Source organism: Diorhabda sublineata, chromosome 2, assembly GCF_026230105.1.
Source record: "Diorhabda sublineata isolate icDioSubl1.1 chromosome 2, icDioSubl1.1, whole genome shotgun sequence".
NCBI classification, from domain to species: domain Eukaryota; kingdom Metazoa; phylum Arthropoda; class Insecta; order Coleoptera; family Chrysomelidae; genus Diorhabda; species Diorhabda sublineata.
This window is the reverse complement of record NC_079475.1, coordinates 34569426-34684318: the sequence shown is the minus strand read 5'-3', so window position 1 is coordinate 34684318 and position 114893 is coordinate 34569426. Positions and strand designations below refer to the sequence as shown.

The 114893-nt window shown below is 31.9% G+C and overlaps 4 protein-coding genes across 6 annotated transcripts in view; 1 reads left to right on the top strand and 3 right to left on the bottom strand.

Annotated features, from left to right (window-relative positions):
• Positions 1 to 466, bottom strand: part of LOC130440649 (cuticle protein 7-like) — a 5912-nt gene extending 5446 nt beyond the window's left edge. Inside the window, exon 1 of the mRNA XM_056773908.1 lies at positions 338 to 466. Within this exon, the coding sequence (XP_056629886.1) occupies positions 338 to 349 (12 nt within the window). The 5' untranslated portion in view covers positions 350 to 466. The remainder of the gene's footprint in view (positions 1 to 337) is intronic.
• A 4894-nt stretch (positions 467 to 5360) lies between these two features.
• On the bottom strand, positions 5361 to 6395 carry LOC130440648 (cuticle protein 21-like). Its single transcript, XM_056773907.1, has 2 exons — positions 6384 to 6395; positions 5361 to 6152 (listed from the first exon to the last, which is right to left on the bottom strand). Exons 1-2 carry the CDS (start codon positions 6393 to 6395, stop codon positions 5361 to 5363), a joined length of 804 nt encoding a protein of 267 aa, XP_056629885.1.
• A 7252-nt stretch (positions 6396 to 13647) lies between these two features.
• LOC130440647 (cuticle protein 7-like) lies at positions 13648 to 15150 on the bottom strand. The gene is made up of 2 exons (XM_056773906.1): positions 15139 to 15150; positions 13648 to 14307 (listed from the first exon to the last, which is right to left on the bottom strand). The coding sequence occupies exons 1-2, from the start codon at positions 15148 to 15150 to the stop codon at positions 13648 to 13650; spliced, it is 672 nt and encodes a 223-aa protein (XP_056629884.1).
• Positions 15151 to 24644: 9494 nt separating this feature from the next.
• Positions 24645 to 114612, top strand: LOC130452801 (harmonin). 3 transcript variants are annotated; one of them, XM_056792257.1, is made up of 14 exons: positions 24645 to 24984; positions 56871 to 57148; positions 65616 to 65724; positions 98872 to 98896; positions 105783 to 105923; positions 106364 to 106508; positions 107323 to 107530; positions 107652 to 107824; positions 107906 to 108097; positions 110821 to 111018; positions 111446 to 111562; positions 113132 to 113677; positions 113810 to 114017; positions 114383 to 114612. In XM_056792257.1, the coding sequence occupies exons 2-14, from the start codon at positions 56879 to 56881 to the stop codon at positions 114385 to 114387; spliced, it is 2337 nt and encodes a 778-aa protein (XP_056648235.1). In that variant the 5' UTR covers positions 24645 to 24984; positions 56871 to 56878; the 3' UTR covers positions 114388 to 114612. The 3 variants fall into 3 exon arrangements, with proteins under 3 accessions (XP_056648235.1, XP_056648234.1, XP_056648236.1); XM_056792256.1 differs by having other exon boundaries at positions 24658 to 24988; XM_056792258.1 differs by lacking the exon at positions 24645 to 24984 and adding an exon at positions 56699 to 56813.
• Positions 114613 to 114893: the final 281 nt, after the last annotated feature.

Sequence of the window (114893 nt, the reverse complement as noted above, 5' to 3'; positions counted from 1 at the left end):
CGTAATTTTGTTTCCAGACTATTTCAGAGTATTCCAAAACTTCCTAGAATCTAGAAAATCAAAACCGCCCAATTTAATTTAAGGTTTTAGCCCAAAATCGCCTAATTCGCCTGTACTAAAAAGGTACAACTTAAATAGTTATGTTCCATTTTCTTCTCTTGTTTTGTGTACTTTTTTATTTATCAAGATCTGATGAAAATATTTCATAATTTCATACTTATAACATAAATACGTGCATTACACTATAGAAATTCTAATTAGCTCCACGTGGAAATAGTTTTATGAGGTACTTAGATTAGGTTTTATATATCTAACAATTACTTATTATTCCACTTACTTTAAATGCCATTTTATTTTTCGTAAATCGATTGTAGACTGAGCAAATCACAGATACACAATAGTTTATTACTAATAGTTTGTCTTTATATATTAGAAAAATCCAAAGGCGTGGTCCATGTTGTGTAAATACTTCTAGATCATTTTTGGCACTTTTGGGTATCGAATTTCTATATGAACATATTGAATAATATCGAACGACGTGACATTGATCTACAAAACATAATTATATAAATGTACTAATAATTAAAAACTAGAGCGATAATATGCATGCAATATACTTTCAGTCATTGGACATTGCCATGTTTTATTTCATTGCACAACCAAGAAAAGATGACAGCTCGATATAAAGACTTTATGATCACATTCGTTATAGTAATGAGAAATGGTTGATAATTACCTAACGATTGAAGCCGTTACTTTTTTCGTTTCATTCAAAAGAATAATATTCACATTTTATACCATCATATAAAGTTGAAAAAGTATAGTTTTTGGAAGACCATTGATGAGCCAACGATTTTATCTTCCTTTTCAATTTTGGTAAATTTTTAAATACAAGAGTTTAGTAAAAACTAATTTCTTTGGCAAAACGAAGAACGGTCATTTTAAATATTATTATAGAATAATTTAAATATTTTCTAAAAGTTTTGTTAATTTACCTGAGCTAATAATAAATAGTTTTCTTTCGTTTATCGGTATTTTCTAACAAAAAACTGTACAGAACAATAGCAAAAGGTTTTGAAGATAATATAGCCGTATTATAAGATTTTTCTTAATAAGTACCTATTTGCTAATAAAGGAATGAAATTTTATAATTTCCCAACAAATTTCAACTAAAATACGATTGAGGGTTTTTCCATTTAGTAAGTAGGTCAAAATTGTGTAATCTTAATGAAATTTGCAGGGTGTAATCTAATGCGAGAACGCCAGAAAATTGGTAATTGACAGTGAAAAAACATCAATATTTAATTGTTGTAAACTATTTACAAACATTTATGTAAAAGTGTTGATGGCCCAGTGAAATTAGTTATTAATACGCTTGGTTTTGGGAAATCTACGATTTACAGAGTTATTAAGGAAGAGAAATGTCGCGAGTTTTAAACAGCACATGAAAAAAAGCAGAAGTTTCAAATAGAAGAAAATTTCCTTCATACAAAGACTGCAGACAAAGTTGTTGCCAAGGTTCGAGAAGATAAGAATTACCCTGTGTGAAGTGAGTCGAAGCACATGGTAACTTTTAAAAAAATTTGTTTTCTTGGAAACAGCATTTCAGAAACTTTATTTTAATAGAAAGAACTGAGATTGTAGTATGGAGGAGAAATTACTAAAGAGGAAATATTAGAAACGGATTGAGCATACCACGAATCTTTGAAATCAATCATATACTCAATTTAGAATACATAAAAAAATCATAGTGCCACATTAAATCTCAAATAAGAAAGCTTACTCCACCAATTAGACATCATCAACCCCTCAGAATGGTTTATTCGCCTTCTACTTACTATTACTTGAAGACCTTAACATTTTTAAGTTGAACAGCTGCAAATAAAATAATGTTTCGAAATTTTTGGTCCAACTTTATAACTAATCGGGATTAGTTTTTATGCTGGATCACCTATATATTTAACAACGGCATTTAATAAGAGGAAACTAACAATAGGAAGAAGTGTCTTCGTGATTTGGGAATGGCTTTGAAAGAACAGTACTTGAAAATCGTCTAAGAAAACCCACAGATTTCAAGGAATTTCCACAAACGCATACGTATACATGGCTTATTTAGTGAAAGATTGATGTCAATATCTATAACAAGATTTTTGGAATATATCTGTAGAAACGATCGAAAGCCCAAGTATGATTACAAACTATGTCATGCTTAGAGAACGCTTATTTTTGTTTTTTATAAAAATTGATGTGATTTGAAGCAAACAGGTTTTCATGGAAACCGAGTTATGTTAGTGATTTTTATTTTATTTGTTTCTGTTCTCATTAGGCGCTTGTATGTAGTGCAGTACGAGGTTATCATTTAATTTTTCTCATCTTGGAGTAATCCGAAGATTGTTTCCTATTAGTTGTAAAAACTACTATTTTTGTTATAATGCCAAAAATAATTTAAAATGTTTATAATATTTCACAAATTGATTTCATTTTGATTCTCTAATAGTCCAGAAACAATAATAAATACATACACAACAGGTAAAAAGTTTTTTTCCCACTCTCTAGTTTGCGCGATAGACAAAAAATAAAAACAATACGATCGATTCTGATATTTATATTTTGAAGAAAATATATAGATGAAAATATGAAGTAATAATTAAATTACAGTAATTAATACATATTTAAATTTTCCATTCAACGATGTATCCCCCTTTTGCTTTTATTATTTCGGTGTAAAATTTTGGCATTCTCTGACTTGTCCCACATCAACTCAAATCAACACTCAACTAAGATCGTTATCGTGCTGAAAGATAAATTTTTTGCCGATCAGGCGCTGGCTAGAACGTACTAAATTTTTCACTAATGTTTTTTACAGCATCTTTCTTCAAAATTCCTTCAATTTCTACCAGGTCTCCTGTCGCCTTTCGTCGTTATAGCCGGTCTTACAAATGGATCTAACATCCGTTCTTATTTTTGTAGAGTCTAAATCTTCAAACTTTGACTCATCATACTATAACATTTTTTCCCATTTTTATTGCACCCAATATGTATTTTCTTTGGCCTACTTAAATCTCTTAATTTTATTTTAACGTCTTAGAAGAAGTTTCTTCACTGCCACTTTGCCAAAATGAACAGCTTTTCTCAATCTCCTTTTCACTGTAGAAGTACTCAAAGGCAGATTCCTAGATTCATTGATCTGAGTTGCATCCGTGAGTCGTTCATGTTTGCTGGCCAATACAATAAGTTTTTCTTCAGCGGTTGTGGTTTTTTTGAGGCCACTAAGAACGTTTTTTATCGCCAAAGCTCATGGTAGACCCATTTTTTTACGTTGCAGGCCACAGGACGTCAGGGTATTTTTAGTTCGGAGGAAATGGTACGGTTACTTTTGCCTAGATTATGAAGACTTGCGATTAATGTACGAATTTCAACCGATAGTTTCTTGGTTTCACCCATTTTAAAACTTACAAGTCCGAATTTACGAGAACGAAAGCAATTCGTATACGAACTACGAACAAAAAGATGTCTCAGTTTAAAAAGTATTGCTATGAACTTGTCTTCGCCCTAGAACCGGTCTTGCCTAGATGTATTGAAATTCGGCGAAAAGCGCTCGGCGCCTTTGACTTACTTTTTATAAACCGCGGAATCCATTTGATGTTTGTTCTTTTTTATCCTTTTCTATAGTAAGCGGTTTATTTGCATTGAGTCTTTTGAATAATTTCAAGAAAAGTTTATTTATTTTATTTTTCTAGATCTTTGGAGAATTATATTTGGATATGTAGTTTATGTAGCGCAGCTTAGTTCAGTTTATAATAAATAGTCGTAGTGAACAGAACAAATTAGCAAAGTAATCGAAGACTTTAGATAAAATTAGTTAAGTAATAGTGATAAGTGAATTATTATAAGTTAGTTAAGTGTAATGTATAGTATTTGAATAAATTAAGAACGTAAGAGACAGTGTTTATTGATTAACCCTATGTATAGAAATCATATAAATAAATTAGAAAAACCCTTCAGTATAAATCACAACACGTTCTTGATTGGCTAAACAAATAACAGACAGTATTATTTTAGACTTTGAGCAAAAACTTTTCACCAGTAGTTCACATTAATAATACTATACTATCTACTCGTATAAAGTAGCTCACGAAAGATTAAAATGAATTTTGACTTGGTCCATACTTCTCTAGCGAATATCTTATAGAAAACCATCGAATCGCAAACGTTTTTCTATGATAAACAAAAATAAAACAGAAGGTTTCAAGATATTCAAAACTCTTATAATCGAATTAACATTATATTAACTTAATGATGAATTTTTATAATGTAAAGAATTATGTTTTTTAATATCTCAATTTATGTGTATTTTATTCAAGAATTGTTTCCGGAAATAATAAAACGTTTTCGGAATAACAAAAATGTTACCGAATTGGTGATATTGACATTAAAACGTATGAGCAAGGAAATATTTAAACTTTAAACAACGTTTATTTATTTAGATCATAATATTAATCGCCCTCAAGAAAAATGAATAAGTTCTTACTATAAATAAGTTTTAAAATTTTCTTAAATCAGTCTAGATTCAATCAATTTTTACCATTTGACTCATTTGTCCTAACATCACTGAACTTCTTCAAATATTGGAAAAGAATAGAAGTGAAGTAATAAAATCAATAATAAATTTTGTCACGGTCAACAATTTGACTTTATTATTTTCCAAAAACACTAGTATCATTATCAAAATAATATTAGAGCAATGGTTATAGAATAAAACTGATTATTTGTATCCCCTAACTCAAGTTTGACCTGTCTAATATCGTTTCACATCAACTCTCCTTGGTAGTTATTCTTCTGAATATTATTCGACATTTTTTCGCCCTATCTTTCTGAAATATTCATCTCTTTAGGTATTTTGTATCTGGAGATATATCCTCTATATTCTATTAGTTTTTTTTTAATATTCTTAGCTAGTTTCATTTCTTTTTGTTTTTCAGTCAGCGTATCCAAAAATTTTCTTTTTTTTAACATTTTTCTTGGTGCAATCAGGAGTCTCCAATACGTAATTAAAAAGCGAGTTATTAAAAGCATCTTATGTTTCTAATCGATATTTTGATGTTGAACATTGTACATTAGGAAACGTTCCAAAAATAACTTTTTCTACATATATATATTGCTTGAATTTCAAATTCACGTTTTTAAAAAATTGTACGAATCTCCCTAGCAATGCTAATTCTACACATTAATGATTTTAAGCCATAGTTATTAAAACAGCTAGAAGTATCTTTTAAGTATTGCTTTTTATTATTCAAAAAAACTAAAAATAAATAAACAGTTCGTTATCAATAATTAACAATAAAAAACAATTAACGAAATCAGTGGTAATAAGCAGGAGCAGTTTGTTTCCATTGAGGGGCAGAAACACTGGAATAAGACACATCAGGAGCATTTGTATAAGCTACTTTTGCCAAAGAAGGCTGAGCGTAGTTAACTGGAGCAGCTACTTTGTAAGTAGGTTGAGCGTAGGCAGCTGGGGCAGCTACTTTGTAGGTAGATTGAGCGTAGGTAGCTGGGGCAGCTACTTTGTAAGTGGGTTGGGCGTAGGCAGCTGGGGCAGCTACTTTGTAAGTGGGTTGGGCGTAGGCAGCTGGGGCAGCTACTTTGTAAGTGGGTTGGGCGTAGGCAGCTACAGGTTTTGATTGGTATGCGGTAGGTTCACGGTGTACAACTGCATTGAAACCGCTGTGAGCATCAGCTGTATATTCTACGATTCTTTTTGAACCGTCAGCTTCAACTAGTGAGTAACTTCCTTTTACTACGTCGCCTTCACGAGTTTCTTGTTGGCTTTTGATGTCACCAGTGTGAGGATCTTCAACAGCATAATTGAATTCATAGTTGGCTGGTGCTGAGTAATCTTCAGATCCAATGACTTTTTTGTAAGCTGGATTGTTGTAAGATGGAGCGGAATATGAAACTGGAGCTGAATATTTGGTGATAGCTGGGGATGCGTAAGGTCCAGACGCTGCTAATTTGGTATAAGCTGGTGCTTCATATCCTTGTGGATTGGATACACTAGAGTATGATACAGAAGATGCATCTGAATAGGCTTGGTGAGGGTTCAAGGCAATTGCTTGTGTGGAAGCAAGGAAAGCGAAGAAACAGATAAACTGAAATAAATGCAACGTTAAGGTATTTAGCAATAGTAACAGATTTTATTGTAGTAAAATATCAGATAAAATTAAAATTATGAAAATGATAGTTTCAAATTCTTTTTTTTTTGGTTTTGTTATGTAATATGACTAAACTCAAAAAGAAAAAAACTGCCATTATGATAGTATCGTAAAAAATTGTGAAAGATAATTTTGTGAAGCACTTATCATTTGAAAAATTTTACTTACTTTGAATGCCATTTTGCTTATGTAAATAAATAGTAGATTGAACAAATACCAGATACACAATGTTTTGTGGGCAATCGTATGTCTTTATATATTGGAAAAATATCTGAAGGCGTGGTACATGTGTGAATACTTTTGGTAACTTTCGCAATCTAAGTATCAAATTATATATGAAAAACAGAATAAATGTGTATCGTTAACATTGATCTAGAAAAAATTATTAGATAATCAACCTATTTGTGTTATTAGTATATTTTTTCATGAACAATTATTAATAATAAATAAAAACTGAGGCAATGTAGGTATCTACTACATAAAAAATATTGTAATAGGGTAATTATGAGGTCACATTTAAATAACTTTGCGTAAATTTTGAATGAAACCTTCCAATGTATCTTTTCTTAATCTTAATCTTGTAGTCAAATATTTTTGTTTTGGAATATTATAATCGAATTTTTTTGGAAAAAATACTGATGTAGTGAGTATATAAATATATTGTAGAAAAATAATAAATGCTCCTTTAGCATGGACTATATGATCACTAAAACCGATTTCAATCAAGTATTGAAGAAGAATGGAATGAAAAATCCATCATAAAATAACTAAATATCTAAAAAAAAATTTACGCAATAGAAAAGGCTACCTAGATCTGAAAAGTCGAACACAACCTAAAAATTAATAATTATCAAAACACAAATAATGTTAGAATAAACTAAATTTCAATAAAATAAACTTTTGGAGCCTAAATATCCGACTCATGAGCAACAGTACCACTTCTGTAAACAAAACAAGTAGTGGATAATAGAAAGCTTATTTTTTCCAATAAACTTGAAACTTCTTGTGCTAATGATCCTCTTTTCCCAGTAAGCAATATCCTTAGCCCTGTGGTATAGAAATGCCTTCGATTTTATGACCAAGAATTAATACATCTAATGTAGACACACCATACCATGGATAAAATTCATATCATAAATTGCCGCAGCTTTCTGACAAAAGTTCTTAAAAATTTCTCTATGATTATACGCGATAAAGTTGATAATATGACGTGTAGTCTTTTAATTGGAGTTGAATGGCTCTCGTAATATTGGTAACCACATCTTCATTTTGCAAACAGTGGGAGCCGTGTTACGGATTCAAACTAAGCTTGTGCTAAAATTTGTTTGAAATAAGGGTCATCAGAGAACTTTTCGTCCAAATCTTGTAAACATTGCCTGAATTGTCGGTGATTTAGTCCTCTGCTCCTTATAAAATTTACAATTTTAATTATAGGTTGCATGACATGGTCCATTTTTAAACGTTTGGATGCCAATGATTCCTGATGAATCCCACAAAACTCCCTGATGTTTTCTGTTTTAATTTAGTTACAATGCCCGAATGTTTGCCAGCCATGGCAGGAGCGCCATCCGTAGTTGTGCTGCTAAATATATTCCAATCGAGTTCGTATTCTGATATCAAATGCTCAATTGCAGAATAAATATCATTTGCTGTTGTAGTACCTGTCAATGGAACGCAATTTAATAGTTCTTCAGTTATTTCAAAGTTAATGTTAATGCCTCGTATAAAAACAGCAAGTTGAGCTGTATCAACAGTATCAGTGCTCTCGTCAACAGCTAGTGAAAAGTAAATTCCTTAATTTGAAGAACCAAATTTTGAGATAAATCATTTAATCTTGAAGCTACTTGAGAGCGAAATATTTTGAATTATTGACTTTTGAGATGGAAATGAAACATCGGCAACTTTCAACATACAGTCTTTAATAAAATCACCATCAGTGAAAGGTTTTGATCTTTTAGCGATTTTTAATGCAATAATAAAATTTGATTTCAGGGCTTCTTCGCTCTCTGTATTAGCTTTAGTAAACATCGATTGTTGACCTTTAAGTTTAGATTCTAAATATGACAATGTGACGATTCTTATTTTTTTAGTGTAACAATTGAATAATTTTGACCTCCGATTTGTATCATAGTGTCTCTTCAAATTAAACTCCTTACAAACAGCAACTGTTCGATTACAAAACAAACACAATGGTTTACCTTCCCATTCTATGAAAAAGTATGCAATCGCTTCGATTACTCAACTCAATTGACTCATGTCGCGTAGACCCACTCGTTTTATATGGTAAAGGAAGGTTCTAGTCTAGACTAGAAGCGCTTGGAAGATTCTATAGTTCTTGACAAAAATAATAAGATATTTCCTCTTGCTGCTAAGAGATGGCGAACTGTCTCTCTCTCTCTCTCTCCCTCGCTTGTCTAGGAACGCGCTGCCCTTTAAATTACTTATAAACATCCGTAGACTTGAGAGTACAAGTATTTAAATCATCCGTAGAGGAATTGATGCAGTCTAAACGCTCTAAAAAACATGATTCTTCCATCAGTGACACATTGCGATCGTGGGCCTTATTGATACGGCCCAAGGGCCGGAAGCGGCCCGCGGGCCTAATCTTTGACATGACTGGATTACATGATTTTTGTATTGTATTGTAATGTGTATTATTATGATATCGGTATAGAAATTTTTGCTTTCTGATTCAAAATAGTGAGTTAATTATACAACAAGTTTTTTGCATTGATATTTGCAAATAATTCCCATGTATATTGATCAGTGTTTTCTAAGAAGTTTTCTTGTAGTAATAATAACACATGAAATGAACGCAGAATCGGATCATGAATCTGTCAACTGCCAGCTGAGGTATTAAGTTTGTTCCAACACGCTTAAAAATAATTATAAAATTGTTTTAACAAAATAGTGGGCTGTGTGTGTGTGTGTTTCTTCGATAAACTGTCATAATTGTATTTCTTGATATTCGTTCAAGAAAATCCGTTTTGTGTCTGATTAAAACGAGTGTAGTATTATCATTAGTAATGGATAGTAATAGTGAATAAAGTGTAAACTGTACACCAGCAGATATTGGTGAATCGGCAACTGCACCGATTATGAATCTTCTCCCTGAGAAATCCAGGGAACAGTATTTGAAGGAATATAATTCTTTTATGGAGTGGCGTACTAAAGAAGACTTATTCAAAACTGAAAGGCACCCTAATGGTAAATAACGACGTAGACACCAGTAAATTCTCGAAACTCATTGCATATTTGAAAAATAAATCAGTTGGTTATAGACCCAAAAAAACTAAAACATTTGCCCGTGAAGAAATTAATAAGTTTCTGTTGCAAGCTCCAGACGATCATTATCTCATGCATAAGGTATGACAGCAAAAAATTTTAATGTAAGCTTAGATTTGTAACATTTTTTACGTTGCTTTAATATTAGGAATCGCTGGAGCTCTGCGAAGGGAGGAATTATATAAAATGCAGTGTTACGATTTTAATAATACCGGAAATGTTTTATTTATCACAGTAGCTGATACAAAAACTAATGTTCAACGTCGATTTACTGTTATTGGTGAAATATCTGACAATAGATTAAACTTGGTAAACATTTATAAAAAATTTACTCACAAATGTCAAAACAGATCATTTCTTTTGCAGTATAGAAATGGAAAATGCAAAACCCAGGTTGTAGGTATCATCAATAGCTTTTCAAGAATTCACTCGCTTATCGCAACATATTTGAATTCACCTAATTCAAAAAACTACAATGGGCATAGATTTCGACGCTCTTCGGCGTCTTTATAAGAGGATTTACGTAGGAGTTACGTAGACGACTCAAAACAAAAATAGATTCCGCAGTGAAAATTTTAACGGCAACAACTAGTTGTAAGAACATGAAAGATCGTGAACATTGTAAATGTTCATGATCCTACCAGCAATTCAATAAGTACTCATACAATAAGTATTTACCTTGACAAATCTAATTTATTTAATTAGTACGGCTCATCGAGAAACTATTTAACTAGAATTAAAGAACAAACTTCACCTTATCATGGTCATCTTTATCACCATCATGATGTATCTATCTAGGGTAGGAATATACTGACAAGAGTTATCGCAAAGAGCACTAAACCCAACCTAATATGGAGAACGTATCTTGGTACATGAGGACCTAGTACATTTACAAAGACTTCGGTAGAAGATTGGAAGAATAATCAAGGAAATTGTCAGAAGGAGATAAGATGAGCTGAGGGTCCTAGTAAATAGCTAAACCACATCTAGCAGGAACACAAAAAGAAGAAAAGAAGAGAACAGACCACTATTAGACACTTTGTCAATTCAATCGACAAACTTTCGAGTAGAAATAGATTTCGCAAGTAGATCCACTCTTTAAGATCACCTTTAGTCATTACCGGTCAGTTGGGAATTTATCCATACTGGTTCTGAAAAACACAAGCCCAAGAAGAACGTCAAACAAAAGAAAAAATATGGAGCGTGCAAGGCACTACCGTGAGGAAAAGATGAGGATGGCCGGAATTCCACTTAACTCATAGAAGTAGGATGGAAAACAGGCAGCAAAAACGACTTATGATACTGATAGGAAGCTCTTACTGTAAAGTATCTTTCAAAGGGTTGTATTTTCGAAGAGGTGGCCTTAAACTAGGTTTGTGTGTGTGTCTGTCTGTGACCTAGGACGAAACAATAATACAAAAGAAACACATGATATGATATAAAAAACAAGAGCTGAACAAATCCCTTTTCCAAAATTCCCTGGCATATCGCAACATATTTGAATTTACCTAATCCAAAAAACTACACTGGGCATACATTTCGACGCTGTTCGGCGTCTCTATTAGTGGATTCCGGTGGTGATATAATTCAACTAAAGAAGCACGATGGGTGGAAATCCAACACGGTGTGGAAGGTTACGTAGACAAAATGGATTCCGTAGAGAAAATTTTAAAGGGAACAACTAGTTCAACGTTGTAAATGTTCACGATCCTACCAACAATCCAATAAGTACTAACACAACTATTGACGATGTTATTTCTTTGAATTCGTTAAATGTTGCCAATTCATGTTCTAATAGTAATGTAACATCTTCTTCATTCCAAATTATTAATGCTCACAGCTGTACTTTTAATATTACTATTTCAAAACAAAAATTGATAAAAGTTTTGTCGATTTTTTTTAAGTCTACGGACGTAGAAAAATTTTTCTATGAAACTCTAGAGTAAAGTAACTTTTTTTCACAATTAGTCAAACCGTCCTAATCGTGAAAAAGTATTACTTTACTCACTTGTTGCATAAATAGCCATTATTATGATTCCAATTAGACCAGTGACAGTTTTTTGTCAATTTTTTTAAATAATAATGTATATTTATATTTTTTATAAACGTGGATAAACAATCTTAAAATTGATAATTGGAATCCAACAGTAAATAATTGAATATGTTCATTTGGATCAAATGTGGTTCTACAAGACTGATACTATGTCAAACGATCGTTTGCTTAATGAGAAAGTCGCCACCATATTCTCTGAACTGCCTAAATATGTTCAACCATTAGTGGTAAGTAATTACTTACTTAAAACAATTCTAATAAGAAATGTACTGCACTGAGGTTTCAAGAAAAATGGATGTTCAATTCAATAAAACTCATTTTCCAGAACCTAGATCGTCCATAGCACCCTCCACTGTAGTCACATCCTCAGAAACTCCGAGAAAAAGATGTTGAAGAGACAGCTCTTCCGTGAGAAAATCAGGAACAGAGAAAAGTCGAGAAAAATTATAGTACTTAAACAATCATTATAACGCTACAAAATAAAAGTAACTATTTTGAATAATATTATTAAAGAACTCGAAAAAAACATTATTAGAAAAAGAAAAAAGGACGCTACTAAGCAGTATGTGTACTGTAAATAAAGAAATGATGCAGAGAAGTTTGGGCAAGCGGAAGAAACCATAAATATCATCGAAGCAATCCAGCTGCTGCACCAACGTAGGATAATGAGAAGATTCAAAAGAGTTAAGCTCCTGAGCTGGTGTAGTGGAGAAAAACCTGAGCACAGCCAAGACAGAACAAAACCCCAGAGCATGTTATTCAAAAAACATTTTATTTTTCATGATTTTGACATAAAAATATTATATCTATATTAGTTGTAATTAGTTTAAGACAGTTAAAACATAATCTAACTTGATTGGAAAAAGAAAACAGAATGTTTTGTTTATGTTTCAACTATTTATGAATATCTATAATTGAAAAATATTTATATAATTTTTGTGATTTTATTGGAGTAAGGGTTTAACACCATTCCCACAAATTTCTTACGCGTATACGATTATTCATGAGATATGTTTCCAATAAAGTAATCAAAACTGACAAATGTTGAATTGAAGTTCAAAATAACAGCTCCTACCTGCTTGATTACGTTCATAATGCAATCTTATTACTGTAAAAGTAAAATAATATTTTTTTCTGTGTTGATGTTCTGTTATGAAGGTATACTTTTACCAGACCTTAGTACTGCACTTCATACCTATGAAAATAGCTAAGCGTATTTAGCACTCTACTCAATTCTATTCATATACTTATTGTGTAAAAAAACAGTATCATTTAATTTCAAAACTTTTTCTTTATAAACTCTATAACAATTTTATAAAAATAGGATAATATATTTAATTCAATTATTTTGTTCAATTCCAATAGCTATTAGAAAAAAATAACAACATAATTAACTTGTAATATTTTCGTTACCAATTGTAGCTACTCCCTTTGGACCAAATGGTAACAAACAAGCTTTGAACATTCGTACGCACAAAGGAAAATGTGTTCCAAGAAACTGAAGGTTTATCTGATTGATCTCATGCTGAAATCACCACAGTTGCCAACGTTCCAGATACAGTGAATTTTAAATCTCCAATAATAGGAATCATGTTCGTCCGAAATTTGAGCTGCGATATACCACTTCTTCCGAAAAGCATCGACCACAAATTCCTGGTATTTTAAAATCGATACAAAATAAATCGAAATTAGAATTTTACATACTAAACCCTTCGAACTCTGATTATGTTTGGGACTTATGCTATTATACGGTTTCATCACCAGCTGTTTATTTATGTCAATTTCCTGATATGGTAATACGCTATAACCTAATAAAACCTTAACCCTGAGAAAACACAAAAAAATATAAAAATTTCAATGGATTATAAAAAGTTATTTTTCGTTGTCTGTTTTTATGTAGCAATAGCTGACCAATTTCATATTTAGTTTGCTAGATTTTACTGTAATAACAACAACCTTTTAGAATTACTTTTAAATATTTATAAACAAAACTAAATTATGTTGAAAGCTCGAGGCGAAGTGAAAGGCTTATTCAAATTTCATTTTTTATTGTCCAAATAATAAATAAATAAATATCAATATTTAATAAAAAAATCAGTGGTAATAGGCAGGAGCAGCCTGTTTCAATACTTTGTAAGTAGGTTCAGCGTGGGCAACTGGAGCAACTACTTTGTAGGTAGGTTGGGCGTAGGCAGCAGGAGCAGCTACTTTGTATGTAGGCCGGGCGTAGGCAGCAGGAGCAGCTACTTTGTAGGTAGGCTGGGCGTAGGCAGCTACAGGTTTTGCTTGGTATGCGGCTGGTTGCCAGTGTACAGCAGCGTTGAAACCGCTGTGAGCATCAGCTGTATATTCTACGATTCTTTTTGAACCGTCAGCTTCAACGAGGGAGTAACTTCCTTTTACTACGTCGCCTTCACGAGTTTCTTGTTGGTTTTTGATGTCACCAGTATGAGGATCTTCAATGGCGTAATTGAATTGATAGTGAGCTGGTGCTGAGTAATCTTCAGCGGCAATGGGTTTCTTGTAAACTGGACTGTTGTAAGATGGAGCGGAATATGAAACTGGAGCTGTATATTTGGCGATTGCTGGAGTGGCGTAAGATCCAGACGGTGCTAATTTGGCATAAGCTGGTGCTTCATATCCTTGTGGAGTGGATACACTGGAGTATGATACTGTAGGAGCATCTGAATAGGCTTGGTGAGGGTTCAATGCAATAGCTTGGATGGTAGCAAGGAATGCGAAGAAACAGATATACTGAAAAAATACAAAATTACTAATTCTGAATAGATAATTATGAATAAGGTTTCTGCTATAGGTTTTTATATCGATTCAGTATTATAGCTCGATAATCATCATATATTTAAATTAACAATTCACATAGCAAACCTACAAAAACTTGGATCGACTTTATATAATTAGTGTCCTCTACTTAGTTTATACTTTTACTATCGAAAAGGTGGAATATTTACGGGGAAATATGTTTATCGAATAATGGTAACCAGTTTTGAGAATCATCTTTATCGAGAGAGAAATAGATTGTCTGTGGAAATGTGTCAATGGCAGAACTTATGATTCAACCGAAGGAGTTGGAGGAGAAAGACAAAATGTTAATAGGAAACTTGTAACGTGAAGCATCATTGTTAGATTGCTGAAAGCTTGTAAATTTCTGTCGGTGGATTACTCACAAATTGTGAAAAAATCATGTGAGTGAATTATTTACTGGTGGAGTGGAAAAAATTTCAAGTTCCAAGTATATGGACTTCTACTGTTTCCAGAACAGTGAAAAAAGTGTTATCTGTTATTCATAGCCATATTCCTTTATTGTAAGGAAAAATTTTTGCCAAGTTTCTCCATCTAAAAGCCTTTTTGCCTAGCGTTATTCTTTTCCTAATATCTCACTTTTGGTAGCAATTTCTGCATTTCAGAATAAGATTTTATCAATAATTCTAAGAAACAGAATTAAATTGGAGAAAAATCAGAATAAGTGAAAAAAAAAAAATGAAATAAAAAGCCTACAAAAAAGATAATAACAACAAGTATGTCAAAAATAGATCCACAAAATACATCAATCGACAATTAACTTACTTTGAAAGCCATTTTATATTTGAGAAACGATTGTACTCAGCTAATGCAAGAAACACAATGATTTGTCAATTGACTGTTTGTCTTTATATATTTAAAAAATTGAAAGGAGTGGTACCTACGTGTTGTGTAAATACTCGAAATCCCTTATGGCATTTTCGGTAGTTTAATTATGAACTTCTATATATTACACATAATTAAACTATCCGTACCAACTGACATTGATCTAGAAACGATTATTATATGATCAAGAATGTACTTTTTAAAGAATAGGTAGTACTCATTAACTAATTGGCATTAATACAGAGTGGAAAGTTAAAATGGAACGGATGGAATGGAATGGAAATTTTTATTTTCAATGATCTCATTTCAAAAATAAATATATACAACCAAATTGATATAAGAAAAAATGTCGAAGTGCTGTAGTAAATATAAACTCGGCTTTAAAAAATCACGAGAGGTCAAATCGGGAGATCAGGCAAATCAGTCATGATTGATATGAGGTGTGCTGTCTTGTTGGAATCAAATATCCCTAGAGTCCAACTCATCCATGAGAAAAAAATATTTGTAACATAATTACCTACTAGCACGAATTTACCGACACGGCAACTCCATTTTCCTCAATTAATAAAAGACCAATTAATGCGTCACTTAAAAAATAATGGCATCCTAAGGAAAAACATCCAGGTGAACATCACACGCGGTCTAATAATTCCTGCTCTGTTACTATCTTGTATGTCTAGAAAAGTAGATCTTGAAGAATTATCCACAGAAGCTCAAGAGAAAAAAAATGTTTGCACGCAGACCGTTGAGCTGATCAAATCTCAGATTCCACGCGAACTGCTAAAAACGAACTTCAAAATAAGGTATAAATCCATTTAAGGTTTTAGGTGTTGTACCTGTCACCGTTAAAGTATTCATATCATTTAATTATTAACCAACTTAAAAACCCTTTTAAAATAAGTGTTGGACCATAGAGGGTAATATTCAAACTATGTGTAAACCTTATATTCGATAATGAAAATAAGATTTAAGCTTACAACTGGTTCTTGAGTATTTTAACAACTACTCAGGTTAGGTAGATACTATAGTGATTTTTGTAGCATATTTGCAAGAATTGTTTACAGGGTAGCATCTAGTGAAGGTTAAGTAGTATTTGGCTTGTTCATTAAAATTAATTTTGAGATTAATAGAATTAAATAATCGGTGAAAATATTTTTTATAATATTTTGATAGGTACGTTGATAGATATAACTTTATTGAAAATGGAGAAAAACGTCAAAATTTCAATTTAGAAGATCTAGTGTAACTTTGTGACTATATCACTTCTTCTTTTTAGTGAAAATTAACAAATCTAAAATATATACCAAAATATGAAGACAACAAAGTTATTGTGGATAATTTTTTTTAATTATTTGAATCAAATATCTGTGCAGCTAGTTGTGATTTGCTATTAACTATCAACTATCTTTAGCTTGCGTGAAAATTTAACCAAAATATCGCAAATATTTTGTGGAAATAATTATTTAGGGTCTTAGAAAAGTAGAAAGACAACTTGTAACATACCGACCGGCCCATTGCTATGTTCGTCAAATATTTTTTCAATTTTGGTGCAGTAGTCACTTAATTATAAAAGAAATTAATTTCTTGTTGACCTCCTAGTCTATTCGAAAATTTTGATAGACTACCAGTTTCGATTTCAGAACATCCTCTTCAACTATGGCGCCTACTATAGGCAAAAACTTGAATTTTAGTAAATTTATACTAAATTGAGCCAATAGCAGCTTCACTGTCATCAACGGCGACATCTTCAGTACTTGGACCACAGTTGAGGGTCGCAATCATCCCGGCTTTTAGTAAATTTATTGTTGTCGAAACTATTTTTGATTACAAAATCTTTTTAATTTGTACAATCCTGTCTAAAATTTGTTACAATTTGTAGACAAAAGCATATGAAAATAAAAAAACAAACCTAAAAATAACTAAATTAAGATACAAATATAATAAAACTTGAATATACAGAAGGAAATTACAATGAGGAACAAAATTATAGGTTATAATTAGTATATAAGTCCGTAGCAAAACTTAAACCAGTATGCATCATGTCTTTTACGGACTAGGCACTTTCCAGTAAATATGCCCACAAATTATTGCGAAATGCGGGAAAAGATGATATCGATTTGATTTCAAGTGGCAAGTGATTGTGCATTTTGTGGCATTGTAAAATATTTAGCACATAACTAATTCTGAAAGTGGAGTAAGTAGGTTAAGGCCGTGCTCCGCGTTCATAAGTGGATAGCCTAGCAACGATCTTTCTGAAATTCGAGAAGCGTGTTTACGAATTAGGCAAACGTATTCAAAGATGAATAAAGAAGGAAGAGTCAGAATTTTTAATCTTTAATACAAATTATTTAAAGTTAACCCTGTAAATGAAGGGAATCATTGAACAATATATGCTATAATTGCAAATACAGTTCTTATAGAAAGTACATAGTGAACATAAGCTACAGCATAATACGTACTATGTAAAACAATATCAATTGAAGAATTAGCTAAAACAACTCGTGTTAATCCTTCTACTGTAGATAAAAAAATAAAACCTAAGGCTCATAGTGTTGCTGGACTATAATTGATTCTTAAAACATGAAATGTTTTAGTCGGTTCTGCAATAATTATTGTAGCTGATGTAAAATAAGCCCAGGTATCTACATCTATTCCTAATGTGAATATATGGTGTTCTCAAATAATAAATCCTAATAGACCAATTGCTATTATAGCATAAATTATTAAATTCTTTCACGTTTAACAATATGAGAAATTAATCCAAATCGTGGAAGAATTAAAATATAAAGCTCGGGATTGTGTTCGGAAGAAGTGTTGATAGCACCTGCAAGAACTGGTAAAGATAATAAAAGAAGAATAGCTCTAATTGCAACTGTTCAAATAGGTATTGGGTCTATTGATATACCTTCAGGTCTTATATCAACTACTGAAGTAATAAAATTGCCTCTAAAATTGATGAGGTTCCTGCTAAATCTAAGCTAAAAGTAGCTAGCTAGATCTACTGAAAGATCTCCACAAGCAAGTAAAGTAAATAAAATAAAATTAATTATTATTTCAAAGTCGTTAACAGTTTTTTCGCCTTTTTCTTTATTTATATATTAATTGTTTATTTCATCTGCGTTTCAGTTATACATATTTTAACTAAAGCCAAACATCACTTTCTGAGGACGTGTCTCCAGCCGGAAACATTAACCTTGTTTCAAACAACTTCGTGGACTAACTGTTCCAGAGTCTGTAGGGGTGATTTGATAGTCTTATCCTTATAGAATTTTACACATATTCGGCTCATCAACTCAAATATTGACGATAATAGTCTGCAGTTAAGGGAAGCGTGAATGATATGGAAAGAGACCAAAAGCTCCAATACGGCGATATCCAATGTGAATTTTATTACGCTTGATACCAGTAGACGAATTCACAATAACTGGCACTAATAACTAACACTTCATAATATTATGTTTTCATTAACGTAAAATCGATGCAAAAACATACAATATGTGTATTACACGCTACTCAGCAGTTCGGTACGGTCCATGCGCAAGTTCACGTCTCTTTGTCTGGTGTTGCAATCTAAAATCCAGCTCGATTTTTGAAATTCTTTATCAAGCAATCGGCATTTCTTGAAAGGTATTTGCGACGTTAAAACTATGTACTTCTAACTAACTATTAACTGGGATTTATATTGTCTGATACGTGAATGGAAAACTTATTTGGACAATATATTTTATACAATTTTCAATATGTTCTTATTGCTTTTCAAAATTTTTATATATTCATTCATACCTACCATAAGGTAATATCATAATATCTGCAATCAATTAATAGTTTTTCTTTTGATTTTCATATTTCGAACAGTCAAAGATAATATATTGTGAGTTGAGTTTGACACATATCACAATGAGTAAGTTGGTTTATTTAATATGGAATGAGAGAGGTCAAGTGTATATTTGTTGCTCTATTTGTAATCTTGTGAAGATTATTTGTTTTATCTTTATATTTGATAAAGCTGGCACTATGAGTTTTATTTCATTTGTTTTAAATCAGTATTATTGCGGTTTTAATCATTTTACCACTATTATATAATTTCATTTCATAGATAGTCCACAAGATATCTAAAGCTGTAGTTCATCACATTTATATCATTAGCTGTAGCAGTTTCTATGACTACTTTATTAGCATTTTCGTTCTCTAATCACGGTAGCATGCACAAGATAGTTTTGGTGTCTGGTACAAATTGCTACATTTTTTCTTTGTGTTTTTTAAATTTCAAGGCTTGTTATTCAGTGGACGCATGACCTTATCACTGACAAATAACGAATTTTGCGCAAAATTTGTGCCAAAACAGTCTACAAACCATAGACATTGGAATTTCTAAGCGATTTATTATTAGATTAATACATTATTTACTTTTACTTGTTTCCAAGAGTTAAAAACGGGCTAGCAACGTTGTAATTTGACGACACCGAGGAGCTGTTATTGTGCACTCTTGGGCTAATGGTGGGTTTACGTTGGAGCTGCGATGAGCGGTAAGAGCAGTGATGAGAGCAACGACAAGAGCTGCGCAAAATTCGTTTCTATGTTATGCCGTTTTTAATGCAGCTTCGACAATAGTACACATTGATCAAAACAATCGATTGAAAATATTTTTTTAAAATCGATCGATTTTGAAGAAAAAATACTTTTAGATTCAAACTTTTATAAAATTGATCTAATTTTTTTTTGGCAAAATCACAATTTTTTCATAATTATTTCTTAAAACTGTAATTTTCCTTTTTCTTGAAGAAATCTTGAAGAACCATTTGTGTGTAAAATACGTCTTCAATTTTTGTTTATGGTTTTTCCAAAATTTGGAAACAAACTTTTTTGATAAGTTTTTTCATCCTGGATGTTAATTCAAAAAACTCTTCACAGATCTATTTAGCGTTTTTTAAAGTAGCTTATAAGTGTCAAAAATTGAGTAACCAGAATTCGCATTTGAAGATCCATTTTCTTGGACCATATCAAAATATGGTAATTTACATTTCGAGTAACATAATATGTCATTTAACATTTTTTATGATTATTGTTTTCTCTTCCTTTCTTAGTTTTTGCTTTCCCAGTAGCTGTGCATCCAAATTTTTAGGATCATTATCATTTCAAATTTTACCATTCAGTTTTCATGTTATTGTTTATTTGCTTCAACATTTGATATTGATTCTCCCATAGAGACTCAATTTTTTATATATTTCAACCAACATCATTATTTGAGTTTAAGGTGTTGCCAATACTTTTAAAATTAGTAAGATCTACTTTATGAATAACTAGGTGAGTAGTATATTTCAGTTCTTAAATGAGATCAGATCATTTTTTTTTTTATGTTAATTCTTGCAATAATATTGGAAATTATAACATTTTTCTATAGAAAATGAAGAGATCTTTCAAATTTTATGCCACAAGACGTTAACTATTATTTGATTGTAGATTTATAGTAGAGATCAATCATATCGTATTGGTTTTGACACGTTCCAAGGTATCTTTAGCTTAACGGGATTCATTTTTTACGCTGCAAGTCTAAAAAACCTCTAAAATGTTATGGAACTAAGTATTTGCCGATGACATTGTGTTAATATTTTAATAAAATAAAATCAGTGCTATAAGTAGTTGAAATAGAGGTAGATGATGACTGTTTGGACCAGTCAATAAATTTTCGTGAGATAAATCAAAATGGAAATCACTAGACGAGTGCAGATTCTGAAAAACTTTCCTACAAAGTAAGAACAAACACCAAATTCAAAAGAGAAGGGTCTAGAAATCATTTTATACACATTAAAAGTGATTACGTTTTTATTTTAATTGAAAAAATAGAAAATGACAGTCTTAAAGAAGCATGGTAACCGGTTTTACTGTCATATTAACGCCGAAACTGTTCAGCAGCTAGATTTGAGTGTTGAATAGGATCTTACCATATTTTTTTCTTAATTCAAATGATTGCTTTACTAATGACATCAATTAAAACATCAATGTATAATTTTGAATAAAAAATAACGCTAAATAAAGAAACTAGTGAAACGCTTTCGTTGGCTATTGGTAACTCGAGAATACTTAACCGAAAGAAGAAACTCTTCGCCGGCTGAACACCAACAAGAAAAAGTATCGAAAGAAGGGGAAATTATTTTAGTCCAATCCCAGGAAGAATTAATTTGATTTTAATTATAACATGAAGCGGATTTATCATTTAGTCATAATAATGATTTCTAGGAAAAATTGAACAATGAAAATGAGTAACTAACGATTATTTTTTATAGTGAATTGAGTCATTTATATAATGGTTTATGAGATTTGTACTAACTACCGTAATATTTGAATATTAACGACAAAAATTACTGATTGAAATTGAGAAACATTTTTATGGAACACTGCATTAAAATTGCGAGTTTTGTTCATGCTATAAACATTTGCGCTCTTTGTATTTTTCATCAAAAATTTCTTTGAGTATCTTTGTTTGTATCCCTGCGTCACTATCTCGATAACTTGGAAGGGAGAACTGCCCAACACCTTTAATACTGAACATATTATTTACTTCTATCACCACATCAACACTCACAATTAAACCAACTGACCCGCTTGTCAGTGACCAAGCTATTGTCTTCAGAGAACGTGGAAAAACTTTCTCATGGTTATCGAACCGCTCGACAGAAAGTGTAATTGTGAGTTTTGGTGTACTGTATTCCAACGTAGTAAAGAGTTTGGTTAAAGATTTTATTTTTTATTTTGAATGTTCAAACCATGAAAGTACAAGATGAATCTGAATTATTTATGATAAGAGATACGTTTATGTGAATGTCAACAAATTTATTATCTTTCTACACGCACATACACATTAAAATCGCATATGTAAATGATAAGTAATAGTTTTGACATCCGATAAAGGTTGTTTTCTTCAAATTCCCATTTGAATGAAATAGTTTAAGTTAAATGACTCACTAATACTTTTACAAGATTTGGAATGAGGTAGTTTATACGCGCACTGCGAACTGATAGATCTGTTATGTTCTCATTTTGCTAGAGCTAGACTGGAACATCTCGAAAGCAATGATGAATACTATTACTTATAATCGGTAGACATCGTTGATCTCAATTCCCTGGAAAGTACCTTTGTAGTCCCGTTGGTATTTCTTGTCCAAAGAGACTGTCTAAAATTGAAGAATCTTCCAGGTGTTGTTGATTTTGAAACAGGGCTCTTTCACTATGTTATATTCTAGAATTCTCCTTCGTGTGGCAATAAGAGCTCAACAGTTGTAGACTGTTCTCCTCGACTCCACAGTCCAGATCGGCCGCCCTGTCGATGTTGTATTTGTCATAGTTACTGTTATCAGGCCAGTTTATACCTTTCTTCTATTTAGCTCCACCTCCCAGTCTCAAGAGTGGAATTACTTACAAGAGGTTATGCCATTTGAAATGGTATTTCAGGCTCGACTGTAACATGATATTTTGTATGTATCTAACAAAAACGCTGGAGAAAAACTCTGTATATTTTTTCTGAGTGCTATTAAGAAAGTGATAAAGAAACCTACAAGACATTCAACAATATTTTCTGACAATCAATGTATTAAGTAATTAATCACTTATTTTTCAACTTTCTTTTCTAATGCTACTCAAAATGTGTGGTTATGTAACTACATGTTACTTGAGTGCTGGAAAAATAATTAATTTTATGCAAAACCAAAAAATAAAATAGTTAACATTCTCTCAGCTTATATTGATACCATCATTATATAACTGAGGTTAAATATTCTAAATGTACCTACAAGAGGTAAAATCAAGAATGCCACTTGCTACCGCGAATAATCAGTACTGGATTGAATTTCCTTATTGTTTTATGTACTTCTAGACTAGAAGCAGAAATATAGAAAGTGTTGTGGCTTATTCTTGATTAAACACTACTAAAGTTACAATTTACCATTACCACTATACTAAGACTCACATGTTCACATATAAATAAAACACCAACCAATAAATTGCCTAGCATGACATATGAAACTCCTTGTTTAAATTGTGGCAAAAAGTACATTTGTCAGTCGGATAGCCTCTCACAAAAGCGATAGCAAATTATATCCTTATAGGTGTTCATTAGCGACACATATCTACTATGAAGGACACAATATTAATTATGAATCTGCCAAAGCATTGACAATTGAGAAAAACGACTAAAAACGTCTATTCTTAGAAACAATATATTGCCCAAAATTATCAATGCATTAATTGATTTAAATAACCTTAGTGTAATCTATGCATATCTTTTATATTTTGAAAAAATTCTATACAAGAAATTCAACGCTATTGACAACCAATTAACCTTACCTAACCTATGAAGTTCAACTTCACTCATAACGACCTAACCAATTAAATATAATGTCATTTATAATTTGACCAATGAAAATTAATAACGATTTTACTTGACCATAATCTCAGTTCCAAACGATGAATATGTAAATATTCGAAAGCTCGGAATATATCAGAGTTAGTACACTTTAGTGTTTAAGCTTGCCACATTCCCTCTACGTTTATTGCAGGTCATATTGTGATATTGTGAGCTTAGTTTATACTTCAGAGAGGGCTCACGGAATATTGCTGTTTACTTTGTATGTTGCACAATCGTGGAGTGAATGAACAAGCACTAGGTGAGGTAAATTTGGCCAGAAAGGTCCGAATTTCTACTGAAATCTCAACATCCTTTTGCCTCCACTTCCCATTAAACCTATACTAATAAAAATCTTTATGAAGGTTTCGAGAAAAAGAGGTGAATAATTTAAACACCTAAAACAAGCATTTTGTGAGTTGAGTGACGCCAAGGCTGGGGAGGGTATTTTTATTGGGCCAAAAATTAAGAAGCTGCTGGGCGATATTAATTTTATAAAAAAGCTTACCATGCCGGAAGCTAGAGCTTGGAACTCATTCGTAACTTTTATATTCGCTTGGCCTCCAAAAATAATTAAAAATTCCCATTTCTCATTTGAGTATTTGGAAACTGTCAGCGACTAGAAGGTTCCATAAAGTTATCAGAACAAAGGAATTTCGGTGATCCAGCTGTGATTGGTGATTATTGTTGATTTTTAACATGTATAATATGACCCCTCCAAAAAGGTATTTTCGATTTTTTATGTGTGAGTTCAATATCATTTATAAAGATATAGTCGGTAGACAACGTTAGAAAATCTGGTTTTTCCAATGTAAAAAAGAACGTCTCGTATTTTTGGTCATTTTAGTATTTAGATTCATTCTACTACAGTGTGCTATTTAGCTTTATGTTAAAAGAAAATTTCGTCTACAAGTGAATTATCAGTCTCTCTGGTATATTTTCATAATTACATTTTCAGAATTACTTTATTAAACTTATTCCACGAACCGGTCTACTCCCATCCACTGTTTACCATCCTCATGCCCAGAGGTCGGTCCACTTCGATGGCATTGCCTTTTTCTGTAGTTTCACGAACGTTCATCGCGAATCAACTCACCTGGGTGCACCGACGTGTGATATAGCATTTGTCATCCGTGTAACTCACCTGTGAACGGAGATTGTGTTTTGTTTCGCGACTCCGGACTCCCCTTTTAGTTAGAAACGATTTTTTATGTGGTTTGTAAGTGCCGGAGTGTAACTCCGGAAACGTTCATTGATAAAACTTAAGGTCATCGTTTGTTTATCGTACGTTATGGTTTTGTCAGTTTACTAAAAGTTTTTAGGTGAAAACTTTTTTTTTTGTGGACTTCTGTTAGTTCTATTTTCAGTTTTTATGGATTGAATTTAGAGTGAGTAAGTCATAGATTGATATTATTATAAAGTAATTTACCATTTGAACATAGAACAAATGTATGTAGCAACTTTGTTCATATGGTTGAAATGAGTGCTTCAAATAAGTAATCACGGTTTTAATTACTAATATTTCATTCTTCCTCTCATTTGTATCATACAAATTTCCTCTAAAAGTCTTTATAAATGGGTGGAGTAAAAAAATGTATTACTTGAGAAACAATTGGGTATTTGAGAGGGTTTGCCGACATTGTGTACCTGTACTATGAGCTGCTCTACATATTTCACGCACGATTAAAAAACTAAAGTATTTGTAAACTCTATCAACTATGAATTATAAATCTTAGCCGTCAGTAGTAAGTTTATAACTTTATAAAAACTCATTATTAATTTTTTAATCAGAAGCTGTACTACAGGATGCAATCCTTGTCATCATAAATTTCTGATATCATCCACTACTTTGTTGATTGTGGATCTAGTGGACTGAAATTAGATGGAGCTAAGGATCTTTATCTTTTTTTAAGCTGTTGTTCAGCTCAAAAAATCTGAATATTCGGATTCAGAATTTTGCTGCCACACCGTTAATCTTGAAACATTTGATATAGTATTCTTAAAATTCTGTACGTCTTGCATATCGATATGAATGGATTGAATACTGTAATATTTTTCTCTTTTAATAGTTTTCGTTTCTGTTGAATTTTCTGCAGCTCCTTTTATATATTATATAATAGGATTATTATATTGTCGTCCATATATGATGATTGTGTGTTCGCGGTGCTTGGAGAATGGAGAAGCGAAATTTCGAGCTACGCGTAGCGATCAAATTTTGTCTGAAATTGAATAATTTGGCATCTGGATAGTATTGAAAGTATTTGCTCAAATGTTTCTTTGACATAATATTGTTATGGAGAAACGTGGAAGACAAAGTCTGAGGAAAGAAACCGGTCGAGTTGTGCATTGACATGAACCCGTAGCGCTCACACAAAAAAACCTTTCGGAAGAGCAAAAACAATAATATTCGTAAAAGACTGTTTGGAACTGGTAGAAACACATAATCCAAGACACACAAAAGCTCGCATGAGCAAGTTGAGAAGTTTGAAGTACTTAATATACTTCGAAAAGTGGTCAACAGAGTGCCGTGTAACATCATGAATAAGTGGATGTTGCAACATGATAAAGCACTTGTCATTATGTGTTAAATGTGACACAGTCTGTTACTTCTGGAAAATTTCAGTTTTACTCCTTATTTACCGGATCTATTGCTGTGCGATTTCTTTATCTTTCCTAAAATAAAAAAAATGTACATGGAAAGCAAAAATCGCTGGATTTAGTATTTCAGTTCGGAAGGGAATTACTTTGAAGGGGATTATTTACCGAGAAATTTTATAATAAATAATTTTCCCAGAATCAGTCTCATTATTTAGTTATCTAAAGTATATGTATGTCTAAATTAAGCGCACCATCGTGGAACTATTATTTAAATATTACGCAAACTGTGAGTTCAAACATACAAATTTGTATTTTATACATTTACTGCTTACTATAAGCGACGCGTCAAACTTGAACACGCTAGACAAATAGTAAATAGTAAAGTAATAGTGCTCAATGTCAAATTTTCAATGACAATGACAAACAAAATGATATTATGAGCTTTGTTATTACATCACAATCACATTTATCCCTTTCTTCAGGGCCCAAAATTTTCAGGTGTGGATACAAAAAAAAATAAAAAAATATATTTGAAATAAAAAGTACGAAAAAATTTTGATTTTTGTAGTTTTTCTTCGAAATAAATCTTTTCATTATATTTGTTCCAAGGTACACCTTACTTGCAGTACGGAAAAACTGTTTCTTATGTAAAGTATACAAAAATGTACGATGTGTTTCGAAAAATACTATAATAGATCAAAAATAATTTCAAAAACAATCAAGAAAATCCAGAAGGGGATAGATTTTTAAAAATAGATGTGTTGTTTATGAACAATTAGAGAGAGAAAAATGCTTTATTGTCAAAAAATTATAGGTTATGGTAATAGGTAATAATTAGTATTGGTATTAGTAGTAGTAGTAATAATTAGTATATATATATATATATATATATATATATATATATATATATATATATAATAAACCAGTATGCAAAATGTCCGGAATTAAATTTTATTATTAGAATAGAAGTCGTTTAAGAGTAGAAGGCACTTTCCAGTGAATATGCCCTCAAATTATTGTGAAATGCGGGAAAAGATGATATCGATATGATTTAAATTAGCAAGTGATTGTGCATTTTTTTACTTTGTAAAATATTGAGCCCTAAACTAATTCTGAAAGTGGAGTAGGTAGGTGAAGGTCGTGCTCCGCGTTCAAGGAAGTGTCAGAATTTTTAATCTTTTAGAGAAGTCTCTGCAGTGAGTCCTGCTGGTTAGTCCGAGTAAATATCTAACTGTTCTTTTTTGTAGTTTGAAAATTCGTTCAAATAGAATCGCACCACACGTACCCCAAAAGGGCATATCGGAGATGTGATTTAATAAGGGTATAAAACTGTTGGAGGTGGATAAGTTCAGTTCTTTGGAAACTGATCTCAGGACAAAACAGGAAGAACTTAATTTTTTAAATAAGGCGGTAATATGTAACTTCCATCTCAAGGAATTTTCTACAACAAGCCTTAGGAATTTTACCGGTTCAACGACGTCAATGGTGGTGTTATTTAATAAAAAAGTAGCAATGTACTTTTATATGATAAAACTTTAGTTTTAGAAACATTGAAACAGAAAAGATTAGAATCGCACCATAATTTTAGGGTGATTAGGTCTCAGATTTTACCACTGATTTCTAGATAGGCGATGTCGTTTATATATTTATATATTTTCAACACATGTGTGTCCGTAGAAAAGTGGTATGTGTTGACGAGAATATGATTATTTACCGTGGTAGACTCAAAATTCGTCAATACATTCCAAATAAAACGAACATACTCGGAATAAAAGTATCCAAACTGGGAGGGAAAAAGAAGGGAAAGTGTCTGTATCCACCAATGTTGTGATGAGTCTGGTGGAAAATCTTCTTGGCCTAGGAAGAAAAATTGTAACAGACATTATTACATGTTGAGGTTAGCAGAAAAGCTACTAGGAAACCAAAGCCATTCAAACCCGACAATCCGAAAAAATAGGAAAACACTACCTATAGATGTACTAAAGAAGCTGTAGAAACATGAAATTACGAGAAAAAAGGAATAACAATACCAAAATGGAAGGATAATCGTGACGTTTGGACGCTTTCTATAAAGCTTCATAATGAGACAGTAAGCATTGACAGATGATCAACAGTGATTGTTATTTATCAGTCCTTGGTCGACTATAACAAAGGCAAATCTCCTATAGATCTGTTGTTTATAAAATACTAACAAAAAAGAATATAACAATTACTGATTTTCAAATCAGTGTAGCAAAGAAGTTACCAAAAAAAGAAACTACGAATGTTACTAATCAAGAGACGCAAAAACCACCCAAAAACCCATTGCCTAGTGATAGAAGGTCCAAGTCACAAGGTAATGAGAGATTGTGTGGGGTGCAGTGAGAAAAAAGTATTGTAAAATCTAAAGTAAAAGTAGTATATTACACTACAAGGGACGAGAGCTCAATTTTCACTTCGGGAATCATGAAGCGTAGGACCAAGATTTCAACGTTCGGACCGTGTAGTGTATACGATTGTTCTTCATAGCCAAATACTTTGTTAATTTTACTTTTTTTAACTTTCAATGTTTTTCATGTCTGCCCCGTCATTTGCTAAATAATAGCAGTTAAAAATTTGTTGCAGCGACAGAATAAATAAATAAATTTTTTCCTCCCGATGTTATAGAGGGCGCGCTTGTACTTCTTAGAATGAGTAAATTTTAAAGTGCTGCTAGGGACGAAAGTACGTACTTTGACCCAGTTATGAAGAAAAAGTCATCACTTTATGCAGTGTTTGTTTTGGAAAAACACATTGTATTTATATTGTAATATTTTGTATTAAAAGTTTTTTCAAATTTCTCATTTTTTCATACCTTTACAAACAAAATTTAACATAAATATGTACAGGTAATGTAAATTGAAAGTTTTAATCAAATATTATTTGAATTAAGCTGAAGAAAACAAAAATATGATAAGTAAGGTTTTTTCTTTTACAATGGAATTGAATATTATAAAAAAATTGAATGGACCAAGTTACGTACGTTAATATTTCAAGGACCCAGGACGTTCCAGCCCAACGGTAAAACACATTTAACTACGGTTCCTTGGGCCGTGGAAAAAGTTTGAAATAAAATACGTCGTGTGGTCTATAATACCACTGTCGGCTGTGAGGAAAGTTCAGTTGCGGGTCTATGGACTTCTCATTTGATACTAATAATCACTCTATATATTCTTATTTTTAAGAAGAGTAGTCTTCCATTATATCAACCCTCTGTGGGGGCGCACACAATCCTTTTCTCACATGGGAATTAGGATTCATTGATAGCTTCTTTAACTCCCTCTTCAGAAATAGCTTTCTTTATGATACTTTTGGAAAAATTAAGCAGAACCTTGAGGATATTTTAATCATCGATTATTTTATAAAAACATAAAAAAATATGAAAACTAATTAATTCTATTAGATTTTCAAAATGTGGTAAAATCTATCCTCATATCTTCTTATAACTATCTCGACAAAACTTAAGGCTGTACCTCTCTACTCGAAGCTGTTATTCTTCTTATTGGATATGAATAAATGTTAAGGGTGGGGTAGTTTTGGAAATTTGAAATGAATATAGCTTTTTATGAATTTGGGGATTGGATTTGGCTCCAATAGGGAGCTGATGTATTTTAGTTGAAAACCGGTCTACAATTGGTCTTCTTTAAAAATATTGTAACATGATTATACGAATTATTTTCCATAGATGTGGAACTATAGTGCGCTATCAAATTGTGTACTCATTTTGAAATTATTAACAAAACATATTAGTATCAATGATAAAATGAATTGAAAAACAATATAATATCCAATCTAAAATATATGTCATTGTTTATGATAGATATATTATGTAATTTCTTTTCTACATGGATAAATAAATATATATTATAAATAGGAAATGAAAAGCTACGTCGAAGTTGTGGAAAAAATACTGATTCGGTCACGTATTGCAAAACATTTCTGCATTTGTTTATTGTAGAGTATAAAGAATTTCTTTTGTGTTTTCATTAAGCTATCAAAAATTGTTATTAGATAAAGCGGCTTTAATCAAATTCATCAAACAAAAAAAAATTCGATAAATGAGTTGAAGGCGGCACTTGAAAGAAGTTGTTGCCAAAGAAATTACTACCATAGAAGAACAAGAGAAAAACATTGAGAATTCTTCAAAGATTTACTGCAAAAAACTGGATGATCAATAAGCGTTTAATGTAGCATTATTTATAACAAAATTGTGGGGTGGCTACATATTGATTCATTTAGAAAAGATCTGTCAAGTGTATCTCAGGTTTTGTAGCAATTGTTTTCTCCTGAAGATTTGGAGCAAATCATTTCGTAAAAAGACAGTTTCGGAAGGTCAAGTATATATAAGTTGGTAATTTGAAATTTTGATTGATTAATTTGTAAAAGTGACACCAAAGAAAAATGAATTTTTCAACATTCTCTTTTTTCAATACGCCAGCTGAACAAATCAAATTCTGCTCAAAGTAAAATTAGTCCCAAACATAAGATATATATTAAGAGGCAGATGTCTCAATATTAATTTGTGCAAACAAAAGATTTCTCTAATAACTAAGTAATTGTCCTATTACCATGCAGTTCATCCTACTATTCTCTGATATTCTACTATTTTGACTGATTTCTTTTAAAACACCAAGATCTTTTCGGAAACTATAACCCGGGTTCAGGTAAATCACCCATCAGCTGATTGCTAATCCTTCCTCAGAACGAGATTCAGATCACAATTTTCGAACGTTGCGTCTAATTTTTGGTAGAAATGTCAAATTTAAAGCATGATCTAAAAGAACTTTTTATTTCCATTACATGACATTTTTTCAGTTGTATAATGGATTCTATATGTTTAATAACTGATATTGAGCAATTATCAACGATTTTCTCTCCTCACTTGAATTTTGCTCTAAAGTTTGGTACTAATATGCTTATTTTATGCTGAAGTGCCGAGAAGTATAAAAATCGCACATCTCAGTAACCTATCAATGACGCTGCTCAGTAATTTAAGAGGAAATAATGATTTTTAAGTTCAAAAACGATAGACAAATGAAACAACCTGTCAGTTGATCGCTTTTACCCACCGGTCTACCAGGCACAATGGGCCCGATGTACTAAAAACCTTTCCAAAAGTCGAAATTGTCATGTGTTCAGGAATGCTGCAAAAGGGATGTTGGGTCTGTAACGGGGTGGAATGAAATAAACCTGAAACGTCTTTTTTCTCATTTTTGGACACTTGAATGTATGCACCAGTACGCATCGAACGACTGTTCGAGATACAAAATTAGTCAAGCCTAACGTTTTAATTTTTTGTTTAAACATACGAGCATAGTATATAGAACATGCTACTTGCCCCTTTTGAAAATATCATAAATTTTATGTAACGGACATTTATGTGCGGTTATTATAGTTTACGGCTTTTCGTGAAATGTAAGAATCTTTTCACTACTTGGCAACAACTGAAGTGTGAAATTAATACGGAAAAATCTCAACATGTTCAGAATATTGTACGCAATCATTTAATATCCGAAAGGAGATGGTGAAGAAACTTTAAAGTTTGTACAACGTAGCATTTATCAGTTTTGCTTCGCATTTTCGAAAAGGTGGCAAATCGATAAGAGGATGGAAACAAGATTTCCGGAGAAAAATACTGCTTGGTTTAATAAACTGTTTTTATTACCTATTACCTATTTGCCTGATGAAGCACCATCAAGGGGCTTAAGAACAGAAGGGAAAATACTACTACGCCCACGAATAAGAGAAGCTTGGAAGAACTGTGACAACAATGTGAAAAAATGTGTAAGCCAGATGAAGCATTGATGCAAAACTGACATTTAGTCGCTACCAAAAAATAAATTATTGTTCCGGGTTAGTATCCGAACATTCAGATAGAGATAACTGAATACTAAATATATGAACCGATTTTTGTTAATTTTTTATAACAGTAAGTCATAAAATACACCTTACAGTTAAGTTATCCTTTTTATAATTTTTTTTTAGGTAAATTCTGAAGATAGTTTCGCAAAAATTCTGTGAATAATATGGGTGTGAAAATTTTCAAGCAATTTTAATTGTTGTGTGGATTAATTATTAACTTTGGCAAGTTTCATGTTAAAAATTATTTTTTTATTATGTATTGTATTGTTTTATAGTTGGTTTCACAATATTCCCATTGTTTCTTTAGCATTAGGTAATGTTTCGATGTTTTGGTTTACTTTCGTAAGCAATCTGTAACATGAAGATTGAACAAATTATAATTGTCATCATACTTAATAGCTACAAAATTTTGATTAACTGCGGTTATTTGTAATCGTATCGAAGTGTATAACATTGTAAAACTGCAATTAATTTGTACAGAAGGGCTGAAACCGTTTCAGTGACGCAATTATAAATCTTGTGAAAAAAATTAGTAGTAACGGTAAATCTATATAGTAGATTGTACTTGTCATTAAACATTGAAAGTTAAAGAGCTTTGAAAATTACTTCGGTCAATATGTATAGAATAAATTCAATTTTAGTGTTATTATGTACTATGTGAGAAAAGCCAGGTAGATTTTTATTCTTGAATTAACAATTCACAGTATGAAAATATTATTCCACTCCAGCACCCCCTGGAAAATTATAAATAATAAAGGGGGTCGTAAGGGACCATGTTGGAAAGATATTTCAATCCAATGTTCAGCAAGTTTTTTTAAATTTGGTGTAAACATAACTGAGAAAATTAATTTTTAAATTGTAAAATTTTGATGATTTTTATATCACACAACTTTACGTAGAATGAAGATATTAATCTATTGTTGATTGTTGTCCCCGGGAGTTACGGAAGGTGGATTTGTACTGTGGTTTGAGATCAAAGAAGGTGTTGTTGATTCTTAGATCACATAGCGAATATAGGTTCATCAGCAATTCCCCATTGTCGTTCAATATATTTTCGTTAAAGCGTTGTTTTACGCCTGGTATCACTTCGTTACCAATGCGTGCGTTAAAATCTCCAAGGATTATTATCGATTCATTCTGTGGTAGTTATTCTGTAATATTTTGAAGCTGTTCATAGAAACTTTCTCACTCTTGTTTTGGCTTATTATCTTTGGGTGCATATATCGATATTATATTTAATAATTGAGTTTCTGTTCGCAGTTTAACGATTAGTATGCGAGATGATGTATATTGACATTCTTCTATGCTGTTTGTATATTTCTTGTGTATTGCCAGTGCCACTCCTTCTTTCGCACGTTCGTCCTTGCTGACTCCACTGTATATTACCATGTAATCGTCGTATATTTGTTGTCCATTTCCCTTTTTTTTTGGTTTCTTGAAGGGCGCAGATATCAATGCGGTAGTCTTTTAGTTCTATCATAACTTCTTGCTCTTTGTTGTTAAAAGTTTTTATATTCCAGGTAGCAAATCGCGGAACATCTCTCCTCCTCCAATTCGTTAGCCTTTTTCTCGCATGGGTCGTCGTCTTTAAATCAGTCCTATTCCGAGGCAAATTTGTGGGTCTATAAGCTATATTCGGTTTTACGGTGGATGGGCTGCTAACCCGTTCCACTAACCCTCCTCCTTTTCTCGGGCTTGGGATCGGCAACACAATCGTTAAGACCACTAAAACGAAACGGATATTGGAGATTACAGAAATGAAAATAGTTCGAAGAATAGCGGGAAGAACACTACTGGATAGAGAAAGGAGTGAAAACATAAGACGAACATGCGGAATAGATAATATCAATGACTGGGTACTGGATAGAAAGATAAAATGGAATGAGCACATTGACCGCATGACGGAAGAACGAATTGTGAAAATATCAAGGGACAAATCACCAGCAGGACAAAGAAGCATTGGAAGACCTAGGAAAAGATGGAGTGACAACCTCGTGAAGAAAAACAGGCAATGATGCCTATATACAGCAGGAAGAAGAAGAAGAAGATATTAATGTCGTATAGTATTTAATGTATTTTTCAATGTACTTTGCAAGAAAATGAAATTAAATTAAAATGACCACCATTCACTTCTGGACAATAACCGAGGCGATAACATTTTGAATGATCTGAGGTTATTTTGTTAATTTCTTCTGTTATCCTAACTTTTTAATCAGAAATATTGACTGGTCTATTGAAATATACTTTAGATTTTAATTAACTCCATAAGAAGTAATCGAGAGATAGTCAAATCGGGGGATCTAGCCGGCCATTAGATCATTCCACATCTTCAAATCCACCTATTGCGAAAAATCTCGTTCAAATAATTTCTAGTTGTTTTTCTTGTCTTTTTGGTGGTAAATAGATCAATCCAGCTCATTTGGATGATTAGCATCAGGAAAAAGTCTTTGTGGTATAAGCACTAAGAATTTAATAAAAAAATCTCGATAAACCTCATCATTAACTGTGCCCTCTAAAAAATAAGGGCCAATTATTTTATTGTTAATGAAAAAAGCCCAAATCAGGATCATCTTCATTTAACTCCTGAACCAACTGAACTTGTAAAGGTGGCATTTTTATTTATGCAAAACTCTCAAAATAAATGATTTACTTACATCATTTTCGGCGGCAAGCTCTCTAATTGTCTTATGCGGATTTTCCTCAATCTCCAACTTTTTTTCGTCATTAAATCGAACATTTTTAACTGGTTTTTCAACATATCCAGTTTCACGAAACTTTTGCTAACTATAGACTGCGAAACGTATTGACCAGGGCATTTATTATTAAAAATTTCACAAACCTCCTTTTGAGTACTTGTTTATTACCACAACCAATCATAATTAAAATGTATATTCTTTCAGTTTCGGACAAATGAGTCATTTAATATGCGCACAAATATTATAGTGACATCTTTTAGTAACTTCAAATATCAATTATTTATTTGGCTTTCTATTCCAAATCGCTTCGGTTATTGTCAATAAGTGAATGGTGATCATTTGGCAACTTCAATATAATTGTAAAGTACATTGAAAAATACATTAAAAAAAGGTTATATTGTTGAACAGAGGGCTAAAATTCCTTTCGAGAGGGTGATTATAATAATAAAAAATCAGGTTTTCTTCACATAGTACGTAATAACTAAACTCTAAATGAAATATCACCTTCTTCTTTTGACGCTATAAAAGGAAATATAGCTGAATAAATACTTACTATAAAGTGACCTTGTAAATTATCTTCAATCTTTTTCGCTTCCTAATAGTCCTCGAAAACTCTAGTTTTCTATTATTTATATTTTTAACTGGATTATTCAGCTACATTTTATAGGTACCTCCTAATTTGCTAAGCAGTGATAGTTTATATGTGATGATTTGCGAAACAATACAATACAATATAAATTATAATAAAAATTTATAAGTTGAGTCGTGAAGAAACAGTATTACATTGGAATCAAAGTTCTCCAACAATCAAATTAGAAATCGATAAAAAAGAAATGATATCCTCTTCCATATCGTTCTCTGTCTATCCTATAAAGGCCCCCAACTTATTTAATAGTATTTTACACTACAAAGGCCGAAAGTTGAATTTCGAGGTTCCAATTTTTGGCCCTTGTAGTGTATACGATGTTTCTTAATAACTTCATACCCATTATCACGGCCCAAAAGTTGAAATCTCAGTCCTGTGCGTCGTAATGCCCGAAGCGAAGTCATATAGATAGAGATTAAGAAAGCCTTCTACTAAAAATGTAGGGGTAAAAACATGTTTGTCTTGTGATCAAAAACACAATAATAAAAATCACTTCGATATCTTGCCTAGTTGTTGTAATTATGTAAATTTAAGTTTTGTTGTATACTGCTGAATAAGATTATTGTAACTTTTGACCTATGAGGTGAAATGCGCGCAAATATGAAGAAAAAGTATTTTCGAATTGATCAAATTTGATAAGGAGTTATAAGTTCTAAATTAGCAACTTGTTAAATGTAGTAGTGTTCAATTTTCTGAGAATACTTGAGTGCTATGTAGTCTCTGCATATTGGCATGATTGTAATGATTATTAACCTATGGAGACCACAGTCAGCCAATAGTTGTCATGGCAATTGCTCAATAAGGCGCAGGAACTAGCGTGTATCTGCAATACGGACTTTTCCAACAGCAAAATCAACTTTATCCAAGAATCAACTCTATTGTCCAATGTAATAGAAAAACATGTCAATGCATCACAATGTTATACTGGAAAACGAACTACCAATAATTGCAGCTAAATCTCTTTTACTAAACAGTTTTGCTTATCAATCGGTGATCACGTAAAAGTAGGAAAAATAGCAGATCCCTTTAAACTCCTGAGGAGGTATCTGGAACTGAATAGAAGAATTTCTAGAAAGGGGAGTCACAATAAATCTTTTCAAATCTTTCTTATCATTTATAGAACTCTTATATTTGAATCTAACATAAAATCTAATTACACCAATATAGATATCAAGCATTCAGCATATAAATTAGTAAAAGCGAAATTATTTTGCTTTTGAAAATTAAATATTCACAATTATTAGAAAAATATTTTTTTTATAACACATCAGTCAAATAAGTAGGTAAACCAGTTCAGTTTATTACCTGAAAATAGGTATATAGATAACTAAAATCCACTTTCTAGTGCTTTACATACATTGTCATTGGAAAGCTGAAATAAATAAACATGACCTCGGTGTCTATGACTTTGAAAATATGTGATAACATTAACTAGTGTAATAGTATATAATTAACGATAATTACTGTAATTATATAGTTTGATTAAGTTTCACTTTTACCGAATAGTTGGATTTATTAGGGGGAATGATACGATTCATTCTATTTAAATGAGGCTATGTGATTTTCTGGTAGTTCTATTCACACTTGAGGAAGCAAAATAAACGGTAAAAATAAAAAATGATAAAAGATTCTGTCACCTTCGGCGGCGTTCGTTATTGATACTGCATTTGTTTTATAAAAGTTCATTGTCGTTATACAAATACGAGGATATATTGAAAAATTCCTAGCCTACTATAGAACCAAACAAAATTTCAATGTCAAAATATTTTATTACTCAACATATTCTCCTCTTAATTGGATACATTTATTACAGCGATCCTGCAACGTCTCTAGACCTTTCAAAAAAAATGTTTCTTCTTGCTGTGCAAACCAGATCTCCACAGCTTTTATTACCTCCTCGTTGGAAGAAAATTTACAACCTTTTAAACTTTTTTCTCCAGTTATTCTAAATCAATCATGATTATTCCAAGGCAATCCCAAAAAACTGAAACAAGAACTTTTCCAGGAGATTTTTGGACACGAAACTTCTTAGGTCTTGGAAAACCAGAGTATCGCCAATTCATCGATTGTTGCTTTGTTTCTGGATCTTAGAAATGTACCCAAGGCTCATCCATAGTAACAATTCGATTTAAGAAGTCTACATCGTTTTCAAATCGAGCACAGATAGAATGCGATGCTTCTACCCTTGCAAGCTTTTGGTCAACATTCAAACATTTGATGATCCATTTTGCAGCAATTTTTCACACGTCCAAATTGACGTGAAGTATATGATGAACGCGTTCGTATGAAATATTCAGTGCTTCAGATATCCGTTTTAGCCCAATTCGACGGTCTGATAAAATCATGTCATGAACTGCATCGATATTTTCGAGGACAGAAGCTGGCCTTCCGGATCGGTCATCATCTAACTTTTTGCCTCTTTCGAAGCTTGCAGTCCAATTTTTCACAGTGCCATAAGAAGGACATTGATCACCAAGGGTATTAAGCACATCTTCGTAAATCTGCTTACCTCTTAACCCTTTTAAATACAGGTACTTGATGATGGTTCCAATTCTTCGATTTTCACAATTTCGGTGGACATCTTTTTTCTTTTATTTTATTGAGTAACTCTGAGTTACTTTTTTGACGACAAAGTTTACACTGACACTTCTAATAAGTTATTGTTCGTTGCTATGGTATATTTAAAATAACCTTCATCTTCATGTCCAAATTTTGACTGATTTCCATTATTCTACACTGTATCATCTACCACAAATGGTCTCCAAAAAGCTATAAACCTCATTGAATTGGAATATCAAAATCACAAGCTAAACTAAGATTCAAAAACAAATTAAAATTATAAAAACATGAATTAAAGCAACAGTGGTTCAAATGTTTTCTAGCAGCATTTTGATTTCTTACCAAGATTACTAAGGAAACGACAGATTTGTCGTGCGAATGGGTATTATAAGCGCTTATTTTAAACTCGCCCCTATATATCAGTTTCGCGGTCGAAACTTTTCAAATAAGTTATATTTTAATAGAAGTGGTTTTAGGTCTATGTTGGTCAAGTATCTGGAGTAGAATTTTTTATAGTTATATACTCATAACCAGACTCCCAACACAATGGCATGAAAGCTGCACTTCAGAATCTTAAGAATATGGAACTTTGTAGAAAATACAGAATTAAATCTAACATTCAGGAGAAGATTAAATAATATTGTGCTTTATTCAAGTAATACACAGTAATGTCTCATGAAAAGGCCCTATAGTGCAGGAAATGTTGAAGGGTGGGTATATTTAGTTTTGGAAAAGAAAACTATTGAAACCGAGATGGTACATGTGTATGAGAGATGAAGACATAATAACTTGGGGAATACAAACCACAAAAGCACTCAATAAATTGCTATGAGACAAGTCTCGTATTGAAGATAACAGAAAAAATAACATTTCAAAGTATAATACAGAATACCAGGGCAGAAGTGTGGCCAACAACATCAACAATGGGAAACAAAATAAGTTGAAGTCACAGGAGCCGATGAAATAAGAACTGCGGAAATGTGGCAACGAATAGAGAGGAAGCTGGAATGCCAGAGCACAGATGGACAAAAAAAATGTAAAGAGAGTATCCAGGGAGAAGACATATTGGACGACCAACTATAAGATGGGAAGTATACATTGGATATATGATGGTGGATGGAAGCCTAAGAGTAGGTAGATAATTCCTATCCGCTATTTTGGAAACCAGATATTATAGACAAAGACGAGATAGATTTAACTTATTTTTACCTATCAAAAACGTCAATAATTTTGAAACTGTTTTTGTTAAACATATAAATGACATAATCATAATTATTTTTCATGATTTTCAAGTGTAAATACTAAGTAATATAAGTGTAGTTCTTATCAATTACCTTACTTCCATCACTGTGAATTTTGTGATGTTGATAGGTTAAAAACTTAACCAAAAAAATTGTTATTGAACAAAGCAAGGTCAATATAGGTCAAGGTCAAGGTTATACGCGGTGAATGCATTGAAATTAGACAGAAATCTCTGACTTTTCCACGGGTTACTTTTTTTTTACGCCACATTTGTTGAGACCTTGGTTATATTCGATCAGCTCCTCAAGGTAAACAATATCTTTTCAATTCTGAAAAATCTTCACGATAATACGAGCTTCATAACTGCTTCTCCGGTTCTCCACCATGATCTTTTTCGCACATTCTGAATGTGAAACCAAAATAACGAGATTCTTTTGCTATTTGGTTTGAGGTGAACGGTTCAGCGTTATAGTATGGCTGGAGTATAGCTTCGAGGTGATTTATGTCGGTATTTCTAAATTTTTTAAAGAATTTAATTGTCTTTTGTAACAGTTGGGTGATCAGGACGAGGTTCGATGAAACTGCCATTTCAGTTTTTCCTATTCTGAATTATTTATTGTAATTTTCAAAGCGTAGTAATTTTTTATTACTACGGAATTACTTTGTACTTTATATATCGTGAAGTACTCAATATCGTATACCATGACTCCAGTGGTGAGTAGTATTTGAGATTTCTGTTAGATTGAGCTGAAATTTTTTTTCTCTATCTTATTATATTGATAACTTCAAACAACACGAAGAGAAATCTACGATGATGTAGAGGGAGAATATTCTTTCTTTAATTTCGAAAAGAATCGTCAAGTGTACTTTCTCCACGCGCTTCTTCTTCCATGCTTTCAAGGCTCTACGTGAAAATTTTATGCTAAAAAAAGCTCTTAGATTCATTGGAAAATAATTTAAGTATGTCGCCGAATAGTTCGAGATTTTGCTTCTTCATTTTTGTTACAAGTATCATTAACATATAGAATATGACTATAGAACTTTGAATATCATATAAAATCAACTTATAGAATATTCATTGATTGGGTTGATCGCATTAAGATATAGATTAATTTACAAAGTAAGTAGTAAAAGATGAAAGTTTTCTTTACTATCGTTAATAGATTCATCAACATGAAAAAATACTTTCAGAATCTATTTTATTCAATCTCGAATAAACAATAATAGGTAACGTATTAAAAAAATTTGATAGATAATAACAAGAGCTTTCTCTTACGCCTACTATAGTTTATAAATAATCAGGTTAAATGAATAAACACTAAAAGTAAATTCTAACATCCAATAGGAAGCTGACTAATGATCTTTGTATTGTTCAAAATTGATTCCATTATTCATGATTGTTATAAAAGCTGCCTCTCAAGTTTGTACATACGATAATGAAAAAAAAATGATTTTTATGATATAACTTTTGTATTTATATTTTTTATGTATGGGGCTAGATTTTATACCCAATACAAATGTAAAAATATATCTGTGGCTTGGTTCTAAAAGGTCCAATGTCAATTTTTTTAAATTTTGTGCTATTTTATCAAAAGTTTCCAATTTAGTAAAGCTGTAATTCTACAAAGGCCAATGTCTAATAACAAACTACAATTATTGGTTCTATTTCCATCATAATGCCAGTCAATGTCCCTCATTTATTTAATTTTAATCTTAACACGCGGTTTTCAAGACATTTAGCTCAATATGTATGTGGAATTATGTACATGCAGAATAAAATAAGAGGAGCTTATTGGGTAGAGAGAGACCTACATACTCAATTCCATCTATTAACCTAAATATGTTAGGTTACACAGTATTATGAATTATGAGGGGAGAGGAGGTAAAATAATTATAAAATTATGGAATAAGTCCCATAATATATATTTCAATATTAATCAATTAAACAAGGATGTGTATTGTCTCCCCTATTGTTTAACCTCTACTCTGAAGCAGTATTCAGCGAAGCCCTCGAGAATACAACTGCAGTCATAAAGATCAATGGAAACATTATAAACAATCTTCGTCACGCAGATGATACCGTGGTAGTGGCCAATACCCTACCAGAATTTCAATCTCTTATGAATAGGTCCAAGACCAAACTATTGGTATTCTCAAAAATACAAAGAAACGTCACCCTAAGACTCCATGGAGAGATCAGAAAATCTGTACAACATGAGGAAACTTCTGGGAAACCGCAACATCAGCCTGGAACTCCAGAACAGAATGCTTCGCTGTTACATCTTTCCTGTTTTTCTGTACGGATGCAAAAGTTGGACCATGGATGTGGCCACAGAGAAAAAAATTAATGCGTTCGAAATTTACGCCTACAGACGAATGCTGCGGATATCTTGGACGGAACATAAGAAAAACATAGAGGTCCTACATCAATTGTGTAAACATAAAGAACTTCTCACGACAATCAAGGAGAGAAAGCTGCAGTACCTAGGACTTATAATACAAAATTCATGGTTGAAAGACTTGCGCAGATGGCTCGGACAGACGTCTACAGAAATTTTCAGAGCTGCGGTTTCTCTTGCGACAATAGCCATTTGAATCACCAACTTACGTGTGTAGAGGGCGTCGTAAGAAGAAGAAATACAACGAAAGAAAGAATAACAGTTATTTTTAGCTGGAACATATAACAGCAATTATTTGCACAACTTTCTGGGCGGATGTAATTTGGGCGCTAAAGGATTAATGTACTTTTTACAATATGAAAACTAGGCGCTAAGACCGAAGGGTTATTTTAATCCTATGTGTATTTTGGGCGCTAACCAACTGAAGTACATGATTTATAAAATACAGTTATTTATTAAATCACCGACATATTATATATATATTATATTATAATAAGATATATTTTTGTATTTTTAGATTTTCCTATAAGAGAAATGACCTATTATCACTTAAGGTCTGAAAAAATTTACCGTTAGAGGGGGCTACTTTGCACTTTTTTTAAATGAAAAATCTGCCCTTAATAAAGTTTCCTCACAACATTTTTGTAATACTCTACAGAATAAAGTCAATTTTATATTTCTTTATATTTTTATTTAGTACTTAAGTACATATTACATATAAAATAAGAGATTTACATAACCTAACCTAACCTAACCTACTTAAAAATCTATCAACTTTCCCTCTATTGGGTTATTTTATGACTCGATCTACCTACACTTCTTAGCGCCGAAAATACATGTCGGATTATCTACCCTTCTTGGTCAGACAGGTAAAGAAGGATGATTAGGGCCCAAATTACACCCGCCGCAACTTTCTATTCCTTCACGTTTTGAAACGCACTGATCAGTTTAAATCTGTTCGGATTAACATTCTACCTCTTTGGAGGGATTGTATTTGCAGTGTGTGAAATGAAAGGTTAATCTTCAGTAACATAATAATATCAATTTTTGTTCCAAATCCAGAAGAAATTGACAAAATACAGAAATCTGTCTATGACCAAATTGATACTGGAAATATGTCATTTGAGGACAAATCAAAGTTGGTATGACCTTCGACTTTAAGACCAGATGAGAATGTATAACAAGTGGACAAACTTGCTTGGTCAAACAAGTGATTTAAATAAGACAAGTAAGTGCCTTTCGAAACATTTGACTGATGACCAAAGAGAAAATCGTGTTTCAATTTGCGAGTAAATTAAAGATTTCATTGCTACGATTTCTAATGAAGATTAAGTTTGGTCTATGGCTATGAACCTAACAGAAAGGGCTATCAATCAAAGCTAACATCAAGATCATGATCAATGTTCTCGAGAAACGATGTGAGAAGAAATATTAGCTAGTGTTTGGCTTTTGATTATCTTCTGAGTATATATAAATACATCTTACTCGCAATACTTAGCACCATGTTTTTTTAATGACAGAAGCAATGCACCTAATCTTAATTAACCGACATTTTACATTTAACCTAATCTACTAAGTACTTTACTGTCCTAAGTATTCCCAATGGTTCACTTAAGAAATATACGTTTATGCGCACAACTATCGAACTAGGTCATAACTGTCATTTTTCACACAAGTTCAAAAGGCTTGGTGCGTTTGAAACTGCGGAGTGTGTCTTGATTATCGAGAAGTTTCCTAATTTCGTCAATTATGCGGTTAGGGAGTCGGTCTTCAGCAATCTTTTTTATCACTTCTCTGACTGTTTTTATATGAAGTTCTCGTGTATTACGGATAAACCACTATATTTCTTAGTATTAGGTTTTGGTTTCTTCGCAGGCAAGCATAATTACTTTCCCTTGTACAGCCCCATAGTTTTAAATCATACCGGTTTGAATATTTTTTTGCATAATAGCACCTTATTTTTAATAGTGAGTTGTGAGCTTCTTCCTTGTAACCAATATAGTTTTTTATATCTGAATTTCAGTTTTTTTGTTTTCTTTTTGATGTGCTCCTACCACTTTAGTTTTTTATCCAGATGTACTCCCAAACATTTGACCGTTTTCTTATATGGGATAATCTTATCGTTTAATGTAACTGAATCTTAAGCGGATTTTACCTTATTGATTTTAATAGGCCATTTGTTAGTCCAGACATCTATTTGGTTAATTAAATTTTGAAGATTATTAACAATCTCTTTAATTGAATCTCCAAAAGCTATTATTGTAGTGTCGCCTGCAAATGTAGTCAGTTTAAAATTTTTCGAAACAAGGATGTCACAAGTATCTTATGGGTGCAGAATTGGTCCCGAAACACTGCCTTGAGGAACCCAGTCGAATTTCTGAATATTCGTTTTCTTGTTTAATTCTTAATGTACGGTCTTCCAGGTAGTCTATTAGCTGAACATAATGAGAAGGTGAATATTTTCTGATTTTTAGTAACAAACCCTTATGCCACACTTTATCAAATGCTTTTGCAATCTCTAAAGAGACAGTTGAGCATATTTTGTTTTTTTCAAGAGATGACTCCATTATATTTATTATACAATGTACTTGATCTATTGTGGGGTTCCTAGAAGCTAAACTAATGGGATGGATTAATTTCGTTATGATCAAGTATGGTTTGTATTCATATTAATAGTGTGTTCGCAAATAATTTTGAAATAATTGATAATAATGATACCGGTCTGTAGGATACTACATAACACCAAGGTACTTCTGGAAAATAGTTCTCAAATTATATATTAGTTTTTTAGTTTGTTTTAAAGGTTAACTTTATATATGGTATTATTGCGTTTTTTGTTCGTTTACAATAATAAAAAAACCTGATGATACAGATTTATTTCTATTTCTATATTCCTATCTATTATCGTTAGTAAGTTATCTCATGTGCCATTCATCTTCTGATGAATATTAATAGTAAAGCTAACTGTAACTTGCCCCATTGTTGCTATTTAGCCATATAATAGCCAAATTGGTTTCCATTTTCTCTGTGTTGATTTCTAATATACATAAAATTTCGCTACATACAGCATACCGTGTCTGAAAAACAAAATTAGTGCGTTTTTTTCGTGTCTAAAGCTTTTTCATAATTGTTTTCTCTATCTTACAAATGTCTTACAGTTTATATTTCTTGAGTTTTATTTATAGTTAATTGCATTGGATACAATGTGTTAGTTAAATGTTTTATCTTCATGAATACAAACTTATATTGAGAAAAATGGAAGAAAACCATGACGGGTATCGAACCGGTTTAGTACCTAATTATTTTAATCGAGCTTTGATTAATTATTTATGGACGTAATTCTAGTGTAATCATTACAAATGGAACAATCAAATTCCAAGTTATTAACATTATTTTTAAAATAATCCGGTTTTATATAGTCCAATGTAGTAAATATTAAAATGATTACATCTCCTTGAACTCTAAAAAGTCTATTTAATAGTAACAACGTCGTTAATGTTACTTATATATCCTATCTTTTCCTTTAAATTAAACAAAACCAATATACTCAATAGCTACATGAAAAAAATAAATCACGAAAAAAGTTTCTGCTTCAAGTAAAAAGACTACATGGGCGTATCATGATATGAATCTTATTCATCTGTTCAATTTTTTAAATCCTATTTTCAGTACCATACAATTATTTAATCGTATAATCTAATATATTGGCTAAATTATATATATATATACATATATATATATATATATATATATATATATATATATATATATATATATATATATAAATAAAATGCTTAATTGTTTGCTTTGATATCTAAATTTCTAAACGTGACATTGATATAAACATTTAAATATGTGTATTGAAAGATTAAAATCAAATCTTCATTTTCTACCCCAAAAAATACATTTTCTTATTCCCATCAGATGACATTGAGCTGTCTATATTCCACATTTTGGATTCAACCTTGAAGAAGATACTCCCGAAATACTTGCCGTTTAAAAAATAACGTCATTAACAGTCTTGTTGTCATTTTCTTGCAATCCATTTTTCTAAATATTACGCATCCGACAAATATAAACAATCTCACTGTAGTGCGATAATACGATGCCGTCCCTGTACTACACCCGATTTAACGGATTTTTCAACAATGCGGCGCTCGCCCCTCCCAAGCAGGAATATTATGGTGCCACTGATTTTGGTCAATAACCATGACGTTCTGCATTTCGCCCGGGATGTTCACGTGCTGATCATGTACTGATCACTGTTAAGGTTCAACAATAAATCAAAGTTTCAATCTTGGAAGACATAATACTGGGGGGATTAGCTACTGCCATAGACATAGTAATCTTCACTACAAACACCAGTTAGTTCAGCTATCTTCTGAGATTTGACTCGTATGTAGATATAGGATTTTCAATCTCAAATTTTTTTCTAGTAGCAAACATTTTTATGATACAATCACCTTAAAAAAGTAATTTGCTTAAGGTATTGAGTAGAGATTTACAGCAAGTGTATGGTAAATTGGTTTAAGTGTTTCTATTGGGTCGAGAAGAATCTATCTTGAAGACAATTTTTTTTAGTCAGCTCGGATCAACTTTGATCACTTCTAGAAACTTTTACAATAATTAAAACTGTAATCAAGTGTGCCCCAAGAAAGGAATTGATAAAAAAGTGACTGTCCCTATTAATTAATACCATCTCACTGTATATAAGAGACATTATTGAACTTCACTCATGAAATTGATGGAAAACCTAACCTAACCTAACCTACCCAAATCAGACTTTTTGTGTGTGAAGTGATGGGCCCACGTTTCATCTATGGTTATAAAATGGCGCAAAAATTCGGCTTTATTTCTGTAAAACATTGCTAAATACTCGATGAAAACATCTTCATGATGCTGGCTTTGTTCTATTGTGAGCAAATGCGGCATCCATCTTGCGCACAGCTTTCTCATTTCCAAATTAGCAGTTAATATCCGATGTACTTTTTTTGAATTCCTACTATATCTGTTCAACTTTCAGTTGAAGATCAATCTGTATCGCTTTGTGAATTTTCTTCAGCATTTCTGGAGTCGTTACCTTATTTGGTCGACCACTGCGATGCTGGTCTTCGCAATTTGTACAGCCTCGTAAAATTCACTGAAAGAGATGAATATAATTGTACGCCATTGCCTATCTATCTATTAAACCACACAGTTTAATAAGGTTTCGACTATGATGCGTAAAAAGCTAACAATTTCACAGTTATTACAGTGTATCGAAGTTTTAATTTCATTCGTTTGTGGTTAAGTAGATATAAAAAAATGAGGAAAAAAACATTGTGATATTTCGTCATTATTTGTTTAAGTAATTCTTGTTCTACGAATTGAAGCCACTGGAGACATCTTCAAGATGGAGGTAGTTGCTTGAAAAATATCACTGTATTTGTTTGAAGTTTAAAGATGTTTGTTGATGGCTGACATCAATAATGATCGTTTTCAGTGAATTTGTGAACATGGAAAAAACTAGTCATCGTTATTTGATATAATACTTTTATTGGGAAGTAGGCATTTCAAAAGTGTGGTGTAGAACAAAAAGAAAGTCGTGAAAGATGTTTCAATTGAGTGTTTGGTAGTGTTTTACTGAAATGAATCATGGATGAAACGTGATTCCATCACTTCACACCGGCTCCAAAGAAGGCAAAGACTGTTCCATCTGCAGGCAAGGTCTTGGCGTCGGTTTTTTTAAATGCGCGAGGGATAATTTTCATTGACTACCTTGACAAAGAAAAACATATAAATGGCGAGTATTATGCGATTTTATTGCAACGTTTGAGCGAAGAAATCAAGCAAAAACGGCCGCATTTGGCTAAGAAGAAAGTGTTGATTCATCAAGATTAAAATCAATGACTTAAATTTTTAAATGCTACTTTATGCATCCTAGATGCTGTCGGCACTTAATACCTATTTTGAGGAACTTGACAATTCTTATTATAAAAAAGGTATCGAAATTATTGAACATCGCTGGAAATAGTATATGGAGGTAAAGGAAATTATTCTGAGAAATAAATATATTTTTTTCAAAAATTTTTGTGTTTTCTTTGTTATTATCAACGAAAATTTTAATTTTAGACATCTGAAATTTGTAATTTTTATGCACATATCAAATTATAGACGCTATATAATGAATTAACCACAAACACCGTTTTGCCGGGACACTACCACAGACTCCCGGTTTTCCTGACAATAAATTTAGAAAATAAAGCTTTATATCCCAAAATTTCCAAAATACATAAATTTATGATTCTGAATTGTCACTTTGCATATACAAGAGTTATTTTTAAATCAAATAGAACCAGTTATATATGAAAATATATTTTTCGTCAAATTTTGACTTGAAACTATAAGATTGCAAAGTTAAAAAACACACATGAATAATTTTTTTTTGTATTGAGAGTATTGAAATAAAGTATAATACAGGAAAAAATGTAAATTGAAAAATTTTAACAATCTGTAAAGTATTTTTAATTTTTTTTACTTCATTATAAGCTTTTCGTGTTGATATATATTGATTTCAGGTCTCTTTTCATATAAAATCAGTTCAAAATATTAGGTAATAATTTGACGTTCTAATTTACTTCGGTCAAAATATTATACGAGTATACTTAGTTCAATTTTTTTTTACTCTTAAATTCCTTATAAAACTTTTTCATTTTCAAGGAACAGTGGAATAGCCAAAAACATGTTTTCAATAATGTTATTTGCAAAATTTAAAAAAAGTCTAGAGTTGGCAATGTTTGCAAACTTGTTTCTTGTAGTAATTTAATTGTTATAATTTCATTTATTTGAGTGTAAAATTCCTGTACTTATTCAGTGAACAAGTGGAGGAAACTGTAGAAGAAACGTGGAAAATTTATTCCCGAGAAGAATTGTGGAAAAACATTATAGACAAATGCGAATAATTTGGTATCTAAGTTATGAAATTCTATTACTGAATTGCAAGTTGCATAAATCAATAGCTAACTCTTGACTTTTTTTGTAACTTAAGATTTAAGAGTTGCAAAGAATTAGGGATGCATCTTGCTCCCCTATACGCCTCTGTTATGTGTTAGTTCTTATGCACCTTGTATATATATTTAGTTCAAGAAGAGGTGAATTTGCAACATTTATGACTTCATTGCGCACTGTTAAAACTTGCTAGAAATTAAAGAATATTGTACAAATACCATAAATAATCTTAATTATACTAATTGCATCGAAAGAAATGGTAATTTAATGATTTCCGAAACGGTTTCACTTTTATTTAAATTGTATTCTTGATTGTGATGATTATTACGTTGTATTATAACTAATAGACCATTTCAATTGCAAAATTAGTATTTTTTCTCATAATCTGTATATATTAGATTAGAGAAATCGAAACAGCTGTCGATTAAACAGACAGACGGTTCGATATTTATTGGTTGTTTTGAAATTTCTCGATATCAAATAACGATAAAAAAGATAATCAGTAACGATCATAATATATGAATATTAATAAATTATTGTATAAATAGGAATTATATAAGTTGGGTGGAAATTGAGGAAACAAACAATATGAGTATACTACTTTCTAATTTAAGGAAGGTGCATCTGAAGACCTTGCTTAACACGCAAATCTGAGTGAGTGATTTTTGAAATCTTCCGAATGTAAATGTTGGTGAGAAATTGAGAAAATTCTAGTAACAAACATTTCAAGAATATTTTCAATACTTGCAAAATCCAAAAAGAGAAGATAGACAAAAGAAAGTGGAAGAAGAAGAATATATAAGAAAAAAATGGAGAAAATGAAAATAAAGGAGTCAAAGAAATAACGAAAAAAAGAAAACATTAAATGTAGGAAGGAAGGGAAAAAAGGAAGTGATAAAGAAAGGTAGGTGGGGAATGAGAAGAATTCGCTGATGGATGGTATAAATGGAAAAAAGAAAGTAGAAAAGATACAGAACATAAAAGAAGTAAAGAAAGAAAAGAAAGAAAGAAAGAAAAGAAAGAAAAGAAAGAAAAGAAAGAAAAGAAAGAAAAGAAAGAAAAGAAAGAAAAGAAAGAAAAGAAAGAAAAGAAAGAAAAGAAAGAAAAGAAAGAAAAGAAAGAAAAGAAAGAAAAGAAAGAAAAGAAAGAAAAGAAAGAAAAGAAAGAAAAGAAAGAAAAGAAAGAAAAGAAAGAAAAGAAAGAAAAGAAAGAAAAGAAAGGAAAGAAAGAAAAGAAGAGAGGAAAAAAAGAAATCAAAAAGCAGTAATGAAGAGATATTTAATTTTTTTAATAATATAACAAATTATTCTAGAACGATTTGGAGTTGACGGAAATAATTTGACTAATAATGAAATATATTCAAAATAGAATAAAATTTCAGTTCTAACCTACTAAGTTTATGGAATTTATTTTCAAATGATATGCAAAAATAAAGGCTTAAGGCTTTTGGATAATCATTGGGTGAGGTGAAACCATAATCAGCTGTTAGCATTAAGATTATCCACAAAAGAAGAATCGAACAATAACCTTTGGATGAAATAATTATTTTTCATGTTTTCATTCAAAAGAAGTAAATGAAAATAATAAGAGTGTCACTGGAATTAGGTCAATAATAAAAATAGACATTTAAAAAGAAAGTCGATTTTATTCACAACTATTTAAGGTTATAAATAAATTAATCAGTTTTTCGCAGTTGCTAATAAAGGTGTGTACTTATCTCCTTACAAAATGCAGCTTTCTAATGCCCATTCGATTATGGCATCCCACAACATGAGTGCATATAAAGTAATTCACAAATTACATACTTTTACAATCATATTATGTAAATATTTATAACTGCAGGGGCCGATGACGTACAAGTAAATGTGGCAATAATTGATGAAGTTTATTCCATAAACAAAATCAATTATGTTTATATATATATATATATATATATATATATATATATATATATATATATATATATATATATATATATATATATATATATATATATACTGTGTGTATGGTTTGCGAGATTTCTATCAATATATCTAATAAATAAGTTTGAAATGTTGTCTAACCAGATTTACGAGAAAAATTCCAGCAAATACGAAACTGTGAAATTCGATCTATTTATTCCACATATTTGTTTCCAAACGAAATTTGTATAAATTTAGTTATTTGTGTATTTTTTAAAACAGAAAATAGTTTAAGCATAAATATAACAAGAATTTCTTGTTAACCAAGTATTAAGTAAAGTTGGGAATTGTATAGCACGTTGTAGCTTTACCTAGAGTGGGCGATTTACATTTAGCTTCTACTGTGGCGATTTCGAGTATATATATATTTTTGTATTGGAAGTGAATTAATTTTAACGACTTCGAAGAGAACTAGAATTAGAGAGAGTGCTCTAAATAGACAGGTGACAGAAATCATAGAATTAATTTACAATTTTATAGAGAACAAAACTATGTAAGAAATAGACATCAGTGTTTATTTTATTGTAAATGAACCACCAAAATGGAATAGAATCACAGTTTTTGCCTGTTCCACCAAATAATAGTGTATTAAGGGACTTTTGTCCTAGAAAGCCGTTAAAAACCAATAGACCAGATGCAAAGATACTCCATTCGAAGTGGTAATTAGCAACCGCCAATCAAGGGTCAACAAAAAACTTCCGTAAGCTCTAAATGTATTTCTCTAGTACACAGACAGTTCGAAGCTAGAGTAAGGAGCTGAACTGGGCATTTCTGTACCAAGCCCTTACTTCTAGAAACATCACTCCCATTTTTCAGGTATAGTTGCTAGCAATAAACAATAAATGTGCTCAGGAGTGCTTGGTTAGAAACATCTCTAAAAAGCACATGAGTGCAGGCACACCTATTACCCTACGACTTGTTTCTCTTCTCTAAAATCAAGAGCATCGTAAAAAGAAGGCATTTGTAATTGGTTGAGGTTATTCAAATAACTGTAGCGTAGAGTACTGTCGAAGGTTCAACAGTCCAAATAATTTTAGGTTTATTCAGAATTTGATTAGGTTTGTTAACTGTTAAGTCTGCTTGGTATGATTTTGAATAGAAAATCATTTTATTTCACAGCGTAGCTTCTCTTCAATGAGTCTAATGCTCCTCCAATTATACGTCCCTTTCAAAAAATTAAATTTGTAGAAGTGATCAAAGTAGATACTTGTTTTTGATATGCACTAGGGAGCAGTTAGAAACTTGATCCATGAGTTTTTGTATAGGAAACTACACGTGTGCGCCTTCGGCTGGTGCAAAATAACTTAGGACATTGTTCACGAATCTCTATCGAAACACCTAGTAAGTTGGCATAATATTTTCCATTTATTCATCTTTTGGGAATGGGGTGAATATAAACTATATCGTGGTTGAACAATGTCATATATTCCTACGAAGATTACGTCTGGTATCAATTGTGAACAAGTACTATCTAACAGGCGGCGTGGAAACGTGTGCAAATAATAAAAATTGTTAAAAACCAATTTTTGTTTTAAGATTTCATATATTTCTACTCTATCTTAATTATAAATGTCTGACATAAGCACTGTGTAACTGATTAGTAAAATGTGCTGAAAACTGATAGCTATTTCCAAAGAATTTATATCTTATATACTGACATTTTTTATCAACAAATCCAAAATAATAGGTTTACGAGGTTGGTCCCAGAAGTACCTGCTCTGACCTAGAGATGCTTGAAAAATACTCTGTATTAGAAAGTACACAATCTCTACAGCATATGCTTCAAGTTTGAAGACGCCAAGTAATTTAGTATTTGTTTGGCAGCCCTCAATAGTGAACACGTTTTCAGTGAATATGCAGACATGAAAAAATTTGGTCATCGTTATGTGATATAAAACTTTTATTTCTTATTATTATAGCACAACCAATATAAAAGTTGAACTAGATTCTACTCTGGTTGAGACTGTTCCTTCGTTGTCAACAGTCAAATATTGGGTTGCAGTGTTTAAGCGAGTTCGTACGACCTGCGAAGACCAGCATCATAGTGGTCGACCAAATGAGTCGTGAAAAAGTGCAGTACATCGCATATTAACTGAAAAGTTGGACATGAGAAATCTATGCGCAAGATGGGTGCCGCGTTTACTCACAATAGAACAAAAACAGCGTCGTTGTTGTTGTGTTTCCATCGAGTATTTGGCAATGTTTCACAGAAATAAAGACGAATTTTTGCGCCGTTTCATAACCATGAATGAAACATGGGTCCATCACTTCACACTTGAAACAAAAGAACAATCAAAACAATGGACTGGAAAAGGAGAACAGGCACCAAAGAAGGCAAAAATTGTTCCATCTGCAGGCAAGGTCATGGTGTCGGTGGTTTTTGTGTGCGTGGGATAATTTTCATTGACTATCTTGACAAAGAAAAAACTATTAAGGGCGAGTATTATGCGAATACATTGCAACTTTTGAGCGAAGAAATCAAGCAAAAACGGGCGCATTTGGCTAAGAAGAAAGTGTTGTTTTATGAAGACACTGCACCAGCTTACACATCCTTTATTGCAATAGCCAAAATTAATGAATTAAAGTCTTAATTGCTACCCGATGCACCCTAATAAACAAATTTGAAAAAATGAATCAAGGATTTTTCAACAAGTGAGAGGTGACGTCGCCAGTAAATACTTATTTTGAGGAGTTTGACGATTCTTAAGTATCGAACTTATTGAACATCTCTAGAAAAAGTGTATGGAGCTAAAAGGAGGTTACGTTGAAAAATTAATATATTTTTTTCCAAAATTTTTGGTTTTTCTTTTTTGGGCCACTTCTGGAACCATCTTCGTAAATGGTTAATTATGTAAATTGAGGAAACGAAATTTCAGTGAATTGTATTCATTTTCTGTGAACAGAACCGGTATTGTTAACATTCATTTCTTTTAAGTCAACCGAAACGTTGAAAAGTTTTTGTTCAAACATGTAAATAACTAATATACTGTGTTAAAAAACAAGTTCAATTGTTTCTGAATATAATAAGTTTCTAATCGTTGTCCGGCCATCCAATTATTGATGTGTATGTGTGTGTGCACTTTCTCGAACCTACTTTAGAAAGCCTCAAGCGAGACGACCTCAAATCTCACCTGAGACCTTCACATTGTTGATTCGAATGCAGAGATACGTGATTTCAGTGGCGTCGGATACAGACGTATAAAATCCGTCAATAGGAATATTGGAACGTTTACTTTCAATAGAATTTTGATGCATGAAAATATCTATATTATAAACAATTGAAATTAAAAATTGTTTTCGCGAACTAGAAAACCTTTCAGTGTGAAAGAGATAAATGGCTTGGGTTATCATAATTTCACCTTGAATATATTGTGAGTGGTTCAATATTTAAATATTACGCAATCATTGTTTTCCACTTATCAACAAGAACAAAATTCATGCAACTTTCATGTAATGGTGATAATACACTCACATGTTATTTAATAAACTTATATCTTGTAACTTCTTTTATAGGGTCTAGGCAAATTTCCTTTCAAAGAGAGAAGGGGTCAAAAAATATTTTTCCTAAAAATGTATGTGCATCAAATTACTGAAGTAGTACATTTCGTCCCGTTGTTATTGGTCGTAAATACGAGGTCTGGCTATTAAATAACAAGATTGCGCGCATAGACGGGTGAGTGAAAAATCGAGTAGTGCGTTTGGCATCTAGATATCTTGTCTATGCATGTCCAAAAACACGTTTTCGTCAATTGGGGACAATTCTCTATCTCGTGTGCATGTTTTTGAGTGGTGTAAGCGCTTTAGTGAGGGCCGAGAGAGCATTGAAGATAACCAGCGCCCAGGTCACAGGTCAAAATCAACCAAATTGTGCGTGCAGATCGTCAAATGAGCATCCGGATGATTACCGAGGCTATAAACGCCGATAAAGATAAAAATTTTACACGAGGTATTACTCATGACAAAGTCTGTGCGAAATTGGTGCTAAAAATCTGATTTCTGACTAAAAGATCTTGCGTCAACGGGTCTGCTCAGATTTCTTAGAAAGGTTAGAAAAAGATCTGCTTCGAAAGAGACCCTATTTGAGTCGATGGCAGAGCTCCTAAAGGCACTCACCGAAGAGTGCTTCGATCAATGGGTAAAACGTATGGAAAGGTGTGTGGTGAGGGGAGGGGAGTATATTGAAGAGGAGCATTCGAATATAGAATAATCTTTATAATAAAACCCTTTTTCGTAACCAGTCTCGTTATTTAATAGCCACCTCGTATTTAGAAAGAAAAAAATATATATATTATATTGAACCATGAAGTTATATGGAGTGCTACTCCTTCATTATATTTTTTAGAACTTGATTCAAATTTATATTTTTTTTTAACATCTGTATATCAAATATTAAAAGAGAATAGTAACAAAAGTTTTCCATTCATTACAGCATATTTATTATGTATTACTACTCCTGAAGAACAATGATGGTATTGAAAATATGGAAATGAGTCTATAGACAATAAAAGAAATACATCCTGTATACAGGGAAGAATGGATGTAACTCTGGTTCCAATCAACCACCATAGAATTCTTCTGTCATAGTCGAAATATCTGTTCAATGAAACATTATTATATTATTATATTACCAAGAAACGATGTTGCGCCAAGACTAAAATGATTTCCGAAAAGTGTAAAAATAACGTTAACTATTTTTGTAACCTTTGCGGCAAATTCATTGAAATAATAACTGAAAAAATCAGTTTGTCATCAAATTGAACATTTTCCTATTTTTTTTTCTTTGAAATCCGAAGGAACATCTAATACTATCAAATATGTCTAGTAGTAGCGGAAGCAGAGAATGCTTATATTAATCAGTGTCTGTTTAACCTTTATTTTAAGCGAATTTAAAGACTTAGTAAGAGACAACGGAAGACTCTAGCTCTATATAAAGTTCAGAAAGTTTATTTTATAGTGGAATTAAATTTCCATGACTATTTAACTGTCTCTGGCTTAATCTGTAATGTTCAAACATAAAGCATTAAAATGGTGTTTAAAACCTTAGAATATGAAGAGTATGCTTGGCCATTGAAAAGATGAAGATTTCAAGATGGCGAGATTTATAGTGGGAATGCAAGGGAGTACTAGAGGATACTAGAGCCAACACCCTTCACTACAAGTAGCACTCATGACCTAAGCGAACCGATTTTCAAAGCCAATAATATTTTGATACCTTCGTTAGGACTTGTAACGACATTTGTGAAGGGTTATCGTCAAGACTCTAAAGCTTTGGAATACTTTCCTAAATGTCAGGGGCTGGAGTTAAACTTATGTTTTCGTCGGTCTACAAATAAAGATAATAATTGACCAGTGAGAATTCCCAGAGCTACTGAATGCCTATGAAAAACAAGTGAGGATGAGCCTTAAAGCAATGGTCATTCATTCCTAATATACGCGATAATTTCAACTCTCAAACTTCAAAAACTCGTAAATTCAAAGTATGGGTTGCATAATGTCAAAGTACGCTACTTGCTCATTTCGATCAGTTTGAAAATAACTTGAGGGTATACTGATAAGAGCAAGAACACTTTCAACAAGATGTGTTGAACTTTGAACAACATTAACAAATATATAAACGAGAACATGATGGGTGACTAGATTTGAAGTCTCAAATGAGGAAAACAAAAAATATCAATTTCTAAATCTTAATTGTATTTATTTTTGTGTATCGAAGATTTTTTTTGCTTTTGAATTCAACTAAAATAAAAAACTAGAATTGTAAAAAAATTATATTGGTTTATTAGGTAGATATTTCTCGTCTTTCTTTTGTTGGACATAATTAATCAAAATCAGGACCATACCACTCAGAGTGTTATTTGCGTTACTGTCATACTAATTATCACAGTTCCCCACAAGATAAATAGTTTGCTAGTTTTACTAAATTGTTAGAATGGAATAATTTCTCTACACTTTCACAATACTAAAAATTCAGATCGCAAACTTTGCTCTCCTTTATTGAAATTGGGTGTGTTTGTTATTTTTATATCGGTAATGTTTGCAAAAGGTTTGTTTTAGGTGCGCCAATGGAATAATTTCGTGGTACCAATGTGTCTGCTGAGCAGAGAGTGACAATTGATGTGAAATAATTTCTATTCATACATCAGCGATGTAATAATAACTTCCGCATGTCACGTACATTCCGAATCAAGATAGTTTTTATAATTATATCTACTTAATTCTTAATCTGTCTTCATTAATAAATAACGCTGAGTAATACTATTATCATTTTGAAAAGCATATATTTCTCTAAAATATTTTTGTTTGCAGTTATTAAAATGATGACTATGGAGTATCCCCTCGGTCACCACCAACATAAATACGCTTGCTCCACCATGTCGTCGGAAACTTTGAGCGGCAGTTGTGGCAGTAGAAACAACAGAATTAGAACAATTCGTCTGATTAAACGATCCAACGGAAACTTAACATTGGGCGGTAAAAATTTACCCACTTTGGGATTTAGTATAAGAGGGGGACATGAACATGGAACTGGAATTTTTGTGTCATATGTAGAAAATGGATCTGAAGCACACACCCAAGGTTTAAAGGTAACAATTTTATGTTTATAATAAATCAGCATTCGCATTCGATTTCTGATCAATTCATACATTTTCTCTCTAAACGTTAAGTAACATATAAATTATATTTACATTTGCTATAGATATAAAGGTTTTTGTATATGCGTGTGCAAGTTTTTCTTAGTTATCTTTAATATATACTGTATTGAGCAGAACGCTTACAGCAAAGTTTTGGATCAGACTCGTTTCTGAATATTCCTATTGTATACATCTCTGTACTGGAATTGTTTCTTCAGCTCTTTCAGTCACTTAACTTAAAATCCCTTGAAGTAGGGGATTCGAAAGCTCCTGATGCTGCTATTGTTCCAGAAATAAGTGAACAAAAGGCCAATATAAATGGAAATGTAGAGCTCGTTAAGATTTCCATTGTACGGAAAGAGGATAATAAAAATTATGAAAGTGTCCAAAGGATTATGAAGGAATATATGATCTGTTAAAGGCTACCTATAATGCTGTAATAGATTCCTGCCAAAAGTTTTCCAGCTTCTCATCTCTTTTACTCCTTTTTCTGTTCTTAAACTTCTAGATTATCTTTAAGGAACTTATTTGTAAAGAATTGAAATCATATTTAGTAGAAGACACTATTAGCTAAAGGTCGGCAACAACTTTGCATTAAGACAAAAACAAACAGCGTCACAATGAACTTATTAAAAGAAATTACAAAAGGGATTCGAAAAAGGACTACTGTCCTTAAGTATTCGAAAGGATGTCCATCTTGATCAATGCATTCACGGCAAGGCTTCTCAATGGAGAAGCATGTCCGGTGAAGCATGTCAAGCTATTCGCGAAGAGTTTCACCCCACATGGTGTCAGGTCACATGATCGTGCGGGCCTCTAAATGGATTCCCGTTTACCTATCCATTTTCCAAAACGAACATCAAGCTACTCCAGCAAACATAACCGATTAAACGTACCGTTCAGCTTGAAGGTTGCTTCATCCGACCACAAAATTGAATGCTGGAGCTGCTGAGCATCCTAACCAAACGCAAAATTCCAATTTGCGATCTAAATCATCCTCGTGAAGTTCGTGGAAGAGACGTGGACGGAAAACTCGTTAGTGCATGTGTTTCAGCATTCGTCATGAAGATCGATCGGCTATTTGGAGTTCTCCCAACAGCTGCACTGCTAATTGGTTCGGCTGCTTATCTAATGCCAGCGCCACTGTTTTTAGTTAGTTGTTACAGATACCGGTTGTTCAGAACTCGGCGCATCGGCAACAGAGCCCGACAACAGAGAATTTCTGGTACGTTTTCAACACTGTTGAACGATTTGGTAGCGTTTCGAGAACTTTGCTTGACTTCTGCCGACCGTTGTATATTATAATCACTTTCAAGTTCATCACTAATGGAAATAACAAGTCATTAAACTGAATCAAACCAACTAGTATATTTAGTTTAATCTATATACTCTGCTTGAGTATCGCTATTGATTGTTATCGCATAGGCAATTACTATTTTTATAGCAGTTACAAATATTCTCAAGCTGGAATTTTTGAAACTATTGGTGATATTTACAGTAAACACACGCGTCATAACCACTCCACCTACAATGAGACAACCTATTTGATGCGTATTTTCATTTCTCCTCAGTACTCAATATCTGAGATGAACCTGAGATATTGAAAGCTTTGTTTTCATAAAGGCACGTCAGTTAGAGTATAGGTACCAGCGCACTTCCACAACCTCGTACTCGCGTTCCCTGGTATAGTTTAGTAGAGAGTCTGGATTAGACTTTATGTATTTGTAAATTACTTAGGGTAGTTGAACAAACACAATGAATAAGCGTTATTAACAAATAAATATCATATTATTGTTAAATATTGAAATAAACTATGTTTTTATTTTGTTTTCCACATTTAACAAAACACGTACAAATGTGTTTGAAGTTACCATTAACGGCCCATATTAAACACGCGGGTGTAAAAACATAATTGTTTTTTTTTAATTTAGTTTTGATTCTGAAGAATGATGTTGCAACTTTTTTATAGGTTTCAAGGAAAATATTATGATTTAGTGTTTAGTTAAAATTAAATAAACATCGTAATATGATTTAACTAAACGCCAACTAATTCAATTTTTATTTGATTATGATAACTTAGATTTTAATTTCTTCCATAAACTTTTTAACTGAATATATAAGCACTTGAAATAAGTATTTATACATACCGAAGACATTCTTTATTAGTAAGACCACGTCAACATTCATAATTACGCTGTCTAACACGCGTTTCGATAACCAATTTATCGTCGTCAGAGAATGAAGGTAAAAAGTATAAAAGCTCTGGATTATATGTAATTGTTATTGTTCTTGTAGCGGTAATAGTTGAGAGTATGTATATTATCAATGTTTCCAGAAACTCTAATTAAAGTATTCATATACATTTTTCCTTAATTTCGAATAATCTAAAAGAAAAAAATGCTAATCCACAACCATTTCACAGTAGCTTAATCCCATTCCTTAGAAGATATAGTCAGATCGATAAAATAACTTATCTCAAATATTAATAGATTTTTCTATCAAATCTAGTTTTTGAGATATAGGTTGATAGATGTTAGTTCTGATACTACCAAAAAAGATACGGATGCGAATTGACAGGCTTTTTAGATTCAAAATTTACTTTATTACTTTGTTAAAGATTATAGAAATTATAAAACTGTCTGTAATTCTTTAAGTTTTTGTTTCTTCGATGTAATCCTTTTTTGCTTATATTATTTCGGTGCATAATTTTGGCATTCTTTGTAATAATTCCGACAAATAATCGTCGTCTATTTGGTTCTATTCGTTTTGCAGGATATTCAAAAGATGTGGAGGGGAAGTGGGACACTGCTTTCTGACTTCCGCGTCCAATTTGTCCCACAACTCAGTCAGGTTGAGGTTGTGTGACAATGACAGCCAAATCAATACTTTCAGTTATATTCCTTTCCCACCCGTTAAAATATTCTTAACTTAACTTAACTGTTCCGCAAAATGGCAGACGAATGAGAAGAAGCCTTGTCGTAATGGATCAAAACTTTTCTCTCAAACGAATTGAAGTGCCATCTTGGCCTATTATATTTTTTCGTTTATATTTAGTAAAGATTTCACCTTTGGAACCCCAAAACAATAAGGTAATGATCTTATCGATCGTTAAAATGGTTTTTGTTTTCTTGTGAGTAAGTTCCGTGGATGAAGAACATTGTTTCGACTGGATTTTGTTTTTGGATATTGTGTTGTATCCAAAAAAAATTCACTTGGATCACGTTTGAATATATCCAAATTTTAGTTTGAACGAGAGCGAGCTTTCGATCAGTATATAGAAGGACTGTATATTCAAAACAATGCATATCCGTTTACTTAATACTACGTACTTCTATTCGACGATCGTTTAATAGAATTTTATCAACTCTTTCTCAAGTAGTTACAGTAAATGGTCACTTTTAAAAGCAACGTCTCACATATAAATCATTCCATGGAAAGGAATACTTTCAGGATAATATTTGAGTAACTTTTTCTCGATTTTCTTAATTATTTTCTGTGTCTAAATCATGTTCAACGAACAGTAGAAATTCGTCCCCTTTGATACTCACCCAATATTTAAGACAGGCTTCTTTATGAGATTTAAAACTACTGTTTCTATCCGATTGAAATTTTGACAAACTACCAATATCATCACTGTAGCGAAAGTATAAACTTCTGAAACACTTTTGTCCAAAAATTTTCGTATATCTTTAGCATTCGAAATAGTAATTTCCTGCCTTAGCCCATGCTCGAAATTCCTTGGTTTTGCTTCATCTCCACCAATTTCATAGTGAGGATTTTTTTTTTAATTTGGTATAATATCATTTTTTGTGAATTTTTGTCGTTTATGCTAGTTTCAAATCCTGTTCTAAAATGACATCCATAATATCTCTTAGGCTTAGCTATATAAGCCCTTCTGATTTTTTATTATTTATGTAAGGTATATCTACATTCCAGAGAGAAGCTGAAAATTTTACTGTTAACAATAGAATCAAATTGGCATATCCTGATATAGTTTATGTACCAGTTGTGATACAGATAATATAACAACATTGTTTGATGAATTTCCGTTGACAGTAGCGACAACTCCTCAGGGTATAAATAAAAAAAGGAAGGGACCTATCTCATCTGTATATTTTAAAGAAATCTGCTGGAATAGTTGCATTCGGATTGAACGAGAATAACTAATTTATTCAAGTATTGAAATCACATTTTGTTTCCGAATAGATAAGGACCTGCTGCCTTTATTTGCTTTTTTATTAGCAGACCTTAACCTGGTATTCTCTAATAATAAAAAAGCATCCTGGGTCAAAATGGGTTAGTGAGAATGAATATTCTAAGTAATTGGCGTTCTTTTTATTAATAGTGCAAAATTTCAAATGTGTTCTTTTACCTAATGGTTCAATTCCAATTGGTCATAGAAATATAAAACAGTTTCAATAGTTTTAAAATATCCAATTTGTACGCACTATTTTTTTTGAATTGTGAAGCAGTCCTGGAACTAGTAGAGACTTCGCATTCAAATTTTAATAATCTTAGTGGCAGTACGAACATAGTTTTCAGAAAACTTGAGTGATTATAGGAGGATAATTTTATAATATTCTTGTCAATGATAAAACTATCAATGCTGATATTTGATATAGGGGTTAATGTAATCTTTTCTTTGCAACCCTTTTCCACTTGCATAAAGTTCCAATAATGATATTCGATAGGAAGAATCTTCGCGAATCACTAACCGAAACAAGGTTTCTGCTTGACTGGTTTCAGGTAATAATATTTCCACAAAAGTGAAAACAATTGTTAATGTAGAGCTGTAATATAATAGCGTGAAAAGTCTCTACGTTTTGTTGACCTTTTCTCATTAAAGTGAGTACTGTTGATTTGATGAGAACAGTTACATATTCAAATCTACTCTCACTTAAATATGTAATTTATAAAATGCGGTTACTTTTCTTTTGTACATTTTGCAACTTTAGCGTAAGATTACAAACATAATATTATTTACGTTCCCACAGCGTCTTGGTTTCATATCTCATTACGAAGATGTTAAATACCGTTATCAAGATTTTTTTTATGAAAATGTAAAACATGCACATATTCCCGTAGTTGAATGGAAGTGTTTATTACTTTTAATACCTCTTTAGAAGTACCTGTCATCTTAATGATATGACATGATGGCTTATTGTAAACAATAAGCAATTGTTAAAACAATAAACAATTTGTTAAAAAATGTTAAAAAAAGTGGTCGACTCTTCATTAGTCGTTACCTATATCCAATTTTCAGGTGAGGAAATTTGTCTCCAGCAATCATTTATTGGTATTGACTTTTTACCGTTTACTGCACGATACAACCAAAAAGCATTGACCACTTTTTCCTTCAATTGCTATTGAGTGCTTTCCTAACAACCAATCGTGCTGATTCATACGTCCCATATATCAATTAAAAATATTCACAACATATGGTTGTAGAATTGGTATCCGTTCTTTATCGACTCCACTTTATCGACTGTTGCCAAAGGATCTACTGTGTCAAAGTCGCAAGTTACTGATACACATTCATCATCATTCCATTTCAAAATAAATATGTCATCAAAATGGTAATCGTAATTATCTCTTTCAGATTTTTGCATATCTTTTTAAGGGGACACTTTTGAGTTCTGTTTTCTCTAGTAGTTCCCGTCGATTGAAAACACATTTCATTTAGTTTTTAAAATAACGAGAGGCTACTGGAGACGTTGTTGAAATAGATGTGTGGCTTTCGGGATTTTCTACAACGGATAGCATTTTAGAAACGATCCTAGCTCCTAAAGGTTCACTTGCAGCAGCTTCACCACACCAGGAGAAATTGTAGCAATATCCATCGGCTCCGCACATTGCCCAAAGTTATTTTGAAAATGAGGCAAATATTCCAATTCAAGATAAGCATTCCTACAAAAGGCATTGCGTTCTGATGGTACACCTAAGTCTTCATCGCCGGACCAGTATTTTCTTTCGGGAGCAAAAGCGATTATGTCGGTCTTGATATATTCTGAGTATAAATAATCCACGGCTTCTTCCAACATCTTCAAGGGTGCTCGAGATATTTTATTGTCAAAAAACTTATTTTTAGAAAACTGTCTTCTAAAGAGGAAGCTGAGTGTTAATGAGAATGAATTGGATTTTTTTGGTAATATCTCTCGAAGTAGGTTCAATCAAGGAAATGAAGTGACTGCAAAATTGAACTTCTTGGTGTTATGTTTTAATCAAAGGCTTGCAAACTTCGTGATATTCTATCAAATCCAAATTGTGATTAACATTTTGTAGGAAACAGAAACAGTATTTTATTTTTCTCAAATAACCATAAAAAAATCAAGTCAGTTAAAATAACCATAAAAAATCAAGTCAGTTAATTTGGAATATATAATTCAATATACAAAAATATTTTACATAAAAACTTGGACAACCTAACGGAAAAATTGTTTAAAGATAGTAAGTGACTTCCAATATTTAATTACTTTTATTTTCTTTTTTTGATCAGCTATATCAGCTATAAGTTTCTCTGAGGACATAATTTTCTAGTTGTTATTGGTAAAAACTCGTTATGTTGTCTTCTTCACTCCTTGGTGAGGATTCGGAGATACGGATTAGGAATTCTCTATATCTGGCCATGTGAAAATCGTATAAAAGTTTGGAAATTAACAGCAGATTTGAAAAATATAGTAACATGATGTATCTAGGTATATCACATTCTGGATGAAAAGCACTTATTGAATGGATTATCAATATTGTGAATTATGAATTATGATAAAAGTTTTATTATTATTTTTCTCTGTCCGGTTTAGGTTTTTACATATGTAAACAAAACCCAAATATGCATTTCTTACAGCAGATTGGATTACAATTAAAAAATGTTGTCTGATTATACAGATTTATGAATGAAAAAGTTTCATCAAATAATGTAATAGGGAAGTTTTTATAATTGGTAATTATTGCAGAATCCAAATGCCTATGATATTTTGAAAAGCTGCTTTAGAATGTTTTATTAGTTTCATATTTCTGGTAAGTGGTAAATTGGATTCCTCTATTTGTGATATTGCTCTGGAAACAGAGGTATAATTAGTTATTTCTAAACGAAAGCTGTTGCTTTATTTCTATTTTCGAATAATTAGTAAGGAATTAGGATAATTTGTCAAAAAATTATGAAATTAAATATTTTAGTTGATAAAAATTCTTACTATAAAAAGTGGCTTCTAACCAAGTGCCCCGTATATCTTTATAAAACTTAACTCTTAAAGACACTTTAGGGAAGATTTTTTGCAGCAAATCAAATTATTTACAAGAGAAAAATGTTTCCTAATCTCTTCAGTAATCCATTACAAAGCATGGGCATGACATGTTACATATATTAAGCTAATGTAAAAGATTTTCAAATTTTGCCCAGCCTTTTTTATGTACTGACCACTCTCAGTGCCTTTGTTTCTTCTAACGCTTACAGAAATAATGAGGTAAGATTTTGGTATATATTAATAAATAAGAAATATAACGTTCTCCACATTCGGTGGTTTCATTAATGTTCAAACAGAACTCACGATTAAGGGTTTGAAACGAATTATTTTGAATTCCAGACTAGGTGTATCCATAAAATTTCTTTGAACCGTTATCTGCTTTAAGATTGATTTTTCTAGAAATGCAACTTTTGTCTTGAAACGCCCACCAAAGCTCTTTCAAAATTAGCGGATTCAATGTTGTTCAATGATGGCCAATTTTACATTTAGAAATTTGAGTTTTACGGAGGCATTCGTCTTATAGCAACTCTTTTCTTTGATGTATGAGTTTTAAGTTTTTAATCGAACTTTGATTATTGGGTTACCTCTTTGCCATCCTCGATCCTACCACTCACGCCAATACTCAATTCAATCAGTACATCCAAAGCTCTTCCGGAGAATTTTAAGAAAAAAATTCAGATTTTTTGAATCTGTTTATAGTTGAAACTTCGATCTACGACAATTCTGAGATTAGAGAAAAATCTATGCAGTGAGTTTTGAAGGGAAAATCTACTTCAACATAAAAGAGTCTAAATCCATATGAAACACTCCCAATGAAACAGTTGAAACAAATTATATCATAATGTTATGATTGATGATGAACAAATTGTCGAAACGTTGTTATTTTTGATCCGTACCTCGTTTCATTTAAAATGATTGGATGTAAATAAAAATCACAAACAAATTTATCACTGTCTATAAAGTGATTGGCCGTTGCCATTTTATAAATACGACTGATTAATAGTCAGTTACCATATTTTGACAACAATTAGCCATCATTCTTTAATAACTACTATCTGAAGTTCAACTCTAAAGATAACTAACATTAATCAAATTAATTTTATGGAATGCAATGACAGTTTTTACTTTATAAGACCACAAACAGTATTATTTAAGATATGATTAATTTCTTTCAGGTCGGAGATCAAATTATTCGAATAAATGGTTTTACTATCGAGGATGCTGTACACAAAGAAGTTCTCCAGTTGATTTCGAGTCATACTCACCTCACTCTCAAAGTCAGATGTAAGTTTTGTTTGTTTATTACCAGCATTAAATGAATCTGAAAGTAAAAGTATATTTATGTTGAATGTAGATATAATTAAGTTTCCGCTGTGTTGTATCGTGGGTTGGTAAATGATAGAACAATAAGAACTGATGAAGATTACATCAACAAAATTAACAATGTTCTAGGCGTAAATAAAGTACTTGATGACTTTTGAAAAACCTCAAATAATATTATAACTTCTGCAACCGTTTCTTTGTCAAAGGAATGTTCATTGTACTAATGATTATGATAACGACGTATGCCACAAGATAACATTACGAAGTTATGGAATATAAAATATTATTTATTATCTATTAATATTAATATATCGGCACCTTAGACGGAATGAATACCTTGACAATGTTATGGCAGCATTAAACAGTCTTAAGCAGGGTCCACACTATGCCGCGGTAGGCCGGGCGGGTTGACCCGGGTGGGCTAAGCCGGGCGGGTACGTTCGGGCCGGCACGACGTCCACACCGAAAACGAAGCCGACCGGGTTGTTTCTACCTACATTATAGTTTCAACACCAAGACTGGTGACTTGAAGAAGACCTCGTCATTCCACTCCATCACTTAAAATAAACAATAAAAAACCCTACTTAAACAAATTGAGTCAAAAATAAAATAATTCGTTTAGTTCGGTCGGAGGTTTAATTGTAACTGAAACCGCTCGGGGCCGCTCGGCACGTCCCCACTCTATATTTTTGTTCGGCTCGGCTTCCTTTGATCTGTACCTACTTTATGCGGGTTGGGATCGATACGGCCCGGGCCGGCATTTTCTAACCCGGCAAAGCCGCTCGGGGCGTCTACATCAACGCGGTTTAGGCCACCCGCCCGGCCTACCTCGGCATGGTGTGGACTCTGCTTAAGGATTCGATATTCATGTTTTTTTTTAAAGTATAAGAATTAATATGAGTTATTGAAACTATGAGATTATTTTTTTCATATGTGGAAATATAAAGAATGAAATTTTTATGAAAATTTCTTCAAAAACACCGAAATGTGTGTCTGTCAAGCTGGTCCTGATAACTGATGTAAGTGGAAACAAGCTGAAGCCTTAGGAAAGAAGCACTTCGAAATCCATTATATCTTGAGGTGCACAATCAAATTTTACGGATATTCAAAGATTTATAACTTATTAGAGAGGTGTTTGGGCAACCACACTCAAAACGCTAATAACAAACTGAGCTCCAAACAACATATTGGAGCGAACCATCCACATAGTGGGTTAAAAATGATTGATGTCACGTCATATTCCTATATTTGCTTGTTCATTTAAGTATGTCCAATATTTGTTTGAGAATCTCATTTGAGACCCCATAATGCAGGCTACAATTATATATATACATAACACCGCCAAAAACCGTGTCGGCCTATGGATTTTGAGTTTTCTTTATATTTTTGGTTCCATCTTCTTATACCAAATTTTCTTATATCTGTATTGACCTCTTAAATTTCACCTTTTTTATATTCCTCCTCTTGTATGGAGGGTTGTTGCTAGTTTAAATGTGGAGAAGAACCCAAAATTACACACAAGGTACCTCCATAAAAAAATTATCTATGTAAATTGCCACGAAAACTAATTAATTAATTTACATCCACATTGAATGGAGAGGTCAACCGACTAAAGATATTTATCGATGAAGAATCCTCAGAAACTCATACCCAAAAGTTAAATGATTGGGCATGTATCTTAAGAAATCATATTATTGATTTTTTATTGCATTTTGAAAGAAGTGTGGTTTTTAGAATTGTTTGAAACTTGATTTCAAGTTTAGTTTCCTAGGACTAAAAATAGTTTCCGAGTTTTTCTTCAAAAATTCACTTCTTAATCACTTTCGATCTAATAATTGATTAATTGTAAGCCGTATTCAAGAACCATTGATATATCGAAGTTAGTTAACATTTAAAATGTCATGCGGTCACAAGTTTCAAATAAATTATTTATCTTAAGGAAATCGTTATGAAATTTGTAGAATAAAGTTTATTGAATTGAAATAACTGAGATAAAAATTGAACTTTTCCAGACTTGAACTCGTGAACATAAATTTGTAAGAACCCTGTATATTCAAATTCATGATTATGTAGTGTATAATTGAAATGATAAGTTAACGTTCACTAGTATTATTTATAGTTTTCTGAAAGAAATATATAAATATTATACACTGTATGAATTGTTCTTGGTGACTGACAATTTTTTGAAAAAAATCATTGTTTAGAAGTTGGTGTTATTCCTATTGTACATACTAATGACCTGCGGTTGTTGAAGAGCAGAACTCTTCCATTGTATACAGCTTGTTTTGATCACCATGTAAAAAATATAATTATAGATTTCCATTCTTCAGGTTTTACTTCTTTCTTCGTGCCGATTTGAAAGATTCCTAATGACCAGGTGTGCGCTGTCCGCATGCTGAGATAAATTGTATCTTCTACCTACTCGGATTGTGTAGTATTGTTTACTGATATTATAATGTTTATGTACTTAACGTTTCGTAACAAAAATAAAATACCTAAGGGTATCAATATGATAATTTATATCATTATCGTAATGTCATAAAAATTTTTCCAATAGGGTCAAACAATAGGGTCCTTGCAGTGGTCGGTAATTTGATTATTTAACATATTTAAAAATTTATATATCACTTCTTATTTATGAATTTAGGTTGAATTGTATTATATCATAACTCAAAATATTATGAATCACAAATATAAATTAATGATAATTTGAATAATAACACGTGACAGAAAACATGTTTCTATTGGTTACTGCGGTTGTGACGTAGAAAGTAAGTAAATACTGAAACGTGGTCACTGCGTGTCACCTTTCAAACGCCATTCTGTTGTTGTGAGTGGAGGTAGTTGGTTGTTTAGTGCGATTTGTATTTATGTAAGGGTTTCAAAGACTATTCTAATTGAAATCATGGCCGAAATAGGATTTATCGAATAAAGATTGGACAATCTACCTAGGGTAGATACATTCATGGTTGCTACGTACTTGGGTAATAATCAATTATTTACTTCGGCTGAAGTACGTGGAGTAAAAGCAGATACGTAGATACTACTAATTAGACTTTCTTATAGTAATGTCATTTGTTTGCTTGAACTTAAAATAAAAATGATAGCTTGGAAGGTTGTGTTTTAATTAAAGCTTTCGATGTAGCTGACTCAACAGTTTTATACGGTGAACAACTTGTACACATCATTTTGGTAGTTTTTCCATCACTAATATCACTCGTTTCTAATACTTCTAAAATGGTGAAGAAACTTTTAAAATATTTGACGAGGAATCACTCTTTGCAGCTTCTGTAATATTGATATCCATTGATGTTTCTACATCTTTTCAACAGCCAGCTGAAGTTGAAGTAGTTGAAGTAGTTCTTCGATAATGTCGATTCTTTGTCGCTTTAATACCAACGGACGAGGTGTTTCACGAAATGACATTTTCTGGTCTTTCTTGCAATATCGAATTTGGTTGGAACAGCAGTTTTTTTTTAGATTTTTTTTGCATTGTACTTATTTCCACATCATACAATTTTCCAAATCTGTTTCAAGCTACAGTAAAAAATAACAATAAGTTAACATTTTCTAAATGCCAATAGATAAAACTTACATTGAAATGGTCTCCACAAACATATACTGGGTTATAAACGCCGATAAAGAAACGGTTAGAAAAATTTTACACGAGGAATTACACATGACAAAAGTCTGTGCGAAGCTAGTGCCAAAAAAACTGACTCCTGACTAAAAACGTCAACGGCTCTGCCCATATTTCCTTGAAATGTTAGAAAGATTAGAAATGTAGAATAATTTTTGTAATAAAACCATTTTTCGTAACCAATCTCGTAATTTAATAGCCAGACCTTGTATCTTTAGTTTTTACTATCCTATTTTGATAAAAAAAGCTTTAGCAATAGTAAATGATTAACATGGCAACTATAATAAATACTTGTGGCTCATATACATACTGTAGTTTTTCTTCTAATTAATTTAAAGTAGTTTTGACAATGGAAATTTATACTCTATACTATAGTTATCCCCTAATACTTAAATATTCACTAATTTTTATAATTTATTCAAATTTACCTTTTACGTTTTACTATTTCGATCCGGTTACTGACTGATAAACAAGCGCTTATTTATACAAAAAGGATTTCTCAATAATTCTAGAACGTAAACAAATAAAAAGGCTTATTTAAGGATTGATTCTATAGAAACCACCATAACATACTGCAAATAAGTTATAAAAAAAGAATTTGCCGCCGCATCCGTTCTTGGAAAGTACCCTGCACGAAATTTTAGATTCTATTAACATAATCGATCATATATTTGATATTAATTGTATTTTAAGGCACAATTGATTCAACTGTGTTTTGAAAGAAAAGTATATTTAAAAATTGGTGTCATTTTTGAAATATATCACTGTCTACATGTTCCCTATAGAAATTTGAAAAAATATTTGAGAAGGGTAAGTTTGTGGGATTTGCAACTAACATACAATGAACTTTTTAGTGAGAGTTGACAAAATCCTTAAAATATTGATTAAAAAAGAGGTTGTTCCAAAGTTTTTAAAAATACTGAATATTTCAGCTCTTTTAGAAGTTTTCTGAGAAATCTGGCGGAAACTGTAAACAAGTTGTAGGTATCAAAAACTCTTTCTGATATTTTAATTAATACCAATAAATGAAACAATCCTTTCCATTAAAAATCATTGAGATATGATTAAATTAATGAAGATATGTGGAACATAATAAACTTCTCCTGATCTTTTAAAAAGTACTGCCAATAACAACGGGTTGATATTAGGAAATTATCGGAATGATGGCGATTTTATTAGAGCCGACTTCATTTGTTTTTACTTGTAATGAAGTCGACTTTAAAAACAGTGTTATCGGAAGATTGTCGTAATCGACACATAGCTAATATTTCTCAGTTGAAATTTTCTTTTATTTTTCATAAAGTTGTGTTAGTTAATTTCTATTTTTTATTTACTTGAAAATCCAAGGCAAGCATACACAAAATGACATTAAAAATTCTAATTATTTATTTAAATTGAACCCTATATACTGTACCTATTTTACGAATCTATTAGCAGATAACCTACCAAAATATAATTTTTTCTATTGAACCAGTCTGACGCAAACCAAACTATTTTTGACAAAAGACAACAGTTAGTTATTGTAACGTAACAATTATTGAAATAAAAAAATTAGTGCTTCACGGAGGGACAGCTTGGAGCAATCATTTTGACCGGAGCTATGATGCTATTGAAAGAGGATACAGGATACAAAATTAAAATTTCGTTTCTTTATCTTCGTCCTCATAGTCAAAACAGAATCTTTGATTGAGAAAATTGAGAAAAAACTGGACTATACAGCAAGCAATTTATATTTATTTGTGGTTTTTCGTGATTACTCAAATAAATTATGAAATTTTTTATGAAATGTAAGCTTTTCACCTCTCGAAAACTCATTTCATTGTCATTGAAATTCTACATTTATTGCTCGAACCCAAAACTCAAACAAAAAATCATCCAAGGGGGGCGTGGGGCAGCTCCTCCCCCCCGCCATCCAAAGCAACCAAAGTCCTTAGGCCGAGAGAGCAATTGACTTCCTTACCTATTAAAAATTTTTTTATTCGCATGGCATGACAAATTAAGGTTTAATTTATATTGTAGAAAGTATTGAAATATTCAGAATACCATCAAAATTTTGACATCTTGTTTTAAAATCGCCGTCATCTTCATCACGACTATATCAGATTTGCAAAAACGCAAGGCCATTAAGTAGTGTAAAAATATGTAGGTAGGTATGGTGTGTTTGTGTACATTGCATTTCTTTCTATGTCAGCCGTTCACCAGCATTCACGATAGTTTTGGATAATTTGTGTGCGGCATACCTAAAATAGAAATTATTATTCCGAACACACAATTTTAATTGGTTTTGTGGACAATGCCAGTGCTCTTAAAAAACAGCAATTGTGGCACGTTAGGCTTAATCCAACAAATCTAACAGTTGTTGGTGTCCTAAAATAAACAAATTCCTTCTTTCCCAAAATGGAAAAAGCATTAAAAAATTTGATCATATACCATGCATGACCTGTACAGTATATGCGATCCTTTAGCAGCCTCAGAAGACTAAAAACATGGCTAAGAAGCACCATGGCAGAAGATCGCCTTAATGGTCTGGTATAGAAGAGTTTTAATAAATAACAAACCTAAATAATTTTACTGATTAAGTGGCTGAAAGTTTTGTACAAAATCCCCGCTGTTTTAATTCAATATTATTTTTGTTAAAATAAATAACTATTACTGTGTTTAAGTTTGATTTAGTTATTGTGTTGTCGAGGGCTTGTGAAGTTTTATACATTAATATTGATGTTAGAACCGTTCTTATTACAATCGTCATCGAGGCAAAGACTTCCAAACTGTAACGCATCATGCTCTCGACTGTACTAGGCGTTCATATTTTTTATCCTCCATAATATTGCCCCATTGCCCTCCCTTAGTAATAAGCTGGCGACGCTCTTTTAATCATCTGTACAAATTACAGCTAAAAGTATCAATAATTCACTGTACTAGAAGATATTTTTAGAATTCTTGATAAAACTTCTACAATAACTATTAAATGAAATAATATAACTAATAGCTGAAGACCTTGCAATATGTGAAACATTTCTTTTTGTTGGATTTCTATGCTCGCCGTATGCTTTCATGTTAGGTGGTCTTAATTACTGAGAAATACTTGGGAGTCGATACACATTATTTTTTGCACTGACTCGGGACGGTTACTGGGGCGTTCTTTGTCATGTTAGTAGAATAATTCCAGGTTTCCGAAAGAGTTTATTGAGTATTTTCTTTAATAGATTTATAGCACTGGTTCTAGATAAACTGAATTTTTTATTTGAGTTCATTAAAATATAATCAATCCACTGCTTTTAGGATAAAATCAAATAATATTAAGCTAATCGTTATTGAATGTTGAGAAAGAATCGAAATCGATGTGTTATATCTAATTTTAAAGATGTTCATAACGTTATTAGGTTTCATTTTTTTACTGTATGAAACATTTCAAAAAGAATTTATGTTGTCGTAGCAGCATCAAAAATGGTTGTTCTATCGACTGTTTTTTTCCTCATCATATGTTATTATTTTGAATTGATTCAGTATAATTGTTTTTATACATATTCTATATTAACGGCTTTTTTATTTTTTTCTAATGTATACTTTCGGATGTTGTATAATTATTTCGAAGGCCATTAAATCAACGTTATAATAATTCTATGGACTAACATAATAAGCGGTTCAGAAGACAACGGAAGTGCTTTTTTCCAGTTCGTTGTAAAACAGGTCTAACTTCTTGAATGTATTCTTTATTTTGTTAATTCTCGATCATGTTATGATTAACAGTAGCGTAGACATATTGAACTTTGGTTCAAACATTAATTGACTATTTTTTTTATTTTACACTATTGTATCTTCCCATATAACCAAAAATGACGGTTCATATTTTAGTTTATTAACGAAAATGACAAACTCAATTTTTTTTAAAAAACTTGAATGAGTTTTTTTCTATTTCTAAGCATACATTTAGATACGAGCTTTATAAAAATTTATCGAGCAAAAACGTCAAAGAAGTAAGTTTAAAATTCGAGATTATCGGTTTCAGAATTTGTTTGATATACTTATGACTTTACCAAGCATTTTTGACATATTCATTTTATTTATAAATCAAATAATAAGTGGATACTGAAATCCATACGTCCTTATAAACATTTTTGCGAATTTCGGGGTTTTAATTAGTTATATATAAATGCAATTTTCGGATATACATGATAATAAAAAAAGTAGGAACATTTTGTAAGGTAGACTCTATTTGCTACAAAAAATATGCTTCCAGTATATACTATTTAACTAACGGTAGAAATAACTACTGACTTGATTTTTCTCCATTCTTGCTCTAAATATCCTCTAACTACAATACGATTAAGTTTTGCGACATTCGGTATCATTTCTTAAGCAGTACTCAGAATGAGAGCGAACGCTCAATTCGTTCATAAATGTTAAAAATACACCCCAAATTTAAAGCTGCACAGATTAAATGCGAACATGACTATTTAGGAATGGCCATAATATACTGCAAATAATAATAATAAAAATAATAATAAAAACAATTGAAAGAATTTGCCACCAATTTCGGATTCTATTAACATAATCGAATCTGAACAGCTTCACGGTGCATGTCGTGGACGAATTGGTAACAATACTTTCGGTGGTTGATAGTAAGCCTTTCACGTTCAACTCTTACTATACGTCATATCTAACCTGGAATTGGTGGAACAGTTGGTGATATTCACATTGTTGACACTACCACTACATCAACACTCACAATGACATTGTCTGAGTTTAACTTTAGTCTCTGAAGACGATAACTTGGTAGCATGACGCTGGTTCGCCAGTAAACATAACCTTAAAAGTGCGTGTATATAAAGAATTTTGAACGGTGATCAAACGATTATTATATATTATTATAATGAATCGGGGATTATGTGATCAACTTATAAACTTATTGAGCAGAGACTTAACAAAACATTCAATAAGAGAACCTAATTGTTTATTAGATCAGGAAGTTAATCACCAGTTCTTTTCATCGAATTTTTTTCAAAAGGGAAAATGATTTCCTATATTCTATCAATTTGTAGTTTTCATATATCCAGCTGACTGTTTGTTATATAAACAATCATGAGCACGTACAAAATCTATCAGCCTTTCACTCAGAGAAGTAATTTTTTAGGATATATGCAACTACACTTGAAAAGTTAGGTTACGTTTTAGTTGTTATGTTTTACAAGCACGATCATTGTATGCGTTATCACAGTTTTCAACAAGTTTAACTATTTTTGACATTTATGAACGTCTAGAGCTCGTCAGGTTCGCTTTCATTCTCTGCATAGCTTTAGAGAGACCTTAAAAGAAGCCTATTATAATTTTTGTCGGATGGCGGTACGTATCCAAATAGACAGGCGATTCTCTGTACTTTTCTTCTGTAATAAGAAATCTAGAAATATTAAAATTTGTATATATAGAACTAGGTGATAATCGTATGGAGTTTAGCTTTGTAATCTATAATCGTAATTCTACTCTAAAGTTTGAAATGAACTTGTGTGATGAATAGAGAGATCTCCCACAAATACGCATGCCTAAAGAGGCTGTCTACAATCAACTTCATTCCAATAAGTTCCGAATATCATCTCCAAAATTTACAAACTGGTACTACTAACTAATTGAAATTTATGTTATGATAACTTTCCCAATGTTGATCAAACATTTTCGTTGTTACGTTAATTTATGATTGGTTTAAGTTATAATTTTGAATTTTAAAACCGATAAGTGGAAGAATTATAATGAAGAATATTATTACATTAATTGTACCCGTTTAACTAACTTAGTGGAATTTACAATCTGTTTAATATTAATAAACAATAAGTGAATAGTATGACTAAAATTTTTAACTTTTAAGAGATATTTTCAACAAAATATTTCTTACTGTAGCTATTTTTTTGTTTTGTTAAAAGTTTTGTCGATTTGAAACGTTTTAGATGGCGTACTTTCCCCGTCGTTTTAAACAACTCACTCACGAGCACTTTTGGATGTGATTTAGTCCTGTCTCTATATCTCTTACGAGGTTTGACTTATATTATCAAAATCTTATTTTGGAATCTTTCTATGATTTCTATATTAGATTGGGCAGATTTCCCTAACAGTACGTCATATGTCCAAATGGCTCCAATTACCCAGAAAATATCTTAAAATACAGGTTACTTTTCTCATTAAATATATGAGTTTTCCACGTTAGCTTTTGTCTGGTTCTAATACGGTTCTTTAGAGTAATCAGGACTGAATTTATTTCCTATCAGTATATTCTGAGTGATGTTTCACATGTTTTCCATTCTACCGTGTACTCTAAAGATGAAAAAGAAGTAACTGGTTAAGCTCTTTAAGACAAAATTTTCAATCTTACTGTAACTTTGCAAAGTTTAATAATTGTAATAACAAACAGACGCTGATTAATATAAACCAATACTCTGTATACCACCCTATCATAGGCGATATGACAAAGCTATCTGCAAGGTAGGGGTCGTATTTGCGTAATGCTGATCAAAACTTGCTTGTACAGAGGGCGTCTTAAGAGTAATGACGGTTACAATTTGTGACAATTACCACGCCTAAATTTCAACTTTTTAAGACTAGAAGAGTACAGTTGTTTTACTTTTTTTATCATTCTCTTTTTATTGAAGACGTTTTTGGAAACAAAAGTTTAAAGTAGCCGTGACAGCAAGGAAAATATGTGAAGTTGAAGGTCAAGACACAGTTTATAAGCGAACATGACCAAGCGTTGGTTTAATCAACTTAATAGTGGAGTTTTAACGTTTCCATATCATTCGCGTTCAGTTCGTCCACCTGCGTCGGATGTTAAGGTTACAAGAGAAGCAGTAGACAACCAAGCTAGTACCAGCACTCACCGATCATTGAGCTCCATTCTAAAGATACCATACGTCGTCATTGCATATTTTTACTTGCGATTAAAAATGGATTTAGATAAACTATCAGATCCCGTCGCAATGTGAGGTAGATTCGACTTGTTATGTATCAGGTGGAATTAAGAATATTTAGTGTACGTACACGTATGAAATCATTACAGATGGTGAAGCGATCAATGTCGAAATATGTAGTGGGTTTTCTTACAAAAATACAACGCTAAACCACATACTGTGAAAATTACCCAGAATATTAGCGAAGAATTTGGTTTTATTGAACTTCTACCACATCCATATTTATTTCATACCTTGCCAAAGAAGATACTGAAAATGTATTGCGATAATTTTTTGGATTTAATCTTAAATAATGGTTTTACCAAGGTCTCAAAGAGCTAAACGTTGAGTTGAAACCATTAATTGCGATTCGAATATCAATGCTTTCTTTTTGTATGATAATTTCATAGACAAAGTAAACATTGGAAATATTATTTATAAGACAACGTCTACATTGAACATTCAAACGAATTTGGACATAAGCGAGTGAATTTTTGGTTAATACTCATAGTAGGGGAAGCTCACTCTTAAATCCAGAAATAGAAATACCGTAGAAAAACGTGCAGTAAAAGGCAAAAGCCAATAAGTTTATGATAACAGTGACTCCAAAGACAAAATTTTCATTGATTATTTAGAAAAAAAGAATAACGGTAACTGGTCAATATCATGCTTAGCCAATTTACGCAACAATTCATTGTCTCCTTCCCTATATTAACTTGATCGGGCTCCCGCCGATAACTTTCTGCTCCCAAACTCAAAAAATGTGTAGATAGAAAGCGATCACAAATAAATGAAGAGGTGATGGTAGAGACCAACGCTCTCATAATTTTTTTCTTATGAGCTTAGATAACAGTAGGTAGTAAAATATTTTGTCTGCATGAAAATAAAATGAAAAATATTAGTCATAAACACATGTATGTATGTTATTATAAACATGTTATAATTCATATCGACTAACACATACTACCAGTAATATTAAAACAAATAAATTTATTTTGACTACTGATCTAAACAAAACTGTTTTGATAATATTTTGCTATTTATATCCCCAATTTTTCTGGACGCATTATCATCGCATCTTGAAATTTCATGATCACTCGGCAAAGTAAACGATAAGCAGAGCCGGATTCTCTTTGAAGTGGTCTTGAAGTTTTTGAATTTACTGGGTTTAACGTTATCAAAAAATCCATCGAGTTTTTTTATTGAAATCCTCATAACATATTAAAATGTATGGTTTCACATCAAACATATAAAATCTCATATCAAAAGGGATCTTAAATTTTGATATATTTAGATTCATCTTTTATAAAAATTTTGTAAGAATCATTAATTTTATACTATTAAGTTATTGGTAATACAGTGTAAAGATTGATGGTGGTGACATTTGTATTTTCCAGTATTCATAAACTCAATAAAACACTTCATTCTATATAATTTTTAAAGAAAAACATTGCTCTTCAATATTATCTCCAAATTGGTTGTAATCGAAATATGTGACACATGTGTTCGTTGTCTGAATGGAATATAAATATAAATTTTATTGACAATCTCCACTTCTATATTTATTGATTTAATTATAATTTTTTCCTACCTCTGTATTAACATATAAGCCGCTGTAAACTCATTTATCTTTCCGACGCCGCACAATTCCTTGTTATTTGGACTTTTCGGAAAACAATTCCTTGTTATTTCGACTTATCGACAACTATGATCGGGACCTGATCATGATCTGATTGTTCGGATCACGATCATTGTTGTTTGGAAACTGATCGACTTAATCGGGTCGTAATTGTATCTTATGATCCTTTCTACCCTAGGAGACCGTTGGATGAATGCGATCAGCGACCGGTTGTTTCATTTGTCTATGGATTTTTGAACTTTAAACATTATTGAATAGCGTAATTGATAGGTTATTGAAGTCTGGTTTTTCGCCATTTCAGCATAAAAATAGCTTATTAGTATTAAACTTTGGTGCAAAATCCGTGTGAGGTGGTAAATCGCTGCTCGATAATAATTATCAAACACCTAGAATCCATAATGCAAAATAATACATAATGCAAGACATAAAGTCTCAACGAACGGAAAAGTGATAAAAATGAAATGTCATATCAGGATTTATATTTCAAATTTCCACCGAAAATTGAAAATCTTCTTTTGGGCTAGGATCCACAATCAGGTGATCTACCTTAACCCGAGTTGCAGTTTCCGAAAAGTCCTGATGTCACTGGGAAAATTTTCATTTTCGAGTTAACATTGAATCTGTTTTCGACTGAAGCTCATAGTTTGATATTATAGAGATGGAAGATACAGAGATGGATACAGAGATTGCACACTACTGTAACCTCAAGACCGTATTTGTGTGGATAATTACGAAACAAAACCATAATAGTCCTCCAATATTATTTTAAAAATAACCTTGGCAAATTCTGATTTCATTCAATCATCTCTAGTCTTAACTTGAATCACATTAGCTTACTAAGTCTACTTTGTGATATTTTATAGGTGAGACCTATATATTTATGATAAAATAACCATTAGCATATCTCCTGTATCAATTATTATAATTTTATATTCTAAATTAGTTGAACAATAAACTAACTTAGGGGCTGAAAAATTTTATACCTTTATTTGGGAAAAAATTTGAAATGGCCACGCCTCTGATTTTTAACAACATGATGACTTATAGGTTATTGTCCCCAAAATGTTTTCTTAAGCTCAGAATAAGACTGCAATTTACATTATATTTGTTATCGAAAAGATGGCGTAACTCTTGAAAATGTATGTTTAGTTCATAATCACTTCTTCATAAAAGATCTGCACTGAAAAAAGCAAAATCATACGTGAATAAATTGAGATAACAAATTGCTTATTATTAAGATATGTCGGGTAATTTAACAGATTTAATTTTTTAAACGTCTTCAGATAGATTGTCGAATGTAGTTCATAATATGTTTACTGCAATATATAAGTAGGTAGATACATGGTTATTTGCAAAGACATCCACTTTTAGTTGGATGTTTTTGTTGGTTATTTGTGAGGACATAATTATTTCTCAAATATTGATATTTGTATAGAAACATGACACCAATACACCAAACTGTTGTCTTCAAAAAGCTCAAACTAACTGGGATCTGAACAGTTTTCTAAATTAATAATAACTGGTTGTACTTCTCGTTGAAAATATTCAACTTCTATTTTACTAACATGATTACACCCTTTTCCCATTATTTTGAGCTAATTTTAGAAAACATGACTTTGATATTCTCCAATTTATAAGCTGCATTGAATTGCCTTCTGTTATTTTTAACGGTTTCCCATTTAAGCTCCGTCGAACTGGAATCTGGATTGTGTAGATGTAGATGACTTGGTATGACTTCATCAAATTCATAATTTGTATACCTATTCTTTGTTTCTTAAGCTTAAACAACAAATTTTTACAAGCCATTCAATCATTTTATCTTTCGGTGAATTTCTATTAGGTGTTGGATTAATTTGTACCGAATAATGAATTGTCACAAACTATTACGGAGTTGGAATGTAGATTTTTTATGAGTTTTTTTGTCATTATTCACAGAAATTCACCTAATTAATTTTGGAATGGATAACTTCTGTTTTAGTACTTGTGTTAAATATCAAATATTAGAAATTTATCCCATTCAACCTTCAGCATATATATTCTTAACACTCGCCACTTTTCACATGTAGGATTACTGAGAACGTCAATCAAAACTTTTCGATTGTTTTGTATTATCCTCCCGTGTTATTCACGACTTGAATCAAGCAAGTGTTTTTCTTCTGTTTTTCTTTTTCTTCTTCTGAAAGGCATTAGCTCAAACAATATAGAAGCTGAACTAGATTCTATTCTGGGCGAGACTGCTCCTTCGTTATCAACAGTAAAATATTGGGTTTTAGAGATTAAGACCAGCAGTAGTCGACCCAATGAGGTAACGACTCCAGAAATGTTGAAGAAAATCTGCATGATCGTCGATAGAAAGTGCGCGAGCTAGCATATATAGTAGGAATTACAAAAAGTGCGATACATCGCATATTAACTGAAAATTTGGACATCAGAAAGCCATGCGCAAGATGGGTGCCGCGTTTACCCACAATGGAACAAAAACAGCGTCGTGAAGATATTTCTATCGAGTGTTTGGAAATATTTCACAGAAATAAAATCAAAATTTTGCGCCGTACCATAACCATGGATGAAACGTGTATCCATCACTTCACACCCATAACAAAAAAACAATCAAAACAATGGACTGAAAAGGGAGAACCGGCTCCAAAGAAGGCAAACACCGTTTCATCTGTAGGCAAGGTCATGTCGTCGGTTTTTTGGGATGCACATAGGATAATTTTCATGACTATCTTGACAGAGAAAAAAATATCAAGGGCGAGTATTATGTAACCTTTGAGCGAAGAAATCCAGCAAAAATGGGCGTATTTGGCTAAGAACAAAGTGTTGTTTTATGAAGACACTGCACCAGCTTACACATCCGTTATTGCAATATCCAAAATTAATTTCGCCAGATTTAGTCCTCTCGAATTATTTTCTGTTCCCATACTCAAAAAATTACTCGATGTCGGATTTTCCAACAATGGAGAGGTGATGTCGGCAATTAATGGCTATTTTGAAGAGCTTGACATTCACTCCTGTAATTTCCAAACTGTACATCATTGGCCAGTTTAAGTAGATTCAAGAACGGCCAATTTTTTATTAGTAAACAAAATGCATCCTCAAAATACCTTTGTGTTATTTCATCAAAGCAACTTCATTGGGAACAAGAGATGTGGGCAGAAGAAACAAAATTTTATGGGATTATAATAAGGACTAATATTTGTTCACTTCAACGTCATTTTTCGAAAAAAAAAAAACTCAGTTTCCCACCCGATGTTCGTAATGTAAGACTGGAATAAAAGCTTACGGGCCAAATGAAACAAAACTACTATTGACTAGTGTGATAGTAGCAATGATAGTGACAGTTCTATGTATATCAATACAAGGCTAAAACGTTTTAATGAAGTACTTTGAATCATTACTTCAAATGATATTTTAGTGTGTTCTACCAAAAAAGCTGAAGAAGGTCAACAAAGAACTATAAGAACACCAGCTTTAGAGTGAATGCATGAAATGAAGTTGATGATCCCTCAACTAGCGTACTCAAAATGTCACTATAATTTAACGCATAACGACAGCGATTGATAAGATTCTTCAGGAGAAACTTTTTCAACCCTTTCACATCCTTTCTTACTTAATAAGTTGTAGGCTAACCAATTAAATTTTTTTACAGTTAATTTAGAAATGTTTGATTGTGTTTTGATACGTCCTGTAAGTATTTTTAATAAATAATCACAATTTAGGATAATTTTCTTCAGAATGTCTCTTTTTAGGGCGAACGGTTTCTTTGGCATGTACGATGATATAAAAATCTACATATCTCCTAAACCATATATTTTATCGAGTTAAACAAAGAGTACCTTTTTGTTAAAAAATCCATTCCTATTTTTAGATTGGCAGGTTGTCCCTGTAAAAGTTACGAATTTTGAACTATTGAGAAACTTTAAAAACCTATAACTCAGAAAGGAGGGGTCATATGAGAAAATTTTCTTTATGTCACAGCATTATTTACCCGTCATCTACTGGAATTTTTTGCATCAAGTCCCGGAACATCATAACATTATAAATAATTCTAGTGCCAGTGAAGGACTGGCACTAGAATTTGAACGTTTTTATGTATTATCAATTTATGCTGAGTAATTTTATTTCTAGTTATTCTAGTTAATTGCACTATTTCATATATTTACATAACCCAGCAAATTCTAATAATATTTTCACTTCATCCCACAAACTAGTAACCAATTATTTGAATCTTTAGTTAGAAGAATAAACCCATTTCTACATCATTCCATCTTCACCCTTTTCTCTATGTTATTTTTTCAATTATATAGCATACAGTATGAAGTTTAGTTATTAAAATGCTTCTACTATTTCCGTAAACTACATGAACCAATAGTAGAAAACGTTTTATCTAACAATATCAGCTGGTATTCGGTAAACCCCAGTGAAAACATTCTAAGAACAAAACCAGTATGATTTATTCCAAATAACATCTGTTATGGAAAAAGACATTTTCCGATACGAAATGATTACCAATCAACCTGTCTCGCTTGTTTATTGATACAGGAAATGTATTAAGAACAATTTTCAGGTTGCCAACGCTAAGTCTTTTCTAATCACATCTTCCTCATATGGTTTAATCGCTAGTTATGGATTGTTAAACAATATACTTCATCTCAGTTGGATTACCAATTTATTTTAATATACGTTCAACTATATATCAAGTTTAACAACACACCATTATTTACAAATCGATTTTGCTTCCTGTCGGAGTACTGTTTATTCTGATCACTAATTTATTGAGATAACCGTTTCTTTAGGAGTTTTTTTATTCGGGATGCTTTATTCGATTAAGGATTCCTTGGATTACTTCAACAACATACCAAAATAATTTAGTGCCACCGAATATTATGAGCCGTTAATATACCTTGGAAGGGAGATAGTTTGGTTCAACAGTTTATCATATTGGAACGGAGCATTCGACAAGGTCCTACATGTACCAGGTGAGGAACTTAGATTAGCCATCGGCCATATCTCAGTAAAATATTATATTATAAAAAATGTCTGTTAAACAGTTCCTGCTCATTTGATTTGTATAAACTTGATTCTGTTTGGAAGAGCTTTTACGCAGCAATACAGGACATGGAAGTTTATTTATAGGGCCAGCCAGATCTCCAGACCTAACTTGCTTATAATTTTATTTGTGGAGCCAAATAAAAGATCTCTTTTACAGTAATAGACCCATGATAAGACATGATATGATTGAAATAAAACGACAGGCCATACGAAGCATTTCAGTGGGCAAATTTTTAAAATGTTTACTTATTATTATATCTTGAATGTATATTTGGTTAAAAAACGGCCCCATTTGAAATTAAAGAGAGTGCTGTTTCATCAGTACAATGTACAGTGTCACAAATTAGTGAAAACAAGCGAAATTGCATTAATTAGGCTTCGGATTATTTCTTTTTTTACCGAATTGTCTAGATCTGTCAACCAGCGACTTTTTCTTGTTCTTAAACTTTAAAAGGATGCTGGATGGATAGAAATTTTGCTTTGAATATACTGAAATCTAGATTGAGGATAACGAAAAATCATACAATTGAATAATGAAATCAAATTTTGTAAAAAAATCTTTCACCATTCTCTATTGTAGAAAATAAAAATAGTCAGTTTTTGAATTATTTTTATTACTAAATTATTTTTCACGTGCAAGTCTTGGACCATTTAGAATTGTTTCCCAAAAATAATACTCTCTTAGAAAACCGATAATAAAAAAATATGTAGTATGAGCTTAAAAACCAAGCATAAAAAAGTTTTTGTTTAAATTCTATTTCAGAATTAAATTGATTAATCGGATAAGTTAGCGGTTTTTCAGAACTAAAAAATGTAATCGCCTTTAAAGAATAATTTACAGCTAAGAGTCAATGACCTAATTAAGTAAAATGACGCATCGAGTATATTTGCTAAACTGACCCCATGACGATACAGAGCCGTTAGAATATCAGTGATTGCATTCATTTAAGAATCGATAGGGAACTTCCTGGTGAAGTTCAAGCCGGTGAATAAGTTTACACGGTACTAGACATGACGGTAAAGTACTGTTTCAACCAACCATGAAGAAATAGTTATCACACCCACGTTTTTCTATGTAAAACAGACACTTCCTCCTACAGCCACTATGTATGTTTGCCGTTATAGTTTTGTTATATCGAGTATTATGGGATCCACAATACAATTTACGACAATTGAAGTGTACCAAAAGATTTTTGACAATATTTGTACGGCTTTAATTTAATGGATATTTAGAGTTTATTTTAGGTTGTACTGAGTAGATTTATTTGAAAAAATATATTTCACCTTCTCCTTGTACAAATTATTAAATTTTAATCACCGGGCACAAATCTCGTCTAGATTTCTGCATGTAATGTAGATTTACTTAGACTTAGACCAATTACTAAAATTTCATAGTATAATTAAGAAATTCTATCCTATCCTAACTAGGATAAGAAAGTAAGAATCTTTCTCGTAATGAAGTAGGAGGAAATGTATTTATGAACACAAATAGCATTGTTGTAACTTTTGACTTCAACGAAGTCCAACTTCCCAACGAATTCAAATTAATACTCCAACACACGTTTCATATCTGTCAGATACATGGGCAAGCTTTCTAAGACAGGTTAGGGAGGCTAGCGAGCATTTCATCCCCACCTCTCCTATTTCTCCAGCTCAACACTCTCTGCCTTATGCATGATTGAAATACGGTACATTATTTTATTAAAAATAATGAAATAATATGACGGAAACATATGATATGAATAATATACTCTATAGTGCGAAATCTGCTCAATGAGACGGATGTAAAAGGAAAAATTTCAGCGAAACAAAAACCACTTGTCGCGTGGCAAGTTTCGTAATGATGTCCGTTGGCCCAGTACCCCAATCTTCTTTCTCCAAGCAGATTTGCCTACTGTTTCCAAATTTTCATTTTTTTTCCAGGTCTAAGAACGTTCCGACTTTGAAATCGTTCATACCATTCATACCACAAATCTTAATGCTGTTCAAGATTTTTGTGCCAAAATAGGCACTGCAAACAAGATCTTACTCTGCGGTCGCTACAGTAGAAAACTGACAAGCTCGAATATATCATATTTAAATTAAAATAAAGGTTCATAATTTTTTTAATAGCTCGTATTTGATCTGCCAATTATTTTGATCCTTCCGTTCATTCAAAAAATAAAAAAAATAGTTATATCAAGTTTCTGAATGGCATTACCCATATTTTCACATATTAGCACGTTCAATTCACCATTATCGTATTAGAGGTGGTAGGCAGTACTAATTTAAATTGAATAAAACGCGCCCATTTACTTCACTTAGTTATTTTGTCTTTAGCAATAATTGTCTTATTTCTCAACATATACTTATGCGGTGGTTTTAAACGCTATAGTAACATGCAGAATGCCATGTTCTTAAAAAATAGATCGTTTAAGTATCAAGGATGATCAGTCACGATTTTGAAAATGGTGTTTATAATCTCTTTGAATTGAAACGGAATAAACAGAATAAATTCGGAAAAACAATATAGCGTAGGAGATAATTAATTAAGATAGGGTACTTGCATGGTTTGAGAAAAAATAGTTTTGAATAGTTCATATTTTTCTAATTCTTTAATCATAGAGAGAAAAATATTGAAGATTCAAAAATTTTGTAGGTAGTTCAAACATTTCAGTGAGGCCGCCATATTGCGTGCAAAATAAACACTGAACATATGATACAAAGTAAATACGACAGCTATTCTCTTGGTTATTTTAAAATAAGCGTTATTATTAATTATTATTAAACTTTCATTCATCTGAAAAATGGTAAATAGATCGCGTTTTGTGCCAGGATGTAAAAATACCACGACTAAAACACTCGATAAAGTTTTTTTATGATGCCAAGAAATTCGAATATATAACAAAAAGTGTTGATCGTTTTGAAGATCCTGCGAGATGTAATTATTTTTGTTGTCAGGATCATTTTAATGTAAGTAAGATTCAGATTTAATATCTTATAGTGATTAAGTTTATTATGCTTTTAATTTTTAACGTGATTATGTAATAATGTAAGAACTTAACCCATGAAATGTTTATTAACTTTATTCTTATATATAGAAAAATATTTTATTTATACGTAACTAATAAATAAAACAGTATTATAAAAGCATTGCGCTATGTTGCCGGCAACGATAACCTCGTGATCATAAAGCAGATAATTGTTCAATGTTTTCTTTTAAACCTATAACGTCACAACCGAAAACCAACGAGAATTCTTATGTAGTTAAAAATTTGAAATTTGAGATTTTCAATGGAATATTTAGATATTATTTTTTCATTTTTAATTAAATATTTTACTGATATTATTTCGTATCAAGAACTTATAAAATAAACAAATAAATACTTTTTAAAAAATGAGAGTACTTATTTGAAGATATTCCGAATATTGAGACACGAATTACATTTGCCATTATTCCGACCAAAAGTATTTACTAGGGCCGCAGGCTGCTTATAATTTAAGTAATCCATCAAAATTGTTAAGTGTTATTTGAAAAAAGATGACAAATGAATATGCTAGTTATTAACAAATTGAATTGGTTGCTTTTTATTTCTACTTATCAGGGATATGAGTGTTGGCTTATCTCATTTAATTACGAGGGCACTGATGAACCACTTTCAAATTCCTTTCAGTAGTTCAAGACTGCTTTCTATTTTGCAATTATAGATCACGGGATTTACTCGACATCTGTGTGGAATATTTACTTTATTATCTGATATTTAATAGTTAGAAGGAGAAAAGACAGTATACAATAACTTCAGTCAAAGATATTTTCACTGGTGGGAAACAACCAACTGGAATATTGGATATGATAGTCATAAATGTATTCATTCCCTGTTTTCCAAATTTTGCTCTGGCATTAGGAATTTTACTAACCTATTGGCCGAAAGAAGTTTCAATTAATTAGAAATTATTAACATTTGTTAAGAAATAATGATACAAGAAAGGCTCACAAATTTAGTCATCATCTCTATCAAATCCAAATTCTCAAAAAATATTGATTCCGCCAAAATTACTGACAAATTTTTTCAAGAAAATACAAGAATAATAGTTTATAGTTAATTATTACGTGTAGGATTTGTGGAAGGACTGAATTAATTTTTTTTTGTTTCTTTATGTTCAAGCTGTTATTACATTCTATTTTGTGAGTAAATACTGTTTCATTTTTCTAATCTATTTTCATTTGAGAAGTAATATTTTTCTCAGTATCTTGGTATTGTTTTCATGTTATCATCTTGTTGGCTAAAAAATTAGAGAGTGTATCTAGTCAATAGGGGCAAGAGCAAACAATTCAAACTTTAATTTATCAATTTTGGCCATTGCAATAACGGATGTGTGATCTGGTGCATTGTCTTCATGAAACAATAATTTCTTCTTATCCAAACGCGCCCGTTTTTGGTTGGCAATAAGTTCGCATAATACTTTTTCAATATTTCTGGACTCTCCACCTCATTTGATTGACCACTGCGATACTGGCCTTCGTAGGTCTTATCGCCTCGTTCAAGTTCTGCTTCAGTTTACTTTGATAACGAAGGAGCAGTCTCACCCAGAGTAGAATCTAGTTGAATTTCTACATTAGTTTACATGTTTACAAATTCACCCGCTATTGATAGCTGCCAAGCAAATACTAAACAACGAGGCGTCTTCAATCTTGAAACATATGCTGTATACATTATGCACTTTCTAATACAGTGATATTTCTCAAGCAACTACCGCCATCTCTGGTACTTCTGGGACCTACTTTGGACTTTAAGAGAAATTACGTAATAAAAAAATCTTTTCATCCTCAGATTAGGCACATTTATCGAGAAAAAGGTAAAGGTGGAACATAATCATGTATGATTTAGAAAAAATATAAGAAATTTATAAAATTATATTTTGATTGAAAAAATACACACACACACATACATAAAATATACATTAATCAAACAAAATATTTTCATATTCGTTGCTTGAAGAGTCTCCGTCAATTTCATGGGGCTTTGCATGTAAAATAAGTGCAATAATTTCAGGTGAAAAGATATTCAGATTTTTATTGTTCCTTTCTTTATGCCAGATATGCCCTAAAATGTTTAATTCGAGCTTTTGCGGCCCAATAGGCAACATTGCATGTTTTATTATAGTTGTACCATGAACGTCTTAGATTAGTTAGAAAGAATAATTCCCTCGAGGTTCATTACTAGTATAATTACAAATTCCGAAATAATCACAACTCTTCTCACCGTTTGACCTTTAGTATCTTAGATGAAATACCAAGGTTTTTGTTCCGTATTAAAAGCGTGATTAAAGGGAGAAACCCATAGTTTTCCAATAGTTTTTTTAAATACCTGAAAAACAAACTGTGCAACAGGTCGTCAGAGTGGGGAAGACAAAAAATTATATATCAAACTCAACCGCAGTTTTCCGGGGCTAATGCGTGTTTCGATCAGTAGCCAAGGCCTCAAACTTTCAACTCCATCAGAAGGAATAGCTAGATATACGTGGATACGGTAACTTTTATATTAATGAAAGAAATAAAGATTGAAAGTTTTTTCAGAATTAAAGCCACTTTTCAAAAATTAATACTAGAATATGTAACTATAATAAAAATTAAAATGTTTTGATAGATAGATAGATACGAGGAAATATTGAATAATTCTTAGCCTACTATAGAACCAAACAAAATTTCAATGTCAAAATATTTTATTACTCAAGATATTCTCCTCTTAATTGGAAACATTTATTACAGCGAACCTGCAATGTCTCTAGACCTTTTAAAAAAAGTTTCTTCTTGCTCTGCAAACCAGACCTCTACAGCTTTTATTACCTCCTAGTTGGAAGACAATTTACGACTTTCTAGACTTTTTTTCAGTTGAGGAAAGAGATGACAGTTGGATGGAGTCAATTCTGGTGAATAAGGGGGGTGATCTAGTAATTCAAACCCTAAATTACGAATTTTTTGCATAGCAACATCAGATTTGTTTACAGGGGCGTTGTCCTGTAAAAACAAAGCACCTTGGGATAACTTTCCGCGTCTTTTCTATTTAATTTTTTCGTATCGAATTTTTGAGTATCGAATAGTAATTTTCAGTTATTGTTCTATCCTTATCCAAAAAATCAATCATGATTACTCCATGGCAATCCCAAAAAACTGAAGCAAGAACTTTTCCATCAAAATTTTGGACACGAAACTTCTTAGGTCTTGGAGAACCAGAGTGTCACCATTACATCGATTGTTGCTTTGTTTCTGGATCGTAGAAATGTACTCAAGACTCATCCAAAGTAACTATTCGTTTCAAGAAGTCTACATCGTTTTCAAATCGAGCACAGATCGAACGCGATGCTTCTACCCTTGCACGCTTTTGGTCAACATCCAAATATTTGGGGATCCCTTCTGCAGCAATTTTTCTCATGTCCAAATTGACGTAAACTATATGGTGAACGCGTTTGTATGAAATATTGGTTTTAGCCCAATTCGACGGTCTGACAAAATCATATCATGAACTGCATCGATATTTTCGGGGACTGATACAGAAACTGACCTTCCCGATCGGTCATCATCTTCAATGGAAAATTTACCTCTTTTGAAGCTTGCAGTCCAATTTTTCACGGGCGCATACGAAGGACATTGACCACCAGGGGTATTAAGCATATCTTCGTAAACTGTTTACCTCTTAACCTCTTCAAATACAGGTATTTGATGATGACTATACTCCATTTTTTCGATTCTCACAATTTCGGTGGACATTTTTTTTCTTTTAATTTATTGCGTAACTCTGGTTTACTTTTTTGACGTCAAACTTTACACTGAGACTTCTAATAAGTTATTGTTCGTTGCTATGGTAACGCAATATTTTATTATGCAGGGAACTGGTCTAGGCTAACTGGATATTAATATATCCTCGTACCTTTAGTATTCGAATCTATTATTTTCTTAGACAGAGAAGAATCGACAACAATCGACGTCAAAATCTCTAATCCAACACCGACGTCTAGGACAAACTAATGCACCAATTAAAACTGTTGCTTCTGCTGACTGCCAGTACACTTGTGATATAAATACGATAGACATAAAGTAGGTGGGATATCTATCTTTGTATAGTATGTTGTCATACTATATATATGTCAAGTTACCTGTCTGTTTTCTTTGGCGACACATTTTGAAAATTTGACTTATGACCCGTAGATCGGTCAAATACCACTATGTGCGTGGTAGACCGACACCCTAGGATCGGTTACCTGTAAAACGTATTGCATAATTTTGAAGGCAAAATTTTAGGTTGGTAACGCCGCACCACAGCACTTTGTAAAGTTCGAGATAATTTCAGAAAATAGATACACTTGAGTGTATCTATTAGTTTGTGAATAGTATGTTTCCATAGTGTATTTAATAATACATACAATAATACACAAATTCAAAGGTTAATAGTTATACATAAAACTAACACAATTTTCTTGTAACCGAAAAAATTTGCTAGATGCTAAGCTGTATAAAAAAAATTCTTCAACCTATTACTACTTTTATGAGCTCTTCTGTGATTTATCACGTTTACGTGTACTCTAAAAATGGAAGAGAAAATAATTTTCACATACCTTTTCTCAAAACGTTTTCTCGATTGATTTCATCCGTTTTTTTATTATTTCAATTGGATTGAAAATGAAAGCCGTTCATCGTTTTGAGTTACCGTATATATTATAAATATGATAGAAATTCAGGTTACGACTATCAAACAGAAATTTTATTCACGCTATCTACTTTTTTTGACTCGACTGATTTGTACTTACTTTTAATTAACCTACTTACTGAATATTTAACAATTCTAGTATCTCAGTGATCTTAGAAATAATATCACTTTCATTGCAAACTTACGAACTTATTATTCAATGTATAAACAAATTGACGTAAGTCTTGGCAATAATATGTTTGCAGTAAATAACAGAACCCATAATTAATTAGTTTTTTAGTGATATACGCATCCTTTAAAATCCAATGATATTCTTTCAATTTCTTAAATTGAATAATACAATATGGAGGACTGGGGTGAGAAATACTGTTTATCGTTTTAAAAAGTGTCCATCGTAATGGGATAAATTAAGGTGGCCTCACAATAACATCAGTATATATTTTGGAATTTTATTCTATTCAGGCTGCTTTCCACCTACCTGTCAATTTTAATATAGTGTTTGTTAGCAAAGGATCATTATCTTGTATAATTAAAGCTAAAATCCATTTATGGACTGAATTCGTTGTTTATTTATCGATTTTATAAGTAGAATTCTTCGCGTGGATCTAATTAACCGGATAACGAGTCACAATACAAGAGGTTAGTTATGAATATTTGTATTCGTACTTGATAATGGTAAGTGTAAGATCTTCTTTAACAACATTATTATTTTCTATAGTTGCATGAGTTATAAATAAGCATATTTTAGAATTGCGTTCACTCACATCCTGATTACAAGATTTGTCCCGGGATCCCAGACCATAAGGTTTGTTTGCTTAGGGCACCCATTTAGCCGTTTGCGGTTTATCTAATATATAAAAAATTACCCAATATCGTTACAAATGATTCTACTGATAATTAAGATGATGAAGAAGATAGGTATAGAATCATTGTTAATTTTCCAGCTTACACGGATGATCGTAATGTTTTTGAGAAAGTTTACAAAGTGGTTATTTTCAAACGTCTAATCTTTGAAAATGACACCATTTTTTAAAAGTATGTAAAAATAGAACATATAAAGCAGCTTTCTTTGTTACTAGATTGCAATACTAGATGAAATAATCTTCTTTTTTCCTTACATAATAGGTCCATCAACTGCTCCTTCTGCGATATATTTCCTCAACCTGGTCCTAGGTTGTCCCTTTACCTCTTTCATGGTCGGCCTTTACTTCGTGTTTCAATTAGAAATTTATCCCTCATTATTTTAAGGAATCTATCGTCAGTCACTCCATTGTTTATTACGCTGTTATTAATTTTATTTATATTTTTCTTCCTTCTAGTTGTGCTTTTTTTCGAGATTTGCCGTAGAAATTTGATTTCTATGGTTTTCAAGAGTTGTTTCATTCTTAATGTTTATGGCCTTTACTACGTTCTGAAGACATTTCTTTATCTTATTTGCTGTCCTACGTCTCTAAAATTGGTTATATCCATTCCAAGAAACCTGAATTTCATTTGAATTTTTATGCTCCTATAAACTGCACCAAAAAGGGCTTGTAAACCTGAGTAATCCCCTACATTTCAAAGAATATGATTTTTAACTCATAAATGAGCCAGTCAATATCTTGGCTCTAGTTAAACTACCTGTAGAAGAGCTTAGTTGCTTTGATCGCTCTGATGTTAATTTATGGTAGTGTAGCTGATGCAACTTTTAAGTTTTCATTTTAACAATTGAGCAACATTGACTCATTTTTGGCTTGTAGATTGAAAAATCACTTATTGGACCACTTTAAAGATCGTCGATTAAAAAAATTAAGTGGCAACTAATGAAATCCTCATATTGAGAGGGATAATTGGAATGACAGCAATAATCGATGGAATGGTGATACTCTGGTTCTCCAAGACCTAAGAAGATTCGTGTCCAAAAATTTTGCTAGAAATGTTCATGCTTCAGTTTTTTCGGATTACCATGGAGTAATAATGATTTATTATATAATGGATAAGGGTAGAACAATAACTGGAGATTACTATTCGATATTACTGACCACTCTATGGGAAAAAATTAAATAGGAAAGACGTGGAAAGCTATCCAAAGGTGTTTTGTTTTTGTAGGACAACGCTCCTGTACACAAATCTCATGTTGCCATGTACAAAATTCATGATTTAGGGTTTGAATTACTAGAACACCCCCTTATTCACCAGATTTGGCTCCGTCCGACTATCACCTCCTTCCTCAAATGAAAAAAATAAAGGTCGTAACTTTTCTTCCAACGAGGAGGTAATAAAAGCTGTGGAGGTCTGGTTTGCAGAGCAAGAAGAAACATTTTTTTAAAGGTCTAGAGACGTTGCAGGTTCGCTGTAATAAGTGTATGCAATTAAGAGGAGAATATCTTGAGTAATAAAATATTTTGACATTGAAATTTTGTTTGGTTCTATAGTAGGCTAAGAATTTTTCAATATATCGTCGTATATCGGTCCCGAGAAATTCCAGGGAGCTTGGCGACGTAATGATACAATAATTAGTAGTTAAAATTTGATCTGGAGCAAGATTAGTCATTCACAACTTGTTGAAATCAACATTTTTATTATCTCCAATAAAATTTGAAAAAATTAAATGATTTTTATGAAATAAATCAACTGACTTTTTTATACAATTTTATTAGAGATAAAAATTTTGATTTTATTTTATCACGTCTCTCATTAAAACAAATAGTTGTTGAGATAACAAGTTGTGAATGATTAAACGTGCTCCAAATCAAATTTTAAATACAAATGTGGTCCGCCTGTCCGACATCATAAATATACTTATATTGAAAGAAAAGCCATACACCATCGTAACAGCAGTCTGTAGTCTCAACCACGCCCAAAGTAGAGGCAGGAGATACCTATACGGAAGAGATACCAATATCAGGAGGCATCAGGCAGGGCGAAGCCTCAGCATGGTATGCTACACCGACGATACAGCTATTTTCGCGGAAACGCAGGACGACCTACAGAGACAACTATACATATTCTGCCAGGTCAGCCAAGCGATGAATATAATATAATATTCAGGACAAAATAATCGAACAAGTCTCACAATTTAAATACCTGGGTATGGACCTGTCGAGTTATCTGGACCCAGTGAAAGACCTAAGAAGCCAGATCAACAATGCGACTGCCATATCAGGCTGCTTAAGGCATATAATATGGGCGAACGAATAAATGCGAAAGGATAGCAAGGTTAGGATCTAAAAGACTTGTATCAGGCCAATCATGACATGGGGTGCAAGACATCGTAAGATGGGGGAGACAAAGGAAAAGATACTGGTACGCCCACGTGAGAAGAATGGAAGAGAGTAGACTGCCACGCATCGTATTTGAAGGGAAACCAATAGGGAAAAGAGAGCCAGGACGACCACCTAAGAGATGGATGGACAGTTGGCAATCCACCTCCCAGGAACTGATACAGAGGAACCTGCAAAACTAACAGATCATGAGATCCTAAAAATGAATAAGAAGAAGAAGAACTGATTTCTTCAATCAATCACGACAAAATCCTTGTATAAGCTATTGAATAACCACAAACAATTTCATGTTTCAACTACACAAATCGTGCAGTGCAGAGTAACTCTTAATTTGTAGTTTGGCAGTGCATATTTTTCTACATTTACTAAAAACTTTCCTGGATATACTTTGTATGTAAAGTATGCAAACTTTGATGTGTTTTGCAATTGCAAATAAGCCACATGACATGACTATGTTTTTGATATGATTCTTTTGAGTCAAATTATTATAAAATATCCATTCTTCAATGGAATTAAATCTAGCGGTCAATGATCGGGTTTACTTGATTTATTGTTACATTTATTGCTTCTCTCTCTTGTAAAAGACATGTGAGATGAGTAATTAAATCTTTTATAGGAATTGAATTCTTTCATTGTAGAAAACAATGAACTCAAACAAAATCGCGTCCTTTTCAATATGTTCCCAGGAAAGCAATTGTTGAAATAGCATAATAAAATTTAAGGATTTTGGAATAACAGTTCCGCATACCATCAACTTGATTGTTTCGATTCCTTATTGTTTTCTATACGGAGTGTATCTTTTAGAGCCGTGAGAGAAGGCTTTCTCTACGAGATTGCTTCTAACATGTCAACGTTTTTCCTGAAAATCCATTATGTTCTAAAATAAGCATTCCAGTTAAAATTATATGGATCACGTAGATTATTTTTCTTGTTGCAAGTCTTGTCAATTTGCATGCGAAAAACTTATTCATTTTATGTTACTTTTAAAAAGGTATCTTATCCCAAAATTACATTCTCTTAAAGTCTTTAGCTTGAAGGTTTCATTATTCTCGAAAAATAACCATCCGTCAATGAGCAATAACTCAGTACTGTTGGTTGTTTTCATTAATTACATTTTTGTTCTAAATAATTTTTCGATGAAGAATCTTTTTGGGTTGCTTTTACAGATTCAATTGTTAATAACTCGCCACTATACAAGTTTTCAAGCAAAGTTTCTCAGAATTATGAATCTAGCGATTTTCTAGTTGCTTTTACCACTAGTGCACTTACAATCCGAATTTTCAACAAATGGGGTTGTTATGGGCGTTCCATCAATTGAATTTCCAATCTAAAGTATTATATTGTCATTTATGTTCATTTTTATCGAGAGCCAGCTCTTCTTAACCTCCAATCAAATTATCTCCTAGCCAGAAATCTTTCGTTTCAATGAAATTATGGAGGGATCCCATTTATCTGAAACCAGATACTCTAATTAAGTAAATTTTTATCACAAGCAATTGACAATTTGAAAGAACAGAATTCAAAAGAGCAGAATAATGCTAAAAAAGACCAATTATCTATCTTTAATTAGTTTTTTCTATTTTTTCTGAGCAGTTTCCATCAATCATTATGAGTTCTCTGGACTAGATTGGAATGCTATCTAAACGGCATGACTTGAAGATATAAATATAAATTTACCTAATCATATACAAAGTAAGAACAATTATTAAGTATACGGCAGAAATTCGTTCTTATACAGCTAAAGCAAAATAGTTGATAGAGATATCAGAAATGAGGTTACGCAGTAGATCAACTGGAAAAACCCTCCTGGATAAAGAGAGAGCAAGGGATATAACGTTAATGAATAGGTGCTACGTCAAAAAAGGATGGACCGAACATATGGGTAGGATAAACAATAGAAGAATCTTTCGATATCACCATAATTAAGTGCTTGAAAATGATGGTTCGACTATTCAGCAGTGCGAAAGGTAAAGTGACGATTGGGAAAAAACAAGCGAATCACCTAAAAAGAACGATTACCCAATGAAATTCCAAATAAATATCTTCTTGTTTTAAAAGAATCAAAAAGCGAACTAAAAAAATACTTTGAAATACCAACGAAACATTTACGCAATGACATATAATAAAATCCCACATTTTAATTTTGAATAGGAAATTTAAAATTTGATTTATGGTTGAATATACGTTAGTTTTAATTATTACATTTGTAAAGCCTCATCCTTTCACAATAAAGTTAATTACTTATTTATTTTCACAATTTATAATTACTCAATAAATTATAGTAAATTACTATGAATACGGTTTTAGTTCTACTAATTCTATTATAAATTTTTCCGCTGATAAAGCGCGCAAACAATACTATGAACGCTCTTGGAAGTGATCAACAGTATTACTAAAAGAATAAAGAATAAAGTTAATGTAAAATATTACCGTTTATAATGCTGCTTCATCGATTTGGTCACACCTATTATTGAATGCTCAATAAATTTTCATTCAAATCTTAATTGCCACGGAAGTTACCTTACGATTTGATAGCTATGATACAATTTAGTGACGTAGATTTATTGATTCTATCGGTACGATCATTCACTTACATTTATTATTTAATTTCACAGGGTGGGCAATAAATTTTTGCGGGTTGTACCCATTTAGCATAGGATGTGTATGAGATAGAAATCAAGGCTGGAGCAATCAAACGAGTGTGGGCAGACTCTAAATTGCTTACGAGCAAGCGTTTAGATACTTTGGCGATAGTTCCAACAACAAAATACAATGTTTTAGTTCTGTGAAAACCGTAAATTGAACAACAAGGCCTTTACATTCTCCAGAAGTGACAGTGACGGGAATAGCTTACTTTTTGAAAAAGCACTATTTGATTCAGTAACTCTAACATTGCAGAAGAAGCCAAAATGGATTTTTCAACTATCATTTTTAGAGTAACAACATTAGAACACAGATTTAGCAAGATGACGCAATCTTTCAGACATCGAGGTTTACCCGTAGTTTAACAAAATTTCAAAACAAATTGATCTCGCCCAGATGTCATATTCCATTGCCTTTCCGTAGTCTACACCTTTACCCAGTTTTTATGTTTTTTCTATCCACAGAGTCTACGTGAATAAACCAAGAACAATACTCCGATTAAAGCAGAACATTCGTCAAAAAATTGGTTACAGACCCAGCGCTTTTTTTTCAATGAACATTTGTTTGAATAGAATCTTTGTCTTATGGCCATTTCAAAGGTGCAAAAATTCATGGTTAGCTCTGTATATCAGAGCTTAGTATGAAAGGGAATACTGAAATGTTTCAAGAGGTTCGTAGAATATTTGAATCTAGATATGCAGTTCGTCGTATCCCTGGTACAGTAATCCAAAAAGAGAAAATATAAATGTGATTAGCGGATCAAAGCACCTTCTCAAAAGTAATCCCGTAAGAAGGAGAAACAAGGATAAAAAATTTCTTACATTTGGAGTCATTTTATAGTTAACATTTTCTAAAGGTTGTGAGGTTTACCGCTGCAGCTACGTTCACTATCCGCTAACCTCCACGGAGTAATGAAATGTAATTGAAAAAAAAACGACTAATGTTTAACGACAATTTATTGAAAAATGATGGCGATTAGTGGTTATAGTTTTTGATTGCGATATGCTATTGCTGGGTTTTCAATCAATGAGCGAATAAATCCACTTTCACAATTAAATAGTGTTTTATTCATTATACCAGATCTGTGAAAGAACATTTGGACGAACATTATCTAAACCGATAGACTGTGGTAGTACTAGCTACCAAGATATCCATAAATAATAATTTTAAACTTATATAATTAGAATAGATATCTGTATATGTGGAAAATTGGTTGTGAGGTTATGTTATCCATATTATGGAAAGTGGAACTGTTAATTTGAATGTATTGTAATAATAACAAATCTATGAATTAGGGGTATTTGTTTGCAATAAGATGTATTCACATTAGCTATCGATAATTTCATTATATAATAAAAATTATTTATTCTCTCTCCATATCTAAATAACTTAATCAAAAATAAGTAATAAGATTCAACCAGATTTGGGCAAATTTATTACAATTAGAGTACACATTTATTAGTCCAATAGTTGATTTATAAGTGTAGTCATTATTAACGCCAGAACATATTAAATTAGGAATTATTACAATAAAATGACAACGATAAGAATAAAAATTAAATATTAAAAATAAAATGAATGAAAAAAAAACTAATAATTCAAATTTCAGAGATATAAGGTGATATTTCAATAAACCTTACATACTTATAGGAAACTCTGCGTAGCGGTCAAAATCATCCTCATTTAGTTCCTGATGTTATTGAATAATGCCAATTTGTTTATGTCAAATTTTAGTATTCTCTTGTACATTCTATAGGATTTAAAGTATCATATTGTCAATATTACAATTTTTTGAGTTAAGACAATCTTTGAGCGGATGTGCTTTATTTCGTATTTTTTAACTGTAACCATAACAGATAATTCAAACGGAGTGTCATATGACGTCCACTATGTAATAATCAGTTTATTTAATAATTTATTACGGTTCTGTATGTAAATAAACCCTAATTTTTTTGAACATCAATTGGCCATCTTTTCTTTTAATCTAACATCATTTTTTCTTTTTAATTATATATTTAAAGAGTAGTTGATTCTTAACAGCTTGGCATTTAACGTTTAAAAGAACGAAATGACCTTAAACTCAAATGCAGTAGATCCAAAACAAAAACATAGTAAGTTATTAAAGAACACGGTACTATAATTCTGGAGTCGATATCTACATTCTTCTATAATAATAGTTTATTATGAAATCATCACGAGTCAAGTCACGTTTCACTTGTAAGTAAATTAATAAATTTGTTTTCTTTTACAGGTGTGGGAATGATACCAGTGAAAGAGTAAGTGAATTTTATTCGAATAATTTATTTGAAATAGAAAATTAAATATGATTGGGTACGATTTTTATTAGACAGCAAATTTTACGATACTAATGTTAAAGAAAAACTATTCTTTATTCGCGAATTTGCCTAACTTTAAATACGGTATCATCAGTTTTGCACACTTATCAAGAACCGATGAAATTATAGGAATTTAATGAATTCATACCATTATCTTTGCTAGCTTCACTAGAAACAGTGGCTGATTTACCGATTTGCATCCTGTAAGCTATTTATCTTTTGCCGCCTCTACTGTGCTCTGAAATTCGATGCTTTTGTTTGAGCTAAGGTTTCGTATAGGATTTTGATCATTTTCACGACAAAAAATTGTTGAAGGACATTATTTTATTACTCCTGTAAAAATTTCAAAACACCATGTGAACAATATTGGTTTTGAATTTTGTTAATTGAAATAATCATAAAATTTTTGTAAAATTTGCCGCCTATGGAAATCTGCCGTCCTAGGCTACAGCCTACTCAGCCTGCTGGTCAATCCACCACTGACTGGAAAAGCGAACTTTGGACTCTATTTATATATATTTAAATTATAACAATTTTGGAAATTTGTACTCTTATTCTTGCTGTGACCAAAAGGAAATTTTTGGACCCAATTTTTTGTCCTATTTCAACCATTTAATTGACATTTAGCAAGGACATCGTGTGACGAAATCTTTGGACTCGCTTTTTGCAACTCAAACTGATTATTCAAAATTTTGTATATTCACCAAGGATTAATAAAAATACAAAACTTCTGTAAATTTGAATCAATATCCTTGTCAGGATTACCATTATATTCTGTACCTTATCAAGGATCATGGATCAATAACAAAATCTTATGAATTTGTACTATTATCAGTTCCTGTATCACAAGGAAATCTTTAGATTCGATTTCTTGCACCCTTTTAACAGTTGGACATTTGATACATTCAGCAAAAACTCATGATGATACAATAATTTTATGAATTTGTACCATTATCCTTGACGGGTTATCAAGGAAGCATCTACCGAAATCTTTGGACTCGATTTTCTTACCCATGTTTAAAAGGATCACATCAATTGACCCTTGTTAGGTAAATTTATGGATTGAAAATATCTTGAAAATTCTATAACATAGCAGCGGTAAAATTAGCTTGGCCAGGTGGAGAAGCTGCTGCTTTTTTTGTATTGAATCAAACAACGTTTGTTCTGTTACAAATCGAGTTGAATATAAGCCAGTATTCAGCAATACTTGCCAAGGTAGTTCAAGAATGTGCACTGAAAGAAAATTTTCAATTAAAAACAACGATAGTAACGTTTTTCCTGTTAGATTATTTGAAAAATTGATGACAATAAGCCCAAAATATTAAAATAAACAGATTATTCCTAAGAATCAATCGCCACTGGAAATCCGAAATTAATTACTGGTATGATAATATACTCATTGGAAGAAAAATGATTCAAAATTGAAAAAAATAGTCTGCTGAAGCGATTGGCTTCAATACCAATGAAAAAAATTACTAATCACTCCAATAGATCGACCGCGATTAGTTGATTGGTCAAAAGTGGTGTACAAGAGCAAGAGTTTATGAAAATTACGGGTCACAACGATGCTAACTTAATAAAGCCACCCTATTTGGATAATGACGAAACACATCATAATCAAATTATTAACAGCATGCATATTGCAAATATTTCATCATCAGTTATGGAAACTAACAAGTCTGGATTTTCACTAAACTTTTCTAATTGTTCTTTTATTAATTGCATCTTCTCAAGCTTTTTTCTTTAGGTAATAAACCTCCACATACTTCGTTGGTCTGTTAAGCGAAAATATTCCGAAATCACATAAAAGCACATATTTCATTTCATCGTTAACAATAAAATTGTCTTCCGAAAATCAGAAAAGCGAGAAGCTAGAAGGACATTCACGTTAATGATTATATGAAAATAACTCTCCATATATATTTTACTGACAATGAGAAAAGCGACATGCCCTTATATTTCAGTTCATAGTTTTAATTATTGAAAGCAATTCCCAGATCATCCTAACTTTAGCTCAATAAAAAAACCTGTGAAACAAAAAGATAATTGTTTGCAGTACCTACAGAGAAGAGCGCGGGTAAAATAATCACTCACAACTGGTTATACCTAGATATATCGAGAACGCTATTTGCAGTCAATCCAATTTATCATATGATCTGCATTTTACTCATTATAATTGAAAACGATTGATTCGAGGCCAAGCAAACCAGTTCTACCTAAAGAAGATGCAAGTTTCAATCGTGTTGCTATGTCGTGTATTTTATTGAAACAAACTACCGAATTAGTTGAACGTATAATAAAGTGGCAGGTGAATATTGAAGTCATCAAAATTCTGTAGTTCATTTTGTTTTGTCGGGAATGATAATATTTTTTCTATTTGAATATTATACAGAAAAGGAGGCAGAGGAATGGTGAGCATTGAAGTATCTTATAACATCGCCAAGGAAGGACTCGCCAATTACCTGAAATTGCAGATTCAGGAAAAATATATGGGAATGGTGCAATGGTGTACCGGCAGCAAAACCAAAGAATCGTAGACAAAGAAGACGTGGTATATAAAGAACTTACAGAAGAGAACAGCCCAGTAGAACTTGAAACAAAAGTAATAAAGATAAAACAGACAATGAAATCAAAGCAAAAACAAAAATGAAGCTCAAAATATCTAAGACAAACCCATTGCTACAAATTATATGAAAGATAGAATAATTAACACTAACACATATCAAAATTACGAACATTTAACGAAACGCTTAACGAAAATTCTCAATAATATGGGACATAGAAATAAAAAGCAAACAAATTAGACCTCATAATAAAGGCTAAGAAAAGAAAACAGTGTCTATTGATAAAAGTAGCGATCCTATCGGACTACAACATATCTAACACAAGTAGCAGAGAAGTTACGTAAATAAAAAGACGTGCAGATCGGAATACAGAGGATGTGGAATCTCAAAATGAAAGTAATACCTATCATCATAGGAGCAATTGGGCTAATATTCCATCTTACTTCCAACATTAACAAGGGATTCTCAGGATAGCACAACCTTCTACAAATGCAGAAAAACTCAGCATACGTAATACGGAAATTGCTATGAAAAAAATATAAAGTACATCAAAATAACTAACCCTAGGTGCGAAGAAGTTACGAGACCTAAAAAACCTCGGCACAGCTAAGTGGAAATAAACAAAAATAATAATGTAACTTTATTTACAAGTAATTGTTTTCAATTAAGAAATGAGTATATATATATATATATATATATATATATATATATATATATATATATATATATATATATATATATATATATAAGCATGTCTGTACAATAAACGGAAACGATGCTAAATAGAAAATGTTATATATTCTGGAGAGCAATTTAAAGTTTTTTTGACAATTTTCTTATTGCATTGTTATTGCATTATATAAATTTCAATCGTTATTCTGGGTCAAGAGTATAATGTTTGTGGCAAAAACTGGGAAAAATGTAGCGGACTTGACATTCAGCTTAGTCCATCAGCTTTAAAATTATATTACGGCAAAACACATAAAGCGCCGAAGCATTTTTTAATTGTTTTATTCGAAAGTAATAATTTTTTTTTTATTACACACGGAGACAAAAAAGTTATTATAATACATTGGAGTAACTCTTGAAAAATTGAAATTCCAGCTTAAAATTATTTCGAGAAATGAAAAAAAAAATAAGTTGAAGCCAAAAACATTTCAAATATATTAAATTTAGGTTCGTCATGCAAGATACCCCTAGTGGCTTTCATTCCTCCTTGCCATTGCCATGAGGAAGGATTTAAAATTCAGCGAATTCGTGGGACGGCTTTGAATTGTTTTTTATAAATGGCGTACGCGCCTTTGATGAGTTTTTTATTATAGAAGGTGGTTTACTACAGTATTCCTTTAAAATAATTTTTAGGAAAGTCTATTTATTTATTTCATGTGTTTCTTTTTATTCTAGAACTTTGTAGAATTTTATTTGTGGTATATAAATAAGTTTATGTAGCGCAGTTAGTTAGTTTTAAATAAGTCGTAGTAAAAACAGCGAATTATATTATAAGTAAATTATTATAAGTTGCGTGTGTTAAATAGCGTGTGAATAAATTAAGAACGTAAGAGACAGTGCTTATTAATTTACCCCACGAATATAAAGAGTGTGAATAAAACGAAAAATGTTACATTACTATTAAAATCCTCATTTTCATCGGATTTTTTCCATAAAAAAGGTGCAGTTTGACCATCACAGAAGTTTTTAAAGTCCTTATTTCCATATTGACCACGTCTCGTTTAATTACGAAATGATCGACGTCCGCTTCTAAGTTTTCCAATAACTTGTGTTGTATGTGGGTTTGTTTGTTTGTTCGTAGCTCTCCTTTGTGACTATTAGTAAATTTCATAACTTAAATTGCATGCGTTAGCTGAGCGGGCTAATGCGTCAACCTCCGGATTCGCCGGTCGTGGGCTCAAATCCCGTTATCGATGTATAAAAAATTTTTTCTTAGAAATTTAGACTGTAAATTTTCTCCTTGAATCGACACAAATTTAACTACTGTCTGCCCCCTGTTTCAACGGAGGCATACTACCTGCATCAGTATTACTTTAGGATTTAACATCTCAAATTTTATTATGTTGTTTGAGTATGAGTTTGGATTTGTGCACCCTCGGTTGGAGATTTACAATAATAACGATTAAAATTTAGACAAAAATTTTATTTTTGACAAACTAAATAAATATAGTTTAAAATAACAAAAAAAAAACGGTTTCTCAACATATGAAACAACAAATAAAAAGTGAAAAATAAATATAGTGTGAAAAACCCAAGAAACACGCTTTTAAAACACATGAAACTAAAAAATTAGAAACAATTTTTAAAATAAGCTTAAAACAATAAAATTATTATAACTTTTTAGTTCGTTGTGCTTTAAAAGCGTGCTTGTTAGCTTTTATACTACATTAATTTTTTCCACTTTTAATTCGTAAGTACAGACAGATTTTAATTATGTCAGTTGCACACAAATTGCAATAAGCAAAAAGTCGTCGCGACTCGCCATTTTTAAGCTGTTTAGTATTGAATTTTCAAATCATGAGTCCAAAGCTTAAACGAGTAAAAACTTTGAGAGTTATGTAATTCAGGTGAAGGTAAATCAAATGTATACCTCTTAGTAGCGTCTGCCAAATGTTTTCCATAATCGTCCTTCAAGGTTATTCTTTCTTTAATAATAGATACCGTCTGAAATTGCAAGTATACTTAGCGTCAGTAGTCTCATTTCGCAACTACTTCTACTCATATCTCATCAGAAACTCGTCAGAAAATGACTGAAATGCAAGTAAATTTAAGTCATCAGATCACTGCGTATGTCTTGTTCATATCAGCGAAAGGCAGCTCGAAGATTAGTGCTCATACCTTGGGAGGCTGGAAAAAAACTCCAGAGAAATAGTCTCCTATATCTTGGAAGCAGAACAATGAAATGGAAAGACATCCACATAATATCTTTTTAGGTATAGGTACAGAGCGGCTAAAAAATCCAAATAAGAACCAAGCCTCAATCAGCAACTCATAGAGCTAGCTGTTTATTCACTAAAATAGACTTGAACTTCTGCGAAATTGTGCGAAAATTACAGTTGTTGTTGTTATGTGATTTTCTCAAAATCTGAAAAATATATTATGTTCAAAATAAAATTGATAACTATATTATAAAGTGAACTACAAGAAAACAGATTACAAGATGTGTCTTATACATTAGATCGTTACTAGTTGCATTGGTTCCATTAAATAGAACGATTTCATATATTTTTCTAAAATATTTGAATACTGTTACATCAATCATATACGGGTGGACGGAATATTGACGTCAAAAAAAAACAGGTCCCTCGTGTCATGGGGTAATCGAATCCCCCCATCTGCGATTTTTCAAGTTATGAATTTTTTTATAAAATTTTAAGTATTTTCGACTTGACAATCTTAAAAATAATCTACAAAAAAAGTATTGGACTTTTCTGATACTTTTTTTTGTTACTAAATCGTCGTAATACGTAAAATAACCAGCTTCGTAACTTTGATAAAAATTATGGAAATATTGGTCTCAAGAGAAAAAGGTGGTTGATTTATGATCTAAATTTTCAAATTTAAATTAAAAATCTAAACAGGCTACTTCGTGGTTTCTTAGTAGGATTAAAAAGTGCCCCAACACTCAGCTTTTAGAATCATCAATAAACAATATTACTTAACAGTCGACTTTTGTTAGAATTAGACAGCAAAGGGGAAAAAATCAAACAATTGGTTTAAAATAAATTCTTCCCATTTTATGATTTTTTTGATCAAGTTATGATATAAAATTCTGCAAAGTAATAAAAACTAGCTTTAGAGGTTGGTCGGTCAAGAAAAGTTTTAGGTAAGAAAAAGGTATGGCAATAAAAAAATTTAAGGTAAGTTTCCAAAGTGGCCACTTCCAGCCGCAATGCACTTTCTATACCTTGAGACCAACATTTCCATAATTTTTATCAATGTTAAGAAGCTGGTTATTTTACGTATAATAATACTATTCACGACGATTTAGTTACAAAAAAAATATCAGAAAAGTCTAATACTTTTTTTGTAGATTATTTTTAAGATGGTCAAGTCGAAAATTCTCAAAACTTTATAAAAAAACTTGAAAACCGTGAAAAATCGCAGAACATACATAGGGGTGATTCGAATACCCCATGACACGAGGGACCTTGTAAAGTTAATATGGTTTCAAATGGTTTCTGTTAAATGAAATTTATAGAAAGATGGAAATACAAACTACGACCCTACTCATTATCTTAATATTGTTTCAGAAAAAGAACTGACGTATTGAGTTGGCAAATAATTGCAGATACGAACTTTTCTTCTTCAAGATCCTCGCCGCAATTTATTGACAAACCTAGAGATGTTCGCGTTAACATTATAGTAGCTCCTAGATCCAAACTAGGATGTGGGTAAGTTTGATATACTTCTTTGGGAATTTAATATTTTTTATATTATTTCATATTTCATCAAAAATACGAGAAATAATAGTTCTGGAATGTAGTTTGAAAGAGAGAGTCTGACTTATTCATGTGATTAATGATCTTAACAAGCTAAATGTTATTCTTCAATCTCCTCATTTTTTTTTTATTTAAAGTTTCTTCCATCATGACTTTCTTCCTATATTGAAATATGTTACAACTCTTTTTGGAGTTTCATCTGAACGACCGTGTCATCATTGATCTATGATGCAATTTCATCAGCAGTTTATGTTCTCTCTAATCTCGCTTACGATCAGGGTCAGATTGTAGATGTAATGTAAAGTGGTTCCTCGGACTAATAGATACAATATAATCTTTAAAATCCGAATACAAATTTTCAAAACCTATTTTAATCGATTGAAATGTTTTAGGATCTGTAAAGGACCAGAATGGAAACCTGGGATATTTGTACAATTCACGAAAGAAGGAGGTATAGCTCGGGAAGCTGGTTTACGACCAGGAGATCAGATCGTGCAATGCAATAATGTGGATTTTTCTGATATACCTTTTAATGAGGTGAGTAGATACAAGTTAACTTTAAAATAGGCGTGATCTCATAATTAACTATTCAACCGTTAAAGGCAGTAAAGAAAAATCTATTTTAGAAGAAGATATTCAGAAATATCACATAGTACTCACATAAACTTAGATAATATTAAAAATTTCAATGAAACAATAATATAAATTACTGCAATCGGCTATTTTAATCAAGTTGCAAGTCTCTTTCTACATTTGCAACAACTATTTTGAAATGATTCTTTTTGCCTATTCGCTTTCCATTGGCAGTTTTCAAATAAAAACAATCCTATGACATATTTGACAATATCTTATTTTTCATATTGATAATTTTCATTTTTTATTAGACATGTTTCTTAACAACACGACAGATGAATCTTTCAATAAATTAAAATAAATCCACTAAGATCGCTACGAAAAGACACTGTAAAGCACAAATTTGTCAAGAGTGTGTAATAAATAGGCCATAAAAGAATTGTTTTGTGCTGTAGTTTCAATTTCTACCACATCTTGCTTGAAATGATATTTTTTGTAGATTCCTAAAAATAAATTGGAGATTTCTTGATACATACCAACATACTAGATGTTGGCGAGCTAATATTTTGGTTCTTCATTTCTTTTATATATTACTTAAATCATTTTTAAATAATAAAAAAGGTGTTAAGATGAATTTTCAAAAGAAATTTTGTCGCATGCGGCATGAAAATAATTTTGGAACATTCTCAAATATTCTTAGAATATATTGATTGAACTAATCATATGGAATATCGGTAAAACCATATACATACTAATCTGAACTCATATTTTGTTTTAGGCTGTAAACATAATGAAAACTTCACGTCAACTAGATCTGTTGATCAGAAAAGCAGCAGCCTCAGAATTATTTCCTGGTGAATCTAGTGGTTATAATAGTTCAGCTAGTTCAGTTACTGAAGATCAAAGTTCTTCTTGGGGAGACCCGAAACGGTTGTCTATAGTCAAAGAGGAAAATCAAAATGTAGAAGACAGATTGAATCAAAGAGGTAATATATCAGAGAGAACTGAATAGAATGTTTTTAATTCCTGTTACATTGTTTCGAATAAACAAGGTTTTCAAAAATTATGTTTCTTTCTTTCTATTGTCAATAATTGAAATTTTTACAGGTTCAACTAATAAAAACTGGAATTTACCAGAATGGGAAGAGGAAAGGGAAGATCAAAATATTTATAAACCAACAATAATCAGCTTATCAGATAACGGAACTACTATAGAAAACAATGGACACGAATACATGGCTAATAACTATGAAACCAACGTATCCACTCAAGATAATAAAGTAAGTAAAAGAAACGAATACAATTATTGATAATTGATATTTCTTGAAACTCGATAAGATTTAATTCTTGTACTTTTAAAGGTTCCAGAACGCAGAGACAGCAAAATAGTAGTGGAAGTCCATAGAACTGATGAAGATGATCAGTCTAATGGAATGAACAAACTTACCAAAAGTTCTTCCAGCTGCAGCCTTGCAAGTAAAGCTAGTTTTGCTAGCGCCGCGAGCAGTAGTCTTTCTTCAGCTATATCTTTGGAGATTAAGAGAAGATCCGAAGTAAGTCAATATTAATTTCATATTTCATGACGAGCGTTTCAGAAATACAGCAAATATGTTGGGAGTATACGGGGTGAACAGTTTTCAAGACATCTTGATTGTTACTCCTAAAACAATCGACTATAACGGATTATTGGTACTTTGTTGTCTAATTTTTAAAACCCATTCTAATTAGTGACATTTTTGGTTGTATACAATCTTTGCTTTGGCATTTGAGACATTTTCGTAATACGTTGACAAGCTTATTTCTAGCACTATGGTCAATTTTTTTTATAATCCCAATTTTTCAGCAATTTATGATTTGTAATTAGCATCCCTAAAGTTAAAGCCACCAAATCTTCTTAAATACGAGGACTACTCTATATATTTTGAGGTACTACGAAATTATTGTTACCTACAGCTGACAATACTGCATTTTGAAATACCACTGAATTTAAGTAGCAACTTTGAGTAGTTGAAACGCTTCACTCACAAAATAAAAAGTGGTACATTGGCCATCAAAATGCATAACTGCAACAGTCACCTATCAAGAGATTGAGACAATTCTTGGTGAACGGTGAATTCTATTTTAAATGATCATCTTTATGTGATACAAATTGTTACCTGTTGGGAGCCACATACGCTTAACGACGCAATAGGCAAGTCAAAGAATAACAAGCGCACCAGTGGCGAAACACCATTTAGTAGTAATTATTTTGAACTACAGCCCAATAGCCAAAGCAATTTATCAATGCACCAAGATTTTAAATCGTGAAAGCTTCGGCTACGAATATTAATTGATGTAGGTGGTGATTACTTTGTACATAAGTTAAATCATTTTTTAAAAAGCCGTGCAGTAAATATATAGCACTACCCTCGTATTTATGAAGTTATAATATTTATTCAAATAGAGTAGTTCTTTTCAGAAAGAAAGAAAAACCAGAACTTATTACGTCTCTCCCTCTAGATCAAATTGATTTGTGCATAAAAAACTGACGAACCTAATTCTCTTTTTCCTAAAATGTGAATGTAATAGTCGTTAATCTAGCCTATGACAAAGTGTCAATGAGCAATACAAGTTTTCAGTATATCTGAATAATGGGTAGTCCAAGGAACCAATTAAAAATCAAATACAAGATAAGTCCAAGAGACTAATACCTCCCCAATGTCAATATCAATGTTAGTGCTGTTAGCAGTGAGTCCCGATTCTTCATACATCAAATATGTAGTAGTAATTGTAATTATTTCTTTCTTTCTATTCGCCTCCTGGTATCAGCATCGTTGCCACATTGTTTAAGATTATTTGTCTTTTATGAAGTATTTAATAAAGTGTTTCAATCTAATGGACAGTTAGATTTAGCATTTATATTTTATGTATATCTCTGGATATTTCAACGGGAAACCGTACAATTTATTATCTGTATTTTCTGTTTCCAGCCGATGCTTGATATACATCTTTATATAACTCAGACATTTTTTTCTTAAACCTCTGATATTTTTTAAAATGTAATGAAAACAATTAGTTGATGCTTAACTGATTGTCTTTTGAAAATTATTATTGTATGAGCCACAAGTGAGTGAAAGAAGGCAACTTTGGATTCATATAAACCATCGGTTTATAGACCCTCGTTTCCAGATTGTGTTAAGGAATTGGAAAAAGCTGTAGCTTTGTTTTATATCAAAATATATATTCTCAAGGTCGTATCGGTAATAACAAGTTTGCACAAAATTCATGTTAATTTTCTTCCCTAGCCGAGAAATGATTCTAAGAATTGATTTACAAATCTATCCTGACACTTTAAAGTAACTTATATAGAAAATTCGAGAATTTTATTATATTATTTTTGAGACTATTAGTTCTAGCTCTTCTCCTCGAACTTTTCTCTCTCTAAGCATGGTTATTAGAATTTTCCTTTCCCATCGCTCTCCATTTGAGTGAATACCCATATTATACAAACGTAGGTTGCCACAGATTTGATTAGCGCTTCATATATTTATTATCTTTTATTATTATGGCTTTGAGGTTATGTAGTATATGCAACGCTTTAGCTATACGAGGTCTGGCTATTAAATAACGAGACTGGTTACAAAAAAGGGTTTTTTTATAAAAATTATTCTACATTCGAATGCCCTCCTCCAATATACTCCGCTCTCCTCGCCAAACACCTTTCCATACATTTTTTCCATCGATCTTCTTTGGTGAGCGGCTTTTAGGAACTCTGCTATTTTTTGCTTTACCCACCCTTTACTCTGAACAGACCCGTTGACGTTAGAGCTTTTGGCCAGAAGTCAGATTTTTTGGCACCAACTTTTGTCATGTGTAACATGTAGACAAGATATCTAGATACCCAACGCACTACTCGTTTTTTACGCCACCCGTCTAGGGCGCCCTCTAGACATGCAGTCTCGTTATTTAATAGCCAAACCTCGTAGTTCTAGTAGTGAAAATACTCCTACTTCTTTTGTTTAACCTTGATTCTTAATAATTTATAAGTTCGAAGTTTCACTTTTCTTTATCCTTGTAACTGTTCGAAAATATTTTTTTCAGCTCTAAATTGCAAAGTATTATGGACAGGATCTATGACGTCATAATTTGTTGTATGCATTCCAGTGAAATTCCTACTAGTCTTATCAGCTTTGTTGCTTTATAACAAATACGTATAACTGAAATGTTTATAATATTATTTTACTCTACTTCAGTTGTTTTTAACATATATAATAGTAGCTGTCATTAATTTTTTCAGAAAAAAGCAATGAAAGTCCCCGAAGAAACATCTATTGAAGAGCAAATACAAAAAAAGAAATTATTAAGAGGATTTAGCTCGGATCAACAATTTCAGCATGACAAATTGATGAACGAGTTCAAACAGGCTCACCAGAAAATGTTCAAGTCACCTAGTCTTGATGGTACAAAAACTGTGGCATTAGGAAAAGATACCTTGGTAAGGACTTGGTAATTGACGTATTTTTATATCTACAATTAATATGTGGATTATATTGGACGTATTCCAGCAATTTTTATTTTTATTTTACAACCTATGACTTGAACTTATTAATCACTTGAAACACACATGTATTTTTGAAAAATTCTCTATAACAATCCTGTTAAGGAGTTATGTCTATCCAGCATTTCATTAAATGTCCTTTTTTATTCAGAAAATTCATTTTAGAATATAATTAGGACAACAGAAAATTTGATATCACGCTCGTTTTCGATAATTTTGGAACCTCTTTAGAGTAAAACTTTTTTTCAAATCATAATGTTCAAAAATAAAATCTGTAACGTGGAAGTTTTTCAATGTTTCGTTAGGAATCTTCCTCATTATCATATTATTTTCTAATAGAAACGAAAATTGTTTTTTTTTTCAGGAGCGCTTGGCACATAAGGAGCTCTCTCAAAAACTCTCAGACCGTTTGCTCAATTTAGCCAATAATGAAAATAATAGAAATTCAGAAGTTGTTTCAACACCTCCTCCGCCGCCACCAGTAAGTATTTCTACGTTCTTGCTGGATTTTATGTATAGAATAAAAGATAGATTAGATATTTTGAAGTAAGAACTTGTTTGAACATACTAGGAAAATTGTGGTAACTATTATTGGTGGTAACACAAACTAAATTACCAATTGAAAGTTTTAAATTTTGATTTATTGACACGTCAAATATAAAATAATTTCAAGTTTTTCCTGAAAATACAAGAAAATGGGCGAAGAACTCAGTGAAGAGTTCACTTGCACACCTCCAGGAATACGGCAGAGTGGCAACAGGAGCAATAAATAATTTTCTTCCAAAAATGTCCCGCATCGTTTACGAAAAAGATTATACGAAATTTCGATTGCTTTTGATTGATTGATTTTGAAATTCTAAGTAAAGATAAAAAATCACCCACCGTGGAGTCGAAATATTCGCAGTTAAAGGTCTGCTTGTGTCTAGATAAACATGTTGATATGTTATACAAATCTTAACTGAAATTATGAGGTTATGTTCAAAGCTTTCGACTTTTGTTGGTCGCTGACTCATTGCAAGTTACCTCTACTACCTACAAAGTTTCTATTTCTGTCCAAATTATTATATTTTTGATGATTTGGTGATTATTCCATTTCGTTGAAGAGATCATCAAATGTTTAGATAGAAGGCATTGATGAGTTGTACACCACTGTATTTGTGAACATTGACGTTTGTTACTACGAAGCCAATGGTAGTTTAGGAATTGCTGAGTAAGTTGTTGATGTTGAACGTTTAAAATAAACAAATTTGTGTAAAAAATCACCCATTGATGGCTTGCGTCAGTGATTAATGTCACGAAGATCGTACAAAATAGGTTATCATTCCGTTATTAATGCTATGTGCGCCCAAGATGATCTGATGAACTTACAAACTTACAAACAGATAGAGGCGTCTCCTAGGATATCGTAGACTGCAATACAATCGTCTTTGCATGAACATTTAGGTATGAGGAAGATATGTTTCAGATGGATAATAAAATTAATAGTCACCTGAATATTTGAAGGTGAAAACATCAAATCAATTTCTGTTCTGTTCTATTTGTGGAAAATTGAAAGACAACCTTCATACTATGCAAATTTATTGTGATAAAAAACTCTACATTTGACTACAATAAAAGTGTTTCATTAAGACAATTCTCCAACTTACAAATCGATTATTGGCATTGTGAAACTTAATGAATTGGAAATTGCAACTTCATAACAATTATTCGCCAGATTCCGTCCTCTTATAGTTCGTTTGAGTAGCAGGACAATTCTCATTATAAAAGAGAACAACTGAACAAAACTTGGAAGTGTACCTAGAGAACTGAAAGATGAAAAATAAATATATTTTTTTCTATAATGTTTGCATTATCTTTGTTGGGATCATGTTCTATACAATCAATTGTTTCATCATATCTAATTTATCTACCCTATCTAATTGAATTGTATATATTTAACATGCAACCAAATTCTTGAATGATGTTATTTTATTACAAAAATATTTTTATATTCATTGTTTCGCACATTATCATTGGATCTAATTAATAATGAAACGAATGTGATTTACAGCCTCCAATGGAGAATTTCTCGTCCACGCCAACGGATCCACCTACCATCGTTTCCAGTACCCCCAAAACTACTAATACGAAACCGAAGGCTCCTCCAGTTCCAATAAAACGATCAGTACTCTCAAGCTATCAACCACCACCTTGCCCAACTCCAGATTACGATACATTAAGCTTATCTTCAACATCTTCCACTCTAAAACCACATCATGTTAATGATTGCGTTGAAATGGACTCTTTGGATTCCTATAAAATGAAAAATCCGAATAATGTGAAACCGAAAGCTCCAAATATTTATTTTAAAAAGAGGGATGTCTGTGCTAATCTTTCGAATGGGTCCTCAACATCAATCGGTGGACAAGAGAGACCAAAGTCGGTAAATGTTAGTATTGGAGAATATACCGGCACTAGAAGTCCCCCAGGACGGTTAGATTTCTTGAAAAATGGTACATTGGGACGAAACAGTGGTGGAGCCAATCCAGGAAATTTAGCCATGGAATTAACGCAGACGCTGAACAAATCTAATTTAAGGAAAAGAACAGAATCTATGGTGAGGATCAATATATCAATTTTTTGTTGATTTTTTACTAATTATCATTTCAAAAATTTGTATGTACATACATCCAACATTACTAGCGATTTATTCAATTAGAATAATTCTTAGTAATAATACTTGTTCCAGGATGATCTTTTAAGTTCCCCTCAAATAAGACCCCAAAGTAACGGCACAGTTAGGATAGCTGTAAGTAATTTAGCAAGAGGATTCGCAAAGTCTACTAATAACTTAACTGAAGACCTTGATGCTAATCTGAAATCTGAAAACAGAATAATGATCAACGTAAATCAGGATAAATCAAAAGGGATTGACAGATACATGGGAAATACCTATGGTAAATATAAAAGTTTAAAAGTATAAAGTTTAAAATTATGGGTACCTGAACAAGAGAAAGAATCGACAATATTTACTTGCTGTAATTTACTATATGTTCGCCATAATCCTATTCTTGTGATTTATGACATTAGCAAATTAGTTTTGTTGAGTTTCCTTGTATAATCCTAGATTTCAATGTCATTTATGGCTTTATTTTGATGAAGCTTGGAAAATAAATTTAAAGTATAATTATCTCACGAAGTTTGTTGTACATCGATAACAAGCTATGATTAGAATTGTTAATGGTCACATTAGTTATCTGCTTCTTGTCAAATATTTGAACAGTAACAAAATAATTGGTTTAATATTTGTATTTTGTTTTAGGTTGATTGATTCAACTTCTTGGTGATGTACCAAATACCAAGTGCAAATATTAGAATAGTTTCGTAATTTAGTGAATTTTCTTTATGACACATTCTTGTTATTTTTATATAATTTATAAATATTTACCTACGTGTCTATTTCGTACTGTTATTTCTTGTAAGTGGAAATAAATTAATATTACCAGTATTGTTTTATTTATTTATGACTTATTTCAATACACTCCAATTGAACCTCACAATTATCCCCTTCCTATTTAAAAAAAAAACTATTGATTAATTTACATAATTCCCGGACCAAGATTTCGTTACTAGCTTTTGTATAGTTTACTCTTATTCTACCTACTCTTCTCAGACATACTTATTCATATAACGGCTGTTAACGTGTTCACTTTAAAAATATTTACCAGTCAGTCAAAAATATGTTTGACGTTTAGTTGAAGAGTACCTTTCGGGAAACCAAGCAAAGAACCTTTGGTGTTTTTTGATAGAAATGAGATGAAGTATTGCTCTGC

Excerpts from the sequence above, each read along its gene's own strand:
- LOC130452801 (XM_056792257.1), top strand. The coding sequence starts at position 56,879 with ATGATGACTATGGAGTATCCCCTCGGTCACCACCAACATAAATACGCT. Across the intron at positions 57,149-65,615 it reads CACACACCCAAGGTTTAAAG|GTCGGAGATCAAATTATTCG; the intron begins GTAACAATTTTA and ends AATTTCTTTCAG. Across the intron at positions 105,924-106,363 it reads AGATCCAAACTAGGATGTGG|GATCTGTAAAGGACCAGAAT; the intron begins GTAAGTTTGATA and ends GAAATGTTTTAG.